The following is a 111,732-nucleotide window of genomic DNA, read 5'->3' as shown; positions in this document are numbered from 1 at the left end:
GACTGCAGCAGTAGACTCTGTTATAGGGTGTGGTTTTGGAAGTGTACTGTTGACTGCAATTAGAGAGTTCTTCAATAAGTCCTAATTTTACATAAGTATGGAAATTTTTACGCTCCTGAGCAGTTCCTGTTTTGTCAGAAAATAATTGAGAAAGTACTACCATAACATACACTAGATTCTGTAAATCCTAATTAAATAATACATCAATTTTACTGCTACCAAAATTAGTCTAGTTGAGGCTCTTAGAAGGAATTCAGACTATAACAGCCTTGTAAAGAAAACTCTCACAAAGGAAGAGATGCATCTCTTGTGTGGTGGCTTAGTTTGACATGCACCAGACACTCTGCCAGTCTGGACTGGCCAAAATTACTCCCTCCACAGGCTCAGGAAGTGCAATCCAGCAGCAAGGGGAGCATTCACTAGGCAGGTGTCCTGCCACTGGTGCTTCTGCTTTTTGTAGGACTTTCCATGAAGACGTGCGCGTGCACTGGCAGAGGCTGGTTAGTTGGCAAGGGGCGGGGGGGTCTTTGGTCACTGCTTTTTTTTCACGTACTTTCCTATAACTCTTCTGATAAAATTATTGCTAACACCTGAGGTCACCACTTGAGCAGAAAAAACCCTTTTTCCTGTCTAAGCAACCCTAACAAAAGCAACCTTACAGAATTAGAAATATATTGACTGGCTGGTGACCAATCCACCCATTCTGTCGCGTAACTGGCAATGTCAGTTATACCCATGCTGTTCTAAAGAACATCTGAGTCACAACTTGGATTAGCTGTTTTTCCCTTTTTTTTTCTCCCATGACTCTTTGCACATGAGTTGTGACTCTGAGATTTTGCAGTATTTAAACTGGCTTAATTTCCTTGTCTTATAAAGAATGTGTTTGCCTATTTTTAATCTTCTGGGCCTTTTAATCTTTCCTGATTAGCCAGATTTTCTTAAACTATCCTAAATTTTTTGTGTTCCTTCAGATTCCAGCTAGTATTCTTACTGCCTTCCTGCTGAACTTTCTGAACTCTAGGTTCTTCTCATTTACAGGTTTAAAAACTGTTTGCTTCACAATAGGATTTATTAGTTTCTTTGAAGTGATCCTGTCTATCTGAAGCCAGCTTTCTCATTTTTACTAAATATTGTTCTTCCCTTATTCTAACCTGTGGCTATATTCTGTTAAAATACATTTTTGTATGTCACAGTTTTCTGTTGGGGCTGAAGCAAGAGTGCATGTAATACTTATTATTTTCTGTTAACAATAGACTTCTGCTACCCTTAGTTTTCCTTTTATACCTACCATCTTCAACAACTATTCATTTTTAAAATACATTTGCTGATAAACTTGTCATAGCACACATTTTTCAATTCAAGGTCACTTTTAATTCACATTGCCTTCTGTTGCAATTAAATCTCAGTAGATCTAAATCTAAAATTGCTACTCTTCAGTGGTTTTTAGTCTTGTGAAATGTCATTCCCAAAACCCCCAAAATTTGATGAACTGTTTTCCTAAAAAGTATGTAATTCTAAAGATGTCATTAAGTTGCTAGCTCCAAGAGGTTTGTTAGAGGTTATCTTAGAAGAACAACAAAGAGTAGGATTTTTAAAATAACAGAAAATATAAAAAGATTGTGGGGACTTTTTAAAAAACAGTATTAAGTGGTTTGGTTTCTTTTGAATTGTATTTTAATTATTTGACCTTAGTTATTGATCTGTCCCTATTAAATTGCTTGTCAGAGCATCCCCCCACACCCACCTGTGTGATTATGTGATGCCTCAATGACTAATGAGTTTGGTCACTCACAGGAGATGCAAAAATAGTGGGACAGCAGACTGGAGTTTATAGAATGAGGATTGCAAAGAACATGCTCTCTTCCTTTTGATACCAAAGGAGAGGATAAAGGGGTTGAAAACAGGGCAGTAATAAACTGGAAGACAAGACAAGCCTTTTATTTGTGACCATTTATAACAGCATATCTGAAGAAAATCAGTCTGTTTAAAAAAAAACCAAAACAAATACAGTTGTCGATGGAACTGGATACTAAATATAACAGTACTTCCAATGGCAAATCTAAATATTTATCAGCCTTCATTCAATCTGTAATTATATCAAGATTTAGGGTTCTTAAGGTACTAGCTGTTGTACTCTATAGCCCTTCGTATGAGGAGTAGTAGCAGTTTCTAGGACTATTAATTATTTGGAATAATAAATTATGTAAAATAATTTGCAAATAATATTGCCATTTCAGACACAGTTCAAGAAACACAAACTCTTTGTAATGTTTGTAAATCTAGATAAAAGTTGATCTCTTCATCCTATGAAATGAAAAGATTTAATGTATCACTTCATTATATTCACTTTTCTGCTTCATGTTTTGGAGGAAGAGTATCTTCCTGCTCCCATATGATCCTTGTGCATTGCCTGCTCATCAAGACCTTTTTGGACCCATGAAAATTTATTGCACTTCTGGCATACATTGCACTACATTCACTTTGTTGGCATCTCTGAGCCCCTGTATCTGCTGTAGGGCAGGAGAGGGTCATTGCTGGTATGTTCTTGCCATTGTATGAGTGTTGTGAGGGCTTTGGTAAGCACAGCACCCCCTTACAATACTATCAACACTCACAGCTGTACTATGAACCTGAAATATCTACTGGCATTTCTTAAAGTCCCTTAAAATGTGAGAATCCAAACTTTGTGTTTGGTTGGGGTTTTTAAACATGTGACTATTATGTCCAATGGCAAGCTGGAAACAAAGCTCAAAATGAGAGAGTGATGCTGTTTATCCCAGTGTTCATCTATCTACATGTTATTATTTTTAATCAAATTCCAAGCCAGACACAGAATCTTGTCAAGTTTGGTGTATCCAGTAACTCATCAAGTTAAACTCTCGCAAAAGGAAAAGCTGCCTCAAAAGTAAGGGCCAAACAGGGGTGAGGGTAATTTTTCTGACTGTTGACTGGTTCCTGACTAGTTGATTTGTATTTTTAAACTCAGTAAAGATTTTGTTTAAAAATTCAACAGCTGGGAGAGAAGTGAAAACTTAAACATAGCATCTGTAGCAATATGGAAGGAAAATAAAAACTAGGCTGCTTGCTGATGGGATGGATTTGCTGAGCTTGACACACTGCCCCAGAAGATTCCCATCTGAATACACTCACCAGGACTGTACCATTCCAGATGGTTATGCCAGCAGAGAAAAGTGAGGAGTAAGAAAACTCTTCATGTGTCTTCTCTTTTTAAGTAGTGACACTTTTCTACCGGGTTACAAATTGGACCTACCAAACTTAAAGCAAGGACTTTTTTCCCAAAACTCTGGGAAGGAGGTAAGTCTAGAACACTTCTTCCCTACTTTGAGCATGTTTATGCTTGTTTGGCAATAGTAACAACTTGTGCCAGTCTATCTGCTGCTTGCAACCACAGTCTTAATGCTTGGCAGAAAGGAAACAACATCCAGAAAAAACTCCCAAACAAATAAATCCACAATGCAACTGTTCATGAAAGTCTTCCAAATTTAAACCAAACTGACAATCAGTAAGAGGAGGCTGCTATCCACAGACTCCTATACTACAAAATAAGCCTGCAGGATGGCTGCAGAATTTGGGATCTATTTGAATGTGCTGTAAAATTATCACTAAAAAAGGGCAACTTGCAGGGACTGCAGTGGTTTCACAGGGGATTGAGTGGCTGCTCCTAGAGTAAGAGTTGTTTGTAGGTGCTGTCTGGCACAGCTGCCATGAGCAAGGAGTTCATATTGTAATTATCTAGTGTTAGAATCTAATAAAAATGACTAGTGGTCTTAAGCCATTTTTAAATAGTAAAATGAAACAGCCCTTCCTGAAGGGAATTTTTTTGTCACAGAGAAAAAAACCCAAACCCCAACCCACAAGTAAACACTGTAGTGGATGTTCACAAGGGAGCCCAAGCAGACACCTGCAGCCAGGCCCTGGGCTGTTTCTCATTGCTGTGGAGCCAGGGAACAGGAATCAGCTCAGGTGCACTGCTGAACCCTGGCTGGGTCTGGGTGTGTGTGGCACACAGGTCTGCTGATGAACTCTGCACATGGAGAAAGACAGGACAGATGTGCACTGTCACTGTCTGGTTCCATTTCAGGCCCAGGATGCAATGACACCTCAGCTCACCTCAGCTGAGATCTTACAAAGCAAAGTAGTTCTGCCCTGTGCTTTGCCAAAGAGGCTGTGCCAGACAGCTGCTGGCCCCGAGGGCAGAGAGGAGGTGTTGAGTGTGAGTGTAGCTGACTTCTGGCATGGTAAGGAAACATTCTGAGAAATCTGTCTCAGAATACCTTAGATTTTTCTCCTATGGGACTCCAGCCACCACTAAATTCAACCCAACAGCCAGCATTAGGCAATTAGTTCAAGTGCAGATAAACAAAAAGTAATGCATTCACCCTTATCAGCCTGCATAGATGTGCTTCTTAAAGCAGCAGGTTGCTTAAAAGTAGTCATAAAGACTTCTCTCCAATATGTTGTATCCTGACTCATCCATTCTGAGCAGCAGTTTATAGAATTGAGATTAACTAACTGAGATTAGTTAATCTGACTTCCCAGAGGCATTTTTAAACTCACAGAGCATCTCTGCTTTTATTCAGGCAGACTATAAACTCTGCATCAGTGTTTCCATGTGGAAAGGATCTGCACTGGTTCTGGCCTTTCCATGTAGTTTGCAATAAATCTCTAAGATCTGACAAAGTCTATTTCAAATTTCTGGAATAAGTAAAGAGAGAATTCTGCTGAACTCCCACAAAAATATGCAGGGAACATTATTCAAGATAGCTACTCTGTACTCTCAGCACAGGAAATCTGTCACTGCACCCACCTTTTTAAAAGACACAGGAAGTAATTGCAATAGCTCTAGGTGTCAGGGTCACTGATTACAGAATCCATCCATCAGTGGACCAACTGGGCAAAAAGCATCAGAGAATGAAACGGGGAGGGACAGAGAAGAGGAAGGGTAACAGGAGGGCAGCAAGAAAAGCAATCCAAAGAGCTACTGATGTAGAGGTAACAACAACAGCAGCAAACACATTGCACGAGGTGAATCCTAGTGGACAAGGTCTGTGGCAGAAGAAGGGCTCTTACTCTTGGCTTCAGAGGGATGACATGAGCTGGTTTTCTCCCAAAGCCACAGCTTTGCTGAGCTTTTCCAGCCACACCTACACGAGGTCTTTCCACTACATGCCCCCTCCCTACCAAACTGCTGATAGTATTTTGGCCTGCCCACCCTCTGTGCTCACCCCTTCCCATGCACAGCAGCATTCCCGGGTTGCTGGTGCTGCTGGGGTGTCTGTAATGGTGGCTGAAAGTGAGAAAATGTCCTAGGAATTCAGCACAGCCTACAGAGGAAGATGGTTTCTCACCTTCCTTTCACCCAGGTAACTTTTGAGATAAACACACCCAGAGACACACGCATATTTAGAGTGGAAAATAAAAAGTAGTCTGCAAATGAGTTAAAAAATTTTGTTAGCTTGCACATACACACAGTCTGTGGATTTAACTGGTGCATTAGGAATAATGTAACATACCAAAAGGTTTGTTCAAATTACTTTGAACCTTGGTATTCCCTCAGTTCTTCTCTTTTCTGTTCCCCTCATTCACACACTGAGCTTTGTCAGCTACCCCTTTACAGCAGCACTGACAGAGATAACACCTCATTCTGCAGTCCTCCTTTCCTTTCAAGAAAAACATATGCTATTCACTCTGCCTTCACCATAAATGGGGCTGTGAAATAGCTTGACTCCTTAGCCAGTTTGCTCTATTTTACCATTTTAGTTCTTATATAGCCTTCTCCAGTTCAACACTGGTGGTATACTGAGGAACTCCATTAACTACTGATTTGAACTAGTTCACATTCACTGTCTTTTCAAATTATTCAGTCTAAGTTATCTTGCCATGAAGCTGCTGAGAAGCAGAAGAACACCTGAGATTTATTGCCCAATACCATTCAAACTTTACAAAAAGCAGTTGAAAAAAGACCAAACCCCCAATCTTTCAGGTAAACAAATATGTTCTCTTCCTTCACAGGAATGTATTTTTACACTGGCTCTTGCTCCCCTTGCTCTTTGGTCTGAAATCTCTGCTAAATCTGAAAATTAATGGATAGGGCTTTCTAAAGCATGGGGAGGCATGACACCACAAAGCATCTGTTTATAAAATGAAATGAGAGAAAGAAGCCTAACTCCATTTTAAAAGCACCACATATGCTGTACTGGAAACAACTCAAATGGAAAAAATGTTGAACATTTGATCACAGAAGAGTGAATCTATGCATGCAAGACATTTTGTGTTCCTTTTAGACAGTGACTGAATGACTCTTTTTGCTATGTGGTTTAGTATCTGGCATACAACCAGTAGTCCATTATCAAAGGCATTAACTAGAAATTCTGAATCTTAAGATAGATACAGCAAATAAATCCCAAATATTAAACCTGGGGAATGTTCCCACTGAATTTTGATGTACCAGCTGAGATTCTGGATTGTATTTCAGATTTCGGAGAAATTAACCTACTCATTCCAGAGATGTAAGGTTTTTCTCAGTAGTTGTAGGATGGTGGTACTGGTTGTGAGGTGGCTGATTTGATTGTATTAAAGAGGTGTTCTCCAAATAGAAAACTATTTTTAACCCCTTTTTTTTCATTCAAATACTTGAATAAATCTGAAACTTTTAAATGGACAGCTTATGTCCAACTTTCACTTTTGTTCACCAAAAAAAAAAACAAAAAACCAAAACCAAACCACCGTAGTTTTACTTTAGCTTTGTGTTTTATATACAAGCAAAAAAAATCCAGAACTGGAATGTGAGAGAACTTTAAGATATAAGCCTCCACTGGGTTTATATATATACATTTCTGTTAACACAGAACATGTGCTCATCTCATTAACAAAATCCTGTTATAAAATACTACAGCTGTAAATAGCCATTACTGGACATAAACTCAGTTAACATGTCCTATTATGTTCAATCAACTCCCACTAATGTTTACACACAGAAAATTCATAAAAGATACCGTCCCTTGAATGTCTGATCCCACTGAGGGCAAACTAGAGTTCAATAAGCTTTAAATGAATTAACATTCATTAGTTATGAACTGAACATGGAAATGCCATTCTCTTTGTCCTCTCTTCCCACCCCCCCAATTTCTAAATGCCTCATTTTAGGTCTCATCTACCCTGTATGCTCCTTTGTTTTTTCAAGCATAGTCCGTGTTACCAAATAGGACAAAATAACTAAAGATTTTTATATTAACAGAATTCATTTACAAATTAATCATAGTAAGAGGGATCAAAAATTAACATTTTCCTGAATAAATAGAGAGTACCATCAGAATTATCCAGAAACATATAAAGTCCTGCTGTCACTTGCCTGACTGCATTTTGTCCTTGACTTTCCTGATTTTTTTATGATTTGGTTACTCTAAATATACAAGGGGGGGTGTCTTATAATTTTAAATTATTTTGTTTTCAGATCAATTGTCAGAATCATAATCAGCTTTCTGTTGTGTTTGTGCATTGTCCACTCTTGTATTCATCTGTTTCTCTCTGTCCAGTTACAACATCTCAACAGAGAATGAAACTTAAGGGATTCTGAACAACCATGAAAACTCTGGTTTTCCTTCATACAGATATGGAGCACCAACAGAATAGTGAAATTCTTATTTAAGAATGAAGATAGGAATCACTTTGTTGCAGGCAGTCTCTTCCAGCAGTCCAGTGTCACACCATCTGTGATGACGATGGCTACTATGTACTGCTGAAATCCCATAACTGGCAATGTGGGATTGCCTCTTCCTGGAGTTTTCTTCACAGCTGATTCATGGACAAAAGGAAGGCATTTCTTTTGCCTCATCAAATCTATATCCCTTGGTATGGGGTAACCAGTAAACTCTGCTTTCACTGTTGATAAGCAAGAGAGGCGTGCACAATTTTTGATGATGAGGTATGTGCTCACTGAGGAAAAACTTCCAGCATACTTGCTGCAGCTCTTCCTGTGCAGATATTAAGCAGCCCACTAAATTCAGATTTTCTATTTTATTAAGCATTTTGTTTTTCCTATCAGGAGTTCCAAAAAATGAGGCAAGAAGCAGTGGAAAACTCTGTGGCTTCGTAGTCCTTTGAACATAAGAAAAGGATACCTACAACTAATCATAAGCATGTCAGTCTGGAAGAAAGAATAAAAATTTTATCTGGTTGTCTGGTCACTATTACTGCCTAAATAAATGTCATCTGACTAGTGCTGCTCTTCTGCACATAGTTTTGGGATGAAGAATGTTAAGCTTTAAAACAGCTGCTGTTACTGAAAATAGTCTCTTAATAAAAAAAGGCCTGTGAATGCAGTGGATCTGCCTCTCCAGAGAGCCCTCTTTTACTTATCACACAGAGTTAAAGTATAGGTGGAAGAGGAGGTGAGAAATTCCACTGACCTCCCAGCGACATAGTTCTTCATTAGCAGCATTTCTAAAACTGTTAGCACTTCACCAGAGCATCTCTCAACCACTTCTGTTACACCTCCAAGAACTTGAATTCACAGCCCAATCTTCTGCCAATCTGGAGCTACAGCCTGCAGCCAGATAGACCCTGACTCAGTCTGAGCCTAAAGCTAGTTTGCTTCCAGTCCAACCACCTTGAGCAGCCAGACCTGCACTGTTTATTCACTTGAGAAGGAAGTTTATTCACCCAAGCAAAGAGCTGCAAGATTTAGGCTACTGATATACCTAAAGTCAGACATATGTTTAGCTCCAGTTGAACCAGAAGCTCAGGTCTGAGCCCACACACCCACCTTCCCCTTCCAAATAATTGATTAAAGAGTAATACAATACAGACTAAGTAGCATTAAAAGTTTCTTTTTCCTGTTGTAAGGATCACAGACCCCAATGGCAAGGAATAAGGGGAGCTTGTCAGGAAAGGTTGTAAACGGGAGCAGAAATTTGAAAATATTGTCAGTAACTGAAGCACAGAAAATGTCCCTGCATCTCTTACACTCATGGCAAGGTCAAACGTTCTTTGTCAAAATCTAAACAAAACATACTAATTTTTCCCTCATGTTTCTCATGCTCTTCAGTTATGTTTGAGGAAATGCAGTGGATGTTGGTGAGTAACAGTGACCTAGCTCAAACTATATTGGATTGTCTCTGTAACAAAGTACCAGATGTCTTTTGCGCACAAAGTTCTTTACTAGGCCAAGAGAAGTGTAACCAACTAGAATAGAAAGCTTTTCTCTCAATTTCACCAACAGTGTTAAGAGTTGACATTAAAACCCCACAGTTACTTTCAGAGCAACATTTTGAGCACTTTAGCCTAGAAGTTATAAATGGTTCTCTGTGTCAAATTCAGCTGTAAATAAAATTCATTCTAATGTTAGCTAGAAGAAGTGGAAACATAGTGGAAGTTTTTGCATATTAGCAGCAGTTACTTGTTTTGAATGCCATGTGCAGGAAAAAATACGCTGAGATATTTCCCCTATTTCTTCTTTACTTGCTAAAGTCAAAAGTTTGTCATAAAAGGCAAAACCCAAACTGTTTTCAATGACCTTGCAAACACACACATTTCCTGAGGAATTTGTGACCACTGAGGCTATGTGCAAGTGGCCAAAAATCCTGAGGAAATGCCGTCATATATTTAATCTCAGAGCTTCAAAAAGTAACTGAAAAAGCTATTTCAGTAGCATAATATTAGACAAAGAAAAGTATCTTTTGTTTGCTTCTACAGTGTATCACCAAAGCTTTTTGAAGAGCCCCAGATTGCAAAATTCACTCAGCAGTACATAAAGACAGACAAGTACTACTACAGGGACACCCATCCTATACCCCGAAGTCCAGGATATGGGGTTCACACAGCTATTCCAGACAGAGAGCAGACAGCTAAGCCAAATACTCCTTGCTCTGTCCAGTTCTTCTAAACTCTGTCTTGCAACATCCCTGTTGTTCCTCTTCAGATAGTCTTCAGACAAACAACGCCACCTGCTAAGGTGGCATGCAGGACTCTTTTTCAGGGAGGCAGTTATCCAACCCTGGAAACACCCATTACCAGAAGGAGCTAGGAGCAGGAGTCATTATGATCCATAGCAATGCTTCCAAGGTGAACAAGGGGCTGGGGAGGAGAAGGGATTAGAAATTCAAACCAAATGGAGTGACTTTGAAAAAGATAGAAGTGTTCAGACATTTCACTGAGGTAACCACTGAGATAGCAGCTGAATGCTTGAAAATATGCACAAACAGTGTGGACATTGTCTTCAACACAATTTATGCCACAGAAGTTAACAGGAACTGAACTTGATTTAGTAGCTGAAGCCTGTGTCTTCCTGCCATGGAGGCTGCCCCTAACATACCACTGCTGCAATTTTGTTTGAACTGCATTTCACATAGTTCCACAGTCAGCCAACATCATCAGACTTTAAGGATCCCTCTCCTTCTGATACAGAGGGAGAAGGATCTCCCTGCCCCTACGAAGACAGGAGCTGGAAAAGGAGTTGGAAAGAGAGAAGGTAAGCAAAGGGACACAGCTGCAGACAAGAGATATTCTACCCTCCAAAACAGTCCCACTATCCTATACATGCCAAATAGCAGAGAGAGCCCACCGACTTGTTGCTTCTCCCAGCTGAAAGCTGCAGGGGCAGCAGCAAGATTACCTCCCACTTTTCAGCTGTGGGAACATTCAGGAAGCAATGCAAAATATCTGTGACTGCTCAAAGGTAGAAAGAGTGATAAAGAACCAAAGATGGATTAAGAGGGGCAAAGAAGCTAGCATGATGAAATTGTCAAGGCAGGAGATTAAAAGGAAGGAAAACTCCAAAGAGAAAGGAGGATGAAATGAAAAATTGCTGAGGAGGTAAGGAGAGTGTATGGCCTGGGTGAAAACAAGTGCTGTGCAAGAGGGAATGAGTTCACCTGAGGGACTCCTCAAATGACTACAGGAATTAATGCTTCCATGATACTCACATACATAAGGTCCAGAGCAAGACAGCTCAACTCCAAATGTTCCACTAAAAGATGATGTGTCAACCTCAACGCTCTCCCTTAAAAATGGACTTCCATGCATTGAAACACAGTCTGGTTAGATGAAAAGATCTTATCAAAAAGAACACATCCCCAATATATTGAGGAAGGTTCCTATACAAGCCCTAAATTTAGGTGTCAGTCTTTGTGAAGGAGGTTTGTAAAAGGAATGGGTTTATTTACTGCTACTCGTCAGCATTTTCTGCTTGTTGCTTTCTCAGGCTTGTTTTTCTAACACAAAGCTTAATGAACTGACTGATTGCTTTTTGAGTGGATGTACTGCAACGGAACACACTGAAGAGATCTGTTTGTAAGAGCTTACAACAGACTCAATCAGAGAGCCACCTATGAAGCAGTGTTTTGTCATACACAATGCTAAAGGTTCCCGGTTTGCCACCTTCATCTGAGTTTTTCTCTCACATCCTTATCCCCTCATAATGATTTGAGGTGCTAAAAAAATACTATCCCTGGGGCACCAATCCTTTCTTCAGTATTTTACCCAATAAATCTGGCAGTAACCTTTTTATTAACAATCCTAACTTGTGTGTTCTTGGAAACAGTGAAAAGAACTAACAATAAAAATTACTAAGGAGTTAAATCACAGGCAAGAGAGGGACGTACCTGTGTCCTCCCAGTGAGAGTTTGTTCTCATGGTGGAGTTTAAAGGGGACTGTAAAGAATAATTCCTTAAAGGCAGAGACAAACACACACACACACAAACAAAAAAAAAAAAAAGAGTGGATTTTTTTTTTCTGCTATTTTTAAACACATAAGTGTATGATCCAGGGCAACTTTTTAAAGTAATGTGACACAACTCTCTTGGGCAGCACTGATTAAGCAATACTTTAAGTATTTCATCTCAAATGAGCACTTTTCTCTAGGGAAAGAGTGAAAGATGTCAAAGACATAAACTGATTTTTGGTCTGCCATTCACACTGGGTAGCTGTTAGAAAGGAATCCCTTTCCTGTTTAAAATTGAGCATGGTTAATCTATGTTCTTACATCCTCTAAAACTCCCAAACTTTGAGCTATGTGCTGTCTTGCTTTTTTCATCCTGGTCACTTAATTTCTACAGTTTCTAGGTAATTTCTTTTGCTTTACCCAGCACTTTTCATCTCACCCTACATACTATAATCAAAGTTTAGGATTGGGGCAGGGGGGGAAGCCCCATGCAAACACCAATCCCACTTTCCACACCAGACCCTTTCAAAATGCTTTGTTCAGAAGGCACCATAAACAAATATAAAATCAATCTCCTTTCGGAATTACTGCTGGTTATAAAATAAATAAACCAGATGTGTGTGACAGAAAGGCAGTATCTGCTTTTCAGTTTTTTTCCATCACGTTCAAAGTAAGCAGGGACTGTGACATTCCACCTGGCAGCGCACAGCCACGACCGACGTTTTCAACGTAAATGTGAGACAACAATAACAGTTTGCAGTTTTCTCTACATCTTAACTCAAGTTATAATTCGTGATGTTAAAAAAAAAAAAAAACAGAATTCTGTGTGGTTTACCCGTGTATGAATAGGACTACATGTTCTGCTAGAGATTACAGCGAGTTTTTCTCTCATCCGAACACACTGGCGTACCTGTGCCTACTTCCTCAATGCACTCCTCCTCGGTGAACCCCGGGAAAGAAACAGCACTCACCCTGCACAGACTCACTAGGGAACTGTGATGAGAACCCTGCAACACCAGAACAAGCGCACTGTGCCTTTGCCCGAAGCTCTTTTTACCACGGGACAGCGCGCAGTGGGAAAGCAGCCCCGAGGGGAGCTCCGTGCCAGCGGGGAGCGGCGCCGGGATCCGGGCGGCCGCTCCCGCAGGAAGCGGGAAGGAACGCGGCTTCTCCCCGGGCAGCCGCGGCAGCAGAGGGAACAGCTCCGGCGCCTCCAGGCGCTGCTGGGCCGGCCGCGCTCCCGGCGGCTCGACGGCGACCTTCGCCACCCGCGGGGGTGGGGAGCGGCACCGCGGGGCCGGGGCGCGCAGGGCCGGGCACAGATGGGCTGAGAAGAGCCGGGCCGGGGCCCACAGCGCCCCGCCGGGGCCCACAGCGCGGCCGCCGCTCCTCCCCTCACCCGCGGGCAGGGCGGGGGGCAGCGCCCCGCCGGCGGCTCCTACCTGTGCCGGAGGAGGAGGAGCTGCGGAGCCAGAGGGAGAAAGTTAACTCTGGGAAGTTTACCGTGGGTGGGAAGAGAGAGGCGGAGAGCAAAGGGGAAGGTCGCTCCCGCCCCGCCGGCCGCAGCCGGGGCTCCCCGAGGAGGCGGCCGCAGCGGCGGGTCCGCCTGCGGGGGCCGCTCCGCTTCCTTCGCCCTGCGCTGGGCGCCCCCGCCGCGGAGGCACTCGGGGGCTTGCTGAGGTGACCGGCGAGCAGCAGCGGGGCGCGGCCGCCCTCCTGGCCCGCCTGCCCGGGAGAAGCGGCCAGGACCGGGGTCGGGCGTCCGGAGAGGCTCCCGCAGGGCTGCCGGCGGCCCCCGAGCGCCGCGCCGTGCGGCTCCTGCGCCAGCGACACCAGCGGGACCCTTGCGCCCTCCTGCCCGCGGCCGGCGGCTCCCATGGCTCTGAGCAAAGGGCTGCGGCTGCTCTGGAAGCAGGAGCCGGGGCCGAGCGCCCTGCTGGAGGCGCGCAGCCGCCAGGACTGCCTGTTGCTGGAGGCCGGCACCGTGGCGGCGCTCAGTAAGTGCCTGCGGGGGCGGCCGTGGGGACCCGTGGGTGTATGTGGGTGTCCGTGGGTGCGCACCTCTGCCTGTGAGGGGACAATGGGGTGCGACGGCAGCAGGCGATACCCAGGAGCATTGGGGCACTTTCCTCCAATGGCATGGAGAGAGGAAGGGGAGCAGAGAGAGGAAGGAGAGCGGAGCCACCTCCAGTGGGATGCTGGCTGCGGAGAGCGTCTCGCCTCACTTACACCCAGACCCTCCAGCACGGCCCTCCAGGCTTGGCCACTTGCTGGCGCGTTTGGGTGACACCCGGTACGTGCCGTGCATGGAGGGTTGCCCAGTATCTCCCGGTCCGTGTTCCATCGCTGCTCTGGGTATCTTTAGCCTCCTCACCAGCAGCCGGGGTAGAAGAAGCAGGAGAGGCCACCCGGCTGCGGTGGGGTCTAGGCAAAGGACACCTTTCGTGTACAAGACTTATCCTCTACAGCCTTGGCTGCAGAGGAGGGCCCAGGTAAAGAAATGAGGTCCGCTGCCTCTTGAGGAAGTTTCTACTCCGCTACATCAGGTGCTAACCATCAGTGAATACAGCCAGCTCACAACAGAGGTGTTTTGGGACAACTGACTTGAGATTTGTCTCCCATAGAAAACTCCTGGCTTCTTGCTGTGTTGCCCCTGTGGTTTGAACGGTATTTGAGTGTCTGGCTCTTACTGGAGAAGTCTCATAAACGTTCTCAGGGTTGTCTCACCTTATGCTTTTGGTACTTGTTGGACCTGAATCAATGCAATGCTGATGTTGCTAATGTTGAGGCAGACACAGAAAAATGAGGTGACTGAGAATGCAAGGGGCAAAAAGCAATGTAGGAGAACATGCTTGTGTTGTGTTCTTAAATTGTTTTCTGCCTAATACCTGTGCCTGCATGCATACCGCTGTCCACAGCGTCGTAGGAGCCCGTGTTCAAGCAGCTCAAACTATTGTAGTAAGATCTGTGTGTACATTGTGATTTGCACAATGTCAGTCACAATGTCACCTCAGGATCTGGGTCCACTGAGCTGAATCTTCCACAGTGTACACTGGCAGGTCATGCAGAATAAAATTACGAAAGCCAGAAAAGTCATCAAGGGGCAGCTGATTTTCTCAAGAATAATTCTGATAGTGGGACCAGTCATGGAAAAGATATTGCCACACTGTAGGGATTTTTGTTTGTTTACTATATTTTATTAGAGTTTCATATTGTGCAATATTTTGGGGGTTCCATTTCTTGCGAAATTCTTTGGTAATAGTGGACATAAATGTGTTACATTTTTCTAGAGGGGGGATTTTGTGTCAGTTTTCAGTGAACTGGCAGTGAAAAGTCAGTACTGAGTAGAACTTTATTCACTTTCCCTAAACCCCTAAAACCTGTTGACATTAAAACTGTATATTAATATTAATGGGTTTTGGTCTGTATTTTGTTATTCTGATAAAAATCTAAAGCAGCTCCACTTCCTAAAGCCAATGTGCATGAATAAAAGGGAGAGTCTAGTATTCACCTAGCCAGCCCTGAGCCACCTGTATGACCAGTGGTTGGAATTACTTGAAATCTCACTAATTAAAGGACTCAACATAGAGTAGTTTTTTCTCCCCCAGTGTTGCCATTCGCCATCTGAATTGCTATGCCTGAAATGGTTTAGTGGCTAGAAAGTTGCCCAGCCAAAAAGGACCTGGTGATGCTGCTCAGCACCCATCTGAGCATGATCCAGCAGTGTGACCAGGTGAACAAAGAGGCCAGTGGCATCCTGGTCTATCTCAAAATAGCAGCGTGTCCTGAGAAGAGCAATGGAACCAGAATGGAAGGATCTGGAGCACAAGTCCTGTGAGGAGCAGGTGAGGGAGCTGGGGTTGTTCATCCTGGAGAAAAGGAGGTTCAGGGGAGACCTTATCACTCTTTACAACTGCCTGAAAGGAGGGTGTAGCCACGTGAGGGTTGGCCTCTTCTCCCTGGTAACAAGTGAAAGGACAAGAGGACATAGTCTCAGCTTGCACCAGGGGAGGTTTAGATTGGATGTTAGGAGAAATTTTTTATGGAAAGGATGGTCAGGCATATGGAAACTGGCTGCCCAGGGAAGTGGTGGAACTGCTATGCCTGGAAGTGATCAGAAAGTGTGTGGATGTGGAAGCTGGGAAACATGGTTTAAATGATGAACACAGTGGTACTAGTTTAATGGTTGGGCTCAATGATCTTGGACATGTTTTCTAATCTTAATGATTTTGTGATTCTATGATGATAAAATTTATACAGTCTCTCTTAAAATGTGTTAGAGGAATTCTGAAGTAGTGATTTCTATAGGGTTGAAAGCCCGTTTGCCTTGCCTTTTGGAAGTCCAGTGTCCTGTCTTGAGATAACTGCAGTCATGTCTGTGTTGGCATTCAGCCCACTCCATGGTAATAACTTTGTCATTTTATTTCATTTGATTCCTCTATTCCTTCCTGGGTTGGTTCCTGTATTGTAGGAAAAGCTAGTTTGTCCAGTGGAGCCTGTTTAGATAACTTCTGTTTATGCAGCAGAGGACCAGAAAAGGAGGGAAAACCAGTAGTAGGTGTTGTGCTGGTGAATTTAGAAGAATTGTGAAGAGGAAGCTTCACAGCAGGGTGGTAACAGAAACAACATTAATTCTGTTTTGTTTGACTTGCCTTTAGGTTGTTGCTAACCATAGAACTCGGCAGTGGGAGGTTAACATAAACTTTGTATATGTGTGGTTTCAGACATACTAGTCCTAGGATTGTGTTAGTTTTGGCTTCTCTGTCTAGTTTTCTGTTTCTAAAATAAAGTTCCTTAAAAATTGCATGCCTGTGGTGAGGAGGAGTTATGCAACTGTGCCTTATGCAAACCTCTACACTAAATTAAAGCAGATTGGTATACCTGGAGCACTTAAGTTGTACAACAGTTTATGTAGTTTTGCAGTTGCACCCTCATGTAAACAGAACTGTAGAGAGGAATAATCATAGAGGGACAGTGAAGGCTTGAGAAGAAATTTTAGTCATTGTTCTTTTTTTTTTTCCATAATTACCAGGTATCTCTGTCCTTGAACAGGCATGACATCTGCACTTGCGTAAAGTTTAATTGCTTCTATAATAGTTTTGTACTGGAAGAAATTTAAATGTTGAATTTAACCTAGTTCAAGTAGCAGAAGGGAGTGAGAATTGTCCTAGATGTGGTGTTACAAAAAAAGAAATCTGAAAAACCACACACTTGTACAGAATCAATACAGGCTATAAACCTCTGGCAAACTCCTCCTTGAAATAACACTTTCAAATGTATAAGCTAACAATTTGATGCTGTCTTGTGAATGGATGACTTAATACTTTTTCCTCTCTTGATATCTTATAAAGATAATGATGACAATTTTAGTTGCAAATTGATTATGTTTCATAATTTCCTTACTGCATACAGAGATTTAATACCTGAAAAATATTTGCATCCTTGATATCCTTTGCATTGTTTCCAGTAGTGGAAAAGTATTGTAAAGATCTCTAATTGCCTGAATGTCAGCAATTTATAAAGTGAGAACACTTGTCCTGTAATGGAAACCTAAACTAAAAAACTTTTGGAAAAATCAAGAAATCAAAAATCACTGCAGGAAACCTAGTTGCATATGTGTAAATCTCTTAATCTGCATGGTGATGTGATATCAACAGAACAGTTTTCTGTTCTACTGTAAGTTAAATAGTATTTTTGAGGATGGGAGTTTATTTTCCTTCTCTCATGATGTCACTGTAGGGTGGAGGGTAAAATTCACTGTTTTGAATTAAATGACACATTTTGCTGGAGGCTTTTTTTTTTCCCTATCCGCTGGCAATTCTAAAGCTTCAGTCATCTCCAGAAACATGGGTGACAGCCTGAAACAATTCTTCCAGGAATTCTCTGAACTAGAAGATCAATATATTCTGTGGAAGAAACCTAGAGTTATAAAGGATAAAGAAAAATTGTCATTGATTTAGAAATTTTTGCTTAATACAACAGGGAGTATAGTTAGAGATGCTGTTCCTAGTTTAAATACATTACAGTTTCAGTGGTTTACAGATGAAGTGAACTGCACAAGGTAGTTCTGGACTGCTGTCAAGGCAATTGCTAAACTAAACTAAGGCTATAGTGCTGAAAATATGGTGATTTAACTTTATTATGGCAGGTAGTTTCAGTGAAAAGCTGTCAACAGGAGTGCTCAGCTATTGAATTTCAGCATAATAATATGTTTTCTCAAGGGCAGAGCCAAAGGCTGCAGAGATTTTTTTTTTTTGCAAGCTCTTTGATTCTGCAGCTGGTTTTATAAAGGATGTTACATCACCTGTTATGTTAAATCCTAAATGACCATGGTGTCTGGAAAGTACAGAAGTTCAAAGCTGATACAGTGTGTGTTTTTGCAAATATGTCTGAGGTTTTTCCTGACTTTTACCCACAGATCTGGGAAGTTAGCCTTTACTAGAGACAAACTTATGTAGAGTTAAGGTGTGTGTACACTCTGTGGAGGAGCTCTGTGCCTCCTCTGCTGCTTCAATTGCAAGTGTGTGTGTGGTTCTCTGATGCAGCAGAGTGAAATCAGGGTAAAGTCTTGCAAAAGCAGGAAGTAGCAGTTATTTACCTGTGCTTTATCTTTTCCTTCTTTTGTACAGAAAGCTGTTTCTGTGCTGTATGTACATTCACTGTTTACAATTAGCTTTGGTTTTGTGTTTATGTGAACAACTGTGCCACTGAGTGGGGTGTGGAAATCAAGCACCAATACTTGTGTAAGTACTGTGAATGTATTTCTAAGCACTCTATCCAAAACAGTGAGGCCTCCACCATGGCTCATTTCTACTCCTACACCCGAATATTCACACAGCTAGCACAAACTTTTGTGAAGTTTTCTGTAGTTTAGTGGTGTTCAAACTTTTCGATTTGTGGAAGCAGTCTCCAGAGCAGCAGTCCTGTCTTCCTTGGTTATGCTGGCACTGGGCACTTGCAAGCTGTGGTTTCTCAGGCTGAACATCACTGCTTTAGATTATAGGAAAAAGTGTGTGTTGCAATTCTTTCGCTATTGTCAAAATGCAAACTGGGTACAGAGAAGAGGGAAGATGTGTTCGTGTAAGTGTAGAGTGTTGATTACAAGACTTGTTTTCTATGCTAGGAGGCAAGTAGTGGTTGTGAGGGATGAATTCTTTGTAGTGGTTATGTCTGTAGTGACTGGTGCAAGTTTCTATGCAAATGAGTCATCTACGGCAGAAACCACATAAAGATAATGGCCAAGCTTCAGAGAAATCACATAGGGACTTCCCTTTTATTTTCTTGACTGCCTGCAGCAGCATGGAGCTGGCCAGTAGAAACTTGGTGGTTTCATTAATCCATTATTCTTTGATTGTGAATTAATATATTCATATATGCACATCCAAGTATGCAAACATTATCTCTCACTAGGAGCAGATTGTTGTCAATCTAATATAGAAAATCAGGGAACTGACCTTTCCAAACTGCCAATTTTCTGGTTTGTTTGTTGTGTTTTCAACCAGAAATTTATCTTACTAGAAAATTGGTAAATACATTGCTTAATGCTTTAAGTATTTGGGTTCTCTTAACTGTAGCTCTGACCACAGACTTCTTCCCAGCTCTGCACTGCTTGGCCTATATGGTGTTTCTGAATACAGTCTGACAATCATAATGCCTGTGTAGCTTGGATAGAATGTGAACAGGAAGATTTTAGTGGCGAGAGATATTGAAAATACAATAAAGTACTTTAGATGTGTCTGCAGATAACTGAAAACACAATTTGGAGATAATTGTCTAAACTTATGTAATAGCAGACATTGGACTTATTTCTAGGTAAGGTGCTTACGGTAATGTATATATGGGAGTTTTGGTATGAAATTTTGTTTTATATAGTTTTTCCCTCTTTCTGGGGAAAGTTCACACCTCTTTCCCCCAAACGCTAAATGACACAAATAAGGTCATCCCATGACACCAATCTTATGTTTCTTAAAGTACTTAGAAATATGCTTGAGATTACATTTTTGTAGCAGTACCTACAGCCAAGCAGGTGATTATTTCCAGAATCGGGCTGAAAAATCACAAGGGAGAAACAGAATCCATAACCCAGTCTCAGGCTCTTTTTTTTTTTTTTCCCCCAAGAACTTTTCCTTCATTTTTCTCTTGAAGTTGCAGGCATCACTGTGTCTGTCCTTAGTGTTGGACTTGGAATTTTGGTACCTTTCTCTACCCTCTTACTCCAGTCACTGACCTTTCTGGGGTCAATATGCTTGAGAGTTGTGCTGATTCTTGCTGGAGTCTGGGGGTTCAGCCCTAAGGAGGGATTGAATGAAGGAAACTGTGTATGTTTGGCCAGTTCCTGCTAGCTGGTAAATTGAAATTGCAGCTTTTACAAGCAGGAAGTCACACTTGGTTAGGCCATATGGTATAATGTAGTTGTGTATCTTTTCATGGTGTGGGGTGTCTTGGCTCTGAAATATTTTATGCATGGAAAAGGTCACTTATAATTTATTTTATTGCAGCTTGGTTTCATTGAATTATTGCATGCTTCTTGTTTTACAAGGGTTAAAGTGTTTCATAGAAATATTTCCCTTTAACTCTCTTCATCCAACAAAGTAGCACGTAAATTTTTTCTCTGTGTAGCCACACTCTTTCTGGTTCTGACTCATGTCCTAGAATTCCTTGAATGCCCGAGGAGATCTTTTAGGTTTTGATGACAGTTATTTGAGATTTCAATGAGACTTTGAGATTTATAAATACTTCTTTTTAATAACAGGATATGAACCTGGCTCAAACCCTCTTCAATGATGTCCTTTGTTCAAGACCAAGGAGTTTAACAGGACAGGAGAATTCAAATTCCATTGTTATCTTTAACAAAGGGAATTTACACACACCACCCCTCCAGATGTGGTCCATAGGCACTAAGACATTCTGGCCTCTCTCTGCATGACCCACAGACACGGCTGTGTCTGTTGAGTGTCTTCCTTTCCTGCTCCTTCTTTCCAGGCAGCTGTGCTGGTGCTGCTGTCCCGGCTGATGCTGCTGTGCAGGCACAGGCTCTGACAAGTGGCCTGCCCAGAATGGTGGCGTTCCTGTACCAGGACTGCCAAAACTCAGCTCTTTGGCTGCGTGTTTGGAGGAGTCCTGTGCCAGCACCTGACGGGTGTGGGATGCCACTGGCTTGACCTGGGAAACTCCAGTGGGTTCCATACATGCCAGTGGCAGGTACTTTTTGCCAGCAGTGGAATGAGCTATGTGTTGCCTAATTCTACACTGCAATAAATTCCATTCTTTTGGATTGTGCTCTTACCAGACACTTTTAACAGCCAACTCTCCAGCTTGTAATTCTATTTTGAAGAGCATTGCCATGCTTTTGAAGTGACTTTTGAAATGCTTTCAGGTTGTGCCTGGCCTGCCGCTTTATGAGCTCCGCATCTGTCTCAGATCTGAATCTCTTGGTGTTTCACTTGTTTTAGATTTCTTCCTAAAGCTGGAATATTTGGAGCAAGAGTTTTGGTTTTGGTTTTCCCTTTTTATTTTAAAGTAGCACAATTATTTTAGTGTAGACAGCTTTTAAAGGAGAGAACAGATTTAAGAAAAAATTGTCAGCATATTTCTACTTACTAAAGATGCCATGGGAAGTGAAACATCACCTTTTTTAACCTGCTTTTTAATACATAAGAAAACCTTGACAGGCTTTTTTTCAAAGATGGAAACGTTGTTATAGTCTATCTAAACTGGTTTTGTGAAAGTGGTTTTTTTAAGTTCCTGAGAACTGAGCTTGCAGTCTCAGCCCTTAAAATGTGCCATTACTGAGTATTTAAATCATTACTGTCCAGAGATTTGTTACCCAATAAAAATCACTTTATCCTCTGTCTGCTGCTTATGCTTTGCTTCACTGGTGTGTGTGGTATCAACATTTTGTGAGTTTCTCCTGATTTATTCAATGTTCTAAGAAAGTAGAGTAAGTAAGTTGTGAAAGTATGCTAGTAAAAAAATATTAAGAAAGAATTAAACAAGTCTTCTTTATTTGTCACAAGTGCAAAAATTGAAATAAACATGTTTTAACTACTCTTGGGGGTTGCCTCTGCTAAGGAATTTTGCAAGAGGAATTGTCCTTCATTTCACTTCAAAGTGTCAGCAATATATGGGATATTTATTTGTTTTCTGTATTTCTCACTGAGCTCTTTGCCTCTTGAGATTTATAAAGAGAAGTCTCTTTCTTTGCTCTTCTGTCATGCATTGCAAGCAGTTCAGTTTGTCCTTTTTATACCCCGAGGTTTCAGGTTTTAACTGCTGAAGTTAATTAGGAGCATAAGATTGCATATTATTAGCAAATCTCTGAAAGTACTATTTATGCTGTTTATCTGTAGTTCAAGAAGTAAAAGGACATTTGAGGGTTACAGTCTATTTTCCTCATTTGGGAGATTAACCTTGTTCCTCATTGGGAAATAAATACAAAATGCAGACTTACTCATTCAGGAAGTATGCTGGTTTTATGTTAAAGTAGCCAATGGCAAGTTTGATCTGTGGTCTGACTTAATGTCTCAATGTTCAGTATGTGCCCATTGAATTTGCTTGTTGCAGAAATGCACAAATATAACACAATCATCTGACCCTTTATTTATTTAATTAACTAATTCTTACTTCACTAAAATATGTGTAATTCCTCTTGAAATCAACCTCTGGTGTTGTGTCTACATCAAATCATGTTATCTTGCATAAAAAAATTCCAGTTCTGTCTGGAATTAGACTGAGAGTCTGGAAGTATAAACTCTCTCTTTTTGTACATCAAGACATATCAATATATTATCATCAAGATATTATATTTTAGCTTATGGCAAGACTGATTTATTCCTGCTCTTATTTTAGAACAGTGTAAATTTTACATGTGCTCATGTATTTCTTTATTTATTTTGACTGATGTGGCATCTGTACCATAGAATAAAATTGTTAATAATGATCAGGTAGATTTGAAAATAAAGTGAGTACTCTTTTTTCTTCTAGGGTGGTGTTTGGAGATGTGCATTTCTATCTCATCATGTTTTACTCTCTATGGTTTTACAGCATTTTAACCCTACCTTTGCACTGTAGTCTTGTTGATTGAGAAAATAGCATTGGTTCCCATGCAATAGGAATAATAGCAATCTGAACATTTTATGAATACTGGATAACTAAGTTTCCTGCCTTTCTCTTTGTTCCTTAGCTCCAGAAGAAAAGGATGCAATTAAAGGACAGTATGAAAAGCTCATGGATGCTTATGGCTGCTTAGGAGAGCTTCAGCTTAGATGTGGTAAGTCACCATCTGTATGCCCGAGATTATAAAATGCCCAGACAATGCTAAATGATAATAAGTGGCTAAAGTTGTCTAATTCCTTAAATTGTGAAAGCTAGTTGTACTTTGTCATGTACAGTCTGGAAAATATCTGTTTCTTTTTCTATTTTGGACCAAAACCATATCACTGAATGATGGATGGATTTTTTCTTAATTTGTTTTGTCTAACATTCTTAGCTGCCTGAAGATAATTGCCATTCTTCCCCTACCACATTTGTCCAAGGCAAGCTATGATTTCTTAATTCTTCTCTTCTTTAAGGATCATGTTTAGACACTGATTATCATGGTCATCTGAGAGCACAGTACTGCAGATTGCCAGTTCTTGCTATAATGCCTAATTGCCTTTAATCAGTCATATGGATAAGGATTTGCAGAAGGCCTCTGGCTTCAATTAGTGTAGTAAGGAATGTTTATTGTCATCAATATAAATTTTGGTACAGTTTGGGAATCTTGATTTAGCAAAGGACTTGTCATTACACTGCCTGCAGGAATGTTAATGGAAATAACATGTTTTAAGAAGAGAACTGCAGTGATTGATTTGAAGATAATAGGGCCTTACACAGTGCTTAAAAATCACAGGTGATTTAGATGCATAAATAAAAAAGCACTGTACGCGTTGTTCCCGGGTCGGTACAATGAGCCCTAATTTTCACTTGGAGAAATGACAAGACTTTTCCACGTAACTTGATGCTTGGTCAAGGAATCTACCAAAGGCAGTGGTGGTGTGAGCTGTGGTGTATTTAGGCCAGTAGATATAACTGTGTCATTTTAAACCCTGTTTACCATTTTGCAGCCTGAGAAATATGACTTGAAATTGACCTGAAGAGGCAATTGCAATGTGAAGGATTTTTGTGTCATAATTTAAAACTGTAGGTCCATCTAGTCTTTTTTAATGAATGTGGACTTTTTGTTTGTTTTGTTTCTTGTGGAGTTAATTAGACATTTCTCTGGGGATTTATATCAATTTGCTAATGTAATTTAAAGTGGAGGACTCGTGATTAGTTTTTCTTGGCACTTGGGTCTGTTTTTCTTCATAGAAGTCTAATGAATCCTGTTGTAGTAATAAAGGAATGTAGCTATTTAATTCAATCTCTTCAAGCTACATATAAGGGTAGTTTTTGTATGTGGTGGGAACCAAATATATCCAATTTTGTCTTCATGTTAAAAGGTGAATGATTTCAAATGGGGTGTGAAATATTCTCAGCCTTACTGTTTCTCATGTCCTTATTTCTTCTCAAACAACATATGCTTAACTTCAGTGCTCTGAAAGTGTGAGGGTTTTTCCTTTCTGAGCTTTGTCACTGTACCTCTGCCTTGTTCTAGCATTAGATTACAAGTTCTGGTACAGGACTTGCTTTGGAAGGGATTGTTAAAATTCAGTGAAAAGTCAGAGGGTCATGCTGTAATGGTAAGTGAAGGTAAGCAAACCTTTTCTGCTTCTGAACATGTTTCAAAAAGCAAAGATACATGTCTGCTATCTCACTATTCAAGACATAGCCCAAGTTTTTGTCACAGTCTGGTTTAGACTTTCCATCTTACATGTGAGTTCCATCCCTTTAGCTGTTGCTTATGTAAAAGATTAACACTACAAAGAAATTGTACTGGGTTTGTGTAGCAAGGTTTTGGTAGCAGGAGGGGCTACAGGTGTGGTTTCTCTAAAAGCTGCTGGAAGCTTCCCCTGTGTCCAGTGGAGCCAATGCCAGTGGGCTCCAAGACAGAGGTGCTGCTGGTCAAGGCTGAACCCATCAGCAACAGTGGTAGTGCCTCTGGGATAACAGATTTAAGAAGAGGGAAAAAACCTGCCCAGCTGAAGCTGGAGAAGGGCAGAGTTAGAATATGTGAGAGAAAGAGCTCTGCAGACACCAAGGCCAGTGAGTAAGGAGGGGCAGGAGGTGCTCCAGGTGCCTGAGCTCAGATTCCCCTGCAGCCCGTGGTGCAGACCATGGGGAAACAGCTGTGCCTCTGCAGCCCATGGGGTCCATGGTGGAGCAGAGATCCACCTGCAGCCCATGCCAGAGCAGGGGGATGCCTGAAGGTGGCTGTGACCCTTTGGGAGGCACACTCTGGAGCAGGCTTCTGGGAGGACCCATGGAGAGAGGAGCCCATGCTGGAGCAAATTTACTGGCCAGGTTTGTGACCCTGTGGTGGATCCACCCTGGAGCAGTTTGTTCCAGAAGGCCTGCACCCTGTGTGAGGGACCCACTCTGGAGCAGTTTGTGAAGAACTGCAGCCCATGGGATGGAGTCATGCTGGAAAAGTTCAAGGAGATCTTTCTTCTATGGCAGGGTCTCCATGCTGGAGCAAGGGAAGAGTGTGAGGAGTCCTCCCCATTAGGAGAAAGGAGTGGCAGAGACAATGTGTGATGAACTGATCATAGCCCCTATTTCTCATCTCCCTGTACCACTGGGGAAGAGAAAATTGGGAGTAAAGTTAAGCCTGGGAAAAAAGGAGATGTGGAGAAAGGTGTTTTGCTCATTGTCCTACTCTGTTTTGATTAGTGATAAATAAAACTAATTTCCCTGAGTTAAGTCTGTTGTGCCCATAACTGCTAAATGATCTCTCCCTGCCCTTATCTTGAGCCATAAGCATTTCATTTTATTTTTCTCCCCTGCCCAGCTGAGGAGGGGAGTAACAGAACAGCTTTCGTGGGCACCTGGCATCCAGCCAGGTTGAGTCAAACGACCACAGGAATGGAATGTAGCTTTTTCCATTTTTGTATAATGTATTTTAGCAGCTGCTAACAAAGGCATAATTGGCTAGCTCTTCACTGAGCTTCAGTGATTGCATAGACTTTGTTCAGAAGTATCAGCATTTTTTCTTACTACTGGAAACATGCAGACCATAAGTATTAAATTAACTGGGAGTATTTGTGAAAATACATTCCACTGGGATGTTAAGAGTATATTTGTAGAGCAGAAGGGAAAACTTTTTGCCAAGACATGAAAGATGTCTCTGAACATTTTAATTAATCTGTAAATATCGCTACTTAGAAATCCAAATAAATCACATTGTATGCCTGCCAAAGTAGATCATGCTTTTCATAAGAAAGTAGATGAAATATGTGAAACTGACTCACAAAGTTAATGTTTCCCACCAGTAATAACATTCACTTGTATGTACTTATGTCTGTTAACATGACTCACTAAGTTCTTCTGCTTTCTTTTGTGAGATGGATGGCAGCAGAATGAATTGTACAGTGTCTCTGAGCTGTACCTCAGCCAAGATTTTGCTGCCAAAGAAGATCTAGCAGTGACAAATACATCTTAAGCAAAGTGTTAAAAGAGCTGGCTTTACAGTGTTTTTTTCAGATACTGTGATGTCAGGATGAGATGCATACATAAGGGGATATTTTAACACCATCAGCACATAGGTTGTTTGGTTTAATACAGCTGCTGTATTTGGGAGGCATTCTGAATTCATGAGATTGCGTATATACTCTCACTCTTGTACATGTACAGTGTATAGTTGAAAGGAAGACATTTCAAAAGCAAAAAGGACAACTAAGAACCTGTCTTCTGTTCCTTTTGCACGTATCCTAAAAATGTGGTTGTGTTTAGAAGAAAAAGAGGAGTATCTTTGAGACTAAGATGATAGTTTGGAAAGTCTTGGCTCTTTTCATAATTCTGCTGTAGATATACTCAGGAATTTTCAGCTAGGTGGTTAGAATGTACTGCTCTTCTGTGTTCTGTTGCTATTTTTGAAGACAGATGAGAGGCAAAATTGGTTTTTAGTGGTCTACAAAATTGAATGGAGTATGTGTGGAGTGGAAATGGAAAAGTCTGAGGGAACATAAGGCATGACTGTGATGGAATGGAGAAAGAGCAAAAATTGGAGAAAATTATTTTGGAAAGAAAAGACGGTCTTGAGTGAAATAGTTACTGTTAAGAAGGACAAAATAAGAATTGAATATTGGACTCCTTTTCACTGTAGCTCAAAATAGGCAACATTGAAATCATCCCCTAAGCTGCAGGGGAAACAATTGCCTTGAGTCGTGTAGACAGGTTAAATACAGAAACTGCAGCTTATTATTGTACAGTGTGACGTACCAGAACTGCATTTCCTGTTCAACTTGGATAAAGGCAGTTGGTTTCACAAGAACGTTTGAAAAAATGGATGGAAATTATTATTGTCTTGTTTCTGTGCCAAATATTCTTCATCCTCTGCCTCTCTTGTGCAGCCTAATAAAAGGGCATTCAGCACATATCACTGTGAGCAAAACATTTCTTACATTTCTTCAAAAGTCTTCTTTACAGATTGTTGTAGTGATTGATAGCTGTAATAGGGCAAAATAATGATCTTGGTTACAATGCATGAACATTTGTACCCATTTATCTGAGATCAAAGTTTGGCCATAAACTTTGAAATATTTTTTTTCTTTAGTACTATATGTCGGTTTTGCTTTTTCATAGATATGTTGCTGTAGAAAGCATGACCAGTAAGGAACACTTCACTTCTTGCTCTAAAATTATTTCAGAGATTTCTTTAAAACATTCCATATTGCATCCCAAGGACAGGAACAACATTTCTACAGTTGTGACCTTCAATTGAAGTTCTTACATTCCTAAATCACTTTCTTCTATGTGTACAGTTTAGAAGGCTAGTCTTATGAGGATTGTACTTTAAACTACTTGTGTAAATTAAAGGAGAAATAAAAAGATTTTTATTTTCCAAGGTGGGGTATGGTAAATAGTGTACAGCTGAGGTGGTTGGTGATTGGTACCAAGAGAAACTGACCTGAAAAGGCAACTGAAATCTCAAGGACTTTCATGTCATAATTTAAAACTGTAGGCCCATCTAGATGTTGCTGGCAAAGAAGGGAAGACAGGGAAAGCCTTCTCTGTGTGTAGCTGTATAACTTAGTGGTGAGTAATTTCTTATACCTTAATGGAAACATGACTAAAAGATCATAGTGGAGCAGTGTTTTGGCAGCATTAATTCTGCTGTGAGAGGTTCTAAAAGGATGAAAAGTTGTCAGGAGCATTACTTCCATTCAGAACCCAATGGCTACATCTGTGCTGTGAATAAAATGGGCAGGACACAGGCACAGAGGATAGGATATTGTGATTAGCTTGTTCCCTGTGCCAAGAGGACATGTGCATCAAGCAGGGATCTTCCTCCTGCAGACAGTGCAGTGATAGCCCAGAGCTGGTTCCCAGGACCATTGTCCAAATACCACCAATGAAAGTGCTATCAGAGGATGGGGCTTGGGACTTCTTTCCAAGGTACAGAGTCAGAGAGATTTGTGTTAAACTGGGGCTGTGACGTTATAGAGTTTCTGCATTGTCTGTTTTGCAGCAAATCCCGAGTGATTTAAGCAAATAAGAGAAGTTAGAGCTTTCTGAAGACCACTTCAACTCACAGAGCAGCCTGGGAGGACCAAGCAGCAAAGCAGGCTAGCTTTAACATAACATACCTTAAATCTCTCTTTTCATCCTTTTTCTCCAGTTTCTGGGCTGTAAGTGAGCTCCTTTGCCAGCCTGTCTCTGTTCAAAGGCATCATGAAAAGGTATCATGTGCCTGGTGGTTGCTCTCTAATTTGGAGTACTGTAGAGAGTACAGTACTTTCACTATTCACACAGTTATTTTGTGTGAATAGAACTGTAGAGTGGCTCAAGTCAGAGGAGACCTTTATAGACCATCTACTCCCAATGTCCCTGTCATGGGCAGGGACACTACCTCTAGACCAGGTTATTCAAAGCCCCTGCCAACCTGGCTTGGAACACTTCCCAGGGGTTGGGCACCCACAACTTCCCTGGAAAACCTGTTCCACTGTTTCAGTACTCTCATTGTAAAAGATATCTTCCTTATATTCAATCTAAATTTTCCCTCTTTCAGTGAAAAACTGTTGCCCCTTGTCTTATCACTACAGGCCCTTGTGAAAAGTCTCTCTCCATCTTTTGTTATAGGCCCCCTTTCAAATATTGAAAGACTGTAATAAGGTTTTCCCTGAGCCTTCTTTTCTCCAGGCTGAACAACCCTGACTCTTTCCTGTGGAGTTACTGCCCAGTGGCAGAAAAGTATCACAGCTTTAGAAAACCAATCTCCTTATACTTCAGGGACAATGCAATACTTTCTCAGGCATGATTACTTTTTTGGAGCTTTTTAGCTAGTGATTTAAGGGAGTAGAGATGCTGGACCTTGCAGTATGTGGATGAGTACCCCATTTGGGGGTGAGTGGTTGAGTGGAGGAGATAGTAAAAAGAGTTTATAGTCTCTGGTAAGCAAAAGCAAGTTTCTAGCTAAGGCAAATATTCCTATTCAATTCCTTCTTGAATTAGAGGATCATTCTGTTTAGATCCAGTGATTTTCCACTGGTTACAATCTCCTGCAACAGGACAGAACCACAGGTAACAAGCCCTGTATTATTAAGCTTTTGTTCTCTTTGGCTAATTTAATGTTGACTTTATCATTTGATGTCTTCTGAACCATCTAGGAAAGCTTAAGGTCACCAAAGGCAATAAAAGTACTTGTACTCTTTGTCTCAGCATCACTCCCAGGCAGCTCTCCAAGTCCTTCACTACTGGCTTTTTGTGACTAACAAAGCTGACTGATATTAAGGCATGCTAATAGTGTATCTATGTATTGCTTCCAAGGTCTTGTGAGTGAAGGTTACTTTGAGCTGATCAGTTTTGCATGGTTTCAGCTAAGTCACAGAAGCTTTTGGCTATCCTGAGAGATGGCTAACTCCTCCTAACCCTTTCTGGAGGCTGCAAGGCAGTATTTGGCCAGTTATGAGCTCTTGTGGTGATAACTGATGTGTCTCCTCCTCTTTATTCTTTATAATTACACAAAGTCATGTGCAAAAGAGGAATAAATTGTCAGTATTTCTAGCCCTCTGCTGCAATATCACAAGCACAGAAAATATATGTCTTGAAAGCACTCGAGAAGGAGAACACGGCACAGCGTTGTTACAGAAAGAAATGTGATGAACAGAGCTTTTTAGTAAATACCACCTACACTGGCCTTTATACAAAACTGGAGTCAGCAGAACAGAATGAATAAGATCTAATCTCCCACCTTGTCCTGCCATTCCAGTCCCACGTGCCTACACAAATATTCTGGCCCTGCTGAAAACCACCCCTAACTCTAGCTTCTGTAGCCAGCTTGTTATCTGAAAGCAAGGACTCCCCTACTGGTGTTTCAGAAAAAGAGTAGTTGTTGTGTGAGAGCTGGTGTGCATTTTCAGACAGTGGGTCACCCTGGAGGGTTGAAAAGTGATCCTAAGAAGTGTTCCCTTTTGCTGTCTGAAGCCATACTGTCCCAGATTGTCACTGTGCCCTTAGCTAATTAACTTCCTCTCGGCAGGTCAGCTGTTGGTTCTGCTGTGCTAAATTAATAAATCTTGGCTCATTTCCACCTTTTCTTACTAACTGAAGTGACTAGGATGACATTGTCTCCATTACAGGCCAATTTAAGTGAATCAAGCAGTTTCTTTGTAGCAAAACCAGCATTTCCAGAAAAATTGTTTTACTGTTTCTTAATTACCATTTCAGAGAGAATGAGCAGAGGTGGAGATGGTTCTGTGTATGAGAAAGATCTGATTACAGTGATGTTCTCAAGCTCCAAATTTTTCTTTTAGTTTTGGGGCCCTGAAGTTCAGCTGCTTCGTGATTTCACAGTTATGGCAGCTGTAATGGTTCTAGTGATAGCTGAGGTTGTTGTTGAATCATGTACGTGCTTTAGTGATACAAAAAGCAAAATCTCAAGAATTGGTAATACTGAAATTTTACAAATGTCTGAACATGCCCAGCTTCAGCTGAAGCCAGTAAAGAATCTGAATGCTCTGTGTTCTGTAGGGTGATGAAATTGATTTTTTGAGTATTGTTCCAATGGTAAGCACTTTGCTCTTCATAAAGTCAGTGGGGAAAACACACTCTAGTGCAACAAAGGATGTCGATGGAGAAGTGTTATGGAATATTGTGCAATAGCAGCCACTTCTCTGCAGTTAAGAGGAATTCAGAAATGTGAAGAACGCGGCCTGCCTGCCTGATTTTCCTGTTTGTTCTCTCGTGAAGCAAAGACGCTGGCCTCTGCTGGAATCCTGTCGGCACTGCATGTGACAGGACTGATGAGGAGCCCAGTCCCCCTGGAAATAACCCTTTTGTAACTGTCTGTCACTTTTTAGGTAACACTCGGCTGCACTTTCTGGTCCTGGTGACAGGCTGTACGTCGGTGGGCAAAATCCTGGATGCTGAAGTTTACAAAATTACTGCAACAGATTTCTGTCCTCTCCAGGAAGAAACCAAGGAAGATGAGCGCGTTACTGCCTTGAAGAAAATACTGAACTCTGGGATGTTCTATTTCTCCTGGCCTAATGCAGGCTCAAACTTTGACCTGACTGTGCGGGCTCAGAAGCAGGGTGATAACAGCTATGAATCTGGTAACTCGTTCTTCTGGTTAGTACTGCATGTTCTTCCTGAGTCTTCTGTTGTCTCCACCTGTATATCATTGCTCAGACGTTCTCAGAGGGAAGTGAACATGTGCACTTCAAGTCCATCTCCTTTGACATGTCCTTTTACAGGGCAGGTGGCTTTAATGAATTCATAGTAATTTGTATTTAATTAAAATTAATCTGATAATGAAGTGCCATTATAAAATGACATTTTATGCTTCAAAGGGGGAAATACAAGATATGTATTGCTCATGCTACAGAAACATCTCTCTGTATGTCATGAATAGTTTCCTCTGCAGTCCTTTTTAATAATTTTCTTTAAAGTTATCTAATGGAAGCCTGCACTTGAACTGTTCATAAATCCCATTGTTTGCACTGAAGTATCTGTTATTTTTTAAAAGTAGGTGTTTAAAGTCTGTAGTTTATTGTTTCAGTAATGTGTACCAGTTTTTATGTTGAAAACATCAATATTAATATGTTTACAGCTCAGTGCAAACATAAGTTGCACAAAAGAAAACTCCCGCGATGCACTGCTCTGTGCTTTTTACTTTCTTGTGCTTATAAAGCAAAGAAAAATTATCTTATATTGTGGTAAGTATTGTTTGAGGGGAAAAGAGTAAACACAATGCTGGATTGATTTAATTCAGTTTGTTTGCTTTGCAAGTTTTGGCATAATGCTTGCATTTCTATACCCTTCCCCACGCCCACCCCCTTCTTTTTAAACAAAAAGTCACACAGCAGGCATAGCTGTTCTGGAAATAAATGAGGGCTTGATGTAGGTGGAAAATAACTGGCAGGGTTAAATGTGAATGTGCTGCTAGAACGTGCAGTGAGGCTTGTGGCCCAAAGAAGGTGAATATTAAATAAGCAAAAAAGTTCATAATGGGTGATAAATTAACACGAGAGAGCAATTCAGTTAGGCTAAATAATCTTTCCTGCTATGATGTGATTTTGACTGGTAAAATCTAGTGGGTTGACTTTAAAACTGAAAAAAGATACATAATAAATACTTGCTTTCAACTGTGCTAATGATGCATCCCTCTCCAAAAGGTCACCAAGCATTGTCAAGTCAGACACATGGCAGAAATTAGTTGTACTCCAATGACGAGACTGCTAAGATGGCAATATCCCATAATAAAGAACATTTAAAACAACTCTTTCCCCCTCTACTGTCTTTTGAAACTTTTCTTCTTGGAAGATAAGTATATTTGCTGCTTCTGGCTAATCTAGAAGTAAATTCTGAAGAGTTTCCATTCTCCAGTACGTTGTAGAACAGGGAAAAATGGTGACAACGTCACATTAAAGGCAAAAAGATGCTCCAAAAAAACTTATCTTGAGGTATTTAGGTGATATGGGAAATTTCAGACAAAAACCAGATGCCTGAGGAAAGTAAACAATGAGATAAATAGTTATGCAATGAAAAGTATAAGATGACCTTCCTTATAGGCAACACAAACTGCCTGTTTAATAAACTGCAACAATAACAAACAATTCTACTGGAATTTGCTTGAGTGAGGACTTCCTATGCAAGTAGAAGTGGGAGAAAGAGGTGGAAAAGATAGCAAAAACTGAGCTCAAAAAGAGCTAAATTGAGCTTAAAAAAAGAGCTGCTTTTTTCATTACATATTTAAATTAAAAATGTAACAATGCCTTGCACCTTTTTTGTTAAATGCTGTACTCTAAAAGAACAATTCTTCAAGGGTTTCACTCTCTTTTACAGATCCTCTATTGAGCAATGCATGGTCATGAAAGATATTTTCCTGGCCCCTCTTATGTGATTAAAAGCACATTTTGAAACATGAAATAAAGAAAAACATCATAATAGAAGAGTTATTGTTATCATTGTTAACTAGACATGACAGGTTTATTGAATTGTTGATCTTGAAGGTTAGAACAGATGTTCCTCTTCATTTTAGTAGAACTTTTTGCAATATATCCAGTGACTTACAGATCCAGTTTCTGCTTGAATTTTTTTTCTCTGAAAATCCTGGTGGATTTTGAACCAATTCTTCATCCTGCAGTGAATGCTAAGGTCCAGACAGTACTCTTCCAAAAAAAGTAATTAGCTTGACATCACTGTAATTTATGAAAAGATTACTAAATATAAATTTCTGGAGCTGAAAGAGGTGACATTTGCATCTGAATTTATAAGACAGGTACAAGATATAAAGACAGCACCTTGGTGGTAGCTGTGTGGTTAAAATTTGCCACGTTTAGTTCACGGTAGTAGTTCACAAGGGTTTCTTCTCGATATTTCCTGGGCAGAGATAAGGTACAGCAGAAAAGGGGTCATAAAACATTACTTGATTAAATTAGTGATTGTTGTCAGGTGGTACCCATGCCTGTCTGTTAGTTTTACTCAGTAATGTGTCTGTATGTTGTTGAACCTTTCAGGAACCAGCTATTGCATGTGCCCTTCAAACACTACCAGGTGAACTGTTCCGACTGGCTGCTGAAGGTGGTCTGTGGGGTCGTGGACATCCGCACTGTTTATGCTTCCCACAAGAAGGCCAAAGCCTGCCTCATCTCCCGCATCAGCCGCGAGCGGGCCGGTGTCCGCTTCCACGTCCGAGGGGTCAATGATGATGGACATGTGTCTAACTTTGTTGAGACAGAGCAGGTGAGTGCGTGTATCCAATGGCTTTGCATCATTTAGTCCACTCGTATTTAATTGGGCCAGAATTTTCAACGAGAATTAAAGAAACTCAGCAAGATTTTTTTCAAGAATATTTAAAATATTATTGCATGGCTGCTCTGTTTGTTCTTGTCCATTAAGCATTTCTTTGCAATCTGCTCTTTCTCTCTGTTTCTGACTTTTCCCATTCACATGGTTTTCACTAAAGCTTTTCATTTTTTTTCCTGAGTGTGAAAGTCTGGCCATTTGATACTGTAATGAAATGTAGACAAGGGTTTTTAGACCATTCAGGAAGGTGTCTAGCAAAGGTGCTGGGACCTCATCTTTGCCTAGTAAAGTTCACTGTCAAATCATCTTTGTCCAGTAAAGAAAATGTTGAAAAAATAACATCTTCTCAGAGTCAGCCAAATTCCAGCTCAACTAATTTTGGAGGAGACTGCTTTTATATTCCCCACTGGTTTGTGGGGGATTCTTTCCAATGTGAGGTGGTATGACAGTTTATATACATACGTGGTAAAAGCCTCATTTCCAGCTGATGCTGAGACAAATTATGTGTGTGAAATGCATTCAGCAGGCTCCCTTGATTGGCACAGCCAAACAAAACAATTGAATCACTTGGTTTTATTGCACATGGTTTAGCTTGCTGCCTTGAAATTCAGTAAAAAGCACTGGACCATGGAGAATCTGAAGTCTTCTGTGCCAGCTGAAGTGAGTGCTTTCTTACTCAAGTACAATCACCTTTTCCTTTTTGAACTGAAGTAGTAATTACTAGCAGTCAGAACCATCATACAGAAATGGATCACTGTATAAACAGAATAGACAAATGGCTGGTAGTTTTCAACAAAGAACAGGGATTTGCTTCTAGAATTTGGTTGTCTTCAGCGTCTTCTGGGCATATCTACAGAGCTGGATATGTGGTATAGATTGTGTATGTATGTGTCTGTATATGTAGGTGCATGTACAATGAAAGTAGATTGCTTCTGTGATGTTCATAAGGGGAGCATGAAAGAGTGAGAGCAGCATGGAGATACTTGAGCTGTGTCATTGAAAGCCTGTGCCTGATGGCTAAGGAGGGCACCCCCTCTCAAAGGTGCCCACAGTTTTGGGGCTGACAGCACTAGTATTTCCTCATGGCAATGTGTGAATGTAGCAGCTCTCACCCAGTGAGCTCCTTCCTGTTATCCCACTGCATGAGCCAGGCATGCCTTCAGGCAACTGTTTGTCCAAAATCCAGCCATATTTGGGTACTTTCCACATTTCCTCTAAGATGTTGTTGTCGTAATACTGCTTTAACCTTTTCACCTGGTTCTGCCTAAAGGCACATGTAGAGTTACCTTAGATTTGGCAGTGCTTTGATCCTCAGGAGGATGCCTGGAGGAGTTGCAGACTGGTATTCCCCAGCCTGCTGGTGAGGTTTGATTCCCAAGAGGTGCTCAAAGCATGCCCAATGTTACACATGTGACTTTCTGTCCAGTGGTCAGAGTTCTCTCTGGGCATGTGGGTGACTTTTTGCTCATGTCCCTCCTTTTCCTGGTTTGCCTGCATTTTCAGTTAGGCTAACAGTTTTCCACTTAGTGTTCAGGCTCCCACAAATTCTGCCTGTTAAATGTGAAGCTCTTCCCCTGTAGTGCTTGGGTCTCTAATGTCAGCCTCCGAATTCTCTGCTAATAATTCTCTTGTGTGCTGCTGCTCCAAAGCAACTACAAGTGAACTCTTGCAACATCTACATCTTTCTAGAAAGTCTGTCAGTGCATTGGGAAATTCAGCTATGTCTGTTTACTGGAAAGTGGAATTTTCCTTTGGAACCTGGGGACAGAAGAAAGGAGATCTGCCATTTTAAGTGATACCTGGTACATTCTGCTATTTTAGTTGAGTATCTTCTTATGAATATTAGTGCAAAGCACTAATCCCGTTACTCAGGATTTGAAGAATGTTCTCTTGATGAAATGCAAGGGAAAGAAAGTGTTAGAAAGGATTGTCAGCTTTTTTTCAGTGAGTCTCACATTTGTGGCACTACACTTAGCAGTTGACTTATTATGGGAAATACTTCTGCTATCCTGCTCACTAGATGGGTCAGAAGTAACTCATTTTATTTTGTTATACTCCTGGAGTACATCATGTTACAAATTATTAGCATGAAAAATAAGTTGGCCTTTGTATTCCAGCAGAAAACCTGAGGATTGGCTCCTGGTGAGTGGCAAAACAGTACTTGATTGCTGATGCTTCCCTTAGCTGGGTCTGGGTCAGGCTCTTCATGGGAATTGCTGTGTTTTGTTCCCATTCAGCCATATGCTGAAGTGGGAAAACTGAAGGCTTTTGAGTGTTTTTTTCAACTGGGTAAGCCAAAGTGCAAGAGTGAAATGGCTTTAGGGTGAAAGGCTTGAACAGGTTCAAAATTATAACAAGAGTTTGCAGTTTTAAAGGGTTGTGTGGTTTTGTTTGGTTTCAAAAGCCAAAGAAAAGAAGGAAAAGAAGGTTGCTGTTACTTATGGTGCTAAACACTAGTTTTACCAAGCTGCGTGTCCTAAGAAAGCAAGTTGGGCTAACCACTAGGATGCCTGAGATCTAGTTCAAGCTGGCATCCCCTTGCCATTAGGAAGGAAGAGTCCAAGAATAAACTCTCTCCTACTTTCATAGTAAACGACTGACTAATCTCCTGTGAGGTAATATCTTGGCTGAATAAGATTTTGTTTCCATTTGCTGGAGCCTGTACAGTATAATGGCATGTTGGCTATGTGCTTTCATGGATAAATAGCACCCTAGCATTCTGAAAACCCAGGACTTTTCCCCTTTTTGTAGGAATTGCTTCTAACATTTTTCTGTTTTTAGAAGAGGGAGAAACAATTAATCTTATCTCCAGGCAGCTCTTTTATGCATAGATGGTATGCTTTTGTCTCCCACTGAGTTAGCCTTGTGGCATTTCAGCTCTGCAATGAGTCATTTTTTTGTGGGCTCACTTAACTGCTGTGAGTCAGTGTTTGAGAAGAAGGGGGAAAAAATAAAATATCTTCACTTTTTCTTTAAAAAAAATAAGAACAACTTATACTATATCCTTAAGCTTTTTGATCATTTGGCTTATGTCTTTATGAAGAGAGAAGAAAGAAAATATTATAGGAAACACTTAAGGAAAAAGAAAATGAAGGGGAAAGAAGGCAATCCCTTCAATGTGGACTTTCAGATTTGCTGACAAATATTTTCTAATGGGATGGTAGCCCTTTCTGCTTGCAGTGCTTGCAGTATTGCAGTTAATTCTCTAGCAGCTTTTAAATCAGTCTGTTTCTCAGTTGTAGCTTAAATGTTTCCCTTCACCTTTTTTTCTTCCCCTAGTAATCCTTTGAAGTTGAGACTGTGTTGCATTTTTGTAATTCTTTTCTTCTGATAGCTCTGAGGACTAGAAATCATTTCTTCATTTAGTCTGTGTGCCTGTTACTGTTTACATTTCAGTTCTTCTCCCAGTTATCCTCCACAGAGTTATGCTAAAATCTTAGTATGTGGATTACAAGGAACAATTCTAATTAACCAAAGACAAATAAATTGTTTCAGTTTTTTCCCCTTCATGGAATTGTTCAGTAAAGAAAATGGAAACCTTGAGAAAGCACTAAAAGTAAATACCATGAATTTGAATTAACCTTCCCTTTCTTCCAATTTCAGAAAAAATTGTCAGACATGGATTAAGGAAAATGATCCCTATTTCACAATATCTCCTAGACTGTGTTGGATAGCTCTCCAAGAGAGGAATGGATGCAATCATGTGGTTGATTTATTTTCTGGATCAAGTTTTAATATGACCCCAGGCAAGGCAAAAAGGATTATTTTGGCAGATATATCCTTGGGTCCCATAGTCTGAGCAAAAGGCACTCACAGAGAGGTGTGTTTAGGCCATCTGCTGTCCACACTCCTTGTGTGGCAGAGCCCAGTAAGTCCCCCAGTAAACCATCTGAGTATCCATTTCATCAGGCGCTGTGTCTCTGAGTGCCCCTTGAGTCTGTAGTGAATTGTGCTGTTTGAAGTTGTGACCAGATGATTCTTATTTCTAATGAAGCTGGGTGATGGAGATTAGTGAATAAATTTTTCCAAGCAGTAGATGGGCACAGCATGCTGGGATCAGAACACCAGTGGGTTGACACAGATGTTTGCTTCTTGCCCAGAAGCTTTTTAGCAGTACCTGTGCATGAAGTTTGTTTACCAGGAAAGATCCTTGGATTGCAGGGACAGAGTCTGGCCCTATGCAACAGAAGAGAAAGATTGAAAAATGTCCCATTGAACTGTCAGTACTATCACCCTTGATCCTGAGCTGGAGAAAGAGGCCACAAAGAGAGTCTAAGACCACAGAAGCTGAAAGAAAAACAGGGCAAATTCTAACACCAGAGGTCAGAGGCCAAGTAATCTATTGTTAAGGCAAATAGGTCTTCCACATGGGTTAACTATCCAATTGCTACAGTGCTGTCTGATGGGAACCTGGTCTGGAAGTTCATGCAGCTGACAGGGTTGGATTGTAGTATGGGCCAGAAGCCTTGAGATTAATGAAGTAGACCTCAAATGTTTTGAGGATTGGATAGGAATGAACATTCTCCCTGGGGTACATAGGCATCAACTTGCTGTCATTTTGGATCTAAGACAAGAGTTAAGACTCCACAAAGACAGAGATTTAGCAGGGTGTATGAATCCTAATGAGCAAGTATTGTCCAAAAAGTAACTGATTTTTGTTGAACTTCTAGAGAAAAAACAGTATGATCTTCTTGTCCATGAGAAAAGGAAAACAGAGGACAGGAAAATTCTGGACATAAGGCATTTAACTCTTCTTTAAGTTTCTTGTCTTAAAGAACTGTTCATGTTTTGTCTAGTACCTTAGAAGAAGGGAAATGGCTCTGCTAGAGGACAGCATAATAAAGTCAAAACTAGAACAACAAAAAATTGGGACGGATATGTGCTTGTAGAAAACATAACATTGTGCACAAAAACTGATCAAGGCTGTGAAGAATATGAGAAAAGAAACTGTACTTGTCCATGCATAAGCAACAATGTTGGAATCTTTTCTTTATGAGTGTAATTTCAATCTAAATGTATTATCAGTGCTTATTTAATGTTTTAGCAAATAGGGTTTCTTACAGTGTACGTGGCTGCTAAGATTACATCCATTCCTGATCTGGAAAGCTGTCTTAGTCTTTAAACCTGCTTTCTTAATAAGTCTGCTGGTAGGAAGTCTTTTGCCACTAATATTGTAAGATCAAGAGATGTGTACACTAAAAGGCAGTGTCAAGATCAAGGCTCATGTTCCTTGGAGTGGTGAATGAAGGATAGTGGGTATTACTGAAATTGAGGGAAGATTTGCACAGTTATAATGCTTAATGAAATGGTTAGAGTCTGTTTAGGAAGGAATGACTGGCAGAAAAGTCATTTTAATGAGTCTCCCACTCATTAAAAAAATATTAAGTCTTTTTCCAACTCGCTGGCAGCTTGGAAGAAAATAATTTTTGATTCATCTGGGTCATGAGAATGAGGTGAAGGAATTGTGGAAGACCAGAGAATTGCTCCAGAGAACAGAATGATGAGCCCTGTAAGCGAACAGGAAAAAAAAGTACTTTCTTGTGAATGACTGTGTTGGAGAGGCTGTGCTCCCAGTTCAAAAACCTCATCTGATTTCTAAAAGCTGCATGGCAACATACATAAAAAATGTCAGTTTCTTTAAAATGCTCTGCCATCATAAAAGAATCCTGTATTAGAACTCAGCTTCACAGAAGATCCCCCAGCCCATCACATCAAGGTTTAGGCATCCTGTTTAGGTTGCAGGAATGATCAAGTAGTTTGAATATTTTGGTTGTTGTTCAGTTTTCTAAAGGGACAGCTTAACAGAGCAGAAAGCAGAAGAGGTAATGGGTCAAAACCAGTGAACAGAAAATATAAGTGGTACTGGTAACAAACATCTGTTAGCTCACTAATAAGTGGAATTAGAGCATCTGTTAATGCAGAAATAAATGTTTGGTCAATATTTTTCTTCTATATTTGGCAGGAAGAAGGTAGGTTATATATTCATGGTCTGTAACTGAGGAAATACTTTCCATTTAAACTGTAACTCAGAAGGATGTTAAACTGCAGATACTGAATTAGAATCACTTATCTGTTTATCAGTGGGTCTAGAGATTTGCAGCTGGATGTCTAAAAGAGCTGGTCAAAGAAATACTTGAGCTGTCAGTTTTGCACTTAGGTATGGAAACAGGGACTTCCCAGAATACTGTAAAGAACATTGATCACCTGTAGCAATTGGGTGGCCACCTTGTACTTCAGGTAAAGCTTTGTCTGTATTTGTCATCATTAGGTGTTTCATTTCTACTCAGTAATTGTTAAGATGATGATTGTTGTCAAAATTTTAAGTAGGCCAGTCCTGAATCTTTTTTTGCACAGATTCAGGTTCTGGTATTCGTTTAGTATTAGTCAGGATAATGCTGGGACTGTAGTAGTGCTATTAAGTTGCTTTACCTTGGAGTGAGCTTCTTTGGGTCCATGGCTGTAAGTGAAAAGATGATTCATTGTGTAGAAGTCTCTGACTCATCTTGGCACAACCTATCTCAGGGAGAATGTGATAAAAAGGAAGAAGGTGGGGCTGCTTATTCCTCTCCTAGTCCAGCTGCAGAAGGAATGATCTCTTCTGAGCACAAACGTACAAAGAAAAGGCACACCAGTGTGTTGCCATGGAAATTAGCTCCTGCACTCAGGTGCCAATAATGTTCAGAAAACTTTACTGGGAGAGCATTTTTTAGAGCCACATTGCTTAAACTGTGACACAGGCCTTGCAAGAAAGTTTCTCTGAGCAACCCCTCTCTTGCAGGGGGTTGTGCTAGGATGGAATGTAACAGAGAAGAGGATTCTTAGTGCTTTGGTGAGAGGTTAAAAAGATGCAAACATAGTTTTGCACTATGGCTGGGCTGGCTATCCTTCTAGCACTAACATTGTGACCATGATGAAGTCACTTAAATCATCTTAGTGAAATGGAGACAGTTTCAAGTGCTCTGCAGAAATACGGTAAATATTAGATAAATGTTTTGTCACCAATTTTATCTAAATATCTCTCTTTCACACATGTAGCTCTAAAAACTGTATATTGATAATGCTTATGAAGATGAGAGGTCAAGGTCAGGTACTTTCCATGAGCCAGCCATTGGCCACATCTAGTGGCAAATCCAAAAAGACAAAACACTTAAAAGCTGTAGAGAAATCAATTTTCATGTTCCATTCTATTTTCAGAGCTCCTAGCCAGCTGGCAGCAGCTGTGCCAAATGATATGATGTGGTGAGTGCAGCTACCTGGATAACCTGGATACCATTCCTCCCCAGGGCTGCAGAGCAGTCATTGTCATGCATGAGATAACAGAGATGTGTATCATGTATCCTCTGTGGAGAGCAGCCAGGATTCCACTGCTAAGTATAGGCCAGAGGAGCGAGCTGGGCTTTGCACAGTTGCTCTGTGGTCATATTCAATCTGAAGATAGTACCTTTTATGCTAGGTTAACATAATGTAACACTTTGACTGGGGACTGTGGATGGGGGAAGGCAAAAGGGGAAATTGGTCTTTGTTCTTCATGTGGATTTGACCCAAAATCCGCTTGTTGACAGTGATCCTGAGACCACATAAAGAGAGAGTTTGGGGTCTGGTTGGGAAAGGGAGAATTTGGAACCTCTTGTTGTAAGCCCCCTGGAAAAGAAGTAGATCACATTGCTGCTGCTCACTGTACCTCAGGATGGGAGTGGCAAAGCTGCTGATTTCACAGAGTTTTATTTGGAGTCTCTGACAAGGCACAGCATGCAGTGAAATAAGAAATGGTAAATACAGCAGGAGATAAGCTTATCCCCCACCTGACGTTACCCATCATCAGTCACAAGGAGCAATGACATTTTGCACAGTTGAGTTTTGTGAGAGGGACAGCAGGAGAGTGTATGCCTGGTCTTTCCAAGTGTCTCCACCAGCAGATCAAATCCATCTTGATTGTGGGTGAAAGATGTGGTGGTGTTTGAAGTTTTCTCTTGTTTCTGGTGAGAAGTGAGTTGAATCTGCTGTGATGACATGAAAGCAAATACGGTGTGCTTTGTTCCACTGCCTGTGAGACTATGGAAAAGAGGCTGAGCGGTAAGTGGATACAGGGAGATACATGGTTTACTTTTTTTACCCTTTGAGTTCAGTATCTTTAACTGTCACCTGATGAAGGGGCCACAGGCTGATAGATCTAACTGCAGAACTACTTTCCTTTTTTTTGTTTTTGCAGACAATTTACTTGGATGATGATGTCTCTTCCTTTGTGCAGATCAGAGGTTCTGTTCCACTGTTTTGGGAGCAAACGAGGCTTCAGGTAAAGAAATAATCAGAAAGCCTACCTTGCTTCTCTCTCTTGCTACTTAGAATTAACATAAATATATATATTATTTTTTAATATGAGCTTCAAAGCTCATTCTGTGAAAGTGCTGAGCTTTTTTGTTTTAGGTTTGTCTTGTAGAAATGTTGTGTGTTTAGATGAACAGAACTATACCAGACAAATGGCTATAGGTGACTGAAGTTTAACATTTTTGGGTGTTTAAATGCCTCTACAGGGAGCTGTTTGTAAAGGACTGTGTCCTAAAACTGAAGATTACAGCTATATCTTTATAACATTTTCAGTTTTATTCCTCTGAAATGCCTGGTTGGCTTGATAATATTGACCTCCACAATACAACTGGAGTATTTAGGGATACCAGTGCTCTGTAGGAGCATGCTACCGTGAAACAAAGTAAAACGTCTGGATGGTGTGTTTTTGGGATTTCAGTCAAAAGGGTGAAAATTATCTAATCTGATCTTTTGGGAGGCAGAGATGTAGGATTTCATCACAAGATTATTGCATCAAATATATGGTCTGTGACTTGCAGCTTATATACAGTTGTAAGGCCAAATAAGAATCTTCCTGACACACTTTGCATTCTTTTAACAGAGGGATAAGCAACTGAAAGCAGTATGCACATATATTTATGTGTGTTAGTAGAGAAAGTACATTGCATAACTGTTTTTTCAGGATACTTTAAAGGTTACATGATACTTGTTTTGATCATTAAACTAGAACCTATGTACTCTTCAGAGGCACTGGATTTAGCACAAAAGGAAATTACAAAAGGATCCCTGTTGTCTTTTAACACCATGCAGTGCAATATTTGCTTCTTTTTATAAAGCAAGTTTGTCCATATGATTGTGCAAGTCCCGGCCATGGTGTAGCTATATCCACCATGTAGCACTGTTTATCTGTATGTTACAGAGCCCTCAACCATTTTTGGCTATTGGGTAGTATCTCTAGTTAAACAGAATTTTTGATTTTTTTTTTTTTAGTAGGCCTGTTTTTTTGCCTAATTGGATTAGATTATATACTCTTACTCCTTGGGTGTGAATGTACTGACACTGGTGTTAGAAAGAATTGCAGAAACCAACCTCATGAAAAACAAAGATGATGAAATATAGGAAACAATGCATGATCTTATACCTATTTAGGAGTGTAGTTTTTGGGAGAGAAAAGAAACCCTCTGTAATAATTTTGTAACAGTAGCTACCATTCAAAAGGAACTTGAAGCTACTGTTGTTGACATCCATATCAAAAGACCTGTTAGTTTGAGGGTGCAGATTTTCATCCTTCATATTTTTGAATCGCTGTTCTGATACTTTTGAAAGAAGTCAGAATTCACAACCTATGGAACTGGCATAAATGCATCCCTCTCTACCAAGGCAAGGGCAGTAAGAATGCTAGGCTCACAGAATACTCATGTGAGGCAGTGTATTCTATTTGCAAGAGGAAGCTGGCAAAGAGATGTGATTTGTTTGGCCATAAAAAGATGTGTAGGTATCCCTTTGCTTAATGGTAATTGTGTTTTCACTTGTAATTGTAAATGTTGTCTAATAAAAGATGGGGCTTTTGTGTTAAGGATGTGGGGGTGGTTGGAGTCTGTTAGAGATGTCTGGTGCTGTTAAAAAAATGTTTTTCTCTGAAGGAAAAAGGGAGACATCTAGTGACTTTGGACTCTAGCAGTTTAAGAAGATTTTTCTATTTCTTGGTCTTCTAATATTTTATTTTAGGTTGGTTCCCGCCATTTAAGGCTCAACAGAGGTTTGGAAGCCAATGCACCTGCCTTTGACAGGTAAGTTTCATTCCACTTTGGCATCAACACAGCAGCCTGGCATGTATCCAAGGTTCCACAACTTTGTCTTCCTAGGAAATCTTGAGAAAACCTCTCTGACATGATGTGGCAAATCCCCCAGGTGTGGCAGATTATTAAACTGGTTTACTTAATTTAGTCACTTTTTTTGGTGCTTTTTTTCCTTTTTGTTTTCAGTGGTAATTGAATTAATTTGGTCTTCTGGCTCATTTCTGTAAAAGTTTAGGAATACTGAGTGATGTGCAAAAGAAGTGTTTATGCAAACCTTTGTGAGCCAACAGATGTGAGTTTACACTTATGGTACACAGAATATGTGTGCTTTACCACTCTAACAGAAGTAGCTAAAGAGTAAACACTGCTTTCACTCCATTCTGCATTTGGTCTTTTCTTCATTGTTTTCCTCCTACACAGAAATAGCAATGCCTTATTCTGTGACCAGTGTTGTATGATGCTATTATGCTGATGTTTTCTATTTTATGCAAAGATTGGCTTGTAAACATTTTAAAACCATTAAGACTCTGTTTGTTTGTCAGCTAGAAACTGTAGAAAAAGACATGCATTAGCTTGATTCCTTTGGATGTCTGACTAGGAAATGCTATCCTCTAAGGATGTATTTCTACTGATATCCATGGGAACAGTGCCTGAAAAACACATGAAGAATTTGGTCTGTGGGAAATTTTCACCTTGTAAGTGCAGGTCAAGTGATTAATTTCTGGTTTGGTTTGGTTTTGGCAGATCAGGTTGTATGTTGATTTTGTGTAAGGCCTCTTCATTACCACAACTGTTAGCACACAGGATATTATTGACTGTTAATGGTTTTGCTACACTGAAGACCCCAAACAGGGATTAGAATCTAAAGGGACTATGCAGCGTAGCGGTTTCTGCTCCAGAGGTTCTTGGCCTACATTCTCCAAGCTTTTAAGGCTCTTAAATCCTACTTTATTCAATGGCCTTTGTGACTCTTGGTCTCTTGGCCATCTGGTGATGTGATAACTTGCCCTGCCAGTGTCTGTGAAGATCTGCAAAAGTCAGTCCTTTGAAGATGGGCAAGAAAGAAGTGACTAGTTATATGGAAAAGTACACTGGAATTTAACAACCTGCTACAGCTTTTCCAAGATGTAAATTTGGCCTGCTACATGTAACCATGTGAGAAACAGGTGGTAATCTTGTTAGTTATTTTTTCATTCTCTGTCTCTCTCCCTGAGAAATCCACAGGGAGTTTTGCTTGCAGTATTCAAACAGGTGACTTGAGCTTCAGTAGTTTTGTTGTAAGGAAGTAACACTGGCAGAGAGGTAGGATCTTGATGCTGGTATCAGGAGGGTGCCAACTATATGGGATGAGTTGGCATACAGAGAAACTGGTTGCAGAATCAAGAATGCACCAGAAAATATATTTAGCTGTGTTTTCTGAAGGCAATGCTGATGACTTCTTTCTTTTCTCCCCTTCCATGGTTTTCTGTGTAATTTACTTCTGGTTAAAGGATTTAAAGAGCAATGCCAGATGTATGCTTGCTGGTTTTCACACACTTTGCCATTACACGCTATTTTGCAGCATGTAATAACTTCTCATTTTGTGAGTTTATTTTTCTTATATATTTCTATCCAGCTTCCTCTTAGATACTACTACAGTGTTGTCTGTACATGATGGAAATCAACTTTAAGATGTGATTATGTCTTGATGAGCCAGCACAGCCATGCATTCCAACTTGAAAAAGATATTTTGAGGGGAGAATGGGTGTTTTGGCATCTGGCTAAAAGCTCTTAACTTGAGAGTCCTTAAATGTCAGGCTTTGAGATTTTAGCAACATAGACCAAAAAATCCAGCCCACTTTATACTTGTCCTATTTTGAGCTTTTCCTGCAGAATCTGAGCCAGACAACTTGGCTAAAAGGACCTTTATTCTGATCCAGTGCAGCAGTTCTTATGATTAGTCATCTTCCTGCTTGATTTGAGTTCAGAGTGAATGTCTCCATGTTGCAGCAGCTCAGAGATGTTTGAACCCTGTCACCTGTGACGTGTGTTTGGACCTCTCTGGCCTTGGCACTGGAGTCATAGGCCCAGTTGTTGCTGCTGACTCTTAGTAGTTTCAGCTCTGCAAGATGCCAGACAATTCCTGTTGAAGTGTAATACATTTTCCTCTCTTCTTGTCTTTCCTGTGTAGTTCCCGGGATAGCAGCCAAGAGGTAGGAGCATGAAGGGCAATGTCAAAGCTAAGAGTGGCATAAAAGACTTGGGGCCTATTTTCTAAGACACTTCTTTCTTTAATTTCAGTACAGAATACTGTATCTATTAATTGCATACTTTCACCATTTTTACTTTAATTAGAAGGAAACTGAGAAAAGTGTCTGTAGATGGTATGGCTAAGATTTTCTGCTGGATGAAACAACCAGTGATCTCTACTTTGTATTTTGAAAATGGCAGTAGGCAAAATAACTTAGTTTTGTTTAGTACCTATTATGGTTGCTTTTGCTGTAGGCATATGATGCTTCTGAAAGAGCAGTATGGAAAACAAGTGATCGTTAACCTATTGGGAAGCAGAGGAGGAGAGGAGGTGCTCAACAGAGCTTTTAAGGTAAAAGCAATGATTTTCATTTTAACTGCTGATTTCCCTTGAGCCTCCATGTTCTTCTGTTTTCCTTCTAGCCCAGGAGGTGATGAATAGTATTTCTAAAAAAATTATGTTAACTCTTTACCACATTACCTACTAAGAATAGTGCTTCTTGGTTTCATGGCTTAGTTTCTAGCACTACCTTTCTGCTTACTTCTTCATACATTTGCATACATTCCCTTAACCAAACTTAAAAAGAAATTGCCTGAATACTCCTAAGGATGGTTAACATTTGCAAAAGTGAATCATAGCCAGTTTTGACATTGTATGCAGCCACCTATGCAGTCCCCTGGGATTGGCGGAGCTGCTTGGGGGCTGGGTGAGCCTCCATCACTGAGCACAGTGACTTAGCATCACTGAGCTGTCTTGCTCTGATTGTAATGGGAAATAGCTATCTGACACTGATTGTGTTGGGAGTTGGCTGCCTGAGCACCAGATGACAGTTTGGTATACAGAGAGAGATTTTCCTGGCCTCTAAGTATCCCCAGGCACAACTAATAGCTGATAGCAAGGATGTCAGGCATTGTAGAACTAAAGCTATGCTGCTTTCTAGTGTGGTATTCTTTTAAAAACTACTGTGAGCTTAAAGCCACTGATTGGCACTGAGAGGGGTTTGCAGCAGTGCAATAGCTGCCTGAATCTGGCTGGGAGTTGATGGAAGTCTGCCTCCTTAGGTGCTTTTTGCTTTAGCAAACTGATATAGATACTTCAGAAGTCATGTTCCTAAAACTAATGATAGGATGATTTAAGTACACACCTATAGTAAGTGCCATGTATGTATCATTGGTAAAGAATGATACCAGCAGTTCTGAGCTGAAACATTTATTACGTGAAACTAAGCAAAATAAAAATTGTGGTTGTATAGTGCCTGATAATAATAGTGCCTGATTTCTTTTCCTCTCTGTTGCAGTAGTGAATTTAGAGGGAGCGTCAAGCTTGTTGTCACTTTTTCTGTGTGACCATTTCCTCCTCCTGCAAAAGAGCTGGGAAGGACTATCTACTTCCCCAGCAGAAAATGATGAAGTGAAGGTCTCCCCTTGTACAGAATGTGGCCAAAGAAAATGATTAATGACTAAAACTTGCAAGGCAGTGAGGAAGGCACAGGAGTTGAGTCTGGTGGTTTCTGTTTTCAGCTTCTTACTGAATTTCTGCATGACGTGGCTAAGACTCTGTAATCTTTTGGTTTCCTTCTCTTTAAAATAGTTTTTCTTGTTTGTTTTGCAAACCCCACTGAAATGTAAAGGTAAAAGATAACAAATTCTGAAATGCTGAAATAACTTACATGAATAAAAGCATGACGTTTGTTGATAATTTGATACTGATATTTTCTCAAACTCTCACATTCTTGAAGATCATGTTCTAGCCAATATCATGCAACCAGACATTAAGTCAGAGACTGGGCATCTCTAGAATAAAGACCTTGCATTTGTTAATTTAATTTAAATAAATTTTAAATTGTTTTGTCTAAATTGTTACTTTTTTGCCTATTTTAGAAATAAATAAACTCTGAAAATATGCTGTGAGCTTGAATAATTTAGACTGACATCACTGAAAACCAAAGTTTTTGTATTCATTCAGAATGACTCCTTGGTCATTTCTTTACCTTTGTGTTTTAAGAAATGGATGTTTAGGAAAGAATATAGAGTTCATTTGACTTTGATGATTTTAAAGGGCTTGAATTAAAAATAAAGTAATTCATAAGAGTGTGATTAGGGTTGCAAGTTTGTCTCCTGTCATTAGTTTCTCCATCTTTTTTTTGCTTTTATTTTTCTCTTCACTTGTGCTTCAACCTTAGTAATTCTTATCAGCATTGGTTCAAATTATTCTTGTAATTACTGCTGCTGGGCTCTCTTGATCAGAATGTCACAGTTACCACCATTCATTTACCATTTATTATGCATTACCTGAATCAGACCAGACCAAAAATCAATACTGTTCCCAGGAAATGCTGTTCCTCCCACAAGCATTCCCTATAACAGATGTAATTATGTTTACAGTAAAAGCAGGAGTGTAGTGTAGAGTTGCAAATAGTCTGATAATAATTTACACTGCAGCAGTGGGTAAATGACATCCTCAAGTGCATTGCTAGTGCCAGCATCTGTCAGGGCAGATTGGGGTGTCAACAGTAACAGTCTAATGAAATACATTTTACAGGTCTCTTTCCAAGCACTGCCTTTAAATTTCTTTCTGCAGGAAAGGCTTAATGGCTTACTCAATACAATTATGCTGGTGTAACTGCTACATGTACACTTTTAATGTAATATTAGATTTGTTTTGTCCAGTGTGTGTCACAATGTAAGTGGAGAAAATCATCCCTCTCTTGGGGTGAGAATGTGCAGGAGGGAAGAGAATAGACAAAGGCTTGCATAGTTTGAGTTAATGTAATGGTTCTCTCTGCCTTTCTTGTGGAGAACAGGATGTATTACTGTTGCAGATACCTTAATGATGTGGATGTACTGTTGCAGATACCTTAATGAAATTTGTGGTGATTACGGAAATGCATGTGGAGTCATTGAAACTGGAGATGAACTACTGAGGCTATTTGTGCCTCTTCTTTCACTTCTGCAGTTTACCACAAACACTTTATAGTATGTTTCCTGGGTGTAATTGCTTACTTACTTCCTCCCCCTGAGCCTGCCTAGAGCATTATTGCTAGTGCTGTCCTCACCTCATGCACAGAGGTAGCAGCAGCCCATTGCTGAAGGGCTGCCACCAGCCAAGGCATAATTCTAATGTATAGTTTGCAGTTACGGTTTTCCTGCAGGAAAATTGGGTTCTAACAGTCAGGTTTACTTCTGTGAAGAAAACAAACGGGGAACTTCAGTTGCTTTTTTCATGTCTGGCCTTTCAAAATTCCCTATGAACTATGTGATTAACAGTCAAGGCTTATTAATGATAAAAGTGTGCTGGGATCAATCCTTACATGTGACTTGAGCAGGATTTGTTTTCCTTCATTCTCTTATCTTAACAGAAACTGCTATGGGCCTCTTCCCATGCGGAAGACAGTCCCATGATAAACTTTGACTACCACCAATTTGCAAAAGGTGGGAAAACTGAGAAACTGGAAAATTTGCTGAGGCCTCAGCTGAAGTTGCACTGGGAAGACTTTGGAATCTTCACAAAGGGCGAGCATGTAAGTCCACGGTGAGTGTCTCTGCCCCTCTGTCCCAGTGTAGCTGGGCACTGATTGTCCTGGCCTTCCCAGGTTTCTTGCTGTGTTTGGACCATGACAATAAATTGACCATCTTGAAATAAAATTTTGAGACAAAGTGTAGTCTTGGTGCTAAATCAATGATTTGGCTTAATTGCGTCTCCATGGTTTCAAATCTGCAAATTTACCAGTGTGTGGATTTGCTAATATAGTGTTGCAGATGTAATCAAGTAATTAGATGTGTTAATGGAATATATTGTGCACAGTGTGCTTGCACTGTCAATACGTGGGTGGGTGTATTCAGGCTGAACATTTGATGATCTTGTTCAATCAACTCATGATTAGATGTTATTTTAAAATATACCATTTTCTCCTCCCTCCTCTTGTGTTTGGTTACCAAAGTCTGCAGACAGGTACTTTTCGAATGAATTGTTTGGACTGCGTGGATCGTTCTAATAGTGTACAGTCCTTCGTTGCACAGGAGGTGAGTTTGTCAGAGGACCTTCCTTGGGAAACTTGTAGTACATACATTGGCTGTTTCATGGGAAAGACAGGAAAGAGGCTGTATGTCTCAGTTATGCAGGTCAGTCTTGCTGCTCTATGGTACAGAATGGTGCTGGCTGGAATACTGAGGATAAAAAGCAAAAACATATTTGAAAACAATGTTGGTTTCTTTTTTGTGTTTTTTTTTCTCCTTCTGCACCTAATCCAGATACTGTTTGCTCAATTAGAGAGCCTTGATTTGAACTCTAAACCTATAATTGAGCGCTTTGTGGAATCCTACAAGGAGATGTGGACTCTCAATGGTCAAAATCTGAGCAGAGTATTTAGTGGCAGTCGTGCCCTTGAGGGGAAGAACAAGGTAAAGAAAAATGGCAAAACTCTTTATTTACAAGTAAAGAAAGATGTCCTATTTATGCTTCAGTGTCACTTGTATTTGTAATTCCTGTCTGCTGTAGGTTGGGAAGCTCAAGGATGGTGCCCGCTCTGTGTCTCGTACCATCCAGTCAAATTTCTTTGATACAGTGAAGCAGGAAGCCATTGAGCTGCTGCTCATGGGTGACTTCTACCATGAGGAATATGCAGACAAAGGCAAGATGCTCATGGACCAGACTGCACTGCTGGGTAAAGCCAGTTTAAATGCTCCCCTTTGTCTTTGCATCTGCTTTTAGCTGTCAGATATCAGCAATTGTACCCTCAATCAATATATAAGCTGCTGTTGCTCAGATCTGTTGTTTAAAGCAGTATTTTCAAGTGACCATAGCACAACTCTTGTGCTTATTTCTCATGTTTTGTTTTGAACTTTTGAATATGTTTTTCTGTTCTTTGATAGTGATAATCTCTGACAGTTTAGAGTTGGACCAGAGGGAAGGATTTTAGGGCTATATTCCCAGCCTGCCCTGAGTTTGTCTTGAAGAAGTTTCTTGAGCTCAGCCCTTTTATCTCCTTAGTTGTGTCCTTGCCCTTTGCACATGCTTTTAGCCATTTGGATCTTTAAAGGCACATCTCTGTTATTTTAGTTCATTTCCTGCTTTGTTCCAGGCCCCTAATAGTCCACAGCATAGACATATTTGTTTGCACCCATCTAGAATAAACTCAGCTCTCTTTGAGAAGATACTTGCATGCAAAATATAGAATAATTTCATCCACAACAAGTATTGGGTGGTCAGTTTATTCCAGAGAACCATTCAGCACCACTTTAGTCCTGGGCTTGTTCCCTGATGTTGACCGCAAGGAAAATATAGATTACTTCTCTATGCCTGACTGCAAGTTGGGTAGTTAATGATTAACTCTGCTTCATTTGTTTAGACAGCAGAAGCACATTGCTGATTTTCTATACTCAGCAAAATAAGTAAATATAGCAGGGGTTTTTTTTGAAGAGTTCTTGCCCAGCTAGAGAGGCATGGCAGTGCTAGATTTGTACTGATGTGAGACTGTGCTGCTCTCCATCTTTCCTTCCACATTCTAAACTTCTAAGGGCTTCAGTTTAAGTTGTAACTTATGACATGCTTGATTGCTTGTCCTGGTTTCAGGAATAAAGTTCATTGGCTTCCTCGTGTGTGGTATAATGTTGTGTTTTGGATTTGAGACTAATGAATGAGCAAGTGCTTGTATGTTGTACTTGGTTGCCAGCTGTGTTAAAACACAGCAGGCTGGTAAGACACACTGAGGGTTTTAGTTGTTGCTATATAGTGTTTATAATAAGTCAAGGACTTTCCACTTCTCACGCTCTCCCATTCAGAAGGCTGGGAGCACTACAAGAAGCTGGGAGGGGATGCAGCCAAGACAGGTGACTCCAAATGTCCAGAGGAATATTCCATACTAAATGATGTCATTCTTGGTATATAAACCGGGAGGGGGGAAAGCTCCCCCTCCCCCTGAGGGCTGCTGCTTTGGAACTGGCTGGGCACTGTGCCACACTGGTTTTGTATATTCTAATTCTACTTTTTTTTTTTCCCTTAAACTGTCTTTATCTCAATCCATGCATTTTCTCACTTTTACTCTTGGGATTCTCTCCCGCATTTTGCTGCAGGGGCAGGGAATGAGCTGGGATATGTACTACAAAGCACTGGTTGCCCAGTGGGGTTAAACCATGACAGTGCTATAGACTAAACGGAAAAGATTATGGGAGATAAAAGAATTTTTTGCTTATTACTTGAAAAAGCACAGAAAAATGCAAGCTGAAAGTTGGTGACCAGCCATTCCCAAGCTTTCAAAGGGTGCCTGGTTTCTATAAGAGAAATTGCTGACATCAACCCCAGTTATCTTGTAGCTACAAGATAATACTGCCATTGCCATAGGAGTTATTCCCTACCTTTTGTATTGTTGCTGCTAGGGTAATGTTATTATTTCAGAGTGACTGTGCTGCTGCAGTGGGGATGGTTTCTGTCCTTTTACAGCACATTCTTCTTTTAAACACCATCTTTCTCTCTCCCCTCTTCTGTCAGTAACTCCAAGTATTTTGAAGGCCATGTCAGAGCGTCAGTTTGAATTCACGAGCTCCAAGCGTGTTCGTGTTGCCACGGGGACCTGGAATGTGAATGGGGGAAAGCAGTTTCGAAGCAACATCCTTGGTACCAGTGAGCTGACAGACTGGCTGCTGGATTCTCCCAAACTCTCAGGAGTTTCAGAATTTCAGGGTAAGACTTCACAGTCAAAACGTGTAAGCAGTATTTGCTGGCATCTCTAGAGACAGTGAGTCAGGACACAAGATTTGACCAGCCTTTCAAAGGCAGTACATTTTGGAGAGCATTTTCTGTCAGTTCTTAGGGGTGTATTCAGCTTCTCCATGCTTTTGCTGCCCTGCAGAAGTGGAATGGTGTGTGACCTCCTGACAGTCAGAGTTCTTTGAACACTTTGAAACAGTCCATGTGACTGTTTCAAACCTTCAGCAGGTCAGAATTCAGAGCTCTCTTTCATGCCATCCTGAGATGTATCTACCTATTCTGCACCCTGTACATAATTTTCTTCTCCCATATCTCTGTTCTTTGTTCTTTGTCGTAAGCAGGAGCTACATGTTTAGGTACCATCAGACCATCTTGGTCTCTCATCTGGAGCTAAACATATCTCTGCAGTCTGGACTGTGAGCTTCTCTGGAAATGTTGCTATCAAAGCCTTCAGACAAAAAGATTTACTTTGTTGAGGGCAATATTTCTTTAGCAGTATAGAGAACTCTTATGCTTGTGGTTTGATGAAATTGGCTGCTGAATTTCTTATTTATGGAACAAGGTCAGGTATTGCAATTGATTTACAGATTTTTTATTAAGGTAAATGAGAAGGGAACATTCTGTCATTTAAAAATTGAGTGGTTGCAAAACCCATGCTTTTGTTGTTATAGTGGAACATTTAGTTTTCTTCAGGCATCACAGGCATAGTCCTGTACCTAACCTTGTAGCTCAGGAATACATTCCTCAAATCCTTGGCTCCCTTATACAAGTTGTCTCATTTGAACCCTTAGTTCCTGAGTGGTATGTGATTAGGTGCAGACCTCTGTATTCTGAGCAGCCTAGGTAAGTGATTAGTCCAGTCTAGTCTATTTCAGAAACACTTCAGATGTGTTAGTGCATGACTGTGCCCATAACACTAAAATTTGTTGAGAGCCTGTCATGTGTTAGCCTTGCCAGACTATCCCCTGAGAGAAACAGAGGAGCAGGCAGTTGTGACATGGTAGGTCTGAGCAGCTTCTGGAAGAGAGCTGAGTTATGTGAATGGGCAGGGCTAGGGTGCAACCATGCAAATGTCTGAATCCATGTTAATGCCAGTGCAGTGCCTACACAAATGGGCAAGTCTTCAAAGACAGATGTCCAAAATTATTAATGGGAAATACACATCACAGTGCCTGTCTGGTTAAGCTAGTAAAGGAGGCTAGCTATCATGCTAGTTTCACCCTTGTGTCTGCACAGAGTTGTCTTTAGGCAATGGACAGACCTAAGGGGTCAACAGATTTGCTTCACACTATTTTATGACAGCATCTGATCTTTGATGTTTCCTCAGAGTAATATCCACAGAGCCAGGGAAAGAGGGGTGGGGGTCATTGTGCTCTAGGGTGATCTAACCTTAAATATAAGTGATCTAAGAAGGACTTGGAAGAAAGAAGGCAAGAAGAAACTTCAGAAGTGTCCTTAAACTAGATAAATTTGCTAAAGGCATTGAGATGGAGGTGACATACTGGTGTCTAGACAATTAAGTTCAGTTACACAGGAATCTGTGTCAGAAAGGAAGAGCACGTTGGATAAAATGACAAGAGGGTAAGAGATGGTGACTAGTGAGGTGTTGCGGCTTTAGTGGTGATTGGGGTGTGGGAGAGAGGGATTAACACTGCTACAGTATAATGTTCTGTTCTGAACTGCTTCCTGCAGGAGAGATGAAGACCAACTGGTGGGAGAAAAGCAGGAAAAAAATTCAGAGGAACTGCAGGGGATGTTTTATGATATCAGATTAAAGGAGCTATGAATATGTATAGCTTGGCAGGGGATACACAAGATAGAAATACAGGAAGGATCTCTGACAGAAATTAGAATACAAATCATTAGAAGAAACAACAAAATTGTAATTCTGGCATGACTTTTCCTTCCTGCCAACAGATGATGATAACTGCCCTCCTGACATATTTGCAGTGGGATTTGAAGAGATGGTTGAATTAAGCGCAGGGAACATTGTGAATGCCAGGTACGTAAAAAAAAAACAAAACACCAAACAAACAAAACCAACAAAAACCCCTAATCAACCAACCTAAAAAACCAACCAACCAAAAAAAACCCTTGCAACTGTAAAAAAACCCAACCCAATCAAACAAACAAAACCCCAACAAAAAGAACATAATCTTCCCCGAAGGAACTGGCCATGTTCATTTTTATGGTCACTGGGCTCACTCAGTTCCAAGTCTGTTGTTTGCAACCATAGCTGGAAATATGTTTTCCATTAAAAATGTCATTGGGATGATGTTGAAAGTGCTCAGTTTCCTAAGTCTCTTAAGTCTTTATGTTGTCAGAGAAGAATTCTGATGGTTGAGCTTGATCTAACGCTTGTCCTTAAAGCCCTGTCTGATGTTGGAAAAATGCTCAGTGACTTACAAACCTAATTGCCATTCATGTGGGAATTCTAAAATTGTCTAAAAATGTCTCTGTGGCTAATTGTATTTGTGAAAATTGTAGAGAAGACGTTAAATGCAAAGCCTGAGGTTGGCATATCAGCATGTGCAGTAGGCCGTTGTGCTTACTGATCCTAGTGAATCTGAATGGAGGTGGAACCCTGAAGATCATGTTTCCAATGCCGATTCATTAGGCTGGCCACTTAGCTGTCTGTTTTGGGAATGACAAGTTACAGCAGTGCTTAGTGTGGCTGCTGGGCTGGTGGTATATCTGCATGGATATGTTGACTTTAGAGAAAAGAAACAGCTAGATCCACTGACGTGAAGGTATATGCAGGTCTTCACAAACCTTTGCTAGGAACAGCCAACAGTTGTGAGTAGCCAGTCACCTTCCAGTCAGAAAAAAAATTAAAACTCATGAGATTGATTTGGAAATTTGTTTTTACAGTTATGATTGCTGTAATCAGCTTCCAGTTATCCCCAGTGAATGGGTGTATCCAATGTCATGTGAGTGTGGGTGTTTCTAAGTGTATTAGACAAATCCCTCACACATCCAGAAGCAAGATAACTGTATTTGTGTGCTGTGCCTGGGCTCACTGACCCTGCTAACTCTAGGCTGGCTTACAAGGAAGTATTATCGGTCTCTGCCATGCGTTCTACAGCACTTCACGTTCTACAGCCTAATGGGATGTCTGTAAACCTAAGGCACAGTTAGCCTGTGCATTTTATTGACTGTATGTGGTTTGTTTTGATTCCATTAAATGATTTTATGTTTGTTCCAGTACAACGAATAGAAAAATGTGGGGAGAGCAGCTTCAAAAAGCTATTTCCAGGACTCATCGCTACATTCAGCTGACATCAGCACAGCTTGTTGGTGTTTGTCTTTTCATCTTTGTACGACCATATCATGTCCCCTTCATCAGGTAAAGAAAAAGCCAAACCAAACAAAACAACAACAACAACAAAACAAAAAAACCCAGAAAACCAAAACAAACAAAGAACCCCACCCCAAAATAAAACTAATCTAACAACAACAACAATCCTCAAACCAACTAAACAAAAAAGCCCCAAAACCCACCCTGTGACTTCAGTGACATCTGGTGTTGGAGCATGGCCAGAGAACATGGGGAGGACTTGCTCATCTTGGTGGGAGTCATGCAAACCTGTGTTCTGGTCTCTGCTCAGCATGGAGAAGAGGGAATCCTTCCAGACAGCAACAGGCTGGAGTCCATCTCCCTGGGTAGCACAAAGGCTAGACAGCCTCAGTGTTTTCCTCCAGGTAGCTGAAAAGCCAGGCATACTCCAGGTGGGCAGTCAGGGTAGAGCACCTTGTTTGGGTGCTATCTTCCTGGGAAGGGAATAACCTGGGCTAGTAAGTCCAAGAGTGTTTGATGCACTGAATGAAGGAAGTGCCTGCCCCTGCCTGAAGGGCAGGTTTTACTTCTAGCCCTGTCCATGATTCCTTATGGAAACAGGGATAGTTCTAGACCTAAAAAGAATGGGAGAAAGAGACCTAATTTTGGCCCTTGACATTTTATAGAACTGAGAGGTAAGATGTAAGAAAACCTATGAAGTGTTTGCCTTTCCCAGATGTCATGAGAACCAGAACTCTGTGCCCAGTCAGGAGAGTGCAGAGCTATGTATCCTCTGCTTACTGACTCAGCTGTCCCTGGAGAGTGATCAAACTCCTCCTAGAAAATTACCCGTGGGGATACTTGCATTAAAATACCTTTGCTGTGGGCAAGAATTATGCAGGCTAAGTGTAAAAGAATTATGCAGGCTAAATGTAAATGGTTAGGAAGTGAATAATTAGCCAAAACTATCTTTGGGCATCTGTCTGACCTTAAAGCCCCGAGATCCAAACACTCCTTTCTAACCCCATATTAGGGCACTGATTGGCCACTGCATTTTGTGATTAAAATATCAAAAGCTGCCTCTTCCTTCCCTGTGATCTCATATCTACTGAAAATCTCAGAACAGAGCTTGTCCAACATCAGGTGCTGTAGGCCAGACAGAGCAATACAATGCAGGTAACTCTGGTGGTCTTGGATTGCTGCTTTCCAGTAATCTTTCTTCAAAATTATTTAAAGAAATTTTTTTTTTGCTGCTGCTATGAAGCAGTCCAGAGGAGAAGTGTTTCTCTCAGTTTGTGACTCTTCACCTGGCTTACAAAAAGTTTGAGTAATCCAGTAGGAAATTCGTGGTTTAAATGGAAATCAGAATCAGAACAGTACAGTGGTTCTGTTGCAGTTGTCAAACTGCTGGAAATTGGATGTAGCCCTTTGAAACTCAAGAGAAAAAGGGAAGTTGATTTTACTGACCGAGTTTCATTATTTAATGCAAATGTGCTGCTATGTGCTATGTGAGCATAATCAAATCTAACCTGTAGGCTTGCATATTTTCCCCATGTCTAGAAGAGGAAAGGAAAAATGATCAGAAGTGCAAAAAAGTGCTTCTGTGCTTACAGAGATTGAAGAGATTTAGACAGAAGATAGGGAATAGAGAAATAATGAGACAATAGCTGGTTTATACATCAGCGAAATGATTGATGAAATACAAGCAGCTGAATTTACAGCGGGTAATTTCAGCATTACCTTTGCCATGAAGGAAAATCAGTTGAATACCAGTCAGGAGATGGGTAGGCAGGCAGCAGGAAGGGAGAACTTTAGTGAAAAGACTGAACACCGTGCTTCTGTAGGAGTGCTTAAAACCCATTGTTTCATAGAAAACTTTGATGTTCCTTCTTTGCCTCCCTGAGGGTGTCTTCTGGTGGTGTCCTGCTGTCAGGAAAAGACAGGAAATTAAAGATAGAGAAAAAAGGTACAAAAGATGGGGGAGGAAGAGAGAAGAAAATGAAGGGGGTGGGGAAAGGAGACCTGTATCATCTTGCATCATTTACATCACGAATTTCTGAGAATAACTTAAATAAGACTTAGCAGTTTTCTGCACGTCCCTTTTTAACATCAGTAATATTCTTGTCAGATCTGCTTGATGTTTTCTCTGGAAAGTAAAATTTTCTCACTGGGAAAGACATGCATGGCACTAGGGTTGGCTGAAACAATGATCTCATCATTTAGTTATCTGATCAGACAGCCATGCTTTGTTCTTGGAGTATCCTGGTTATTTGGGAGAAATTACCCTGAGAGCAGGTGGTCTGCTTTATCAAGTTATCTCTCTGTAGTGAAGTGTATGCTAATCATCACATTGAAATACTAAGTGATTAGCAACATGGAGACCTTAAGCAATTTGTCATCAGTACAGAACTCATTTGAGAAGTTACATATAAATAGTTGTATCCAATAATCCCTGATTTTATCACATCTGATTTAATGAAGTATGGGTTATGATCTGCTGCTCTTTAATTAAATGGAAAATCCATCATGAATTGTGAAGTTGGGTTTCAGCACATATGAACAGTAAATTGTTATCTGTCTGAAAAGCACATTTCCACATGTTCAAAAGTAAAAGGAAGCATAGTAATAAAATTTAGTTATTGTCAATATTTTAAGGATCATGGTAGAGGGAAACTTGAAAAGTATATTCTATAGAAATTGCCAGTATTTCAGAATTAGGTCTCGCTGGTCTGTTTGGAAGGGACAAGAAAAGGAGAAAAATATTTTCAAACAGTTTTATTTCTATAGTATTGTATTAAACTTAATTTGAAGCATAAGCATTTGAACACCAAGAAACTAAAAGATGTGCCTAAAAGCAGCAAGCTTTCTAGAGGGGAGAAGACATGGCATTGTAAACTGGCTTTTCCCTTTGTGTTGCAGTCAAAGTTAATTGAATGTTTGTCCCTGAAGCCCTTTACTCTGTTCCCTTTCTGTTTTTTTTTTAATGCAGGGATGTAGCAATAGACACCGTGAAGACAGGAATGGGAGGAAAAGCTGGGAATAAAGGGGCAGTGAGCATTCGTTTTCAGTTCTATAGTACCAGTTTCTGCTTTATATGCAGTCACTTGACTGCTGGGCAGACTCAGGTGAAAGAGAGGAATGAAGATTATAAAGAAATCACACAGAAACTCAGCTTCCCAATGGTAAGTGTAGACGTATGTGTGCTAAAAGTATTGGAGGTAAAGGTGGTATCTTTACATCATGAAAGCTGGTCTCAGGCTGCCTTTGATGACCGGTCATCAAAGAAGGCATCTCAGTACCAAGAAAGAAAATGCTAAAGAAAACGTTAGCAAATAAATAAATAGGGAAGCATGTTTCACAGAAGATTAGGTACTACCCAATGTAGCACCTGCTTTACAAAAGTACTAATCCTTTCAAAAAACAGAGTTGCTCCAGTGCTTGAAAAGTCCTTGGCTTTGAGCAGTTAAGCTCTAGATAACTGATGTTGGAACTGGAGAGCGATATTGATAGCTCTTGCTGGCTCTAGTAAGTGAGAATTCCTGAAAGACCATCCATGCCATTCAGTGCAGCAGTGCCTTGGCTGCTTCTGGTCGGGTGTGATGGATCAGTTCTTGGGCAGTGACATGGTACCCTCTGTTCCCTTCCTTTCATCCTCCTGAATGTGTCACTCTCAAGGAACTGCTGGCTTCTCTCAGAGCATGGCAAGTAGGCACCACTGGTCTGCATGAATAACTTTTCCCCTAAACTGTGTCAAGTCAGTCACCCTAGTGTTTAAATTCCAGCTTGTCTCCTCAGGCCAATCGATAACCCATGGGATTTGGTGGCAGGGCTTCTTTGCTTCCCTTAATGTTGATTGCTTTAATTTACACAATACCTTCTTGGGCCTCTCTGTAAAGGCCTAAGCCAGGACGGGATTGGTTGAGTTTGTGTATTCTAGTTAGTCAGCAAAAAATGGCATTTAGGTTGCAAAACATAAAATTTTACCTTCCTGTTGTTTGTAAGGTTTAGAGGCTTGGCACGTGCAGCATATCAATCAGTTGGTTTATGTAGGAGCTAATACTGACAGACTGGACGTCCTGCAAAGAAGATCTGTTCCAAATGGCCATAAAGTTGTGCTTATGGTAGTTTTTCCTTCTAATACCTCGTTAACTATTTGATGTCCTTTACACTTAGAGCAGCTAAAGGTACCTTGTGTGTATAATGCATATAAAGAGTGCCCTCTAGTGCTGTGACAGCCACAGCCTGGAATGTTTCCCTCATGAATCTCTGGTGTTTAAAGGCTTACTGCTATGCTGGGAAGAAAAAAAAAAAAAGACTAGTTAGAGGATAGGATGCTAAATTTAGAACTGGAGTGAATTTTCATTGACGTTTGATTTCAATACCTTTACAAAACTGTGACGTGCACATAAGATCGAATTTGGAGGTTGTTCTTACTCAGGAGCTTGTTGCTAAATTTGCCTTGGTACCAGAAGCACATTTTGTGTTATATTTAGAATATGCAAATATATGCGTGTGAAATGTGTTAGGGAAACAAACATATTTTGAATATTCATGACAGACAAATTGTGACTATAAAGCTAGGATCCACTTAGACATACCTTCAGGAAAGAGGGGTCAGAGTCTGACATTATTGTTTACAAAATTCAGCTCAGTGGGGTGCCAAAGCCAGTGAAGGAACCATTATATTTTAGCACAAAATGAATTTTGACAAATAAATTGTGACAAGTAGGTCCAGTATTTAGTAAGTCATAGAGACTGAGTGCTACATTTCAGTGCATTTTAAAGCTGTTTTCATGAATGTGATTTAACAGTATTCTGTACCTCAAAACTAGGGGCAGAACATGTTCTCCCATGACTATGTCTTCTGGTGTGGTGATTTTAACTATCGCATTGATCTAACGTATGAAGAAGTCTTTTATTTTCTCAAACGTCAAGACTGGAAGACGCTTTTGGAATTTGATCAACTACAGCAGCAAAAATCCAGTGGAAAAGTAAGGCAGTGTGTCTCATTTTCTTGAATAACTGCATGTTGGCTGGGTCTTTCTCTTACTTGAGAGAGTAAAGAGGTTGCATTTCAGACCCTTGTTTGTAGCACTTGAATGCAGCAATTGGTTTAAAAATCAGAGCATTGTGAGGAAGTTGATACATCACAGTGACACCTTCCTCATCTGTAACTTAAAGAGAGATGTTCTTTATTTAATTAGATTTTTAAAGACTTCCATGAAGGGACTATTAATTTTGGACCAACATATAAATATGACGTTGGCTCAGAGGCTTATGATACAAGTGATAAGTGCAGAACCCCAGCATGGACTGACAGAGTGCTTTGGTGGAGGAAGAAACTGCCCTTTGAAAAAACAGGTGCGTAGAATCCTTCTATATCTGAAAGTCGTGTTAGAATTCACCTAGAACCCTACTGAATGGTGCTTTACTCGAGCAGATGTTCTTTCAGCTTCACTGGATTAAGTGTCAGAGATAGAGAAAGCCCTTTTTCTTGTGGGTGTGTGAACAAAGGCCTTATGCTGCAGGTGCTGGGAGCTCACTAAGGAACTGAAAACAGCCCAGCTGTAGTACTACAGAAATAATTCTGTTGTTTTTCAACAGAATCATTAGTCCACATAAAGTTTCTGTGTTATAATGGCTAGATAGTTAAAACTGCACTTCTCAGTAGATGTAGAAACAGTTATCTGTAATTTCTTCTGTACTGGTAATTCTTAGGAGTATTTCTGCTAGTTTATAGAATTGGAGAGGTTTCATTCATTAGTCCTTATAAAGTACTTTGAATTCATGACTGGCCAACACAACAGAAAGGCCATTTTCACTTGTTATTCAACACTTGCAGTTAAGAAATATAAGTATTTCTTTGCATATCAAGAGATAATTCTCATAATCATTCTCTTAGTCTGCAGGAATATCTATCCCCCAGTGTTTCTAAAGTTTGAATAAATTCATATTAGAAGTGTAATTGCTGGACAATTAATTTGGTCTGTGCCTGCAGATGTGGTTTTTCACATGCCTGGAAATTTCTGCTTGGCATCTAAGTCATATCATGCCTATGTTAAGTGTAAAAACTACAAAGCAAAACTAGGACAATGAGAGAGTGCATGTCATCATGATACAGTTATTCCCTCTTATCTAAGGAATTAAAAACAAATTAAAATGAGGAGCCTAAACCATTGACAGAGATGCAATCCAGGGAAGAAAAGCTGTATGAGATATAATAAGGAAGTTAAAACAGCCCTCTTGTGTAGGTCTCCCCCAGCTGGCTCACGTGGGTCCATAACTGACTGGTACATTCCCAGCCCTGGAAAGCTTTCTTAGTTTGCTGCCAGAGTTCCTCTCCTTTACTGCTGGTGGCAAGGCTCTTCTGCCTCTCGGCTCTTACTGTGTTGCATCTTGTTGTTATTATAGGCAAAATGACTGCTTACTTTATGAGAAGAAAGTGTAGCCCCAGTGTGAGTGACTAGGACGAAATGCCATATTCCATATTAACTCATTTTCAGCTTCACAGGAAAGAGGGACAGAGTTATCCATTCATTCAAACAGTGACCCCAAAAACTTCCTTGTTACTAATAACAATAGAATACCTCACTCTAGTGTCATGTCTGGAGCACTTTCTGTCACCTTAAGGGTTGCAATGGAATTATTTGGAGGTTGGATTTTCGTGGGTTTGGTCTCTCATATCTCTTGTGTATTATTTCTCCAATCCCTGTCTAATACTCAGATTTACAAAATAATTTCCAAGTACAATGTCTGGTTTTATGCTCAGTGTTGAGGTAGGAGGTAAAATACTAATATGACTCTATCAACCCTTGTTGTATAGATAATTAATTGGAAGACATTCTGGTCAACAATTTTGCAGGTGTCTTACTCTACTGATCAGCTGTGTCAGTTTAACTCCCAGTCCTTTCTCTTTTTTTTCTTTCTACTCCCTAATTTGTAAATCTTGTAGGATACAAGCTTTTCTTTGAATGATATATATATCTATATATATATACAAGAATTAAAGAACCCCCACCGCCCACTAGTAGGGTCTGTGGAGAGCTTCCTAATAAAGTAGTGTTTAACTGCTACTAAAACTAGATTTGAGTGAGTTTTAAATTATGTTTTGTGCTGCATAGCTGGAGAGATCAATCTTCTGGAAAGTGATCTGAGTGCTGATACTAAAGTCAGGCATACCTGGACCCCTGGAGCCTTGATGTACTATGGGAGAGCAGAGCTGCAAGCATCCGACCACAGGTAACTAAATAATCAGAGAGAGAGTTTAAAATGTGCCAGGTTAAAATGTGTCATGCTGAATTACACCTTCAGAGCAAGGGACTAAGTCTGATTAAAACAGGAATTACACCTTTATTCCATGTTCAGTATCTGCTTGATGGGTCTTTTCCTCTTATGGTGAGTTTTATACCAGAGTGGCAAGTATCTAAAGTCATGTATTTGTTTTTCCTGCACAGTGATTGCAGCAAGGGTTGGATAAGTTGCAGCAAAAGGTATAGAAAACAGAGCTTTCTGTTATTGGGTTTGAAAACCTCTGATACCTAAGGAAGCTGCTCTGATGGATTTCCATTCAGCTTGCTGCAGGAGAGGAAGAGGTTGGGACTGTGTGGCCTGAAGAGGTGTAAGCCAGGCCACACAGGGACAAGTTTTGCCTCTTCACTCAAGTACTCAAGTGTGGGGCTTCTGTGCCTCCTTTAAAAAACAGAAATGGGAAAAGGTAGAAAAATCAAAATCAAAGGCCAGTGTTTCTGGTTGGTCTATATAATTGACTTCTCTTTAGGGATATGAATGACCTATCTTTGATAAAATTGTTCTCTACTTCACTTCTGAGAAACAAATTCTGAGATAAATACACTTTGAAAGGTCCCTTATATTCAGAATATTTCTCTCACCCCTTGCATGCTTTGTGGAAATGCTACAATATTGCTCCTCCTAGCAATGCTCAGTGACCCCCCAGTAGCTGTCTGTGTGCTTCTGGTGGTGCTCTTGCATGCCAGGACTGTTCTGTATTCCTCTAGCAGTGAAGGAACATGCCTCTTGCAATCAATTTCTCTGTGTCAAGGCTCTGACATTGCTGTGTTCTGCAAAGCGCAGCAGAGCTACTGCTCTCATTATGTAGGACCCTGAGGATGGGATCTGTGAAACATGACTGGTATACATGGTTTTCTATTTCAGCAAACTTGACTCCAAAAGCTGCTTTTTAATTACAGTCAGCAGCTTTGCTTTCCCAAGGTTTGTGCTAGAAAAAGGGCATAGCTGTATCTTTGTAACACATGGAAATGCATTATGATTCACAATGCTTATGGAAATAGTTAATGCTTCCTATACATTTTTCCCTCTGTTATCCCTTTCTAACCCTGTTGTTGTTGCTTTCATATGTTCTGGTAATGTGTATTCAAGAGCCAGGACTATTGCAAGTAGAAGGCAGCAATTTTGACACAGTTGTAAGAGCAGCCATCCCAGCTACTGATCTGTGTGTACGTGCAGGTGAAAATCTGAGAATGTGGATTCACCCACTGAGATGAGATGAGTTCTACTCTTTCAGCCAGCTCTCTCAATTTTGTTCAAATCTAACACACAGAGAAGTAATTTGTAAGAAATGGCTCAAGAAGCAAGTTTGCAGTGTTGGCTGCTTTAGTGTAATGAAGTGGCACATATTTGCTACATGACAATATTATACATCTAGAATACCTTGTCCTTAGTTTTTGTAAGATATGTGGCCTTGTCTAACAGAAAATCATATATTTCCATATATGTTAATAATATATAATAATAACATAATATATTTAGATGTTTGGGGCCACAGCTGTTTGATAATGGGTGAAGTATCCTGAAATTTTGGTCTGTAGGTTTGCCATAAGTGCTTCATACAATTGTTATTTCAAGTCACTTATGGTGTGTCTTCAGTTACATTCAGCTAATGCAGGACTGGGAAATATAGTTAATAATGCTCAAGAAATGATGTTGACCACTGCAGAAAAAATGAATCTTACCTGTTCTCCTTCTTTATATAGATTTTAATTTTATATATGCAGTTCTTATTTTTAAATAAGTATTTTCCCTTTGTTTTGTATAGGCCAGTGTTAGCTATTGTAGAAGTGGAAGTTCAGGAAGTTAATGAAGCTGCCCGTGACAGTGTTTTCCGAGAAGTGTCATCTTTCCAGGGACCACTGGATGCCACAGTAGTGGTGAATCTGCTATCACCAACACCTGAAGAGAAAAATGAATTTCCTGAAGACTTGCGTACAGAGCTTATGCAGATGTTTGAGGATTATGGCACTGTTGTTCTGGTCAGGTGAGTGTGGGATGTGAAATGGCATGGCATCTATTAAAAACCACAGACTGTCCTGACAGAGTTAACTTCTTATTGGAAAATTAAGTATGGAGAATTCTTTTACTGCACTTTCAGTTCTTCATTGGAAATTGAATGCAAGTGTTTTGACTATCTTACACCTCTCAACAACCTTTTAAAGAAGTAATCCAGCAGGTCTCTTGTCTGACTGGAAGAGAATTTTATTCCATACAATGCAGAGACTTTGATGTAAATCATCATCTTTAGATTCAGACCTCATTTTCAAGCTTTGCTGCTTCTGGTGGATCTTTGGGCCCTGCTTCACCTCCTCTGGGGGGGTCTGCTCTCTTCCACCGCTCTTTCACACTTGGCAGGAATTCCTGGCTGGCTCTCCTTCCTGTTGGGGGTCATTTTGCTTGTTTGTTAACAGTACAGCTTCTCACAGAGCTATCACCCACTGGGTTTGAGAGGGAGAGTGTGATACCTTCTGGCAGAGCAGCTTTATTTCATTCTGATTGATTCTCTACAGGGCTCCAGCACAGCTGTGAGACTTCTGTTTTGAGAAATACAGGCAAAAGACCTAACAGTGACCTCTGGGAAACACTGCCAAAAACTTGTTCATGTTTATTTGATTCATTTGTTAGTGGAGAAAGCTGATGACCTGTTATTGTGTAGTTTTATGAAGTACTGATATAAGCTGAGGGTTCAAAAGCAGCCGTGCAGGAAAAACAGCACCACCTTGCTTGTAAATAAAAGGAGCAAGAAAAGAACATGTTTTGGTGGATTGTTCTTGGTTTATTTTGTTTTTAATTGCTTTAGATCTTGGTAGAATACTACTCTGGAAACATCACATGTCATCTGAGGTGTAGGCTATGCAGAACCACAGAAGTTAGTCCTGAGGGAGTGTAGCTATTGGACTGGGTATCCTGCCAACAGCTACTGAGATGTTTGTCCTGCTGTTTCAGGGGTGATCCAGAAAAGGGCAGGGTGCTAGGGTCACACAAGGGAGTATTGGAGAGAAAAGGAGCCCAGCTGGGATTCAGAGACCACCTGTTCCTCCTCAAAAAATAGAATTGTGAATGAAAATACAACTAAGACCAACTGCATAGCATTGCATATATATCCTGTATATAGATCTATATGGTAGATTTCTATCGTGCTAGCTTTCAAAGGATTTTATTCAATGGTGAAATAAAATGTTTTTTCTCCTCTGCATTTTTTCACTAGGATCTGTGGAGGTCAAATGCTGGTGACATTTGCAGACAGCAAGTCAGCTCTTCGTGTTATGGATATAGATGGTGCCAAAGTAAGCCTTTCTCAAACCTATAATAATAATTTCATAAAAAATTCCTCAAAAGTAGTTGCTTAGAGTGAAATACTTGAGTTTCTAGCTAAATCAAGTAACATTATTTCAAGAGTTAGTGCTTGTGAAGTCCTTTACTTTCACATCTGCTGAGGCTATTAATGCAGTACTTTAGTTTCAGGATGGCATGAGGTGACTTTTCATAGATCCCAAGCAGTGCTTAGGATCTGGCCTCTGACACCTGTGCAGAACACAGGGACTTGTTCATGGTTCTGGCTGCTTGAAGCAGTTCTCCTGACATTCTGTGTGACTTAATACTGTTGCCAAAGCATCCTCATGATTGTGGTTTGGAGATTTTTTGTTTCTTCAGTATCAAATAGGCTCCTTCTGCTAAGCTGTAACAACATGATTCATTGGCTTCCATGTAAAATCCAGCATTAGCAGTAGGAGTTTACCTTTACATCCCCTGCTTTTCCTTCCCACACACATACTCTACAAATCATCGACCCCCTGTTGAAAAAAATGTTTGTGGCTGCCCTGTAAACTTTATACTGAAGTAATGGATTTTAACTCTCATTCTTTTTTCATATTTGCAGTTTTATCTTCTAATTTGACTCCTGCTATTGATGTAATTTAAAGCACAGACTGAAACACAGTTGTGTGCACACAGTATGTGAAGGTGCTGGGAATCTGAGTTGGGAACTTTTAAACTGATTTTCCTGTCAAAGCTGCTGGCTTGTCTGCATTTCACCCTAAATGTCATAGAGCAACACACATAAGCAGCTGAAGTCCCAATGTGTTTGAAAATACACCTTCCACGTACATCACATATGAGATTTTCTGGTCAGTCTCCTTACAGGTAGCAGTAGATACAAAACTCTTGTGTGTTTCAAAGCTGCTGACTCAAAACCAGCACCCTCTCATGCCAATAGTGCTATTCCAGTGTTGTTTTGGCAATATTTGATGTTTCACCTATTTCTCCAGTATTTCCCAAAAGCAGCAGCAGTGCTTTTGAGCTGTGAAGCTCATTTTCTTTCAAGAATATTTTTACAGTCTGAAAACTTGGTTGTGGGGGTAAGAAGATTCTGAACAGGCTGACAGAACTTGATTATTCTGTTCAAGCATTCTTGTTTTTTGAAGGTTCTTGGCAAAGGGAAACAGTTCTTTCTGTGCTTAGGTTAGAGGCAGAACAGTGAAGATCCAGCCCAAGACTAAGGACTGGCTAAAGGGCCTTCAGGAGGAAATTGCTCGAAAACGAGACAGCGTTGTCCCCATGTCCCCCACGGCAAACTCCCACCTTCTGGAAGAAAATTTTGACTTCTCAAGTTTGGACTATGAGTCAGAAGGTAAGCAACATGCTTCTAAGCTAAATAGTGAGAAGTTACTTTGCCGACTTTAGTTGCACAGAGTCAGTGCAGGACAGTATGGGTGTCAGTGGTACCTTAATTTGTAATGAAGCCACACTTCTTAAAAAGACAATTGTAATTTAAGCCATGACCTGACTCTATGCCTGGGCATAGAACTGTTACTTAGATCATCCTGTCAATTCAGTGTTATATGTTAGCAAATTCAATGTATGATACAGCTGCCTGTAGAGACACGCTGTAATGAAACACATGGCGTGGTTACGCAAGAATCTTGCCCAACCTATATATTAAATTATTAAATTAACTGATAGTATAGATTAATTAATTGGCAGTGTAGAGAGACAGAGAATGAATTTTCTCATGAATTCTTTGTTATCTAATATTTTAATCCAGGTGATATAGAGGATGAAGATGATTATTTAGAGGATGCTCTGTGTCAACACCTAGCAGCAGACACAGCAGAAGATACACACTGTGCATCTTTAGCTCTTTCAAACAAATCTGGACAAACCCCCCGCCTGTATAAAGGTAAAGTATCCACCTTCCTTAAGGTAAGACCTGAAGGATGGTTATTTGTTCTCCTGTTATATGTATTTCCCTGTTCGTTTATGTTTTCATTCTAGGTTCTCCTGTCATACCTATTCATGCTCAACTCTCCTTGAGTTAGTGACTGTAGTTGAGGTCCTCAGGCATAACAGCAATACAAATGATGAAATTCATGATGATTCTCCTTCTCTCTAGGCTAGGGCAAGGCAGGAAAGCTGAAAAATGCTTTTCTAGACAGAGGAAATTAAATCTTTTTGTCCATTTGATGTTGTTTGGCACCAGAACATACAACAAAAAAATTGCATGCTATTTTCTTATTGGTAAGGGCCAAAGCAAAATCAAACCAGAAGAATCCTGCTGATTCAGTGATGGGCTCAACTCTGTCCTTTGAGCAGTAGCAGTGGCAGAAGAGTTAGCTGTAAGCTGGGAGGTTGCTGTGTTCAAATTATTTCAGAGGCCTGAAGTTTCTCCTTTGTTCCCATTTGATTTATTCCTGAAGGAGTCAAGGTGCATAGAATATATATACATATAATAATTCTTTAGGTACTTCATGAATGTGTCACCTTTTTCCTCAGTTACCTGGCTTGTTTGCACATTATTGTGAAGTGACTTGGTAAAACTAAGATAAAGCTGTGGAGAGAAAACTGATAAAAACTGAGGCAGGAACTGGCCAAGCCAGTCATACAATGGGATGTGATCAGGAAGTGCTTGAGTGGCCAAGCATAGACAGGCTGGGATATGTATTAAACACCTGGTTGTGACAGCAGTGATTCAGTAGCTGTCATTCTGCACTCTCTCAGAAGTGCTTTGTCTTCTGACATAAAAGTGAAAACTTTTAATACCCTCAAAGGTTGAGTCAGAAGTAGAGTTCAAAAGGATTAAATGAAATTCATACACTTACACAGACAGATTTTCCAAACAGAGTGATTTATGGCTTTCTTGCCCACCTTGGGTCATAGGCTGGGTTCAGTGTGGCCAGACCCACAAGCCTATCCCTGAGTAAAGGAGTAATCAGTCATTATTAAATACTGTGAAGTCAATCACTTTGTATTAGAGGGTGCCTTGCCCTCACATCACCTCTGGCCTATTCTGTGATGATTCATTAAGCCACAGAGAATTGCAGTGAATCTTGTCACTCACACTAACTCTTCTCCACAAAAAATATCACAAAGTAAATAGAGGTAATGGAGTATAGTTTGAAGGAGGTCAGGGAAGGGTCATGGTCTCACATAACTCAAAATATGATATATTCAATTAATCTTAAAGTGTCTGCAATTTCAGATTCCTCCATAAGCTCCCAATTCTGCCTGAATACCTTCTAATTGAAGGTATGATGACTGTGTAGCTGGTGGTAGGCACGGATAGAAAACAGTGACAGGCACAATAGTATGTGTGGGTTTCTGAGGTCAGGGAAGGGCACAGCTTCACAAAACTGCTGTCCCTGCCAGCAGCCTTTCAGGGATGGAATTGAGTGGTAATGGCTGGCTTTTGTTGTGTTCAGTTTTACTGCCAGAACTTCAAACCGTGCCTCCAGGTGCCTGCATGACTCCTCGGATCCTACTGATGAGCCCATATCTGCAGCTTACAAGTACTGAAAATGCAGAGAGCACGGGAGGGCGGGCTGGGCAGACCACAGGCTCTGTCTCTGTGGCTGCCATCTGCTGCTGAGTGGGAGCAGGAAGCTGTAAGGCAGCTCGTGATCCCCTGCAGAGCACAGCTTTCCGAAAAACAAGAATTTGTTTACAAATGCCTGAAGTGTAAGAGACTGATGCTGCATAATTCCTTCCCCATCTCTCCAAAACACAGGGGAAAACTAAACCCAGTGGATCTTGGAGCTCTAAAGAACAAGAGCTGCATAGCTGGGCAGCCATGGCAGGGTGAGAGGGCTGAAATGAAAGTCTACACCATAGCAGATGGGGAAGAATAAAGCAATCCATACTTCACCCCTCTCCAGCTGTCAGAAAGGCTTAGGTGGGATGAAAGACTGAGTAATTAGTTAGTGATGTAAGGTGCAGCCAAGAGCCATCAGATTGAGGCAGCTGTACCTTTTAGGAGATGTTGCTGGAAAGCAGAGATGTCATGATTGAACTGTTCAGACAGATTTTTCTCTGGTATAAAAACAGTCCTCCTGTGCAAGAAGAGGTGCCTGATCCTCAAATGGAATTCCTGTGTTTGGGATGGAAAGCAAAGAATTCACCATGACTAGCCATGACAGTTTGAATGGGTGCAGGTTGCCACTAATTCTGGCTGTGAAAATCTCAGAATCTAACAAGGTGCCCAATAACCCTGGAATGAGGTGCAGGCATTCTTTGTGTTGGTGCAAACAGCTAATAAATGGTGGAAAAGGAGGGAGAGAGAGAGAAAGAAGCATTTGACAAAAGGGTAGATGTTTCCTGCAGTGGGAGCAGGCAGACACTGGGGGAGAGCAAAAAATGTGAATGGAGCTGTCGTGTTGCTGAGAGACCTGGCTGAGGCTTGCCACTCATGGTCACCTCTCTCCTGATCTCTCAGATCTGGTGTGCCTCACCCAGTGTGTACCTAACACAGACACTTCCTAAATATCCCTAGATGATGCAGACCTTGCTGATTTGAAGCGGGAGCTGGAGGCAAGCGGGGAACGCAGCCGCCGCATTCCCAGCAGGTCTCTGTCCATTCCTACCCGGCCTCGGCCACTCCAGCCACCACAGAGGCCTCCCCCTCCCGGTGAGTTGAACTCTCTTTAATGTGGTGCTGGCCCCAGCTGAACAGCTTAAGCCTGCCGTGTCTGGGTGACAAAGAAGGTCATACCTTGTTCTGAAATGTCAGGTTGTCGAGGGACTTGGACTTGCTTCCCAGCCTGTTTCAGCCTGAGTATTACTGCCATTAGTAATGGGAGAAGTTTGTCTTCAGGAGACAGACACTCCACAAAAGAAATGTCTTTAGTTAGTAAGGATAGAATAGCCAATATGTTTCATACTAGCTCACCACTCAGGTTAGCAAGTTGAGCAGCCACTTTGTGGCAATACAGATAATTGGTATTTATGCCTGCTGACTTCTGCAGTCACTGAGTGTTTTCTTGCAGTTTTTTGGATTCTGAATTAATTGTAATCAGAATTTTAAAAACCTTTGACAAAATACTTATTCTGGATAGTTTTTGTCCTTTTATTCTTCCCAAGCAATTCTTGTGTTTATGAAAGAAATGCAAAGTGGATTATGATTTTCACTGAGGCACAAGGGGAAGTGATGCTTTTTACTTAAGCTCTGCCCTCCTGAGATGCCATCCAGAGCTGTGCTGCTCCTGTTTTTATGGCTATTTCTGGATGAAAGCTGATTGCTAGACGAGCATAATCATCTTTGCCTCCTGTATTAGACAAGCTATACATCATGTTTTTCTTGCAGCCCAAAAGTCTCTCTTTTGTGTACATTTTCCAGACTCAAATTAGAAGTTCTGTGGTGCTCGCCTGATAGAAGATGAGTTTTTTTAGGATTATTCCCATTCATTTTGAGTCTGTTGCATAGAAATGCCAACATTGCTATGTGTATTTCTGTGCCTAGAATGCAATGTTAATGTTCAGCTGAGGTTATCTAATTAATTAAATGAAAGAAAGACTAACTACAAAACTGCTTCCTGAAACAGTTCAAGATTTTGAGAGGGTGATGGAATGCACATTGGTTTTGCTCCATTGCAGATAAAATTTTGTACGGGCTCTTGAATGTAAAAAGCCATTTTTTATTCCTCTTCCAGCTGGAACATCAGGCAAAAAGTCCCCCTCAGATGGTTCCCTCTCTCCAGGAAGCCATCCCACCTGCTCCATCCTGGCAACAGCAAAGCTGCTTCCCGGAGCCCCTCAGCAGCCAGTGAGTCCTCCTGCCCAGCCTGGCCCCTTGGCACTGGCCTGTTCCCGCCCATCCACACTGAGAATCATGTACAGGATGCACCTGTCATACCAGGAAGGAAGTCCATCACATGTCTGAGCTGAAAATGCCAAGATAACTTCTTGTACTGTAATACTAAACTGTAGGCTTGTTAGGCAGCACAAAAACATTAATAAATGAACAGGAGTTAGGAAGGCCAAAGAGGGAGAGAGAGAATGAGTGGTGTAAGACAAGGGCGTTGTTGCTGCTTTCTGACAGATGCTAACTTGAATTTTTAACACTATCATCATACGGTTTAATTCTTTTCTCACCTCTGTTTTGGTGAGCCATGCTAGTGCCCAGAATGCAGGGAAAGTCTTGACCACTGCCAGCAAGGCTGCTAGTCTCCTGAGGAGACCAAGACCAGAATGTGGAAATGCCTTCTCACTCCTGTCTCGCTGGATGAGGAGCCTAATGCATTGAACAAGGGATGGCTGAGGGACCAGCAGTGGCACTCAAGGCACTGGCCTTCTGTCATCTGCCAGCAAAGATGTACCCTTTGCTAAAAGATTCCCATTTCTTTAGTATTTATAGATCACTGAATAGCCATTTGCAAGAACAGAATTTCACAGGTGTATGAGCTTAGCTGTAAAATTAGAGGTGTACAAGAAAAATCAGTTTTCTCAAGATGATTTTCTCCTTTTTTTTTTAAAGCCCAAAGTCCGGACTGGAATAAGCAAACCTTACAACGTCAAGCAGATCAAAACCACCACAGCTGAGGAAGCAGAAGAAGCTATTAGATGTCTTATGGAGGCCAAAGGAGGTAAGCACAGCTTTCTATCTGACTTCTAAAAATCTTTAAATAAAGAAAAATGTAGGTGTATTCATCTCACCATGGCCCAGATGCACATATTCCTATTCGGAATTTCACCTGAATACATTCTTGCAAAATTGTATGTGGTATTCTCTGTCAGTTCTGATAATATTAACCTTTTTTCAAAATTATTAAAATTTTATATTTTGTTGTAGAAACTGCTACTAGTAAAACCTTGGGTTATTTATGCCCAGATTTAGTCAGAAGAATTAAAATATAAAGATGGAGTTTTACTAAACTGATGGTGCCTGTTTTAGCTCAGAGTTGCATAAAGGGTATTTGCTGCTCTATTTACTGAATGCTCACTATTCCAAGCAGAACTACAGAGCAAATGCAGCTCTAGGAGGAATAACCTGGATTCTGTTCACATTTGGACAGCAAGTACAGCTGTAACCTAGATAAAAGCTTGCACTACTTCAGCTTGAATAGCTAAGCTAAAAGGCTACTCTGTGTTTAGGATGTCTGTGTAGTCCCTGGAGAAGAGAGCTTCTTGCAAGGGCAAGTTAGGGCACAAAACTACCTTAGGTACTGTGAATGTACCCCCCAGGGTTGCATGCAGTCTTTCTGCTGATGCTGTATGAATGAAAATGGCTACCTGAGTTTGCAAGGCTCTCAGTTTAGGAGAAAACCACCCCTCTTCATTTATACCTAGAATGAATACAATCTGCAATAATCCCATTTATTCAGAAATATCAAAAAGGCATCTTGATGCTTGTTCCTCAGTGCTGTTCATTTCATTTTGAAATCAGATTTATTCTCCATTTATTTTGAAATTCAGATTCACTTGGTGTGGGTAAGAAAACTAGTCTGGTCAGCATCACTTCCAGTCCCTTGTACAGTACCACCAGTTGGCATTTACAGTTCTTTCTAAAACACTCTAATGCACTTGGTATCATTAACTTGGTTTTCCAGATAATGGCAAAAGGACACTCAGAGCTTGAGCCCAGTACTCCTGAACCCCCAGCCAGTGTTTTGTCCACCTGGCCAAATGGTGGCACAGCACTGCTGGTTTGGCAAGAAATTATTTCAGACAGGGAAGTTTTTCTCTAACAGCCTCTTACAGATGTTACAGGATTGCAAAGGTCTGTGCTTAGTTCCAAAACCTACCTTCTTGGCCTGAGTTGGCCCTATAGGCATGAACATTTTGGGAGACGTGGTTGTTGAAAGAAATTATCTTGAATCTATGTTCTGATCAGGCCAAGATGCCATATTTGCTTTTGCATTTCAGGAGTACAGGAAGATGCAGTAAAGCCTGTTCCAGCCAGAAACCAAACTTCCTGCAAACCTGAGGTTCTTCCCAGCATCACAAAGTCAACTTCAGGAGCAGTGCCTGTGCCTCATCGTCCACCACCCAAAGTTCCAACTCCAAAGAAGCCAGTGCCCCTGCAAAGGACAGGAGCCAAGGGGGAAAATGTAAGAGAGTTGCAGCAAAATGCACCCAGCCTCCATTACACAGTGTGAATGATTAAGGTTGGAACCAGTGTGAATGGCTGGTTGTTTTTTGCAGGAAGTCCTGTCAAGTCAGCAGGTGCTGGAATAATTTTGTGTATTACAGTCACAAAGGCATAAAAATGCAAGAAAGATTGGAAAGAGAGCCATATGCAGCTTTTCTATTTGTCAGTCCATTCTCTTGTTGTTCTTCTGGTTTGTCTAAACCTTGTCAGGATTTAAGACTCATTTGTTCTTTATCACAGTCTCTAATTTTGACCATGAGTGGTCTGCTCTGTAAGGATTTGAGGCAGCTTCTTCATCAGTTCTGTGTCCTGTGTCCTTTCTTGCTTTTCTTACACACCTTGTAATGGGATTCAGCCTTTCAGTTTGAATTCTGGAGTCTACTCAAGAGTTCATGTTCTCAAAAATACAAAGCTGTAGGTGTTCAGGTTTTAATGTATGTCAGGTCTCTACAATGGAGACAATAGTTCACCTCTAGAGTTGCTAAAATGATTATCTAATTTGTAAAGCAGTTTGAGCACAAGAGGAAAGACAAATATAGCATTTTATATTCTTCCTTTGACAGAATTGCTGCTAAAGAAGCTCTCTTCTAAATTGTTAGGGCTCCTGCCTTACCTTCCTTTGGTAAAGGCATTCACCCCTTCTCTATAATGGACTTTGTGCTCTCTTTACTTAGCAGATTCACCAAAAAACCCAACGCAGACAGCACAGTCTATGCCGAGGATGGTCAGTTTGTTTTGTTTAGGTTGTCACCATTCCCAAGTCACTCTTGAAAGGTGCTGAGAGGGATTGCTATTTTGGTGTTAGTTATGTGGGAGCTTCTGCAGGAATAGATCTATTTCAGGTTGACTGCCCTGGAATTCCACTCCTTCCTCCATCTGAGGGAGGTCAGATGGGAGTTGTGTACTTGAAAACCTCTACCTAATCCCCCTCTACCAGTCAAATGCAGGCAACTTAACAGCACATAGGAAGAAGTGGCAAGGGATATGTCCAGCATGAGATACTGACTAAATATTTTGCCTGCATTAAAAAGCCTGTACATTATCTTTTAATACTATGCAAGAGTAATAAAGAATTTAAATGCTTTCATTCAGTCACACAGAGTGTGAGAAATCTGAAGCAGTCCTTGCCTTCCTAGGCTGAGCTGGGCTTGTTATTTATATACTTTTAAATGGTGGATGTATGGTAGACTGGACTTTGAGACCTTATTTTTATCTTCAGTTGACAGCATCAGTAAGACACGACACAGCCCTTAATGCATTTATTGGGTTAGCTTAAGCTAATTCTCCTTCAAACCTTATCTATCCAAATAGGCTACACCTAAAGGCATAGGCCTCCCTATGCAATCTTGCTTAAGTAATATTAGTCAGCAGAGAGATGGAACAAATAAATAACTCCTCAAAACTGTGTTAATTTGGCCCAGAGCAAAAATTCTAACCTGAAAAGGGACATGGTCAGAAAGAGCTGTGACTAAACAGGCTGTAGGGTCCTGGTCCTTCACTAGCTCTCTGAAGGTGAGTGCAAGGTGCAATGCATGAGCCCAGAGCCCAGCAGGTACAGTGGAGCACTGTGCTGTCAAGCCTCCTCTTTGTAGTGCTTTCTTTTTCTTCCAGGACTGTCAGCTTTTCTTAGTAATGCTGTCAATTAGACTTGCACCAGTAGTGACTCAGAGTTTAAGGTCCCTTTTTGTTCTCACATTTCTTCTTCCATTTCCTCCTCAGGCCATGTCTCCAGAAGACCAATTCGACCAACAGACAGCACAGTCTCCTTTTGGCTTGCTAGAGCCCCATCTAGAAGCTGGAGCTATTCTTAGACCAACCAAGATCACTCCAGTCCCTAAACCCAGAACACAAGCTGGGAAGCCTCAAGAGAGCAGGGGGAGCAGTGAAAGGCAGCCCCTGTCAGCAAGCACAGCTGAGGCCATTGTACTGCCTCCCCAGAACGCTCCCTTTGCCCCAAAGGTGCCACCACGAAGGAAGAAGTCGGCTCCTGCAGCTTTTCATCTCCAAGTTCTCCAGAGCAGTGACAGCTCCCTTTTTAGTGGGTCACTGTTCAACTCCAACAACAACAACAACCCTGGCTCCTGCCTCCAGACTCATGGCCCTGCTCGCTCAGCTCCCACAGCCTCTGCTGGCCCCGCAAACAGCACAACTCAGCCCTTGGCACCCAGTGCTGCAGAACTGATGGGGAAGCTCCAGGGCCCTTCTGCAGCAGCAGGCCAGCATCCACAACAACTGGATACCAGCTCCTTTCCAGAGAACACTAATCTTCTGGACCTGGACATTCATTCTTCCTTCCCTCTTTCCACACAGGCACCGTCAGCTACTTCTCCAGCACACACTTCAGAAAATTTAAATCACCCCAATGTGAAAGATTTCAGTCACTGGGTGACATTTAGTGATGATGAAGACAGCAGTGCAGTAGCAGACGGGTTCAACAAACTGCTCGTCTTAGAACAAAACAAAAATACCTTAATGAAAACAAATACTGATTTAGAGTTGTAAAATTTTACTCCCTTAGTGTTCCAAAAGAAATCATAATTATGATGCAAAATTTTAAGAAAAAATCTTTTTTATATTTAATGATCATCTGTCCATGCTACATTTCATTTTCACATTTAAAGATACAGCCCCTGGAGGGAAGTATATAAAGTACATACAACCTAACATTACCTACAGCTCATTTGAAAACTTCCTTATTCTAAGTTATTTCTTTTTATTAATCCATCTTAAGATGTTTTATTTCATTTCAGGTACAAATTATATGTAAGAACATGTAATGATGTATGGAAAAAAGACATTAAAAAAACCCCAACATTTTCCTTTGGAATATATATTTTAATCAATTTCTGCTGTTTGAAATAAAGCATCCTTACTTCGAAGAGTTCGTCTGCCAGTTATTCTGGAACAAACATCCCAAGGAGGAACGTACACCAGTATAACAACAGCAGTAACACTGGTATTGCTCTGCTGCAAGTTTCCAAACCTCACCCTGGTTTTTGTTCCCAAGCCCATGACCAACAGCACACTTTGAAAAGGGACTGTAGTTTTCCAATGCTGTTTCACTGCAAAGAGATGCTATAGGCTGCTTGTGCATTTTCTGTGCAGATCCCAAGGAAATATGGGAATGGTTGAGACCAGCTGATGCCACAGGTATTGGCATGGGCATGTCTTATGCTAAAGGCAGTTCAGCAATTCAGGAGTTGTGTCCCTGTTCCCACTCTCTTCACAAGCAAATGCCATGTCGGTCTTCTGTTTCCACAGCGCAGATGAGGAGCGAGCTGGTTCCTTCTGCCTTGCCTGTGGGGTAGAACTGTGCAGGATGGATGCCATTTGTGCAAAGCAGACAGCTAATAACCAGATTGCAACTTGTCATGGTAACTTGTTAAGAGAAGCATCAAGATCTTTCATTAATAAAGGAAAGAGAACATTTTTAAGCAGGTGGCGAAGCTGAAAAAACAACTAATTTTCAAAAAAATTTTTAAGATATATTTAAAAAGTTAAGGTTTTTTTCCTTTTTCTACAGGAAAATTAATTAGCTTGTTCTGAGCTTCCCAAACACTGGGAATGCAGCCATTTTCTTCCTCACAATGCCTACCTGTTTCTCTGCCACTGCCAGATTTTGAACACAAGAGATCCTGTAAGAGAGGATGCTGCCTTTGAGCACCTGTCATCCTCCTCTGCTCTCTCATTTGCCAAACACTTAAAAAAAAATCCCCCGAACCTTCAAAGGCCAAGCCCATAAAGCCCAGTGCTAAGCTTCTCCTGTGAGTGTCAGCCTAACGTGGTTGCAGGCTGGTGAATAATATAAGATACTCATTTCCCTACAAGATGACACAAAGCCTTTGCCTCTTGGTCCTCCTCTTAAAAAATACAGTGAATATTTATGGGCACATCTCAGTATAAAACATTAGCAATAAAAAAGAAAGAGTACGGTATATGATCACATCCAACATTTTCTGCAAAGATAATTAACAGCTCTAGGACAGCTAATTTACATGTTAATGAAAGTGTTAGCAGGAAAGCCAATTAAACTGGATTTATACAAGTCAAATAAAATCTGCTTTATAACTCTCCTTGAATAAGAGATGGATGTGGCCTTTAGCATTCTATCTTATGTCTGTGTCTGTGGCAAGCTGCCCACTGAAGGATGAATCCCGGCAGCTCGCTGGTTTATGCTATCAGTGACAGGAGATATTGCTCAGTCGCAGCAAATCAAGGCAAGGGGACAGACAGTCCAGCTGAAAAGGTTACAGCACAGAATGAGGAATCTCCTGTCTCAATAAATTACCTTCCACACTGGTGCCCAAAGTCGCAGCCAAGTGTTTTCTCAGAGGCAGGAGCTTGTGACCTGCTTGTGATCTGGTTCTAGTTTCAATGGTCAGAGGAAGCAAAGCAGAGCCAGAATTGCTCCATGTTTGGGAAATCAATATGGAAAACTCAGACTGCAGGAGGCAGTGACTCTTTCCTTCTCATTTGGGATTAAGCCAGGCCCCACCATGCCCCTTAGTACCTGATGTCCACAACCAGGGAACCCACAGCACAGCTCTGCTGCCCATCCTCATTGGGACATAATCAATGGAAATCAGTGTCCTCAGGGACAGCTGTCACTCTTCAGGGGCATATAATGGGTTGTAGGGAGTGGTTATCCCGTGACATTCTTTCAGTCATGAAGCCAGCACTTGGCAAAAATTGCTGATGGCAGCTGTGAAGCCAGGTATGATTTACCAGACACAAGTCTACAAGTGTCTGCCTTTAGTATGTGAGGCTTTGGCAAGACACCACACGTGAGCTTGCCCATGGCTGCAGTCCTGCAGCTTCAAGTTGCAGTAGGCATGCTGGTGGCTCTGCTGCAGTCGTGTTTGGGGTGGGTAAGTGGCTCTCCTTGGTAAAGCAACTGCCTGATTCAGCTTTTTTAGGGAGGTTATCACTGAAACAAACAAAAGAAAGAGAACCAAAACATTGGTTAGAATTTTCACTCTGACAGAACAACATTTTTGCTTTTCCCTTTTCATCCAGAATTGGGATTTTCACCAGATGGAAAATTTCTCATTTCCAGCCAGCTACTCTGGCTGGCACCAGGAAGCACAAATCTCAGCAGAAGCCAGTTCACAGCACTGTAATCACCGCAATTGAATACTTGGTTGCTGTTGCTGCTAGAAACACCGACACAGTTACACCAGACTGCTGGACAGCAAGGGCAAGAGGACTGACCAACCCCTTTTAGCCTTCCCTTCCCATCTCACCATTTCCTCTTGGATGCCACAATGCAGATGAAACATCGTCTCCTCAGACAACTCACACACAACCTGCCTGCCACACCTGCAGCTGAGCCACCGGACGGCATTAAAAGAGTACTTTGAGACCTGAGAATTTACCCAAAGACACTACTCTCAATTAATGTGACACCAGGAAGCATAAAAGCGTCCAATTCCTGATGGGAAGCAGACATGAATGCTCAGCCACAGAGCTGCTGGCCCTCAAACTGATGTCTGTACACACTTTAGAAGACAATGCTGCAAAATCCAAAAGGACAACTGACAAACTGCTCAGTTTGGCAAAACATGCCAGACCAGCCACCCCGCAGCACTGTGCCTCTTACCCAAGCAAAGGGTAATGTTACATTCTCCCAGCACAAGACAAGCACTAAAAAATATGCAGATCTTTAACAAAAAAGAACATGGTCCAGAGTATTCAGCTGGCAGATCATTAACCTTTAATACATTTTGTGACATATCCAAGACATTTTTAAATCACATTTCATTAGTATATTCCAAAAACATAAAACCCAAACCCCCAAACCCAAGAACCCCCTACCAAATATTAGTTTTAGAAGTTACACATATATAAATACAGTTACAAAAAGAAGAACATTGCCTTAATAATTCCAGTTACAAAACATAGATGTGTTTGCTAGGATTAATGTTTAAAGTCACTGATCTGAATTTGAGTAAGCCAAAGGAGTCTACCAAAACTAATAGATTTGTCACATGAAACAAGCATTCAGTTATTAGAAGTCTTGTCTATTCACCATGAATTCCACATACTCTACTCTGTGAATACAAAGTGTACTAATATATTTACACTCTGAAGTCTAAACCACAGTGTAAAAAATATAGACCTCTTCAGGAATAATGACATCTCTCTTACATTTTCTATACAAAATACTGCCATGCAGTGTTCCTACCTACCTCTCAGTTAGGGGGGGAAATGATCTTTTTGCCAGTGTAGTGATGTACAGCTTCTGTACTGCTCTTGTGAATTTTACTTTGCAGTTCCCTCAATTTCCAGTGTAAAGCTGTATTCAAGTCTACAAATTCAAGTGTATTTAGAGCTGCAGTGTCCTCCTGGGCTGCCCTCAGGACCTGGCAGGACTGCAGTGCCCACAGCACCAAGCCCATGCAGAACTGCAAGGTGCATCCCAGCTCCTTGGCAGCTTTCACAGCCATCATTTGAAGGACACTAATACTGGATCCATCTCACAGGAGTGACACGAGAAGACACCTCAAGCCTGTCATCAATACAGACCTTATTTAACGAATGGTCAGCAAAGGCAGTACAGCTTTACACAGCCCATGTTTGTTTTCAGAGAGGGATGCAGGTGTAAAGAGACTAAAGAGACCACAATAACATGAGGCTGCTTTTAGCCACAGTGCAAATTATTTAAGACTTCAAAAAAGTGACTGTGCACTGCCATTTTTTCATCTAAAAAATACTGATTTCTCATCAGTACTGTTAGGGTATCCTAAACATAAACAAACAAACTCAAATAAGACATTGCTGGTTTTCTCTGTATCTACACCAGCAGATGTATTTGGGCCCCAGGAAATCAAAACATTTGTGGTAATTTCCAGTGAGGCATTACAATCACCTGATTTTCTTCCTGCCTTACCTTTTTCTACCTCAGCTCCAAACTGTAAGCATCAACTTTCTTGTCAGGGCCTACATCTGTTGTGCTCCACCTGAGCATTTTCAATGCTCTTCTTTAAATCAGCTACAGAAAAGTTTCTGTATGAGTAACACGAGCCAGGGATTTGAAGGTACCAACTTCTTGGAGTCTCCCAAGAGCAAAGAAGAGCTGAGCTCATCAAACACATCTCCAATGTGAACAGGCACAGAACTGCCCTGTCTGACCAGACACACACTGTCCTAAGGAAAGCAGTCTCACAAGTTGCTAAGATTAGGAGGGAAATATACAAGAAGATGAACATTTCTTTTCTTTTGTTTTCATTAAAACAACCACAATTTTCTAAGCAAGGCAAGCTACCAACCTGTCCATTTCTCATGCAGAAAAAAGCAAGGCAAGCTACCAACCTGTCCATTTCTCATGCAGAAAAACAGATGCTGCATCTGCTGACAAATGTGGGTGATGTTTTAAAAGAAAAGGCAAATGACAAAACCTCCTAAAATTGGGTCACTAGGCCAAAGTGCTACCTTAATTCACTTGAATATTAATTTTTCAGGCTCCAGTCAGGCTACCCTACCATGGGCAGCAAACCACAACTTCGCAGCAGTCACGTACTGCTTTCTCCCCTTTGACACAACAAATAACCACCTCATTTAATTGTTTTTAATCCTGTCTATAAGATTTTATCCCAGCTGTATATTTATCTGCTTTCAAAGCAAGCTTGGTTATTTGTTTGTTTTTTTTTTTTGCTAAAAGAAGATACCCTGGGCATGGACTTTCTTTTTGCCAAGTTTGTATTTGTTTTGGATGTATTTTGAGAAAGAAATTGGACAGGTGCCTCAAGTTCAAGATGTACAGGAAATTATTCAGCAGCAGATACTATAGACACAGCACCCTTGTAATTCTGCAGATCCCCTAACAAATGTTAGAAGTTTCTGTGTTACACCAAACACAGGACACAACCAGGAAAGGATGGCAAAACCTCAGTCTCACAGTTCTGGGGCTAAAACATCCTGAATGAACTTCAGTGTACGTTGATACAGGAAAGCATCCTTCTTCTTTGGCTTGCAAATATTTAGATGATTAACATCCACTGGAATAAGGTCTCCAATTCCTATGTCTGGAAAAGGAAAAAAAAAAACAAACCAAAAATCTACCAGAGTTCATAAGACAACCTAGACTGAAAATAACATCTTGCATTAGCAATTTCTCTCTCAAAAACAACTTCTCCTATCTTCAGTAAAACTCTTTGTTCATCATTATTTTTTCATGTGCTAAAAGCATCAGTACACACAGTTATGGCCTGATAGAGCTCTGTGCTGCCACAAAACCCGCACTGGCACATGAGACACCGTTAGGTCAGAGTTCTGCTGTCTTTGTTTGAAATACACAAATGTACATTTCTCCATACAGACAACTTTGCTGAAACAAAACTTCATTTACTGATAGCGCGGTCCTGACTGAGGTTTAAGCATGGATATGATCAGGGATGTAGTTTAATGCATGGTAACTTGAATCTAATCACCACTAATTGCCCATATCCCTTACACAAATACTTTGACATGGACATTAAAATTTGGACTACAATGACCCTGAAATATGCTGCAAATCACTAAGCACATTTCCAGATAAATGAAATATTTACATTGCTTAGTTGTAGAATACAAATATTCCATTTTCAGCTACTGATTTTGGGCACACTACAGCATTTATTCTTTCTTGACAGCCATCACTGCTAACTTTCCAGTTAGGATGCTGTGACTGCCACATCCCAGTTTATTGTCTATTCTCCCATCACCTAGAGAAATCCTCCATTTTGCTTTGACTTCTGTATCTCAAACCATGTAAAACTACACTAGAGCAGGATGAAGCTCTGCTTTCATGTGCCCAAGCAGACATGCATGAAACAGGGAGCTGTTTGCCCATCAGCCTGTGTTTTGAACAGTGGCCTGCTACAGAACTGCTGGGTGCCCTCTAAAGGTTTTCAAGAGCACTCATGTGCTAGGTGTCACCCCTAGAAAAGGAGACATGTTACAAAATTACAAGTGCACAGTACTCACTTGGGTTCTGTTATTCAGCCCTCTTTTTAACCTTATTTTGTTAAATAATAACAAAAAAAAAAGTTCAGTTTTTCAGTTCTTTGCAATAAAACTGCATCAGCAACATTTTTGCAAAACATTGCTGCTCAAGAGGATCTGCTGCAAAAAACTGCTAAATAGTAACTCAGATAAACAGGGATGTACAGCCCACCTTTTTCAGAGTACCTAACCCTGCACTCAAGCTTGTGGATTTAGCTGGTGGAAAGTGTGATCTAAAACCTAACAAAGCAGTGGTTTCTGGCTTTACAGATACCTCGGGCAGTGCAAAAGAAAGACTGAAAATATAAGACTTAAAACAGTTTTCTAAGTTGAACACACATAAATAAAAGCAAGGGAAAAACATGTCTGGTTTCCCCTTCTCCTAAAAAAGGCAAAAAGATGGAGGGAACTCTTCAGGAGGCAAACTCTATTGCTGGAGTTCACGAGATGTGGAAGGTAAAGGATTCTTAACACTGAAAACCAGCTTTGTGACTTTTTCCTTCCATTAGCAGTTGGCTAATTTTCTTTCTTAGTTTTTTAAAGGAGCAAATAAAGGAGTTTACAGAAGCATCTGGAACACTATGCAGCCTACCTATTCAAAGATAAACCACAACTAGTCATAATTCCAAATGAAAGAACACCAACATCAGACCAGGGTCTACCCATCTTTTTTAACAGATATTATTCTGATTTCACAAAATCAAAACAAACAACTGTTATTTTAAGATCTAAATGTAGCTGCTTCTGATCTCAGCAGTCAAAAGTTTAAACAAAAACCCCCACACTGTACTAGCCTTATTTTTCTACACTTTTTACCATAATATTTATAACCTTTTCTCGTTATTGATGTTTACATCAACAGATATCAAATGAAATAAATTAAATGGCTATTTCTCACTTACCTGCTGACTCTACAGGTACAACATGCAGTTTTAACATGCTGCCTATGTGTGTGGGTAGAGTTTCTGCAAAACTCAGCACTGAAAATTTCTTGTCTTTGGCAAAAGACAAGAAGTCATCATTCAGCTCTTTAAGGGCAGGAGAATCTGAGAAAGAGCAACATAATTTTTACAGTGTTATAAGATTATAGCATTCTTCTGGCAAGGGTGAGAGATGTTTTTATTACTATGACAGTAAAAGGTGTAACATTTTGTTTGTAATCCCTTTTTCCAACTAGCATAGGCAACAATTTCTTCTGACTCCCCTTTTCCCTTCACCTCTGCAATCAAATGAAACAACTACTCAGAATTGCTTGCAATAATTCAACACACAACCCAAAACAAAAAGGAGGTTTGTTGTTTTTCCCCAGCTTTCTCTGACAGCACAATGAAAAAACTGAAAGCACCAAGAACAGATTAGCAGAGTTCCTGTTGCTAGATGGTAGCAAAGTGAACATACCCTTGCTGAGCTCTTTAACCTCCACAGATGGGAAGAGGAGATATCTGGCATTTATAGAATATTCAGCCAGCTGGGAACCATGGTGAGGAACGCTATAAAATATGATTCCTCTGGTGTTGTTTACAATTTTATCCATTTCTGGATTCTTGGAAGCATCCACCAGCATCTTTTTGACTAGAAGACCTGGCAACAGAAGCTGAATTAATGCAGGGATTTAAATCACTGGGAAATAATGACCATGCTATATTAACCATGAGACAACTAACCATATTCTTGCCTTGGTTGATTAGTCCTTAGATTGTCAAATATGTAAGATTAACTTGAAAAAAACCCAAATCACGCTTGAGGAGGCATCAATATAAAATGTCAATGAATGATGCAAATCCAAATTTGATTTCTGTTATGTGTTGCTAATGACATTTACTATATGCCTGATCATGGAGAAAATTTTGCCTCTGGATTTCCACTTACATGAATTTCAACTCATTGAGTTTTTAAATCAACACAGTAAGAACAAACAGCAATAACAATCCTTTCAAAATGTATATGCTATTAAATATAATGCATTAAGAAAATAGAAATCTGTTTTTCATTTTTAGGTCTTTGCCAATTTTTTAAATAAACTATTCTGAATAATTGCATTTCTACCTGAATTTGGTTAATGGCTTATTCTGAAATCTTTAATGCAAATAAATGCTTTATATCAAACAGGCAACACGCTTACCACCCATGCTATGGGATACCCACACCAGAGGTCTGTCTCCAATCCCAGCAGCTTTGAGCTTGTCAAGCAGCTCACTGCTCCTGAAAGCAATAGACTCCCTGCACAGAAAATACAAACACAGGCATCATGGAGCATGATTAAAAGGCAATGTTAAAAGGTTAAAAGGCAATGTTAAAACACAATGCATTTTAGTGCTGCACATTTATGAAAGTGAATTAGGTAAACAAATAATAATTATTTAATTATTGTTTCTACATTGAAAAAGACCAAGAACTTCTGTAAGGATCGCTTCACAAGGACAATGGGAATTGAGCTAAATTCAATTTCTTGCTCTTGCTAGGAAGTCTTTAATTTTGCTCAGCAAATATTTCTGTTTTCTTGACAAGTTGTTTTAGGGAGTTTTAAATAGTTTCATTATACACATTGTAGCAAAACAGTTGTAATTCTATGAAAGCAACATCAACACATAATGAACTTTACACTCTGCAACATGAACACACCTCATACACACTTTGCTAAACAATGCTCAAAATATGGAGCAATGCACAGAAATTTAAAAACTAAGTGCATAATCAACCAGTACATTTAAAAAATCACAACCAATGTCAGTTACACTTGCCAGACAATCTCCAAATGCTCTCTACTGGAATAGTATGAAAGCACAATAATCTCCATTTTATAAACAAGAAGACTGAGCTGTGGAAAGGATAAGCTACACATTAAAGTTTGAAAATGAATCTGTGGTAGAACCAAAACAAAACCAATGCCAATGCCCAATCCAAGCTTGAAAGTGCAACACTTGCACTTTACTTTGCTCCTTGCAGTGTAACAAGAATCAAACACAGAAGGCCCTTCAGTAATGAAAACATCAGGATATGGGGGCAACCACTGTGCAAAATAATTCACTTCATCTCTATTGGTCTCAGCATTCTCACTAGAAATTGCTTTATAGCACATATGAAAAGAATAATCAAATGTGTCTTTTCAGATGAACAGTACGCTCTAGGCTAGCAGAGAGACATAAAAATTCACTTTTGAAACAGTGAATGAGACTGTATATTTAAGATCAAACCTAAGGTTGTTTTTCTACTGCAACCTCATTGTTGCTGCTAGTTAAAAATATCTTCAGTATCTTTCATTTATTATTAACCACATAAAATTATCAAATATTTTGGTTGGGTGATCATAAATAGTTGGTAATGCAATTTTCCATTTTGTAATGAAAAAGATGTTATCTTTGGGAAATAAAAAGGAAATCTATGTTTATTTCTTTTAACATACTTGCTCCAGACAGACACAAGAAGAGTTTTCTTAGAATCATAGAATCATTTACGTTTAAAAGACCTACAAGATCATGGAGTCCAACTGCTAGCCCAAAGACAGACAAGTCCACCACAAACCCATGTCCCTAAGAGCCTTATCTGCCTGTCTTTATATTATCTTCAAGGATCAGGACTCAACCACTTCCCCAGGCAACCTCTTCCAGGGCTTGACAATGCTTTTAGTGAAGAATTTCTTCCTAATACCCAAACTCCCCTGGTGCAATTTAAAGCCAATTCCAGTCTTCTTGGACCTGCACAGGTAACCACCTACATGCTCCTTACTGTAATTTTTCTGCCTAATTTCAAATAGGCAATTAACAGTCATGTGTTCCTCATTTTCTCCCTGCTAACATGTTTTCCTTAATGCAATAATTGCCAGAGAGGGGAGGGAATGAACAAGTACCACGTTCCCAGTCTATTATACATGTTGAATTTTCTTTCTTCCCTGCACAAAAAACACTATTAATTTTCAGATTCTTAACCTGCAAGCAGCCATGCACCTGCCCTTGCTGCAGTACACAAGTCGAACTTGCAGTACTGGTTACATATTTAAATATCTGCATAAATGTTTGAAGGATTCTGATTTAAAGATCACTGAACCTAATAACCAAATTCTATTCAAGACAGAAATCCTTTACAGGCTCAAAGTGTTCTTATTTTTCAACATGTTTGGAGGTAGCATCTTCCTCTAACCTATCCTGTTCAAGGTCAGTAAAAACAGCATTTCTCTGGCATGGGTGAATTGAAGATTCTGATTGAAGATACAGTTATTGTATTATCTGATTGAAGATACAGTTATTGTATTTTATCACCAAAGAAACATTTTTTGAATAGCAGTATGTTTGTATCAGGAACAGTGTGGCCAGCAGGACTAGGGAAGGGACTGGTGAGGCAGCACCTCAAGTCCTGTGTTCAGTTTTGGGCCTCTCACTACAACAATGACATTGAGGCTCTACATCAGGTCCAGAGAAGGGCAATGGAGCCAGTGAAGGGTCTGGAGCACAAGTCCTATGAGGAGAGGCTGAGGGATCAATTAGCCTGGAGAAAAGGAGGCCCAGGGAGGACCTTACCACTCTCTACAGCCACCTGAAAGGAGGGTGTAGCTGGGTGGGGGTTGGCCTCTTCTCCCACGGAACAGTGACAGGGACAAGAGATAACAGGGAAGGTTTAGGTTGGATATTAGGAAAAATTTCTTCATCAAAAGGGTTGTGATGCTCTCAAACAGGCTTCCCAGGAAGTGCTTGAGTCCCCATTCCTTGAAGCTTTTAAAAGGCATGTGGATGTGGCACTTAGGAACATTGTTTTGTGGTGGCCTTGGCAGTGCTGGGTTAATGATTGTACTTGATCACCTGAAGGGTCTTTTCCAACCTAAATGATTCTATGAAAATATATGCTTCATTTTATCAGGAATATAAAGCCACAGTACAGTGATTTTTTTGCTGTGCTTATGAAGCATTATTGTGTCACTTTAAAAAAGACACCTCTTAAGATATAAAGTTGTATTTTCATTAACTAATAGCATCATTTACTGTCTCCCTTAACATGAAGCAAAACAGACTGTAAGAATTCATGAAATTGCCACATGTAGCTATCCATGAAGCTAAAAACTTCAGCATACCATGACTATACTTAATATTTCTCCTAATTTGATTTTTCAAAGCAACAGTAAAAGTTAAATTGACTCTTTCAGAGTAGGTGATCCCAATGATCAGCTTTACAGGTCTGTGTCCTGCCCCTGCCTCCAAACTGCAGATGCTGCATTTCTTACCTTTGAGCCTCAACAGGACATTTTGCTTTCCAGTCACTCAAATGAGTGTCATACTCCACAGATATGATTCTAAGGGAAGGACAGTCTGTAGCAAGCCATGTCTAAATTAAAGAAAAGCAAAACCAAAGGAGCTTATAATTGATGTACTTAAATTCTTGAAAGCAGTGGAGAAAAGATGTTACTATGGGGACAGTATCAAGAAAGACTTTTGCTCTTCAGTTAATCCCCAAATATATGTTACACCTGGATTGTCATTCTTTTATCACATGCTGGTGAACTCTAGATTGTTTCTGAGGCACAAAGCAGGCAGAGAGTGGAGATTCATCTCTAACTCGTGCATTCCTGGCTCCCTCTCCTGGGTGAAACGAGTTACTAAGATTACCAACAGGACTGATCAGTTCAAGTTTCACAGAGATACTTTTAGTGGCTATACCAGTGTGTTTGCTTGGAGCAGTAATTACTTATTCACCAACAATACTAAAATAGCAATCTGCACAAAGTAAGGTACTCAGACACCTAGGTAAAAAAGGGAACTTAATTTAAAATGTTATTATATAAATCTTCCTCAGCAATAATGTTCCATTAAAAAAAGAAAAAAAAAAAGAGAGAGCATAAGGAAATCAGCCATTGCCACCTCTTTCACTAGCAAGTGAATGATGTTGAGAACATAAAACTTAGCAGGGATTTTTCCTTGCAAGAACAACAAACAAGTCATTAACAAAAACTTATCATCAGGAACTTGGAAACTGCCATTTGTATAACAGACTACAAGTAATTGAATGAAAAAAAGACATCTGCCAGACAGTGTCCTTCTAGATGCTCGGGACAGCTCTCCTGAATGAGCAGCCACATGTGAAAATGTTACTGTTTTTTTTACCTTTGGCCAGCACTGAGTGTATTCCTCTTCCCCTTCTGAGGCCCTTCTATCCAAATGCCGGTCAATGTCCTGCTGCCGCCAGGTTTTAAATGCTGCTCCCAAAAGCCCATGAACGAAGAGGATGTCTGCTCTGACAGGCTGGCTGATCAAGCAAAAGGAAATTGTAAGAGATATGTGGTATCTGTCCTTTTAGCAAATTGGAACTTTTAACCTAAGGGATGCCAAAATACTTTTTTTAACATGACATGTGACTTCTTACCTTATGGACAACATTTCATGATATTTCAAAGAGCATACTCAGATAAAAACAACAATTAGGGAACCACACAGAAGAAAGATATGAGGTATGGAAAGTATCCATATCATAAATCATAATTCTCTATAATGAAAAACACCTTTCCTGCCAGCCACTGTTCATGTGGCTTGGTAGCTCCAGCCTTATTATCACATTAGATCTTCACTGTAACCAGAGTAACACCAATGACCCAGGGAACAGTTACTACTGACACCCACGCTGGAGACTGCTTTAGTCCCAGACACACAACCACTGTTACTGAGGATGAAAATTTACTGCAACTTATGCCAACATGTGCTGTTGCCAGTAGAATAATTACAAGGCACTATATCCCAAGAAAAAGTGCAAAGGTTAAACAGTTGCAACCCACACAAAGCAGCAATTAATTTCATGTCTTGTGTTCAGATTTTCCATGCATTACAGTAATACTCTGTCCACACCTAGGGACTGCTCCAACCACTTTTACTGTTCTTCTACTTGAGAATCTAAATTCAGTCCTTTCAACCCACCAAAGAACAGGAGAGGCAAGGTAACATCAGTACAGCAGCACTCTGATGTCAACTCTTCCAAAGTTTTGTAACAGAACAGCAGAACAAGTAACTCCAAGTACAGTATGTACAATGACTCCTACTTTACCTGCTACGATATTGTGGATGTAAGACATAAACACCATCTGCATATTTTTCTTTCACCATGTCCCTGTCTAGATTAGCCAAAGCTCTGGATGCATGAGAAGACTGAATGATGTATGGGGATTTCATTACTTCAGCAAGAACAGAAACCCAACCTACATTGAGAAAAGGAAGGGGCAGGTCAGCTAACAGAAACATCATCTGAACAACAGAATTCAGAAACATCAACCATCAAACCATACATCTGAAAATAGATGTTAAAACTTAAGAACGGCAACGTCAAAATAAATTATTTCAATCTACTCTTTACCTCAGGAAAGTAAAGGCTAGCTAAGTGGAATCTCCTAAATTCAAAAATTCAGATGTATTTTATGACTGTTCATCTTATGATCTGAAGAAGAACCCCTTCTCAGAAGAAAAATAAAGTGTATCAGCAGGTCAGTACAGCTGTAGCAAGAACAGATCTCAGATCTCTTTTTGCAGGTAAAATGCCAGGAAGATGGAGACAATGAAGCTTAAAGCATAAGAAAGGTATAGAAAACAACCTACAGGAGCAATGGCAGGTAAAAAAATTGATGCTTGCTGTGAAAGTACAATAATTTCTAATTTTAAAATCCAGCATAAGAAAAACTCTCTTGTGATTAAAATATCTTCGCTATTCTAAAATTTGTATACTATTTATACATTAGAAACATAAGACAATTAAATTGGATACAATCTTCAATAAAATTTTAAGTCAAAGATAATATGGCTGACAAAAACTTTATGATACTGTACCTCAGGCATAAAATTTTCTCAAATATGGAAGGGAATTGTCATAGACTACTGAGAAATGTAAAGGAATGTTTTTATGTGCATATGCACAGGTTTCTTTAAAATTCTGATAAATCTTGTTGCTAGCAAAAACAGCCTATAAATCAGTTACATTACAGTCAAGTCCATAAATAAAACCTGGGAATTTACTTCATGAGCATTGTTTCAAAACCATTCCATTATGTTGTTACTAGCATAGTCGGTAAGCTGCTAATTCAAAACCATTTACTGTAAACTGAGGAAAAGAACAAATTGACATTCGAGTTTTGCCTTAAACTAACAACACTACTAGGACCTTTGAGGACTATATTCTTTATTTAAGAATAATGTATTTAAATTATGTTTCTAAGCAGAATACATGCTGACCACTGTGAAAGTTGTACTTAAGAAGAATACTATCGGAAGTCTACTTTCAGTTCTCCAAACACAATGGAAGATAGTCTGACTAAAACTAGCTTGGTCTCTGGTTTTGCATTTCTCAGTCAAGATGAAGAGTCAAAAATAACTGTTCAGAATCAAAAGTAAGTGCTCTACTCCCAGATACCCCATCACAGCTACTACACAGTGCATTACTGTTTTTCTTCTTCCTGTGCCAGCAGTTTTTGCAAGAAAAAGAGCCTTAGAGGTTCTTTCTTCTTATGCATCATCCAGCAATAAAAGAGAAGCTTTATCAACTCTGGACTAGCAGTATCCAACTGCTCATCTCTGGAGTTTGATTCACTGTCTAAAATTCCTTTTGTACTGAGGGCTCTGTCCCAGGGAGCTGCTGACTCTCCTGTTTCAATCTCTTCTTCTACATGTATGGATTCAGCAATCATTAGAATTTAAGAATTGTGCCAGAGCCCAGGACAAAGGCCTTTATGTCCAGCTGCCTTTCTTCAGAAGTGAGCAGTATGGAAGCTGCAGACCAATATAAGAATAAGAATACAAAAGGACAACTATACAGTTCTGATTCTAGTCTATACACTCAGATTTTCAGCAGTCAACTTTGTTTCCATTTGTAGAACTTTATGGATTTTTCATTTCATGAATTTGTCTCATCACTCTTTGAAGCTCTGTGAGTCTTCAACTACCATGTTTTGTGGCAACTTTTATTTTGGTCATGCAATATATGGAAAATACTATTTATTTGTTCTCTCTTTTTATAATTTAATGTACAAGAACCTTTGGTCTTGCATTACAACAAACAGCAGATGACCATTCCCTCTTTGCCTTCTCTATGCCAGTGAAGAGAATTTTATAAATCTCCATCATATTCTCTTTCAGTTGCTTTTTCCATGCTAAGTATCTTAGTCTAGTTATTTGTTCTTCATATCACAGCCATTGCAAATTTTTAATCACCCTCACCATCTTTTCCCGTGCCTTTGCTACTTCTCCTTTGTGTAAAAATGCACACTGTATTAAACAGGCAAACATCTGCTTGGATTTATAGAACAGCATATTGACATTTTCTATTTATTTCTTTTATTTAATTATCTGAAACTTTTTGAGTAGAAATCTACCACTGAGAGAGCTTTCCTTTTACCTGCACGTACTATGGATGAGTGCAGATGTTCATCCAAAGCCATATTCCCAATAATGCGGATTATGTTCCTCTGGATCTTTGCTGAATCTTTACGTAGCTGATATATCCTCTGTAGTAGCTGGAGGCCTCCTTTAGCTTCAATTTTATCACAGTGAGAGGAAATCTGGCATTACAAAGCAAATGCAGTGACAATAAATAGACATTCTGCAAAAGGTTAATTCATAAATTAGGGAGTTTTAAGAAGCAGGTATAACACAGCCCTTGTTGCATAGAAATTAGATTAATCTAGAATTTATTATGCCATATTTGAAGAGGAAATAGATGTTTTAATATGCAAAATGCATAATTCCTATGAATTGACAACTTTAAAATCTCTGAGTATTACCTCTCTACCCTTCTTCATGTCTGAGGGAGATGAAATGGTCTCCACTTGGCATGATCAAATTTCAACTCAAGTTCGAGAGTCTGAACAGGTCAATTGTCTGTATTTGCTAAAGCACTATCTCAACCAGAGCCACTTGTCCACCACCCAAAATGCAATCATTATAATTCCTTCTCTTCAAAATGAAAAAGATTTTTTTACATTCCAAATAGTACTGCTATCATTACTGATCCTAAGACAAACAATTTAGTCCAGATGAATATGCAGAGTAGCTTTGGAACTGCTGATATCCTCAAGCCTGTAGCTTTCAACAGGCATTTGGAATGAGTACAGTCACAACTTGCTTAAACTGAAAATCTCGAATATAACAAATTCTAGACTAAGTCAGAATTTCTATGTATGTGAAAGATGTGAAAAGAATACCAGGAAGCTGCACTTTTTCCATCCCCATTATCAGTAACCATTTGGTGTTCTCGACACTGTTTTTCAGCATTCTAGGCTTCCGAACAATTAAGCGTACACAGAAAAATGTAGCAATAGGAAACAAGAAGCAACACTGTTACAAAATGTCTTCCATACTCCTCATCTGTGTCTGCAAAAGCACACTGGTCCTGGGAAGACCACTGTATTATTAGCTGTTTGCTGTGCAATATTCTGCCCAAAGAATACCTTTGTGCATGGGTAAGGTTTGCATTCTGTTCTGGTTTCTAATTAGAGTGAATTCATGACACTATTTTGCTTTGTGAAAACCAGGCATTACATCCTCAGAGCTGCCCTTTTACCTCTTCAAAGACACATACTTTTATAGTACAGGGGAACTTGTAAGGGCGAATAAGAAACAACAACAAAACTTACAGACACTTCCTCATGTGAAAAAAAACCCTACTGTGTTACAGGAGAGTGCTCATTTCACACCCATCTTGGCTGTTTAAACATTCTTACAGAAGGAGAAAGGGGTAGGAGACAAGGAAATGACAACTCCTTCCCAATACATGAGAGTGCATTAGAGAGGAATGTAGCTATAAATGTAGACATTTATAGCTATAAATGTCTATAAATGTAGCTTTTCAGTTACAGTTTAAAGACAAATTACCTTAGAATGCTGTACTAAAGCCTGCAGGCAAAAGAGTTCCACTGTCTCTGAAGGGACTTTACTCAATGTCTCACAATATGGAAGTCCATTTCCTCCAAAACACCATAAGCCTCCCTGAAATGAAAAACCATAAAAATAGTAACACATTTCAAATGGCTACATAAAAAAAAAAGATTTCTAATCTAGAATGTTAAGTGTGTAATGATCTATAGAAATTGCTTTAAAGAGTGCACAGCATGCATGCACTTCTCAAAACGTACAAATTACACAACAGTACATCATAAAAGTATTTACTATTTTTAACTGGAAATATTAACTACATTTTCAGTGTGGTCTCCTTAGTCTATTAACTTCAAAACATAAAAAAAAGGGGGAAAATGTATTATTTTCATTTTGTTAATGAATGTCATCTTTTAAGATCATTTGCTTAAGCATAAAAAAGCAAGAATCAGCGTAACTCTAGACTTGCAAAACTTAGAAGAGGAGGAAGAAAGGTCTTCAATATGTGGCACAGCCTCAGAAGACCAGTCTCTCAATCACGCAGCAGAAAGACCAACATAACCTCGATAAAAATCAAAATACTTCCAAGTGTGATGTCTTACCAAAGCTCCCTTTGTAGCACGAGCTCTGGCTGTGAAAATAGTAAAGGAGTGATAGTGTAAAAATAGCACACATAACTCTGTCATAGAAAATAAGGAGTTATTGCACTCTGGAAACTCTAAAAGAAGACTGACAAGCATTGTTATTAAAATGACATTCATTTTTGTTATTGCATCTCATAAAAAATAACAATCACTGATTAAGAAAGTTAGAACTTTTAAACAACAAAAAGTAAAATTCACAAGAGAGAGTGGATGAAACTGACATAAATATTATTTTTAAACAATAATGGCACTTTAAATGACATTCCTAAAGCCACTTAGGAAGTTGCTGCACAGACACAGTTGGAGAATTCCTAGATCCAGGTCCAAACAGACCATAGACTACTGCAGTTCTGGTTTGGGGGACCTATTTCAAAGAGGCACTTCCAAGTGATGTAACAGAGTTTACTATTTAAGGTGTGCTAATAACCTACCATTTCACTAGAGACTTAAGAGAGGTTTAATAATCTCATCAGTAAAAGAACATTCAAACAACAGTAAGATGAAATGTGAAAAATCATTTTATGATTTTTCTATAAGGGGAAGGAATGTTTTCAACAGAGTGTTGAAATGTCTGCTTAATGGGAAGGCTTGTAAGATATAATCCTTAACTACACCTTTCAACTAGTACGGCTAAAAATATAAACAAGCTTTCAAGCAGACAAACTGTATTTAGAAGAGATCTTGCTCATGTTCTACACTCACAAAGTGTCTGTACTTCTCTTCCTCTCACAATGATAAAAAATATAGAAAAAGATTTATATCTTTGAGCTCTGCAGGCACAAACAGTTCTGTTCTGCAGATGGAAACTCACCATTTGTGCAGCAAGAGTCTGGCTACTTTCACGTAACGCAAGAGATGTGAAGTACTGGACACATGGATCAAGCCCAGTCTGAGGTAAAGACACCAACAACAAACGAAGTTCATCCTCTATGGGATAGTCCTGTGAGAAGTAAGCATGAACAGCTTTTAGGTTATTTTGTTCAAAGCAGGAAGCAAAATGCAGAAGAGAGGAATATCTGAAATAATGGAATCAGCCATACTAATGAGGCCATAAAATCTGAACCTTGGACTTAAGTGCTCTGCAACTTCAGTTTAATAGTTTTATCTGTAAAGACTTTAGAAACTGATAATTACAAAATCACCAAATAAATTACAAAAAGCAAGGTTTACATTTCATATTTTGGTGACATTATCCTGATGGTTCCAAAGACCAGAAGAAAAACCAATTCCTCTTGGGAGAGGAATCTTAAAAGTTCATCCTTAACTAATAGAAATTTTCATAGAATCATAAAATACTTCAAGTTGCAAGTGACCCACAAGGATCATAGAAGTCCAACTCCTGGTCCTACACAAGACCACCCCAAGAATCACACCATGTGCCTGAGAGCATTGTCCAAAAGCTGCTTGAGTTCTGTCAGGCTTGGGGCCATGACCACTTCCCTGGGGAGCCTGTTCCAGTGCTCAACCACCCCCTGGGTGAAAAACTTTTCCTGATATCCAACCTAAAGTTTCCCTGACAGAGCTTCAGGCCATTCCCTCAGGTCCTGTCACTGGTCACCAGAGTGAAGAGATCAGTGTCTGCCTCTCAGCTTCCCCTCATAAGGAATTTGTGACTGCAGTGGTCTCCCCTCAGTCTCCTCCAGGCTGAACAGGCAAGTGACCTCAGCCACTCCTCATGTGGCCTCCTCCAGGCCATCCACCATCTCTGCTGTCCTCCTTTGGACACTCTCTAATAGTCTAATATCTTTTTTATACTGCAGTGCCCAAAACTGCACACAGTGCTCAAGGGGAGGCCACACCCCTGCAGAGCAGAGTGGGACAACCACCTTCCTGATCCACCAACTTGTGATGCTGTACTTTTGGTACTGCAACATTAAAATTAATGTATAAATTATTAGTAAAAAATGAAGACATTTCTTTTAATGTTTGGTCTGAAAAATTAATATAACAATCCATATATTGATTGATAGATTCAACAAAGTAATTTCCTTTGCTCACCATCATTGAACTTGCCGTTATTCTAATTCTTTGATAAAATCAGAGATGGAGATTTATTTGCTTATAGTTGCCACAATGATTTGCTTCAACTTCCTGAGCAGCAGATTGGCAACACTTAGCTTCAATCACCTAGCAATCCACACTGCTGTAAAAATATATCCACAACCATATACTGGTGTAACCTAGTATTTTGAGGACTAGCAGGTAGAGATCCACTATCACATAATGTTACAAAGGCAAGAAAGCAAAAACTGAGAACATCACACCCAATCAAAGCTGATATTCAGAGTTCTGTTGGTTAAGATACACAGGTATTTTCTGACAGGGCCTTCTGCCCCTCTTCATTCTATTAGCATTCCAAAACACCTTGTATATTATAGTTCATATGTGAGCTCTGTTTGTTGAAGAAGCTGATGACATGACTCCTCAGACCATCATATATATAACATATACATACATTTAAAATGTGTTAAGCTAATTTTTAACTTAAAAATAAAGCAAGGCCAAATTTATCCAATAAGGATCTGCTGGCACCCAAAAGCTGGCAGTGAAGAGGTGGGCCTACAGTAGAGCACCAAGTACTACTGAGGAGGCAAAGGCCTCCAGGAGCATGCTCTGCTCCTGTGTAGGATTCTGTCAGTGTCAACAAGGCAATCCAGGATGATTTCTTCACATTGCCTACTGGATAGAGACAAGCAGTGTGTCTTTCAGACTAGTAAGTGGCTCAGACTTCACTGCTTGTAAATATGTCATGTGGATAACAGTCCAAGAATAATAATTGATCAATACTTCCAACCTTATTTCTTTCCATCATGCCACTCCCTAATGCAGATATACCCGAAGGGTGTATCATATATTAGTTTTGTATTTTGGTATTTTACTACTAGTCAGTTACTTTAGAAGAACTTTACTTTCAACAAAGTTAACAACAAAAGTAGTAAAAAAGAAGTAAGCAAGTAAGAATCATCTAATGCCCACTTTCCTTTTACTTACAGTCTTTATTTTTGGCAATGGTGGTGGAGGCAGGAAAAAGCGAAGGTCAACATCTTTGGATCGAGCCAAACCTATAGCAGTCCTTTGATCACAGGTTTGAGCAACTGTGACATACTGATAATCTGTTGTACAAGAATGTTAGAGTTAAAACTAACCTTAAATACTTAATTTTGTTTTAAATGAAGTTTGTGATCTACTTTGCAAATATACTTGAAAAGAAGAACCATCTCTCTGCAGTCTACTTACAAAAACCTTTTGATTTTCTAACCACAAATTGCAAAAGTTAAAAACTGCAGATTTTAGACCAGCACTACACTGAGCTGAAATACACTTGGGCACTAACTGTTCTTTATAGGACAGTTTGGTAATTCAGTGGCAAACTGAAGGAAAAGAAAATAAAACCTTGAAGTGGATCAACGCTTTTTTCTACAAAAATTTTCTTCTATTCCTGTTACTGTTATACAATTCTAGAACAAAACTGACAAGCCATTTAAAAGATACTTTTCACAGTCAGAAGATTGATACTTTTCACAGTCAGAAGATTGTAGATTGGCAACACTTTTCCTTTGGTGGAGGTAATTTATACCTGCAAACTGAACTCGCTGGAGCCGAACACTGTCCTAGTTGTGAAAAATCAGCACATACTTTCAGTCCTAAACTTTGACTTGGTTTTGAAGCATCAGGTTAAAAAAAGCCTGTTTCCCTCATGAGGCAGTTGGCAAGAATAATTAGTGTTTGTGAAATGTCCAAATACTTCAACAATGAGCACTTCAGAGAAAGGGAGATAACAAAAGGCACTAAATTTCTGATATTGGACATCTTGTGCTCTGAAATCACCTGCTAAGAGTATTCATCTACACAGAACAAAACTCAGTTTTGGTATATCCTAGCTTTGAAACATTTTCAAACACAGTTTGCTGGTGTAAATTCCCTGCGGAAATTATTTAGAATTTTAAAAAGGCAATTTGAAACAAGATAAATCCCATGGTGTGGAATTGCATTGGAAAAGTGAAAGATCCACAACTGACTAAATCACTGAAACAAGAGTCCAGAATGGAATGTCACCTAGTTTATGTAGCCTGGTGGTGGAGAGGAAAGGAGGAAACACAAACACATACACACACCTCCCCTTTACTTGGGGTTTCAAGGATATTTGCTGCTAGAGCAAGAGGGAGAACTTATTACTATTAAATAATAACTAGGGCAAAAAATGTCTTACAGATAATGCTCGCATGTACCAGCCCTCTACCTGTGGTTTGTCGTTACAACCTATCAGCTCCTAACCAATTTTTATTAACTTAACCAATGACCTTAAACTCATTCTTACAGAGGCTTTTAAAAAAAAACACTAGCAAAACTTGTGACTGCATTAGCAATCCCAACAGAAAACCCAAGGAACTAAAGAGCATGAACTGCTCTCCATGCCACAGCAATGGTTACAATCCTGTGGTGGGGAAACTGAGAGATGCCTGCACTGCAGACACTCACTGTATCAGGGCATTAGGAAAGAACAGCTACTTGATATGTAAATAATTCCCCCACATTTTAGACCAAATTTCAGAGCATATTTATGCTTCTTGCAGCTACTAGCTTTTCTTCATGTTGTCAGCAGACTTGGAACAGCTAACTGAGACTCTGTGGAATTTTTGGGACAAATTAGGTTATATCAGCATACATTTACCATGCCAGTGACTGTTGCTTGCCAGGTCTTGTACAGCCTGCAGTCGGATTGCTTTGTCTTCTGACCGAGTTCTCTTTAAGAGAAGCCATAAGGCACACTCATGATCTTCTCCATCAAAGGTACTGAATTGTTCTTTGACCAGGAAACAAATTAAATCCAAGTTATTATTAATGAGCATTTTAACCAGTCACATTTCTATTAGTGGAGTACAGAAATATGTCGTTTTTAAATATTTGAGTATTACTTGTTACACTCTAAATTACTGTGAACATTTTAACCTTAAATTAGTACAATGAACAAGGACAGAATGACATCAGTAAAATGCTGATCCTAAAATGTTGAGATTGTCTCATTTTAGTGGCACCAAGTTGATATTACATGTATCTACATGACAGACACAACCCCTGGCTGGCACTTACCAACCAGAATTACCAGCAGGAGCTGCAAATTATTAGAAACTCTTGAGGGTCTGACCTTGAAGAATTAATTTCATAAGATGACAGTGGAGATGCACATTGCTATAATCATTTAACAGAGAGTTAAATGAGAATAGACAGTATGCCTCAGGAGCAGAGTTTCTGATAGGAATGGAAATTCTTGTTTCAAATTACTTGAAAAAGCAGTAACACTGATCCAAAAAACTGTGCTGCTTTCAGTTAATATTGTCAATTTTGATGAAAGCATACATACTTTTCTAGAATGAGATTTTGAGAGTACTTCATCCCACAAACACCTTTTTTACACAAAAATGATATCAAATATTAACTTGGTATCTTAAATTTTAAATCACTTCTGAAACAAGGAAAAAAACAACCCTCAAATATCCTTATAACCATCACTTTCACTTACTTTAAGAAAATAAATTGTTCTAATACACAGAAAATAGTCAACTGACTGATAATCAGACTGATATAATAAATATAAATATAGAAATTGTAAGCTATATTATCACTATTTCAAGGACAAAAGAACATGTTAACTTTGTAAGAAAAAATGTTTTACTCCCTAATTGCCCTACTTCTTACTGTTAAAAAACAATAACCATAGATAAAGTCCTACTTTTAATACCTACCACTAAAAGGCCTCCGGAAGATTTTAGCTTCTGTTTCTAGAATTCTTCTCACTGCTTTATGGATTTCTTTTCTGGCTTTGTATGTAATTCCTACAAGAGTATTTTTATATTACTGGAAGTCTGAAAGACACTTCCCTCACCTCAAATTTCGTAAATATATGGAAAAAGAAATATACACACATATACATATAGACATTGTATAAAGATAATTATTTGATATATAGAGAACTATGTATAGAAAGAACTATCTTAAAAAAACCCCCAAACCAGTCAGCAACTTAAAATAAATTTGGTGACATTTCTTGGTAACAGATTTCAGGAAATATAATTTTACTTGTTATGTAAGGGTGACCTCCAGAAACATTCTACTCTCTTAGAATTCTGTTTTTAGAACTCAAACAATTATGCATCTTACCTTGATATTCACTCGGACTTAGAGAAGCTGTACGTACGTATATATAGGATTTCAGTTTTTCTTGATGTAGAGCTTGAGTATCGATTTTCAGTAACTTATTTAAGGACAGGACTTCATAGGTAATGAATACAAAGCCTCTTTAAAGAAAAAAAGAGCTGCATATGAATATCAACTAAAACAACATAATAAAAAAATAGCAATCACATTGGCATAAACCATAGAGATTTTACAAAATACATAATAGTCTGTAGATTATTTTGATTTAGCAAAGTAGAGAAAAGGTTATAAAATACTTGAAATTAGTTATAACTATCAGAAATTGTGCTTCAAGACTATATTCTACCATGTCTAACGTCCCCTAATACTATCACATTTTTTGAAAGATGCACGTATTAAAATTTTAACCATATCTTTAAGTTACATATATGTTCATTGGTTACAACTTACCCTAGTATAAGTGATCCAGTTACCTTTGCAACTTTTCCTTGAAAAAATCAAAACCAAATGTCAAAGTTGTGTGCATCACCTCAATAAAAGCACAGTTACCATTTGATTATCAGACAGTAAGAATACAAATCATTAAGAACAAGCTTTTAAAAAAATTCTATTGCTCTCTAGCTTTCAAGAAATTATTAGCCAAAATTTACAACTGGAGAAAACATTACTTGATTCACATTTCCTGCTCTCCTAAGCAAGATGATAAAACATGTATCCTGCCAGTGCCATTTACTTTGAATATTGCTACCTCTCAATTGCATGCACTGTTCAGCTATCAGAAACAACAGTGAACTTTCTCTGCCTGTAACACTAGCAGTGATTTGGAACTCAAAATCATTTTAAGGAGTTAATGTTTTCCTACATGTTGCAGCTATTTCTTCAGTGTATATTATTACATACAGGACTATGTATGTTTTTGAGAAATCCTGCTGAGTTTCCATAAGCAAATATATTTAAAAAAATAATTCCATTTAATCTAATGTATAAAGCAAACAGATAATAAATACATGCTGCTTGCAACAATTTCCCTTTTAAATAAAATTATTCCTTCCAGATTTCAGCTACTTTGTATCTACAAAGTCCATCTGATTATCTGGATATAAGGATCTCTATCCAGAGAAACTCTTATCATTACCAGCAGCAGCAAACCCAATGTAACACATCTCACCTATCATGAATAATTTCTTTTCCTCAGCATGAATTGGGAGACTTGCCCCACAACCACTGCTATCAGCTTCCATCTTTGTGAGGCCATAAGAATTTTGCATGCAGACAAGAGGCATCAGCTACATGTTGAAGAAATAACTGGCAGAGAAGTTTGAAAAAGAAAAAAATGCAATGCTTCCTGTAGAGGAGAAATTGAAATATCCTATCTTTAATGCTCAGAGATAAATTTCAGAACTGTAAGATTTGTCATTATATGCTGAAGACACCAAAGAAAACAGTGACTAAGCAGAGCTTGAAGTAAATAAGGAAAAAGAAATAATAGAAACAAGTTTTATTCACTGTTTATGAATGTAACTATTTCATGGCTCTAGAGATTACAAAAAAAATCAGATACAAGTGGAATTGAGGATAGTTTAAGGAGATCACATTTAGTTAGGGAATGACCCTCATCTAGTGTTCATATCTGTTCCCAGATAATCTGCTGGTGTCATATTACATATCACCATGCAAAGCAAGGTCAGAAGCAGAGAGCAGGAACAAACAGAAGCTTTTAATCACTAAGCATTCAAGGGCTTAAAACTTCAGTATTGTTTAATTAAGCATGGTGTCATGTCATTCCTTTTTATTAACACTTCAGATCAATACATAATGAACTCTACTTACTGATGTCATACCAGGGTAGGCGTTTTTTTGTGGTTGGACCAGAAGTTCCTATTTTTCTGTAGCAAAATACGCAGTAAGCAGCCACTGACATTCTGCATATTGAGGGGGAAAGAAAAAAAGTAATGATTGATTTGAGAATTACAGCAGAAATCCTGTAGCATTTTTTTCCTGACTTTTTACAGCAAAGGTCATGATGGGAAAGGTCATAATAAACCATGTTTGTGTCATTTCACTCCATATAAAGCACTCTGATTAAAAAACTCTATAAATTTCTCAAATTATGGGCTGAATAATGGGCTGAGTTTCAATTATAAGAATAGTTTAAAGCAGTTTTTTTATAAATTACATTACTGTTCATTTTAGTGACTAAGTATCTCCAATTAACTTCTCTGCTTCTAAGTTTCCTTTCCTACTTAGTCACTCTTCCCTAAATACCAGATATGGTCCTATCTCCATCAAGACATTACTCAGTATGACACGAGCTTTAATACAACTTAGTAAACAACCTCTTTTAAAAGTTCATCATTTATTGTGTTGGCAAGTTCTATTTTGACTAACAAGACTTAAAGAGCTACTACATTAAAACGAACACTTTTTGCATACAGTGCAGAAGTAACATGAAAATCCTATCTTCTAAGTGAAATTTTAGTGTCTGCATTGGTATAATTGCATTGGTGCAATTATACTAACTGAGTTAATGTGTTTATAGGGATGTAAAAACACACCAGTATCTCATATACTAATCAAATTCTTGTCAAATTAGCTCAATTTGACACAATCACAACTCAAAATGATAAAATGTCACATGTGTAAACCTGATGCTGAAATATGGAAGCCTGATATTCTCCTTGAATTTAAGGTAATCTCTACAGACCAAGAAAAGTGTTTATATCACTTTTATCATCCGTGTCCAACATCTGAACAAGGGAACTCTTTTTGTGTCCTTCCTTTAACATGTCTTCCCTCCTCTCTTATTTCCCCAAAAGTTTTGATTTTTCCCTTCTCTCTTGATTGTGTTTGGGAGATTTTTGAAAAACAACAAGCATTACCCCAGCATTGTCAAAATCACTGCAGACTTCTTTTTGACTTGTCATTTCAACATTTTTTATCCTTTCATTTCAACAGAGTACAACACACTATGAAACACTTTTAAGACTTTGACCATCAGTCCTCCAGAGACACCTCTCCTGCCTCCGAATTCCTTGTCTCAGCTCCTTTACCACCTTTACTCCCAGAATTACAGTACTCACACGTCACAGACATATTTTATGAAAAACCTTTTGTTAGGATCTTTTCTGTTAAGAAGCTGAGAAGCTTCAGCTTCTCCATGTTTTGCTGCTTTGGAATGTGATTTGGAGAACTGTTTACCCAGCATGTGAAATTGTTTTTACTTGATGACCAATGACAGCCACCTGTGTCAAGGCTGTGAGCAGTCACAAGATTTTATTTTCATTCCATTACTTTCTATTGCTAGCCTTCTGATGAAATCCTTTCTTCCATTCTTTTAGTATAGTTTTAATGTATCATTTTCTTTTAATATAATCTATATAATAAAATAATAAATCAGCCTTCTGAAACATGGAGTCAAGATTCTCATCTCTTCCCTCGTCCTGGGACCCCTGCGAACACCACCACACTCACATTTACTCTTCTCTCTAACCACAGTCTGAAATAAACATGTGGTTCAGTGACAGCAGGTGCCACAATTGTTAAAATTTAAAACATGCACTGCAAATACAGGAGGACAAAGTGAGCACCGCTCCTCTGCTGCCAGGAGCTCCTGTTCAGGTCCAAGAGCAAGCATCAAATTATCAAATGTTAAGGGTCTGGAATGGACCTTAAAGATCACCTAATCCCAACACCCCTGCCATGGGCAGGGGAACCTCTCACCAGACCATGCTGCTCATGCTCTCATCCAGCCTGGCCTTGAACACTTCCAAGGTTGGGGCATCCACAACCTTCCTAAGAAATCTGTTCCAGTGTCTCACCACCTGCACAGCCAAGAATTTCTTTCATAATATCTAATCGAAATGTCTCCCCTTTTCGTTTGCACCCATTACTCCCTGCCCTATACCACAGTTCCTGATTAAGTGTAGGACTTAATCAGTCTCTGACCTCCCTGTAGGACCCCTCAGACACTGGAAGGTTGCCGTGGGGTATCCATGCAATCTTCTCCTCTCTAGGCTGAGCTGCCCCAACTTCCTCGCTCTTTTTTCACAGGGGACGTGCTCCAGCCCTCTTAGCAACTTCGTAGCCCTTCTCTAGGCTTGCTCTAGCAGCTCCGTGTCCTCCTGATGTGGGGGAGTCCCGGTGAGGTCTCACCAAAGCGGAGGAGGGGGCAGCATCGCCGCCCCGCCTCAGCCGGTTGCTCTCGGGGCTGCGAGCGCGCACTGACGGCTCTCGCTGAGCTTTTCACGCTTAGGCACATACAAATATAACGCAAAAGGACCCATTTCGCACCGTTTCACAGCCGGCCCAGGCAGCTCCGAGCCCCGTCCCACACCGGGCTGCGGTCCCCACCTACCCGCCAGTGGCGGCGCAGCTAGAGCTTGTTAAAAAAAAAGACAAAAACACCACTGCAAACCCAACTTTAGGCAATGCAACACATAAACGGGCAAGCAGCCAGGCGGAGGTGGCTCTGTGCCTCTTTCCAACACGAAGGAAAAGCGCACCCGTTACCCTGAGCCCTGAGCCCCGACCCGCCCGCCCTGCGCCGCCCACCATCCCCGCGCCCCCCGCCCGGGCCACAGCTCGCACCTTCCGCCTGCGCCGCCGCTCCCTGCGGCGGGCCCCGCGCGCCGCGTGACGCCATCGCGAGCGCCGGCAGCCCCGGCCAATCCGCGGGCGCTGCCGGGGGCAGGCGCGGGTCCGCGCATGCGCGGAGGAGGCACTTCCGCCGGCAGGGAAGCGGCACCGAAGGAGGGTGGGTGTGAGGGAGCGGATCTTGGCAAACTCTGCGTGCGGCGGAGGTGAGGGAGCGGATCCCGGGGAAGGCCTCTGTGTGCCGCGGAGGTGAGGGAGCGGATCCCGGGGAAAGCCTCTGTGTGCCGCGGAGGTGAGGGAGCGGAGCCCGGGGAAGGCCTCTGTGTGCCGCGGAGGTGAGGGAGCGGAGCCCGGGGAAGGCCCCTGTGTGCCGCGGAGCTGAGGGAGCGGTGCCCGGGGAAGGCCCCTGTGTGCCGCGGAGGTGAGGGAGCGGAGCCGGGGGAAAGCCTCTGTGTGCCGCGGAGGTGAGGGAGCGGATCCCGGGGCAGCCCTCTGTGTCCGGCGGAGGTGAGGGAGTGGACCGGAGCCCCCGGGGACCTCTCTGCCCAAGGCGGAGGTGACGGGCAAGATGTACCAGCAACTCATCTGGCGAGTAGCGTTGTCGTAAAGAGTCTTTGAGTTTAACCGAGGCGTTGTTTTTTTGGATTTGTGTGTGGGGCGTGTTGCGCTTTCAGATTTCCTGTGGTCGCCAGTGCTGTCATAGATGATAATATAATACTGGCTTTCGCATTTATAGATTAGCTTTTTGCATCACAAATAGTTTGATACGGTACAATTTATACTCAGTTTAACTGCTTTTGTATACTATAACCTGTCAGTTTGTGTTTGTACTGTATAGTTCATATGAATATGAATAGTGTGATAAATATGCTATATTGTAAGCTTTAGCAAACTGTTAAAATAGAGACTAAAATCCTTCTATGTAGATAACTCAGAGAATGGTGTAAAGCAATTATTAATTGTTTCTTACATCTGCGGACTGGCCTCCGCAAGTGATGACAGTGACAGAAAATAGAGCTTAAGCATCTGGGAAGGATTTATCGATTCTTTGCTATCAGGAAGTGTGAAACAACAGGATAGAACTACAAGAAGAAATAAAATATATGGACCTAATCTACAGAATGTCCTGCAGACAAGTCAAAGGTTAAAACCAAGCAAGAGAAACATCAAAATCTCAAAGGAACATTTGACTAATGTATAAAGTAATGAATATGCATGTAACCCCAGCAATGTATATATTGAGAACCTGATTTTAGGCTACCTCTGTGCTCTTTGGCTGTTTGCCAAAAGCACCCCAGCACTGGAAATTTGTCCTTCTTTTATCCTTTATTAAACATCTAAAAATCCTAAAGAGTGAACTCTGTTTTCACAGTGTGATCCAGAGCAGGGGTTGCTCTTGCCAACTCTTCAGCGTTCGTGAGGGAGTCGGGAAAATGGTGAATGTTCTGAAAGGTGTTCTGGTTGAGTGGTGAGTAACAGCATTTCCTGCCTCTCCTTGTGTCAAAGACTGTGTTTCTTTAGACCTGGAATTAACTGAAGAGCCCAGACAAAAGGAATTATTGTGGGAAGGGTGGTACTGAACAAGCAGAGAAAAGTGCAGCCTTTGGGGGAAGAAAGAGAAGGCAATTGTAGAAAATCTTAATGCCAAACTCCTGTTTTTCTATTCAAGTGACTGTTTTCCACTTATGTCTAACCTCTTTAAGAAAAGAAAACTGCATATGAATATGGGGTAAAAAATAGGATGGCGAAGAAGTTAGCAATCACATTCTTATAAAAAATCCAGGTTTTTTTCAAAATATATAACAGTCTGCAGATTATTTTAATTAAGTAGAGAAAAGGATGTAAAATACTTAAAATGAGCATTAACTGTGAGAAGCTATGCTTTAAAGCTATATTCTACCATGTCTTATGGTCCCCTTATATTCTCCCCCGAACATTTTTTGAAAGGTATGCAGGTTAAAATTTTAGCTGTATATGTAAGTTATGTATAGGCTTGACAGGTATGACTTATCCTAGTACAAGTGATCCAGTTATCCTGGCAATTTTCCTTGAAAATGTTAGATGCTCCCTCTTGTTCTTTGTATTGCTTGCAAACAGAGTTTCTTGCTGTTGTTGTTTATGAACAAAGTATTTCTCTACTGATTCTTGAGGGAGGCAAGGTAATCTTTCATTTCTCCTTTCCTGTTTTGTTTTTTTTTTTTTTTTTTTAATCAGCTCTAGATTGAATTCAATGCAAGGCAAACATGTGGTTCTGTTTGTAGATCATATTCAAAAGGAATGTGCTTGGAGTTGGTAAATGTCAGCTTTTGGTGTAGGTGCAATGTACCTGTTTTCATATAATCTCACCTCTGGACTGAGACTCAGGCCCCTGGCTACCTCCAAAATTAAAGGAAGCATCACTCAAGATTTGTGGGGTCGTTGTATAGCATTAAATGATGTGTAAGATTTCTGCTGTACACTTAATCTCTTAATATGTGTGCAATCTATATCTGCACAAAAGCAGTTCCATACTTCCAAAATGTTTTCTTCTAAACATGTAAATTTTATTTAGAAGGTGACATTGTGATTGTTCAGTTAGAGTGTGAGAAATGTATAATTCTTATGTGAGCATTCTTTGTCTGTGCTCCGCTACTTGTGTGAGATCTGTGTTCTCCTCTCTTCTGGTTATCCTTATGCTTTAAGGAAACATGTTTTTATGAGGCTATTGCTGAAATCAGAAATGTAAGTTCAGTCTTGCCTTAATAAGGGTTGGAATTTTGAGTTTTAGTTTTGGTTTGAGTGGTTTTGAAGCTGCCTTAGCAGCAGCAAACAAAATCATCTCTGCTAATCAAGCAGAGATTGGTTCTACTCATTAGACTTTATTACCATTTTATTTTTGTCTCTATAGTAACCAAAACTACTTGGAAAGAGACGACTTTTACTAAACAAACTGTATTTAAGCTATGAAAATTAATTCCACTTTTTCTAAACCCTTTGGGAATGTCTTTGAATGGTGTTTCTTCTGTTTGCAGCTGTAACTGTGAGTTGGGGTCTGATGTGTGTTTGTCTCTACAGTGACCCTGCAATGAAGCAGTTTCTACTCTACTTGGATGAGTCAAATGCTTTGGGAAAGAAGTTCATCATACAAGACCTGGATGAAACTCATGTCTTTGTGTTAGCTGAGTTGGTCAACTTCCTCCAGGAGAGAGTGGGCGAGCTAATGGACCAGAACTCGTTTCCTATTACTCAGAAGTGAGAATAACCAGAGAAATGAGATTACTGCAAGTTTTGGAACAGTGAATTTCAATAGTTTGAGTTGTTCCTGTTTTAATAGATAACACTGTGGCATGTAAGTTCTACATAGAAGTGGCTACTAGAGAAAATGCATCATTTTCATAGACAAAATCGTCTGGAATTGGATTTTGTTTCTCATTTTGAAAGAATGTGGTATCTTTATTAAAAGACTTAAAATTATACACTTGAGGAGTTCCCTTGAGAATTTTTGATGCATGCTCTGGTTTTCATTTAGATTTTTATCTTGCAAGATGATATGACACAAAAAGTAGTGTAGTGTTTCTGTATTGGAATGCTCTATGAGGTCTTCTGACCTGTCGTGTTCCTGTGTGTGATTGAATCTGATTATATGGTGACTGATAGAAAGTAAAGAATGTCTGTTGAATCTGTGCTTGATGGGACATCTCTAAACTGGAGGCATGGTCAGGTACTGCTCTAACTTGGTTTTGTACAGCAGAATGAGAGTTGGTCTGAGTGTTTTGTTGTGTTGTTTGGGGTTGGGAGCGTTGGGGTTTTCTTGTTAAAACATGTTACAAATGTAAAAACATGCCCCATCCTCCATGCCGGCTTTAACCAAGGCTGTGCTGTCTGAGTTGTTCCGAGTTTGGGGAGAAGTGGTGGGAGTTTGGAGTGGGATATGAGGGATATGGAGTGATTGGGACAACAAAATCTATTGCCCTAGATCATCATAAATTAAAGGGGTAACAGAAATGGGAGACCAGTCCTATAGATATGATTGTATTTTTTCACTGAAGCTGATAGTCACAATAAGTTATGTAATCAGACTCCCATGCTGTACCTAACAAACAAGAAAGCTGGGTTTGGATTTTTGGGTATGGTTTTGGGGTCTTTTTTAGCTTAGTTCTTTTTCCCATATTACCTTTTGCTGCAAAGGAGAAAGCTTTGTAGTGTCATGGTTTTGTTGTTTGGGGTTTTTTTACACGGTATTTGTAATATTAGCTCAGACAGTGGCTTGGTTTTCAGACCTACTCATGCATATTAGATAGATGCCACCTTTTTTTCTTTGAGAAAAAGAACAAGTGTAAAGAGAAAGGCTTTTATAAGGAACAGTTTTCCTTACTGACACTGCCATTACTGCTTGTTTTCTCTTGTCCAGTAGATATCAGATTAATTGGTAGGTTTGTCATTGTTTTTTGTTCAGATTGGTTTTTTGGTTTGCATTTTTTTCTCAGGAAGAAGGAATCTTCAGGAGAAAGTTTCACTAAATGTTTTTAATCAAAAAGCTGTCCAAAGAAAATTCTGTAGAATTGTGTATGTTCAGGCTCATGTGGATGAGCAAATAGCCCTGTAAAATATAACTTAATGACATTTCTGGTACTTTCCCTTTTCTCTGACTGTATAGAACAATGACTTTGGGTCCAAATTCTTTCACAAGTGGGTGCTTCCCCAGTCATGTAGATTAAGAACCAGCTACATGTCTTTACCTGAAATAAGAAGTTTAAATCTTATTTATAAATGGTTTCTGGTTTCTTACCTATTTCTTGAGATTTATCTCAAGAGACAGATCAAACATTGACCTCATAATTGTTATTTTTTGGAATATTATTGGGTGCTCATTTAATGGAGAAATAATCAGTAGTTTTACGTGGCATTATAGCTTAGTACAATTTATTTAGAAGTGTCTGTTTCCTTTCTTTGGAATCCTAGTTTGTTTTCCATCCAGATTCTGCTGAAAGGTAAATCATCCATCACTCTCTTCAAATTACAGCATTTGAAAAGTCAGGTTTGGAATTCCACATGTTAAGCTTCTCTGTATTTTGCACGTCTAGTGCTCCATTTCTATTGTGACTTTCCTTTTCAGTCCATAATAAACTTCTTGCAGTTCTTGTCGTTTTCTCTTGGTGAACTGTACAGCTTTGCTGCTGTATTCCCTGTATTTTAGCTTATATTTACAATTGATAAATGGCTTATGCAATACAGAGGGATAGAAGTTCCAAACTGTATAAACTAAACAGTTGGGCATGTATTCTTATACTCTCTGCCTACAATTTGTTTTTTTTTTAGCAAACAAGTTAATGGACTTTTAACTTCTAAACCTGTCAATACTTTTGATCCTTCCTGTACCTTAACAAGGCATAAGCAATTCTGTGCTGGAAGAATAAACAAAAGATGTAAAGATGTAAGTTGGTATCATCATATGTAGTCTAAGGAGCTGAGTTCACTGTAGTTCCTAGAGAAAAAAGAA

General features: G+C 40.1%; 3 protein-coding genes across 9 annotated transcripts; 2 read left to right on the top strand and 1 right to left on the bottom strand.

Moving 5' to 3' along the window:
• The first annotated feature begins 22,885 nt into the window (after nucleotides 1-22,885).
• SYNJ2 (synaptojanin 2) lies at nucleotides 22,886-77,629 on the top strand. The gene is made up of 26 exons (XM_066546924.1): nucleotides 22,886-22,950; nucleotides 31,118-31,388; nucleotides 33,779-34,004; nucleotides 42,277-42,360; nucleotides 44,100-44,161; nucleotides 46,655-46,751; nucleotides 49,759-49,931; nucleotides 50,341-50,422; nucleotides 50,651-50,800; nucleotides 50,898-51,063; nucleotides 52,887-53,078; nucleotides 55,023-55,107; nucleotides 56,311-56,451; nucleotides 59,372-59,564; nucleotides 61,215-61,373; nucleotides 61,587-61,743; nucleotides 63,504-63,621; nucleotides 65,456-65,674; nucleotides 66,899-66,977; nucleotides 68,152-68,320; nucleotides 68,735-68,869; nucleotides 71,456-71,590; nucleotides 72,612-72,724; nucleotides 73,436-73,544; nucleotides 74,824-75,008; nucleotides 76,769-77,629. The coding sequence occupies exons 1-26, from the start codon at nucleotides 22,908-22,910 to the stop codon at nucleotides 77,549-77,551; spliced, it is 4,326 nt and encodes a 1,441-aa protein (XP_066403021.1). The 5' UTR covers nucleotides 22,886-22,907; the 3' UTR covers nucleotides 77,552-77,629.
• Nucleotides 77,630-80,739: 3,110 nt separating this feature from the next.
• SERAC1 (serine active site containing 1) lies at nucleotides 80,740-106,293 on the bottom strand. Of its 2 annotated transcripts, XR_010783369.1 has the most exons (18): nucleotides 106,248-106,293; nucleotides 103,491-103,582; nucleotides 102,111-102,147; nucleotides 101,664-101,800; nucleotides 101,249-101,338; nucleotides 100,177-100,308; nucleotides 98,496-98,617; nucleotides 96,316-96,444; nucleotides 94,861-94,974; nucleotides 93,386-93,548; nucleotides 91,052-91,202; nucleotides 90,121-90,262; nucleotides 89,244-89,344; nucleotides 86,154-86,251; nucleotides 85,430-85,612; nucleotides 84,934-85,077; nucleotides 82,361-83,073; nucleotides 80,740-82,317 (listed from the first exon to the last, which is right to left on the bottom strand). XR_010783369.1 is itself a non-coding variant. In XM_066546923.1 (17 exons), exons 2-17 carry the CDS (start codon nucleotides 103,579-103,581, stop codon nucleotides 82,943-82,945), a joined length of 1,965 nt encoding a protein of 654 aa, XP_066403020.1. In that variant the 5' UTR covers nucleotide 103,582; nucleotides 106,248-106,293; the 3' UTR covers nucleotides 80,740-82,942. The 2 variants fall into 2 exon arrangements, 1 of the variants encoding a protein (XP_066403020.1); XM_066546923.1 differs by having other exon boundaries at nucleotides 80,740-83,073.
• A 69-nt stretch (nucleotides 106,294-106,362) lies between these two features.
• Nucleotides 106,363-109,708, top strand: GTF2H5 (general transcription factor IIH subunit 5). Of its 6 annotated transcripts, XM_066546922.1 has the most exons (4): nucleotides 106,418-106,459; nucleotides 106,503-106,545; nucleotides 107,626-107,721; nucleotides 109,308-109,708. In XM_066546922.1, the coding sequence occupies exons 3-4, from the start codon at nucleotides 107,687-107,689 to the stop codon at nucleotides 109,486-109,488; spliced, it is 216 nt and encodes a 71-aa protein (XP_066403019.1). In that variant the 5' UTR covers nucleotides 106,418-106,459; nucleotides 106,503-106,545; nucleotides 107,626-107,686; the 3' UTR covers nucleotides 109,489-109,708. The 6 variants fall into 6 exon arrangements, with proteins under 6 accessions (XP_066403017.1, XP_066403016.1, XP_066403014.1 ...); XM_066546920.1 differs by lacking the exons at nucleotides 106,418-106,459; nucleotides 106,503-106,545 and adding an exon at nucleotides 106,363-106,413; XM_066546919.1 differs by lacking the exon at nucleotides 106,503-106,545 and having other exon boundaries at nucleotides 106,367-106,459.
• Nucleotides 109,709-111,732: the final 2,024 nt, after the last annotated feature.

This window comes from Molothrus aeneus, chromosome 3 (assembly GCF_037042795.1).
Source record: "Molothrus aeneus isolate 106 chromosome 3, BPBGC_Maene_1.0, whole genome shotgun sequence".
In the NCBI taxonomy this organism is placed as follows: domain Eukaryota; kingdom Metazoa; phylum Chordata; class Aves; order Passeriformes; family Icteridae; genus Molothrus; species Molothrus aeneus.
This window is presented reverse-complemented; position numbering and strand designations above follow the sequence as displayed.

What these genes read in the sequence shown, in the direction of transcription:
- SYNJ2 (XM_066546924.1), top strand. Translation starts at nt 22,908, where the DNA reads ATGGATGCTTATGGCTGCTTAGGAGAGCTTCAGCTTAGATGTG. An exon ending in AACCCCCCGCCTGTATAAAG is followed by an intron (nt 68,870 to 71,455) that starts GTAAAGTATCCA and finishes AAATATCCCTAG; the next exon opens with ATGATGCAGACCTTGCTGAT. An exon ending in CAGGAGCCAAGGGGGAAAAT is followed by an intron (nt 75,009 to 76,768) that starts GTAAGAGAGTTG and finishes TTTCCTCCTCAG; the next exon opens with GCCATGTCTCCAGAAGACCA.
- SERAC1 (XM_066546923.1), bottom strand. Translation starts at nt 103,581, where the DNA reads ATGTCAGTGGCTGCTTACTGCGTATTTTGCTACAGAAAAATAGGAACT. An exon ending in CTTTAGTACAGCATTCTAAG is followed by an intron (nt 93,549 to 94,860) that starts GTAATTTGTCTT and finishes TTGTAATGCCAG; the next exon opens with ATTTCCTCTCACTGTGATAA. An exon ending in TGTACCTGTAGAGTCAGCAG is followed by an intron (nt 83,074 to 84,933) that starts GTAAGTGAGAAA and finishes TTCCTTTTCCAG; the next exon opens with ACATAGGAATTGGAGACCTT.
- GTF2H5 (XM_066546920.1), top strand. Translation starts at nt 107,687, where the DNA reads ATGGTGAATGTTCTGAAAGGTGTTCTGGTTGAGTG. An exon ending in AAAGGTGTTCTGGTTGAGTG is followed by an intron (nt 107,722 to 109,307) that starts GTGAGTAACAGC and finishes TTGTCTCTACAG; the next exon opens with TGACCCTGCAATGAAGCAGT.